Source organism: Myotis yumanensis, unplaced genomic scaffold (assembly GCF_028538775.1).
Source record: "Myotis yumanensis isolate MYYU_CA2020_CCGP unplaced genomic scaffold, mMyoYum1.0.hap1 SCAF_5, whole genome shotgun sequence".
Lineage (NCBI taxonomy): Eukaryota > Metazoa > Chordata > Mammalia > Chiroptera > Vespertilionidae > Myotis > Myotis yumanensis.
The window spans coordinates 77,345,586-77,486,090 of record NW_027223756.1 but is presented as its reverse complement, the minus strand read 5'-3'; the positions used below and the strand labels follow the sequence as shown (position 1 = coordinate 77,486,090).

Here is a 140,505-nt window from a genome sequence, read left to right as displayed (position 1 = left end):
CATTTTTACCCTATACAGTCCTGGAGGTATCCTCAGGTACAAGACACAGATGCTTGGCTGTTGGACTCTCAAAACAGTCATATCCAACAGAAAAGGTCAGGGCAGCGGTCATGTTGGAGTCAGTTCCCAAGTGACCTGGCCCATCCTCTCCTATGGCTCTAAATCAGCGGTTCTCAACCTGTGGGTCGCGACCCCTTTGGTGGTCGAACGACCCTTTCACAGGGGTCGCCTAAGACCATCCTGCATATCACATATTTACATTATGATTCATAACAGTAGCAACATTACAGTTATGAAGTAGCAACGAAAATAATTTTATGGTTGGGTCACAACATGAGGAACTGTATTTAAAGAGTCAGAAGGTTGAGAACCACTGCTCTAAATACTTCAGGAGATGTCACACTTCCCCTATTGTCTTGTTCTCAGCTCCAGGGCAAACCCCTTGTTCACAACCCACACTTGCCCAGGAACTGGGAACAATCTTTTGTTATTGCTTGTAAAATGCATACATCCAGTCCTAGCTGGTTTGGCTCACTGGATAGAGGTCGGCCTGCAGACTGGGGAGTCCTGGGTTCGATTCCAGTCAAGGGCACATGCCCGGATTGCAGGCTCGATCCCCAGTAGGGGGTGTGCAGGAGGCAGCCGATCAATGATTCTCTCTCATCGTTGATGTTTCTATCTCTATCTCCCTCTCCCTTTCTCTCTGAAATCAATAAAAATATATATTTTTTAAAAATGCATACATCCAGATGTCAAAAATGTAAAAGTGAAAAGAAGCCCAGGCATATTCAAACCAAGGAAATACACTACAGTATTCTCTTTAAAAAAAAATTTTTTTTAGTCCTAACCAATTTGGCTCAGTTGATAGAGTGTCAGCCTGTGGACTAAAGGGTCCCAGGTTCGATTCCAGTCAAGGGCATGTACCTTGGTTGCGGGCACATCCCCAGTAGGGGATGTGCAGGAGGCAGCTGATGGATGTTTCTCTCTCCTCGATGTTTCTAACTCTCTACCCCTCTCCCTTCCTCTCTGTAAAAAATCAATAAAAAATATATTTTAAAAATTTTTAATTGATTTCAGAGAGATAGAAACATCATTGATGAGAGAAAATCATTGATTAGCTGCCTCCTGCATGCCCTCCAATGGTGATTGAGCTGCAACCCGGGCATGTGCTCTGACCTGGAATTGAACCGTGACCTCCTGGTTCACAGGTCAATGCTCAACCACTGAGCCATGCCAATCGGGCTACAGTATTATCTTTGATAAATACACTTTACCAAAAAGTAGTTAAGATTGGGTAGTGTTCCTATACCTGCAGGCCCTGTACCCATTTCCCCTTATTTTATTTATTTTATTTTTTTAATTAATCTTCGCCTGAGGATATTTTTTCCATTGATTCTTAGAGAGAATGGAAGGGAGGTAAGGAAGGGAGAGAGAGAGAGAGAGAGAGAGAGAGAGAGAAAAGAGAGAGACCGATGTGAGAAACACATTCATTGGTTGCTTGGGATAGACCTGCAATCCAGGTAATGTGCCCTTGACCGAGCCAACGCTGTTCCACTGAGCCACACCGGCCAGGGCTCCTCTTATTTGTAACATGCCATATTAGTATGATACATTTGTGGAAACAAAGCGACCAATCTAGATACATTATTTTTTAACTGAAGTCCGGACTTTAGCCCTAGCCAGTTTGGCTCAGTGGATAGAGTGGCAGCCTGCAGACTGAAGGGTCCTGGGTTCGATTCCGGTCAAGGGCATGTACCTCAGTTGCTTCTTTCACATCAATGTTTCTCTCTGTCTTTCCCTCTCTCTTATACTTTCTCCAAAAATCAATAGAAAAATATCCTTGGATGAAGATTAGAAAAAAGAAACTACCACTTGAAAATAAAATAAAAATAAGGGGGGGAGAAAGAAACTACCACTTGCTTAGTTGTGATATAACATCAAAAAATGATGGTTGATGCCCTAGCTGGTTTGGCTCAGTGGATAGAGTGTCGGCCTGGGGACTGAAGGGTCCCAGGTTCGATTCCAGTCAAAGGCATGTACCTTGGTTGTGGGCATATCCCCCATGGGGGGTGTGCAGGAGGCAGCTGATCGATGCTTCTCTCTCATCAATGATTCTAACTCTCTATCCTTCTCCCTTCCTCTCTGTGAAAAAATCAATAATATATATATATTTTTTAAAATGATGGTTGAGCCCTAGCCAGTTTGGCTGAGTGGATAGAGCACTGACCTGCGGACTAAAGGGTCCCAGGTTCGATTCTCGTCAAGGGCACATGCCCAGGTTGTGGGCTCGATCCCCAGTGGGGCGAGTGCAGGAGGCAGCCAATCAATGATTCTCTAATCATTGATGTTTCTATCTCTCTCTCTCTCTCTCTCTCTCTCTCTCTCTCTTCCTTCCTCTCTGAAATTAATAAAAATATATTATTAAAAAAAAAAGGTGTTTGAGTGTTGACCTAGGAACCAGGAGGTCACAGTTGGGTTCCCGGTCAGGGCACATGCCCCAGTTGTGGGCTCGATCTCCAGTGGGAGGCATGCAGGAGTCAGCCAATCAACGATTCTCTCTCCCTCTCCCTTCCACTCTCAAATCAATAAAAATATTTTTAAAAATAATAATAAAATAAAGTCCAGACTTTATTTGATTGTCCTTAGTTTTTTCCTAACATCTTTTTCTGTCCCCGTCTCCTCTAAGCTGTGACAGTTTCTCAGACTTTCCTGGGTTTTGATACTTTGAAGGTTTTGAGAAATACTGGTCAGGTATTTTGTCCCTCAATTTGTGATTTTTTTCCTGATATTTTTCTTACGATTAGACTGGCGTTATGGGATTTGGACCCAAGCAGATAAAATGCTCTTCTCATTGGTTCACATCAAGGGTACAGGCCATCAACAGGACTTACGACTGATGATGTTAATCTTGGTCACCTTCCTGGTCACTATTGTCTTTTAAAGCATGGTGGACATTCCTCTCCCCCAAAGAGCCAAAATTAAAGAGACTGATCATCTCTAGTGTTGGCCAGGATGGAAAGTCATCAGAACTCCCATGCACTGCTGGTGGGAGTGAAAATTGGAGTAGCCATTTGGACAACTGTTCAGTGGGACCCACAAGAGCTAACTACATGGACTCCATGTCTTAGCAGTTTCCTTTATGGAGGTACACCCAAGAAAAATAAGTTTCCATTTCACCACTGAAAGACGTGCATGAGAATGTTCGCAATGCTTTATTCAGCATAGCCAGCAACTGGAAACGATTTGAATGTCCTTCCAGAGAAGAATGGAATAAATTGTATCTTCATTCAAAGGGGCGCCACGTGGCATTGACAAGGAGGGAACTACTGACACACACACACTGGATTAGATGAATGTCAGCCCCAGGGGTTCGGTGAAGGCAGTCGAATACAACAAGACAAGACTTGCTTTGTAACTCCACTTATACAAAGTTCAAAAACAGGAAAAACCAATGAGTGGTAAGTCAGACAGGTCGTCTGTGGGGGTGTTGGCTGGGAAGGGGCATATGGGACTTCTGGGAGGCTGCATATGTTCCATATTGTGGTCTGGGTGGTGGTTACTTTGAGAGAGGGAGACAATTTATTAAGCTAGACACTTAAGGTCAGTGCACTTGTGTCCTTTTTGTATGTATGTCACCCCTCAAATAAAAAGAATAACATAAAGCCAGGTCTGGGTTGGTGGGAGCGTAAATGGTGCAGCTACTGTGGAAAACAGTCTGGCAGTTCCTGGAAAAGTTAAACGTAGTTAAACCGTATGGTCCACTGATTCCACTCCTAGGTATTCATCCAAAAGAATTGAAAACAGGGACTCAGATGCTTGTACCACAATATTTATAAAAGCATCACTCACAGTACTCAAAAGGCAGGAACACCCCAAACTTCCATTAACAGATGAATGGATAAAATGTGGCCCATCCACACACTAGAATATTATTCAGTCATAAAGAGGAAGGGCCAGGACCGGTTTGGCTCAGTGGATAGAGCGTCGGCCTGCGGACTGAAAGGTTCCGGGTTCGATTCCAGTCAAGGGCATGTACCTGGGTTGCGGACACATCCCCCGTGGGAGATGTGCAGGAGGCAGCTGGTCGATGTTTCTCTCCCATCGATGTTTCTAACTCTCTATCTCTCTCCCTTCCTCTCTGTAAAAAATCAATAAAATATATATTTAAAAAAAAAAAAAGAGGAAGGGAATTCTGACCTATGCTACAAGGTGGATGAACCTTAAGGATGTTAGGCTCAGTGACATAAGCCAGACATAAAAGGACAAATACTGTGTAATTCCACTCGTAGGAGGTCCCTGGGAGAGTCAAATCCATAGAGACAGACTGTGGGTAGCTGGTGCCAGGGGCTGGGGAAAGGGAGCTAGTGTTTAATGAGGACAGAGTGTCAGTTTGGGAAAATGAGAAAGTTCTGGAGACGGATAGTGGAGATGGTTGCACAACACTGAATGTACTTAATGCCACTGAGCTGTGCACTGAAAAATGGTTAAGATGATAAATGTTATGTGCATTTTGTTGCAATTAAAAAAAACAATATAATATGCAGATAATGTATTATAGAATTGTACACCTGAAATCTATATAATTCAAATACAAAACAAAACAGAGGTAGCACATGGAATCACACTGACCAGACCAGCTTTGCAGACAAGGGTAGGCTAGTGCCATAGAAATCTAGAACCCTGAGAGGCTCCCCTTGCTGTATTCCTGTGGCCTCATTTGTTTCGTCCTGGGGTCAATGAGATCATTCTTGGCAGCACTGGAGGCACAGATGCCTTTGTGTCAGCAGGAAAGAAGGATTATAAATCTGTATGCAGAGTTTAAGCTCATTCAGCAGACTTAACTTTGGAAAGATGTCCACATGGAGAAAGATGTGCATGACATGATGAGATGTTGGGTGAAAAAAAAGACTCAGAACAAGCTGATGTTTGTATTTAAGTGTATGCGTACACATACTTAAAATTTGCTTGCATGTAAGTAGGCTCTTCCTGACTCAAGAAGCGCATTACAGTGGTCAGCAGTGGAAGGGAGGAGGAAATTGCTGCTCCCGACTATGCAAGTCTCTCTGCAATAGGTCTGTGCACATCCACACCCTTTGCCATGTGAGTTTGCAGGGCTTCCTGGTAGAGCTATCAGAGCACACATCCCTGTCCTCCTGACTAGGATTTAAACAACCATTGTTCAATTCACTTCTTGTTCTGTAGCTCAGCAGTTTGGACTGGGCCCAACTGGGCAGTTCTGCTAGTCTTACCACTCACATATGTGGGGTCATTTAGTAGGCCACTTGCAGGCTGACTGACCTAAAGGGCTCATCCCTGCTGTCTGTGGTCTCATCCCACAGTAGGTGAGCCAGACTTTTGTACATCATGATGTTCTAATGGCAGTGAAAGGATAAGGATGAAAGCCTCCAGACTTTGAGGCCCTTCTGGGATGTTTTAAAGGCCCATTCCTTCTCTCCTAAGGAGGGTTGGTTTAAGACAGGGTCTAATCCATCCCACCCCTTGTTTTTATAAATAAAGTTTTATTGGCACTGGCCAGTGTGACTCAGTTGGTTGAGCATCATCCCATGCACCAAAAGGTTACCCGATCAGGGCACATGCCTGGGTTGCGGGCTTGATCCTCGGGGACATGCAGGAGGCAACCAATCAATGTCTCCCTCTCACATCAATGTTTCTCTCTCCATCTATCACTGAAAATCAATTTTAAAAAAATGTTTAAGTTTCATTGGAACACAACCACATGCATTTATTTACACATAATCTATGGCTGCTTTCCCGCCCCAACTGCAATATTGTGACTGTTGTGACAGAAACCACCTGGGCTGCAAAGCCAAAAATATTGACTCTGTGGTCCTTTGCAGAGAGTGTGCCAGCCCCTGATATACGACAGGACACTCTTCTCTTTGAATCACTGCCTAGCTGTGCCAAACAAGCTTGTGGGGGTTGGGGCAAAGCCTTTTCATATCCCCAAATGTAGCACAAACCTCATCAACATTCTCCTGCTGGACTTGGCCCTGGGGGCTGTGGTTTGCTGAGTCCCTGATTACTGGGGCTCAAAGCACAAGAAGGAGTGAATTTATCTGCCCTCTTCCACCCCACACAGAATCCCAAACAGTTGGGGTCTGAGGTTGCACCTTCCCCACCCGCCTCAGTCCAGGTCACTGTGTCCGCCCCACTCTGGCATGATCTGGGTTCCTGTACTATCTGGACATCTCAGAGCTCTCCGTGGTACTTAAATGCGCCCCCAGCTTGGCTCTTTTGGTGAGGGGTTTGTGTCTGGGGTTCTAGCTCCTGCTTTCTGTTGCTAACTACACCTCGGGGCTCCTTTTATCCAGGTTCTTACTTGGCCTCAAGCTAGGGATAAGCCTTGAGTTCTAGGGCCGCCCAAGACCTTGGAACTTTCCTGGAATCTCTAAGTATTTTTATACTTAGACATTCCCAACGGGTGTGCAGTAGGGAGATCTGTGATGGAAGGAAGCCATCCTTATTCTGACACACCTCTTGGGAACTAGTTAAAGTCACTGCTGGACAAACTCAAGTGTCCAAGTTTTGGCTTTAAATTATCCCAGTTGGTTTCAGCTTGCTGGTTAAAAACAAAGGAGAGCCCTGGCTAGGTGGCTCAGTTGGTTGGAGCATCATCCTGTACACCAAAAGGTTGCAGGTTCGGCCCTGACCGGTTTGGCTCAGTGGATAGAGCGTCGGCCTGCAGACTTAAGGGTCCCAGGTTCGATTCCAGTCAAGGGCATGTACCTTGGTTGCGGGCACGTCCCCAGTGGGGAGTGTGCAGGAGGCAGCCAATCGATGATTCTCTCTCATCATTGATGTTTCTCTCTCTCACTTCCTCTCTGAAATCAATAAAAATATATTTTTAAAAAATATAATCTCTTCTGTTATTCTGACTTCATAGAAGTCACCCAAAGTCATCTGGTCAAACACATAAGATCCTCCCCCCGACAATATATATATATATATATATATATATTTAAATATATTTTATTGATTTTTTTACAGAGAGGAAGGAAGATGGATAGAGAGTGAGAAACATGGATGAGAGAGAGAGAAACATCAATTCAGCTGCCTCATGCACGCTCCCTACCGGGGATGTGTCCGCAACCCAGGTACATGCCCTTGACCAGAATCAAACCTGGGACCCTTCAGTCCACAGGCCGACGCTCTATCCACTGAGCCAAACCGGTTAGGGCTCTCTCTCCTTTTAAAAAAATAAATATTTATTGTTGAAAGTATTACATATGTCCCCATTTTCCCACATTCACCCTCTCCAGCCCATCCCTAACCACCACCCCAGGCCTTCAGCACCCTATTGTCTGTATCCATGCATACAAGGTCTTTGGTTGATAATCTCCCACCCACCCTCCCCTGCCTTCCCTCTGAGATTCCACACTCTGTTCTATGCTTCCATGTCTCTGGATCCACTCTGTTCATCAGTTTATTTTGTTACTTAGATTCCACATATGGTGAGATCATGTGATACTTGTCTTTCTCTGACTGACTTATTTCACTTAGCATGATACTCTCCAGATCCCTCCATGCTGTCTCACAGGGTAAGAGATTCTCCTTTTTTACTGCTGCATAGTATTCCATGGTATAAATGTACCACAGCTTTTTTATCCACTTATCTACTGATGGACATTTGGGCTATTTCCAGATCTTAGCTATTATAAATTGTGCTGCTATGAACACAGGGGTGCATGTATTCTTTCTGATTGGTGTTTTGGGATTCTTAGGATATATTCCTAGAAGTGTGATCTCTGGGCCAAATGGCAGTTCCTTATTTAATTTTTTGAGGAAACTCCATACTGTTTTCCATAATGTAGAATCAGCCATTTCTCCATGGAGCTCTGGTTCCTTTTATTGGAGAATGGTCAGAAACCAAGATCCGGGTTCTGGATGTTGTGGACTTTTAAGTGTTCTATGTGATGAGTCAGGGATATGTCACGTGAGTCTATACAAATGGCTTTTGTTAATCACATTAAGGATATTAATGTATTCAGGAGACATTGTTCTCTAAAGTCATAGACTATCAGAATCTTTCTTGTTTTCTGTCCCCTTGGTGAGAAAGTAACATCATACTCTTGCCTGGAGGGTCTGACCCTATAGGTCACTTTGCCCCAGAGAAGCAGCCTGGATTTCCAACCCAGGTGCAGAACTTCAAAATAAAGGATGTCTAGACACAGTCCTCCACTTGGTAGTTTCCAAGGAAATAGGACCCTGCATCTGCTTCTCAGCCCAAGTTTAGTGCCAACCTCTTTATTCACAGCTCTGCCTAGCTTTGAGCCTATCAAACTATGTTCCATGTAAATATTACTTAAACTCTACTTTTCAAAAAAAAATCCTATAATCTTTTTTCGAAGGGCATGATAGTTTGTTTTAATTAATTAATTTTTTTAATGATAGGTTATTTTTAAAAATTGTAACACACTGATCATAATGACCAGCATACACATTATGATGGATTTTCTCTTGGGTATTAACACTGCAGTATTTTTGTAGGCTGAAATGTTTCAGTAGGACCAAGAACATTAGATAAGTAAAGATCTTAGATTAAAATGAACACTAAGCCCTGACTGGTTTGGCTCAGTGGATAGAGCATTGGCCTGCGAACTGAAGAGTCCCAGGTTCAATTCTGGTCAAGGGCATGTACCTTGGTTGGGGGCTCGATCCCCAGTAAGGGACATGCAGGAGGCAGCTGATTGGTGTTTCTCATCGATGTTTCTGGCTCTCTGTCCTCTCCCTTCCTCTCTGTAAAAAATCAATAAAAACATATTTTTAAAAAATGAACACTAATAATTCTGTTGTCCTACTCCACAGAATTCATTTAAAGCTCCTGTGAATCAGCGGCATTATAATGTCATTATGATGAACAAAAGTTCTCTCTCAAGTAGGCAACATGAGCTTATCCTATATAATAAAAGCCTAATATGCAAATCGACCAAACAGCGGAACGACCAGTCACTATGATGTGCACTGACCACCAGGGGGCAGACGCTCAACACACGAACTGCCCCATGGTGGTCAGTGCACTCCCACAAGGGGAGTCCGCTCAGGCAGAAGCCGGCCTCCATGGCAGCACTAAGGAGCAGCGAGCTGAGTGGTAAGGAGCAGCAAGCAGGTGGGCGGTAAGGAGCGAGGGGTCCCAGACTGTGAGAGGAATGTCCAACTGCCTGCTTAGGCCAGCTCTCTGTGGGGAATGGGCCTAAGCTGGCAGTCAGACATCTCCTGAGGGCTCCCAGACTGTGAGAGGGCACAGGCCTGGCTGAGGGACCACCACCCCTCACCAGTGCACGAATTTCATGCACTGGGCCTCTAGTACTCCTATAATTTCTCTCTCTCTCTCTCTCTCTCTTTTTCTTTCTCTTTTTCAGGTAAGACACCCCATTACCCCATACTTCCTGTACATGTGGTCTCTTTTGCTGTAACAAGTTAATAAACCTAACTTTCTAGGACCATAATTGTGTCCCTAGAAGTCTTTATTAGATGTGTTTTACCAGTGAAGGGGACAGTGGTGGGGAAATGGTTGTTTCTGAAACAGAGAAAGAAGCTGGAATTAGCTGCTACTAATCCCAGGTCTTTAGACTCAGTTTTTCTATGTAATGTTGGACAAGCCAGAGTTCTTGCATTAGTATAAATTGTGTCAGTAAATTTGTTCTGATGACATTCCACAGGGTATTGTGAGACTCAGAAGAGAGAAATAAGACATGTTTCAACTGTCCTCTTCATGGGAGGAAAGAAAGGAAGGGTCTTGAGAGAGTGTGAGACTGCATGCGATATGGGTGGGAACAAGTGGGGCTTGGGTCAGCAACCTACAGATTTAGTCCCTATGCAGGAACAAATTTCCTCATTAGCTTTTCCCTTCTATCCTTTTTCCTTTTCCTCCCTGTGTACTGTCTGCAGTGGAGAATCCCCAGATTTAGCAAATGAATATGCAGGATTCCCAGTTAGAGTTAAATTTCAGATAAACAATGAACAATTTTTTTTCATGTAAGTAGGTCCCAAATGGGACATGCTTACACTAAACAATATTCAGCGTTTATCTGAAATTCAAATTTAATTGGGCAGTTCTGTATTTTAGGTGGCATTCCTACCCAGAAATCCAAGTACCTGCCAAGCCCATAGCAGTCTTTTGAAAATTGGCCACACACATTTCCTGGGAGCCCCATTGTCATATTTGTTATCATGTGACTTGACAGGGATTGGCTGCCTGCACATAGCAGCCAGCCATAGGTTGGAGAAGCAGCCTATCAGGGGGCCCAGAACTGGCTGGTTACTTAGTGGCCCAATCAGAGCCTCCCTCTGGTGGAATATACTAGTAAGTGGGTTCAAATTCCCATTTCTGCCTTTTTAGTGATTATATTTTAGACAAGGATCCTGAGCCTCTGATTTTTTTTTTAAATATGTTTTATTGATTTTTTACAGAGAGGAAGGGAGAGGGATAGAGAGTTAGAAATATCGATCAGCCGCCTCCTGCACACCCCCCACTGGGTATATGCCCACAACCAAGGTACATGCCCTTGACCGGAATCGAACCCGGGACCCTTGAGTCCGCAGGCCGACGCTTTATCCGCTGAGCCAAACCAGTCAGGGCAGAGCCTCTGATTTTTACATGAACCATATGTGGGCATTAAATGAGACACCATAAACAATAAATATGATCATTATTATTATCAATGTCAACATAATTAACACCTTTGTCCTTTTTCTCATGAGATTAGGCCAATAGGGAATATCATAATCCCACTTAAAACTGGGGAAAGCCAGGCCCAGGATCATGCTATCAGGTTGAGTTCCTGGTGGAGCGTTAGCTAGGACCAGAACCCTCCAGGCTCCTTAATCACCTCCTTGGTGGTCCGACTTGCACTGCTAGTTTGTTTTGTTTTGTTTTGTTTTTAATAATCCTCACCTGAGAATATTTTTTCTATTGATTTTTTAGAGAGAGAGTGGAAAGGAGGAAGGGAGAAGGGGAGAGAGAGAGAAACATTGATGTGAGAGAGACACATTGATTGGCTGCCTCCTGGATACGCCCTGACCCAGGGCCGGGGATTGAGCCTGCAACTAAGATATGTGCCCTTGAACCAGGAATTGAATCCCTGACCCCTAAGTCTGTGGGCTGACTCTGTAACCATAGGGCTGCATTGCTCTCTTGACAGGAGTTGCCATCCTGTCCACGTCCTCCCTGCAGACCTAATGTCTGTGGTTATCAGGACAATAGGTAATGTGAGATGATGGGTTCATTGCTGGGACCCCTTCCCCTGCTGCCAGGGGCCTGAGGAAGCCTAATTGGTGTGTCTGGGGCCAGAAGTGCCCAATCACTTACCAGAAATAGCCTTAAGGACTCCACCCTTCAAAGGCAGAAGCAAAAGGTGTTTTCTGACTCTGAGCCAGATGGCTCATGCCACTGACCTGGGTGACCAGAGCAAGCCACCTCCCTCTCTAAGACCCAGTTCTTCATCTGCCAGATGGGAACCTTTACAATCACCTTATGGACACATATTCATTAAACAATCATTGTTGACTAAACCAGGGTTGGTGAGAACAAATAGCGCCAGAACATCCACCCACTGATGCTGGAACTGTAAATTCTTACAACACTTTGAAAAACTGTTTGGCATTAACTATTAAAACGAACATACTTGGCCCTAGCCAGTTTGGCTCACTGGATAGAGCGTCGACCTGGGGACTGAAGGGTCCCAGGTTCGATTCTGGTCAAGGGCATGTACCTTGGTTGCAGGCACATCCCAGGTGGGGAGTGTGCAGGAGGCAGCTGATCGATGCTTCTCTCTCACCGATGTTTCTAACTCTCTATCCCTCTCCCTTCCTCTCTGTAAAAAATCAATAAAATATTTATTTAAAAAAACAAATGAACATACTTGTACCCATGACTCAGTGATTCCAGTCCTGGATAACCAAGAGATATGAGAGCACTCATCCACCAAAAGTATGCGCAAGCAGACAAATTGCGCATCATCAGAGTGGAAACCTTTTGTGCTTCGAAGAACACCGTTGAGAAAATGAAAGGACAACCCATAAAATTGGAGAAAATATTTGCATATCAGATATCTGATAAGAGACACGTATCTAGAATATATAAAGAACTCTTACAACTTAATAATAATAAATCCAATTTAGAAAGAGCAAAATATCTGAATAAACATTGCTCCGAAGAAGCTGCACAAATGGTTAATGGGCTCATGAAAAGATGCTCAACATCATTAATCACCAGGGAAATGCAAATCAAAACCACAATGAGATACGACTTCACACCACTAGTATGGCTAGAATAAAAACGACAGGTAACAGGTGTTGGGAGGACGTGCAGAAATTGGAACACTCATGCATTTTTGATGGAAACAAAAGGGGGCAGCTGCTGTGGAAAATAGCCTGAAAGTTCCTCAAAAGGCTAAACATTGAGTCATCATGTGACCCAGCAATTCCACTCCTAGGTATATGCCTAAGGGAAATGAAAATGTGTGTCTATACAAACACTTGTACGTGAATGTTCACAGCAGCATTATTCATAATTGCCAAAAAGTGGAAATAACTGAAATGTCCAACACATGATGGATAAACACAGTGTGGTCCATCCACGTGCTGGGATATTACTCAGCCATAAAGAGGAGGGAAGCACTGACTACTCGCTGCAATGTGGATGGACCTTGAAACCATGATTCTCTGTGAGGGAAGCCAGACACAAAAGGCTACATGGTGTGTGATTCAATTTATATGAAATGTCCAGAACAGGTAAATCCACAGACACAGGAAGTGGGTCAGTGGTTGTCAGGGGCTGGGGCAGAGATGAGAAGTGTTAATGGTATAGGGTTTATTGTTTTTCATTTTTGTTTCTTGGTAATGAAACCGTTATAGAAATAGATAATAGTGATGGTTGCACAACTTTATGAATATACTAAAAAACACTGAGTTGGACATTGAATTGGTGAATTTTATGGTATGTAAAGTGTACCTTGTGAAATTATATCCTATATAATAAAACCTAATATGCAATCAACCAAACAGTGGAACGACCAGCAGAACAACCAGTTGCTATGATGCGCACTGACCACCAGGGGGCAGACGCTCAGTGCAGGAGCTGCCCTGGTGGTCAGTGTGCTCTCACAGGGGGAGTGCTGCTCAGCCAGAAGCCAGGCTCATGGCTGGCTAGTGCAGCGGCCATGGCGGGAGCCTCTCCTGCCTCTGCAGCAGCACTAAGGAGCAGCGAGCTGAGCAGTAAGGAGCAGTGAGCTGAAAGGTAAGGAGCAGTGAGCAGGCAGGCAGTAAGGAGCGAGGGGTCCCAGACTGCAAGAGGGATGTCCACCTGCTGGCTTAGGCTCAATCCCCCAGGGATCGGGCCTAAGCTGGCAGGCAAACATCCCCTGAGGGTTCCCGGACTGTGAGAGGGTGCAGGCTGGGCTGAGGGACACTCCCCGCCCCGTGCATGAATTTTGTGCACCAGGCCTCTAGTTTGTATATAATCTTTCCCCTGGCTCCTGGCCAGAATTCCTAAAATTCTTATAATTTTCTAAGTGATAAGAGCACTTGGGAGCATTTTTGTTCTAATATTTTGTGTCTGCCCCTGGTTTCTGACACTGAGCTCCTGAATCCCTGGGAACTTCCTAGGTGATAGGAGTGTTTTTGTTCTAATGAGGTGACTCTGAATAATAGCTCCTGGGTGGGGCTGGTCACCAGAAAGAACAAGCCACGATTAGAAGCTTGGAACTTTCAGCCCCACCCCCATCCTCCAGGAACAGGAGAGAAAGTGGAGATGGAGTTAATAATTGATCATGCCTATTTGAGGAAGCCTCCATAAAAATTCCAAAATATAGGACTTTGGGAGCTTCCTAGTTAGTGAACACATGGAGGTTTGGAGAGAGTTATGCCTTGGAGATGGCATGGAAACTGCATTCCTTCCCCCATACCTTGCCCTATGCATCTCTTCCATCTGACTGTTGAACTGTGCCCTTTATCATATCCTTTTATAATAAACAATAAGTAAACTGTCTTCCTGAGTTCTGTGAGTTGCTATAGCAAATTAATAGAACCTAAGGAGGAAGTTGTAGCCTCCAATCTATGGGCTGTCAATCAGAAGCACAGGTGACAACCTGGACTTGTGATTGGTGTCAAGTGGGGGTAGTCTAATGGGACTGAACCCTTAACCTGTGGGGTCTGATGCCATCTCCAGGTAGATGGTGTCAGAGTAAGTTGAACTGTGAGACTCCCAGCTGATGTCACAGAGAATTGCTTTGTTTAGGGGAAAAACCCATGTATCTGGTATCAGAAACGTTGTGGGCATGGCAGAGTGTGAAAATAAAGGAAACACACACAGGCTGAAAAATGAATTTTTCCTAGACGTAGCTCAATAGTTGTTATTTTTGTTTGTTTGCTTTTTAGAGAGGGAGAAGAGAGAGAGAGAGAGAGAGAGAGAGAGAGAGAGATCAACGTGAGAGAGATACATCGATTGGTTACCTCCCCTACGTGACCTTACCTGAGATTGAATCAGAAACCCAGGTATGTGCCCTGACCAGAAAGTGAACCCAAAACCTTTTGGTGTATGGAACAACACTCCAACAACCAACCCACCCAGCCAGGGCTGTTGTGTGTTTTTATTTTATGGGAAGGCCACAGTGGCACATTTAGTTCCTTGTTTCATTCTTTCAGATTCTTTTTTTTTTTTTTTTTTTTTTTTTTATTTTCCTCTTAAAGTATTACAAAGGGTATTACATAAGTATCCTTTCCCCCTCCCCCCCGCCCTTGACAAACCACTACCCTCCCTTACCCCCCAGTGTCTTATGTCCATTAGTTATGCTTATATGCATGCATACAAGTCCTTCGGTTGATCTCTTACTCCCCTCCCTCCTGCCCCCCAACTCTCTCTGGCCTTCCCACTGCAGTTTGACAATCAGTTTGAGGCAGCTCTGCCTCTGTATCTATTATTGTTCAAAAGTTTGTAATGGTCTTTATTATCCATGAATGAGTGAGATCATGTGGTATTTTTCCTTCATTGACTGGCTTGTTTCACTTAGCATAATGCTCTCCAGTTCCATCCATGATGTTGCAAATGGTAGGAGTTCCTTCTTTTTAACAGCAGCATAGTATTCCATCGTGTAGATGTACCACAGTTTTCTAATCCATTCATCTACTGATGGGCACTTAGGCTGTTTCCAGATCTTAGCTATGGTGAATTGTGCTGCTATGAACATCTGGGTGCATATATCCTTTCTGATAGGTGTTTCTGGTTTCTTGGGATATATTCCTAGTAGTGGGATCACAGGGTCAAATGGGAGTTCCATTTCCAATTTTTTGAGGAACCTCCATACTGCCTTCCATAGTGGCTGCACCAGTCTGCATTCCCACCAGCAGTGCACAAGTGTTCCTTTTTCTCCACATCCTCTCCAGCACTTGTCGTTTGTTGATTTGTTGATGATGGCCATTCTGACAGGTGTGAGATGGTACCTCATTGTTGTTTTGATTTGCATCTCTCGGATGATTAGTGACTTTGAGCATGTTTTCATATGTCTCTTGGCTTTCTGAATGTCCTCTTTTGAAAGGTGTCTATTTAGATCCTTTGCCCATTTTTTGATTGGATTGTTTATCTTCTTTTTGTTAAGTTGTATGAGTTCCCTATAAATTTTGGAGATTAAGCCCTTATCAGATATGACGTTGGCAAATATGTTTTCCCACGAGGTGGGTTTTCTTTCAGATTCTTTATCCCTCCCTGTGTCAACCTGGCTTGATCTGGCCAATCAAATGATGGCAGGTGCGCCAAAGTTGCACCTGGTACCAGGCTGGTCCAGGAAGATGAGCAAAGATACATGGAATCAATGGTGTCCTGAAGATGAGCACAGACATGTGGAACCAGTGGTGTCCTGAACGGGCTCGTTGTTAAATATTTAGGAATTCTGTAACCTGGCTTTTAACAGTATTAAAAATCAAATTGTAAACATACTATTAAATGAATTGTAATTAAAGCAAAAATAATCAATACTCAAAAACTTACTATTGCCTGGCCAGTGTGGCTCAGTTGGTTGAGTGTTGACCAATGAACCAGGAGGTCATGGTTCGATTCCTGGTCAGGTTTCAGGCTTGATCCCCAGTAGGGGATGTGCAGGAGGTGGCCAATCAATGATTCTCTTTTCATCATTGATGTTGGTTTTTTAAAATATATTTTTATTGATTTCAGAGAGGAAGGGAGAGGGAGAGAGAGATAGAAACATCAAACCTAAGAGAGAATCATTAATTGGCAGCTTCCTGCATGCCCCCTCCTGGGGATCGACCCCACAACCTGGACATGTGCCTTTGACCAGAATCAAACCCGGGACCCTTCAATCCATAGGCCGAAGCTCTATCCACTAAGCCAAACAAGCTAGGGCTCATCATTGATGTTTCTATTTCTCTCTCCCTCTCCCTTCCTCTCTGAAACAAATAAAAAAAAATTTTAAAAACCTCATTTTTCCCATTTGTTTTACCATTCTTTTAATTAATTTATATTTTAAATCCTCACCTGAAGATATGTTTATTGATTTTAGAAAGAGAAGAAAGGAGAAAGAGAAACATCAACATAAGAGAGAGACATTGGTCAGTTGCCTCCATATGCACCCTGAGCAGGGATTGAACCCGCAACCTTTTGGTTTACTGGACAACACTCCAACCAACTGAGCCACCTGGCCAGGGCCGTTTTACCATTCTTTTGATGTTATTTATATATATTGTCAGTGCGGTAGAAATAGTATAGGCTATGTTCTGAACATGTCCCCCACTCCTAAATTCATATCTAGAAGCCTAACCCCCCATGTGATGGTGTTGAGAGGTTCGGCCTTTGGGAGGTGATCAGGTCACGATGGCAGAGCCCTTGTGAGTGGGATTAGTGCCCTTATAGAAGAGACCCCAGAGAGCTCCCTTCCCTTCTGCTATATGAGGACACAGAGAGAAGGTGCCTTCTAGGAACAAGGAAGCGGCCCTCACCAGACACTGAATTTACTGATGCCTTAAACTTGGACCTCAGCCTCCAGAACTGTGAGAAATCAAGGCCTGTGTTTATAAGCCACCCAGTCTGTGCTATTTTTGTTATAGCAGCCTGGACAGACTGAGACAGTCTATAATGATCTGCTACTACACATTTCTTCCCAACTTTGCATTCAGTGTCACAATGGTAGCTCAAAATCAGCCACAGTGGGCATGTTTACACCATAGAAATGGGCAAAGATGGAAAATGAGTGTCCCCCTCCCACTATCCAGTTGTTAAACATTTTCCTGATCTGGCCCCTGTGGAATTCACTTCCCTCTTTACTCACTATATTCCAAATACACCAGCCTCCTCTCTGTTCTTCCACCATGCTGTTTATTCTGACCTTTCACTTGGTCCTACCATTCTCCCCAAACCTTATCCTGGGTAAAATTTGGTCCTTCATCTCTGCTTACCGAACGAATGGGTGGACAGATGGATGGATGGGGTGGGAGGAGGGATGGATGAATGAGTGGGTAAGTGGATTCGTGATTTGTAGATCAAGGAACTGATTCAGGGTGGAGCTGGAACTGATCACAGATGTTCAAGTTTCAGGCCAGGTCCCTAAGCTCAGGCCTGGCAAGCACTGTCCTCTGCTGGCTGTTCTGGGGGTGGCAGGACTAGCTCCCAGTACTGTAAAAATCCACTATTGTCAAAACTGTTCTTTAGTCTTCTTCAACCTAATATTTATTAAACACCTACAGCAAACAAGATGACTGAGATCTCTAGATCAGATAATTTATGTTCAGGATGGAGGAGGCTGATAATAAACAAGATGACAAGGTCAAAATATAGTTTGCTAAAAGGTGATACATTTTTATTTTTTTAAATATATTTTTATTGAATTCAGAGAGGAAGGGAGAGGGAGAGAGAGATAGAAACATCAATGATGAGGGAGAATCATTGATCAGCTGCCTCCTGGACGCCCCATGTTGGGGATCGAGCCCACAACCCAGGCCTGTGCCCTGACTGGTAATCGAACTGTGACCTCCTGGTTCATAGGTTGACGCTCAACCACTGAGCCACACTAGCTGGGCAAAGGTGATACATTTTAGAGAAAATTTCAGCAGAGAGAGAGGAAGGGAGAGTGAGAAACATCGATGTGAGTGAGACATCAATGGGCTGCAGCTGCCCCCTGCACTGGGGATTGAGCCCGCAACTCGGTCATATGCCCTGACCAGGAATCAAACCACTCCAGCAGGGTTGTCTCTATGATTCTTACTCATCTAGGGAATCTCATAAAGTAGAATCATGCAGCAATTGTTCCTTTGTGTCTGGATTATTTCATTGTCCTCAAGGTGCATCCATGGACACTTGGGTTGCTTCCTCCTCTCGGCCATTGTGAATCATGCTGCTGTGAACACACGAGTGTGCAAAGATCTGTTTGAGTCCTTGCTTTCAATTCCTTTGGGTATATACCCAGCAGTGGGATTGTTAGGTCACACGTTAATTCTGTGTTTAATTCTTTCAAGAAACACCGGACTGTTTTCCACGGTGGCTGCACCATTTTCCATTCCCTTCAGTGGTGCATAAGGGTTCTGATTTCTTCATATCCTTGCCAACTCTTATTAATTCCTGGTTTGTTGACATATTCAATTTTAAGTAACATTTCAAATACAGTTTCTGCGTCCCACTGGCCACAATTCAAGTGCTTGGTAACCATGTGTGGCTAGTGGCTGCCACATTGCAGAGCACAGGTAGAAGACGTGTCCTTCATGGCAGGAAGTTCTGTGGGACCATGGCTGCTTTAGACTGCTAAGGTAGGAATTAACATTCCCGTCACTCATCTAGGCACCCACCCACCCTAAGGTTTATCGTAAACCTTACTGTGTGCTAACTCCTCCGAGTCAGGGATGGAGAAGGAAGGAGACCCAGTTCTACCTTGTCAGTGCCCAGGGGAGGGGAAACAGAAAGCTCTGTCTCCAACCCCCTCTTCATCGCAGCACCCCAAGTCCCTTCCCTGCTGCCCTCCCAGGGCCCACCTCTTGTCTCCCTCCACATACACAGAGCAGGCTCCAAACCTGCCATGATGCTGGTCACCTCCCTGCCTTTATTTTCCTTGCCCCTCTCCCCAGGAGGCTTCTCACGCTGTATATGGTAGCTGCAATGGCTTTAAGGGCAAAACATGGCAACAATGTGTCTTTCCGTCAATAGGTTAAATAAGAAAATGGAAAACAGCCCTGGCTGGTGTTCTTCAGTGGTTAGAGCACACCAAAGGGTTGCGGGTTTGATTCTTGGTCAAGAGCACATACCTTGATTGCAGGTCGATCCTGCTTGTGGGAGGCAACCAATTGGTGTATCTCTCTCTCTCACATCAATGACGTTTCTGTCTCTCCTTCCCCCTCCACCCGTCCCTTCCACTCTCTTTAAAAAGCAATAGAAAAAATATCCTCATTGTGGGGTGGATCCTTAGGGGGCGTGCAGGAGGCAGCTGACTGATGTTTCTCACATCCAAGTTTCTCTCTCTCTTCTTCCTTCCCCTCCCTCTAAAATCAATAAAAACATTAAAAAAAAAAAAACTGCCCTAACCGGTTTGGCTCAGTGGATAGAGCATCAGCCTGGGGACTCAAGGGTTCCAGGTTCGATTCCGGTCAAGGGCATGTACCTTGGTTGCGAGCACATCCCCAGTAGGAGGTGTGCAGGAGGCAGCTGATCGATGTTTCTAACTATCTCTCTCCCTTCCTCTCCGTAAAAAATCAATAAAAAAACAAACAAACTTAGGCCAGGCTGGTGTTGCTCAGTAGTTGAGTATTGACTTATGAACCAGGAGGTCACGGTTTGATTCCTAGTCAGGGCAGATGCCCAGGTTGCAAGCTCGATCCCCAGTGTGGGACATGCAGGAGGCAGCTGATCAATGACTCTCTCTCCCATCATTGATGTTTCTATCTCTCGCTCTCCATTCTCTCTGAAATCAATAAAAATGTATTTTCAAAACACTTGGTGTGGTAAGATTAAAATTTTCTCAAAAATAAAACGGAAAACAAGACAGAGCTTCATAATCTATTGCAGAAAACTACCTGTATGAGATTCCTATGGCTGCTGCAATGAATTGCCACAAATGTCGTGGTTTAAAACAGCATTAATAATACACTGGTATGGAGGTCAGGAGTCTGACGTCTCAAGGTGCTAAATGCAGGGCTGGTTCTTCTGGAGGCTCCAGGGAGAACCGTTTCCAGTCCTTTTCAGCTTCTAGAGGCATGGCTTCCCTGGCTCATGGCCTCTTCCTACATCCTCACAGCCAGCAGCGCAGCCTCTTCAGTCTCTGACGCTGACCCTCCTGCTTCCCTGTTATGAGTACCCTGTGATGGCATTGGGCTCCTGGGGAATCTAGGGTCATCCCATCTCAGGGTTCTTAATCCCACCTACAAAGTCCCTCTGCCACATGAGGTGACACGTTCACAGGTCCTGGGACAAGAACGAGGATGTCTTTTGGAGCCGTTATTCTGCCTCCCACAGCATCCAAGACATATTATGTGACAGCAAGGACCAAAACAGTGTGATCTCACTTTTACGAAAATGCATCCACCCATTAATGGAATGGAGTGTATAAATGCAGAGGGAAGGGTCTGAAAGGAGACGTATCAAACTACAAGTGGCGGTTTCCTCTGGAGAGGGGATCTTGGGGCATGTTGTGGAGAAGGCCCTGAGACAAAAAAGTCAGAAGCTGTCCAGTGTCCCAGCAAGTCTTAAACCAATAGACACAATAGACATTAAAAGTTCAGGGGGAGCCCAGCCGGTGTGACTCAGTGGTTGAGCGTCAACCCGTGAACCAAAAGTTCACTAGTTTGATTCTCCAGTAGGGGGCAGGCAGGAGGCAGCCAATCAATGACGTTTCTATCTATCCTTTTCCCTTCTTCTCTCTAAAATCAATAAAAACATTAAAAAAAAGAGAGATAGGGACAACTATTTTTTTTCCATTTTGTTATTCAGTCATTACAGCACCATTTGTTGAAAGACTATTTCTGTCCTCCATTTATTTAACCTTTGTGGTAAATCAATTGACTATCTAAACGTGAAAATACTTTTTTTTTATTCTCTTTTGTCTGTTTCACTGTTTTGATTACCATAGGTTTATAATGAGTCTTTTTAAAAATGTTTTTATTGACTTTAGAGAGAGGAAGGGAGAGAGAGAGATTGGTTGTCCCCAGCACACTCCCTACTGAGGATCGAGCCCACAAACCAAGCGTGTACCCTGAAAGGGACTCAAACAAGTGACCTCTCCTCTTGGTGCAGGAGACGACACTCAACCAACTGAGCCACACCATCCAGGGTTCTCTTAGTCATTCTTAAGACTTAATTATATCACTTAGTATTAACTATTAATACTAATACTTAAGTACTAATTATAATATTTAATTCTAACTATTGGTTTTGCCTGTAATTGAACTTCACAGAAGTAGAATCATACTGTATACACTCTTTTGTGCCTGGCTTATTTTGTTCAATATTGTATGGTGTAATTCATCCATTTCATTCTGTGTGTAAGTAGTTTGTTCTTTAGTTGCTGCATAGTATTCCATGTGGCTATGTTGTGAATATATTACAAGTTATGTATCCATTTCTGTTGATGGACATTTGGGCTATTTTGGGTGGATTTTGCTAATAAAATACAGCTACTTTGAACATTCTTGTCCAAGTTTTTGGTGGGAACAGTAGTGGAATTGCTGGGTCACAGGGTTATACATATTTTAGTTTTAAAAGATACAGCCTTAAAAAAAAAGATACAGCCAGACAGGTGTCCAATATAGCTGTGTAGTTTTACATTCTTACCTGAAAGAGACAGATCTGGTTGTTCTACATCCTTTCAGCGCTTGATGTGTGTATGTGTGTGGGGGGGAGAGTGGCCAGGGAGGGGTGGATGGAGGGAAAAAGGAGACATATGTAATACTTTAAACAATTAAAAAAAAAAGAGCAACCCGCCCCCCCCAAAAAAACCCACACAACACTTGATGTCATTATTCTTTCTAATTTTAGCTATGCTCATAGAGGTACAGAGGTATTTCATTGTGGTTTAAATTTATATTTCCCTAATGACTAATGAGATGGAGCCATATACCCATTGACCATTCAGATATCTTCTTTTGTGATGAGCATGTTCGTTTTGCCATTTCTCGTGATTTGTAAGAATTTTTGTATCGTTCTTCTTCGTTTTCTGTTTTGTTGAGCCATTGTCAGATATATGTATTGCAAATGTCTTATCTCAGTTTGTGGCTTATTTACCCTCTGAATGGTGTATTTGTTGGACTGGCACTGTACGTATCTCGTTACCATTCCTGGCACATGGAAGGCCCTCAGTAAATATTTGTGGAGCCCTAGCCGGTTTGGTTCAGAGGATAGAGCATTGGCCTGGGAACAAAGGGTCCCAGGTTCCATTCCGGGCAAGGGCAGTACCTTGGCGCGTGCAGGAGGCAACCAATTGATGTGTTTCTCTCACATGATGTTTCTCTGTCTTTCCCTCTCTCTCCCACAATGGAAAAATATCCTCAAGTGAAGATTAACAACAACAAAAATGTTTGTTGAATGAATGACTGCCCAGTTCTGGGCTATGGTTATACCTGTCCTGCCCATATCACAGGATTTTGTGAGAAGTGCTGGAGATGCAGGATCTGTTCACCGCAGCGTCGGGTTTGCAAGTTTCAGGTAGCGTCAGCTTTTAGAAAAAGCAGAGCTGGATTCTTCCCCAGGAACTTGCCAGAGAAGCTCCACGTGGGCGCCCCGCCCACGGCTGTCACTTAGTAAGGGGCAGGATGGGGAGGTTTTTCCTAGGGGCGTGGCTATTGCCCGAAACGAGGAAGTAGGTGGAGCTCCGGAGGACACTGACCAATAAGAGGGAAGAGTTCTGATCCGCGGCGGGCGTGGCTAAGGAGGCTCAGAGGGCGTTGTCCGTGTTTCCATTGGGCGGCCTGGTGTCGCGTAGGAATGTGGTATTTCATGGAAGGAGGGACTTCCGGGGGCGGGCCGTCGGACCCGGAGCCTGCTGTCAGCTGACCGGCCACCATCTTGTCCGCCATTTGCAAGTTCCGTGGAGCGTGAGGGGAGGGGAGCGCCGCCTGCCCAGCGGATCCCGCCGCTGCCGCCGCTCCGCCGCGGACCGCCGCAGGCCTGGCCTGGTTGCCCGCCCCGCAGTGGCGGCCGGCGGCGCAGCGCTCCGCGGGCGGCAAGGGCGGCCCCTGGGTCCCCGCACGGCACCCGGCATCAGGCCTCCCGGGGCTCCAGCCCGCCGGCCGCCGCCGTTATGGCCCTCAAGATGGTCAAGGGCAGCATCGACCGCATGTTCGACAAGAACTTGCAGGACCTGGTGCGCGGCATCCGCAACCACAAGGAGGAGGAGGTGAGCCGGCCGCGTGGCTGGCCTGGCCCTGCCCGCGACCCCGATCTGCCGGCTGGCCCCGGAGGCTTCCTCCCAGCTTGAGCCCCGCCTGCCCCCGGCCTGGGCGCCGCACACCCGCTCCCTCCCGGAGTCTCAGTTTACCCCCGAGGGCTGAAGGCGGCCCCAGACGAGACCCCGAAGGTCCCCAAGCCGCGGTTCTCCGACACCCCTCCTAGCCCCTTCTGCCTGGGGGGACCTGCCGCTGTGTGGCCTCCCTTTGAGAGCCTCAGTTTACCCGCTTGGTGATGGGGGCCCTCCCTCCCTCCCCTTCCCGCGGTGATCCCGGAAGAGACTTCGCAGGTCGCCCCGAGCGGCGGCCCTCCAGCCTGGTGTGTCTGGATCACCTGTTCAATATACTGAGTCCCTGACCCGCCGCAGGCCTCTTGGTTGAGGGACCCTCCTGTAATCCCTATGGCATTAGTGCGTGTCCAGATCGCTCCCTGGGGCCGGGCCCGGTCCGGGGGGCTGGGAGGGGGCGGGGAAGGTGGGGCCTCCCGCTTCGGGAGAGGGACGGCGGCAGCGGGCGTCCGGGCCAAAATAAGGAAGCTGCTGAGGGGTCCTGGGATAGCGAAGCCTAAAAGCCAGGGGGAAGGAAAGGTTTTCCAGAAGTAAAATTGTAGCCGTGGGCATCGTTTCCTTCCTCCTCCCCCCCCTCCACCCCCCAACCTGTGTGACCTAAATTCAGGAGGAATGGGGACAGTTAGTGGCCCCCAGACCTCTGGCTTCATGGAAGAGGCCCAGGCAGGTCCTTACTCGTGGGACCTTAAAGTCCCCGCTTCCCTGGCTAGAGAAAGAAGGTGCCCTGAGGAGAGCCGCTGTTGGATATTTATTGTGCAGGTGCCGCTACCAGATGCCAACCGGCCTTCCAAACAATGGCGCCCGGGAAGTCGGGCCTTGCAGAATAGGAGGTGCAAGGAAGTGGGATTCGCTGGGAGGCAATTGCGCCCTCGGCCCGGTCCCTCTGCTGGGAGCCTGAGTTTCTGCCTCTGTGGCACTTTTTCAGAATAGGTGTGATCTCACTGAAATGTGATTAGGTTATTTTCGCTCATTTCCATAACCGCTCACTGTGTTTTGCATCTTGTAGGAAATGGCAATGGTTACAAATGTGTAGCTAACTCCTATCCTGATCTTTCCTTCTGAGTTGAAAGAGTAGTTTAGTTGATTGTCCTTTATTACTGAGCAGTGGCTAAGCAAATCACTGGGCAGTGCCCTGACCCTTGGTTTCTTCATTTGAAATTGGTGGGAATTAATAGCGCCTTCCCCACAGTCTTGGGACCCATGAAACCGGGGTATTGGTGGAAGCATTATTTTAAGTAGCGCAGGGCCAAGCTGGTGCTGGAAGTCTTCCAACGTCACAGGTCTCCCAGTGGGCTCTGCCCTGGGCCTGTGGGCGATTCCTGCAGGACATAGCATCTGGGTGCTGTTGTTTTGTCATCAGAAGATCGTTATGATCTCAAGGTGTCACTTCTGACAGTTTATCTTTGTCCCCTTAGGAGCGCAGCCTCTGACTGCTGAGTTACTCTCCTAGTTCCCCCGCTCTCTAAAACAGGCTCTTCCCTACCACCCCACCACACCCCAACTGTGACTTCTGACAGGGTGCTTTTCTGCAGCAGAAATAGTTTTCCCAAAAAAGGTTACTTTTTATCATAGATTTTAGCTTAAAACTTCTGCGCAGTATCGTAGAAATGAGGTTAGCAGTGACTTTAAAAGCCGTGTGGAAAGGCAGGGTAAGTTAGTGGAGTTTGTATGGAGTTTAGGAGATTTGAGTCTAAGTTCTTGGGCCTGTTTAACTGAGTGACCTAGGGAGAGCCCCTAACCGGTTTCTCATCTGTAAAGTGGGGGTAACATTGCCTCCTCTCCTTGGTGGTGCTTACAAGGAAGCAGTGAATAACATATAATGCAGGCTTCTGTGAGCACCAGAGCACCCCATGAAGTCATGTACCTGGCTGTTTCCAGTCCTCAACCTGTGACCCTTTAGTGCGTTATGAATTCAATTTAATGGGTTATGCTTTAAAAAAGAAGAAACTAGAAAACCCCAGACTTCATGTACACAGAATAATTGTTGTTTCTTGAAACTTTTATTTCAGTTTACGGTATTCAGTGTGTATATGTGTGTATGTATTGGATTACCAGGGAAAACATTTCTTAAAACAAGTCCCAAAAATAGGCTTGATTTACACATTTCTGGATGCTTAAATTTATTATCCTTAAGATACAGCAAGGATAATCTTGGCAGGTAGGGGGAAATCCACTTGTGAATGTTCTTGCTTCTAAAAGTTGGATATGACTAGGAAAAAACCCAATTGACTTAATGTTTTATTTTCATGGGCACTTTTCATATTTGGGGGGAAACTTTTTTTTTAATCTTTATAAAATTATACCTAAAACTTTTTGTAATAAGCTCAGTGTTTATTAAGTAAAAGGGGACAACACTTCTCCCTGTAAATCAGTTTGTGTCTACGTTAAGATTTTTCTCTGCATAGAGATTGTGGGTGTTTCTGAGTATAGGTTAAGATTCTGTTGTGACTCTCCTGTGAGTGGAACAGTCTCACTGACAGCTTTCTGTGAGAGCATGGGAAGACCCTCCCATCCGTTTATTTAGCCAGCCCCCCTTGGGTGGGCATTAAGTGGTTCCAGTTGTTTGCTGTTTGGGGCTGCAGTTCACGCCTCCGTTGGGCACAAGCTCTGCATGTACCTCTCAGTATTTGGGTGGAATAGGTTTTGGGAAGCATTGTATTTGCATCTACTGCTTTGCTGCCTGGGGCTGAGTACCCAGTGACTAGCCATCCTCCCTTCACCGTTGCTTTTGAATTTGATTTAGATCTGTCTCCTGGAAGCTCCCTGTCCTTCCCAAGGCTCCTGGGCCCTCCCTCTGTGCCCCTTGGTAGCCCTAGAGCTGACATCTCTAAGACCTCAGCTCCCGAGCTGAATTGACTAGGGGCCCAGCTTCGAAGTCCATCACCTTGTGTTCCAGAGGCCATGCTGCCATTCCAGTTGGTGACTGTGCAGGGCCACTTAGGCAGGTGACTGGTCTTGCTGACCTTTCCTTAGCTGCTTCCATCCAGCCTTTCCTCCCTGGCCCTTCACTCAGCCAGATCCACACAGCCTACTCCCGGCTCCCTCTTCTTTCCTCTCACAGGAGTTGTCCTCAGCAATATCTAGGCTCATTTAACCCCATCTTGGGGTCAGCCACTACTGGGCGGGGGTGGGGGAGCCTGGATTTCTGCCCATGTTTACTGACCTGGTTTCTTGTTACCAACTTTCAAAGCCCACACTGACACTCGAGCCTCCCTGAGGAATGCCTCTCCTTTTGCCTCCACCTTCACAGCTAGCAGCACAGCCGCATCTATCTCTCTGATTCTGACCCTCCTGCCCCCTTATAAGGACCTCTGTGATCACACGGGCCTGTGGGGAATCCAGGGTCCTCCCCATCTCCTAAGCTAGAACAGGCTGGGATGTTCTCCCTGGAGCTTCTGGAAGGACCAGCTCTGTCACACCTGTCTTGTTGCAGCAGCTGCAGGAGACTTACACTGACCAACTCGCTGGCTTTTGTGTCTTAACCTCCTTCCCCCAGTCAGCTCCACACAGCCACTGCTCCTTCAGCCCAAGCCCCTGAAGTGTTGCAGTCACACACACATTGCCCCACGCCATACCGCCTCGTCCCTCTGAACCACAGTAGCCTCCAGCTGCTCTTCTGCCACCATCTTGCTCACTACCTTGAACAACACCAGCCCTGGGCTGTACCCGCTTGTGCTGGAAAGTCCATCCTGCCAGTTATGGAATAAGTCCTGGAGATGTAATTATAACATAGGGAACAGAGTCAGATGTTAACTAGACATGGGGTGATCACTTTGTAACGTATGTAAATGTTGAAGCACTATGTTGTACACCTGAAACTAATGTATTACTGTATGTCAATTAGGATTAAAAATAAATCCAGAATAATAACAACAAAACCCCACAAGATAATTCTAAATTTTTTTTAAAAAGTCCATCTCACAGATGGAGCCACTCCCAGAACAGGGCCCTGAGCACCACTGCAGACCTTTGGGTGGTCTTCCTGTTTCACAAGGGCCTCCTCAGCCTTCTGCACGCTCCTCAAACTACCCACCCCTCTTACCCATGCACTTTTCCCAGTTTCCCCAAGGGCACGGCCATTTGCGGCTCTTCATATTGTTGCTGCTCCCCCAAACCTATGGGTCCCTGTGTCCTTCCACTGTATGTCCTGGCTCTAGGGCAGTGGTTCATACTGGGAGCTTCTGCCTCAGGGGACACTGGGCAATGTTGGGAATGTAGCTTTAGAGCTTGCCAGCACTTGGAGTCCACTCAGGGCTCAGTAAAAACAGACTCTCTGGGCCTTGACCTGAGAGATCCTGACCACTCGTCCATGGAGAGCCCTGGAGTCTGGATCTTTTAAAAAGTGCCCCAGGGAGCTCTCCTGAGCAGCCAGGGTTGAAATGGTTATTTTATTACAGCCCTGAGGGGTTCATCCATGAAGGATATTTGTATCCTGTGTTTCAAATTAAGTTCTGTCACAATAAAAACAATGCTGATTTGCCCTGTGGCGAAGTGTGAATGGCATGGGACAGCTTGAGGTGTTAGAGAACTGTAACCATGTTTGCACCTCTGGTTTCTTCTAAAAATGTCAATGATAAAAAGCCATTTATCTTAAACTTTAAAATAATTCTAATTTATGTTTTTACATAATTTTCTGGATCTCAATTATGTCTGTATATCCTGACCATTTTTTCTCCCTCTTGTAAAAGGAGGAGTAATATTTTTTTTCTGTCAACAATGCTGTATAGAAATAAAAGATTAGTATAATCATTTCTTCCCACATTCACTTTAGCTTTACATAACTGTTTTAGATAAATGTTTAGCACTCTTAAGTGAGTATAAAGCAGATTATTTTTTGTTAATCCTCACTTGATATTTTTTCTTTAAAAAAAATTTTTTTAAATAAGTTTTTATTGATTTCAGAGAGGAAGGGAAAGGGAGAGAGATAGAACCATCAACGATGAGAGAGAATCATTGATTGGTGCCTCCTGCATGCCTCCTGTTAGGGATTGGGCCCACAACCCAGGCATGTGCCCTTGACCGGGATCGAACCTGGGACCCTTCAGTCTGCAGGCCAGCACTATCCACTGAGCCAAACTGGCTAGGGTTGATATTTTTCCCATTGCTTTTTTCAGAGAGTGGAAGAGGTGGGAGGGAAAGAGAGAGAGAGAAACATCGATGTTAGGCACATTGACTGGTTGCTTCCCTCACGTGCCCCAACTGGGGATGGGGAATGAACCCACAACCAAGGTATGTGCCCTTGACCCAGAATCGAACTCGCAACCCTTCAGTGCACAGACCAATGCTCTAACCAATAGGCCAGGCCTATTTTCCGTATTTTATGACCTTTTCCTATATTTCCCTGTGTGGAGGAACCATGATCCTGTGTACCTGTTTTATACCTAAAAATAAGGTTCAGGCAGAGTCTTCCTGAACATCAGCCACTTTCTGTGGGTCTCTTTGTCTTCCTTGTGAGTTTCTGAGGTGCAGGGATAGATGTAATTGGGCTCTGTTCTACCTAAGGGGATATAATCTTGGATAGAGAATTCTGAGTCAGCAGTGTTTTCTACTGTTCTTGTGGCCTCCATTGTTTCTAATGAGAAATTGGCAGAGATTGCCCGGCCAGCGAGGCTCAGTGGTTGAGCATCGACCTATGAGCCAGATCATGGTTTGATTCCCGCTCAGGCCACATGCCCGGGTTGCGGGCTTGATTCCCAATGTGGGGCACGCAGGAGGCAGCCGGTCAATGATTCTCTCATCATTGATGTTTCTGTCTCTTCCTCTCTGAAATCAATAAATACATTTTTAAAAAATCGGCAGGAATTTATCTTCTGTATGTACCATGTCATTTTCCTCTGGCTGCTTTTAAGATTTTTCTCTATCTTCAGTTTTTGGCAGTTCGACCATGATATGTCTGGGTTTGGTTTTCTTTTCTGTTTCCTGTCTGGGGTGCTGAGCTTCTTGAACCTGTATGTGTATGTCTTTCACCAAATTTCAGAAAGTTTCAGCCACTATTTTTTCAATTATTTTCTCTGTCTCATCCTTTCCATTCCTGTGACCCCAGTTATCCATATATTTCACCTTTTGACATTGTCCCTGAGGGCTTCGTTTATCCCCCCCCCCCCAAAAAAAAACCCTTTTTTCTGTGACTGGCTGACTTCTGTGGTTCCACCTTTAAATTTGCTAACTCTTTCATCTCCATTTTGCTCTCCAGCATCTCTCCACTTGGAAGTTACAAAAATACCTGTCAATATCGTAAAATCCTGGAATGAAAGATTCTAAAGTTCTAAGCTATGCTACATCTGTGATTTACAAATAATAAAGTTCTACAAGTTAGAATTTCTGAATGATTTTGATAGAAATTTACTAAGAACCAGAACATCAAACCCTAAAAAATTTTCAATTTTCACCCCAATTGAGTTTTCGAAAAGCTGTAATTCAGGGGTCCTCAAACTACAGCCCGTGGGCCACATGCAAATACAAATATTTTCTTTGTTCCCGTTTTGTTTTTTTACTTCAAAATAAGATATGTGCAGTGTGCATAGGAATTTGTTCATAGTATTTTTTTTAAACTATAGTATGGCCCTCCAGTGGTCTGAGGGACAGTGAACTGGCCCCCTGTTTAAAAAGTTTGAGGACCCCTGCTGTAATTTGTTGACAGGCTCAGTCCACACAGGTGCTTGCTGCTGCCACTAATGGAGTTCATCTGAAGGACAGAAGTTTGTATGCTAGATGCACCAGGCTCTTCCATGCAACTGACTGAAGTGCTCTTCTCTTATTTTTCCCCTTATATGTTAAATAGAAGTAAATGCACATATGGTAAGAAATTTTAATGGTATGGGAAAATTTAAAATAATAAGCAAATATCAGAAAATCTGATGTTTTCAAAATCACTAAGAAGTCATAGGAATAATTTACAGGCTGAAGTCAACCTTGGAAATCTCTATCCGAAAATAATTCTCAGGCCTCTGGAATCGTGTTGATTATATATACATATATACACACATACACACATACTAGAAGCTCCGTGCATGAAATTTTTGCACAGGTAGGGTTCCTAGGCCTGGCCTGCAATCAGGACCAATTGGGGCCTTCCTTCATTCTGCGCCGCCCCCTGGTGGTCAGCGCACGTCATAGCGAGTGATCGAACTCCCAAGAGGACACTTTGCATATTAGCCTCTTATGTATATGTATGTATGTATGTATGTGTGTATGTATGTGTGTGTGTATATATATATATATATATATATATATATAGTTGATTTCAGAGAGGAAGGGGGGGAGAGAGAGAATCATCAATGATGAGAATCATTGATTGGCTGCCTCTTGCATGTCCCCTACTGGGGATCGAGCCCGCACCCGGGCATGTGCCCTTGACTGGAATCGAACCTGGGACCCTTCAGTCCGCAGGCTCACGCTCTATCCACTGAGCCAAACCAGCTAATGCCTGTGTTGTTTTTCTTATACATTAACCTCTGTTGCAGAGGAAAGCTATTGCAGTCTACTCCTTTAAAAAAAAAAAATTACAAAAGCGACATGCACACTCTACTCAGAGCAAGTCCACACAACACCTCGGGCTTCATGGATCTGGTCCTGGCTCCAGACAGTCCTTGGTATCATCCAAGGGCAGGTGGCAGCTTAACTGAGCCCTTCCTGAAGCCTCATATCCTCCTGGCCAGCTGCACACCCTTTGGGAAGAGAGTAACATGGCCAGCGTGTAGAGAGAGGAGATAGATATCCTCAAAGAGATGTATTAGAGGTGCTTCTGTTGCCTCTTGTAAGGCCAAAAGGGCCTGGGCTTGCCAATTGAAGTCCACACCATGTATTAACTCATATTTCTCTTGCCAGGCAGCTGAGGGGGTTCTTCCTTAACACTAGGTATGTGCTCTTCTGAAGATTTTGGATCTCATTCAGAACCAACCAGATGTCTCTGGTGACCAGCTCAAAGGAAGGAAGTGCCTAAGGAGGTGCCCTGCCAATGTGTGGGGGTGGAGGGCAGTGGTCTTATGCACCTCCTTGGGGCGTCAGGCTTGCGCTCTAGGGATGCTGGTCGATGGCTGATGCGGAGGGTCTTGGCCCTAGGGTACCTTCGCTGCCTTCTAGGTTCTGGGGTAAAGACTGGTGGGAGGAGATTTAGGAGCATCCTGGCCATGCGTGCCCGTGTGATAGGTCCCTGAACAACAGAGCTACCTCGGGTTCAAGGGCCACCCCTTTGGTTATTTTCTGTCACTCTCTCTGCTGAGATTTCCTCTTTTTATTCATTGTGAGTGCATTTTCTTTGTGTTCCATGAGAGCATTGTTACAGTTGCTGAGTTGAAATCTCTGTGTTAATTTCATTATCCTGGTTCTCTCAGGGCCAGCCTTCATTGGTTCCTGTTGCGTTTTCCTGTTTCTTATTTTGAATAATTTTGGATTGAATTGTGGACATTGTAGAGACTGGATTCTGTTGTATTCTCTGAGGATTATTGATTCTGTGGGGAGAAGGGTTTGTTTAGTGGGCAGTTAATTCATCTGGGCTGAAACTACAACTCTGCCGCTCTTACAAGGTCTGTGAAATGCTTATTTTTCTAGCTTTGGCTGGGTGGTGTGAAATGTGCCATGAGTGCATTGTTATGGGGTCGGCCAGAGATTTGTGTGGGTTTTATATTCAGAATGTGGGAACTACCCCCATCTCTCTCTTCTCTGGGATTTCCCTCTTCACTTTTCAGTGGCCCTGTTCACCCCAAACACTGCTCTGGTTCTTGAAGCCAGTTGGACACAGGTCTCTTCCCTGGATCTTAGCTTCTCTGCATGGCACTCAAGGTAAAAGCGATGGCCCCGCTGCTGTGGCTCAGTGGTTGAGCATCGGCCTATGAGCCAGGAGGTCACAGTTCGATCCCTGGTTGGGGCACATGCCCAGGTTGTGGGCTCGATCCCCAATGTGGGGCATGCAGGAGGCAGCCGATCAGTGACTCTCTCTCATTGATGTTTCTATCTCTCTCTCCCTCTCCCTTCCTCTCTGAAATCAATAAAAAGTATATTTTTTTAAAAAGAAGAATATAAAAGCTGTGAAGAACAGGACATTCTCCAGTGCTTTTGCTTGTTCTCCAGTGTGTCTGGATAGCTGTTGTAAACAGTATTTGTAGGGGCCTTGGACTGGTGGGAACTGCTCAGACATTACTGGAAGTGGACCCTGCCCCACCCTCCTGAAAGCTGCCGTAGGCAGGTGGGCCACATTGTATATTAGCAGCCAGTGAATATTTGGGTTGTTTCTACTTTGGGGCTGTCACAGGTTGTATATTAGGGTGCCAGTGTGTGTTTGAGCACCTGTTTCAGTGTTCTTGAGGGTCCACCTGGGAGTGGGCACTGTGCTCACCCTTTTGGGGAGCTACATTGTCTTCTATAACGTCTGCACTATTCACTCCCCATCCACTGTGTGTGGCTGATTTCTCCAACACTTGTGATTGTTGTCTTAATCTTTCCCTTTTAAATCATTAATAATCCTGATCCAGGGGGCAGGAAGGAGTCATTTGTGTGGAGGGACAGGGAGCTGAGGTCCCCTGAGCAGGATTTAGTAATCTGAAGCCCATTGGAAGGATATGGTGACAGTTGTTCCATTGTACCAACTCTTGATCATAAAATATTCATAAAATATTCTGTGGCTGAGGGCACTTGAGTAGTTCTTTGCCCTGTGAGACTGCTGGTGGCTGAGGGTCTCAGAGTGTAGTCCAAGGTGGCATGTGAATGGCCAGTGTCCCTAGGGCTACCCTTGAAGAACTGAGCCTGGAGCACGGCGTGGTAACATGCAGGGCACGTGGAACAGGAGCCCATTGTCTGCTATTGCTCTGCGTGCTTCCAGCCCTGTGTCTGGGAGGCAGGCTCTCTAGGTGGTGCAGCAGGGGAACATGGAATCCTGCTGCCAGCTGGACAGCTATTGCTGCTGACGGGCTCCTCACACTTCATGGAGTGCTGGACAGACGCATTGTGACCCATGGTGACTGTTCCTTGCCTGGCAGCAGGTTTCAGTTCTGTTTGGGGCTGCCATGGCGTTTCTCCTGGGGTGATAGGAGGCTTGTACCCTGCGCTCCCAGTGGGTAGGTACATCAGTTGCTCTGGACCTTGTGTATTGGTATAGCTTCTGGTCTAACTTTTTTGTGTGTTTTTGATTAATCCTCACTTGAGGATATTTTTCCATTGATTTTTAGGGAGAATGGAAGAGAGGGGGAAAGACAGAGAGAAACATCGATGTGAGAGAAACACATCCATTGGTTGCCTCTTGCATGAGCCCTGAACAGGGCTGGGGCCGGGGAGGATCCTGCAACCAAGTTACATGCCCTTGACCGGAATCGAACCTGGGACCCTTTGGTCCGCAGGCCAACGCTCTATCCCTCTATCCACTGACCCAAATCAGCTAGGGCCAGGTCTGACGTTTTTGAATGGTGTTTTAGGACATGTTCTGAGTTAGCAAGGAAACCCCAAAGAATTGAAAACATACGTGCACACTAATACCTGTACACAAATGACCACAATAGCACTATTCACAAAAGGCAAAAAGTGAAAAATCCAAGTGTCCACGGGGGAATGGATAGAAACAGTGTTATCCTCGTGCACATGGTGGGACTGGAATGAAGCACTGATGCTTGCTGCAGCTTGGATGATCCTTGACATCATGCTCAGTGAGAGGCAAGGAAGCCACAGACAGAGATGCTTTAGGAAAAGCTGCCCTGATGTGACATGCTCAGAGGGGATGGGGAGCTTGGTGGGGAGGAGCTGGCTGAATGTGCTTGATGCCCAGTTCCTTGGGAGCAACTGGATGCCTGGGTTCCTAAGGACAGGAGGGTCTTCTCACAGCCAATCTTCCCCTAGCCTGGCTCCTATCTGTACCTCCATGCTGGTCACAGCCCCAACACAATCTGGCCTACCTATGCTTGACACTTCCTGGGCAGCCACAGGGCCTGGCCCATCCTCCCCCTCACCAACCACTCTTGTTCCATTGCCACTCCCCTGGCCATCCCTGCCCTCAGGAGGAGGATGGTGAAGGAATAAAAGGCATCCTATCCAAATGAAATAGTTTTTTAGGCCCTGGCCGTGTAGCTCAGTTGGTTAGAGCATCATCCTGATACACCAAGGTTTCAGGTCCCCATTTAGGGCACATACAAGAAGCAACCAATGAATTAATAAATAAGTAGAAGAATTCGATGTTTCTTTCCTGCTCCCTGTCTCTCTCACTCTCTCCCCATCCCCTTCTCCCTTCCTCTATCTAAAATCAATAAATTTTAAAAAAATTTAAAAAGCCCAACCAGAGTGGCTTAGTAGGTTGAGTATCATCTGTGCACCAAAGGTTGCTGGTTCAATCCTGGCCAACGTACGTGCCTGGGTTGTGGTTTTGGTTCCCGATCAGGACATGAATAGAAGGCAACCGATTGATGTTTCTCTCTCTTCTCTTCCTCTCCTCTCTCCTTCTCTCACTCCCTTATCATGTCTTCCAGTGAAGATAAAAAAAAAAATATTTAGCAAAAAGAAATGGCTTTTTAAAAAATATATATATTTTATTGATTTTTTACAGAGAGGAAGGGAGAGAGATAGAGAGTCAGAAACATCGATGAGAGAGAAACATCGATCAGCTGCCTCCTGCACATCTCCCACTGGGGATGTGCCCGCAACCCAGACACATGCCCCCAACCGGAATCGAACCTGGGACCTTTCAGTCCGCAGGCCGACACTCTATCCACTGAGCCAAACCGGCTTCGGCAGAAATGGCTTTTTAAAATTCAATGGTTTTTAGTATATCACAGTCGTGCCACTATCACAAAACCAGTTTTAGGACCTGTCTCTCTGGATTTCCCTGCTGTGGACTTTTCACATAAATGAAATACTATGTGGCTTTTCACATTAATTAAATGCTCTGTGGCTTTTTGTTTTGGGTCTCCCTTCTTTCTGAAATAATTATTCTTAACTATTTTAGCCAGGCACTCATAATTTCTCAAAAATTTTTTTCCTTTTAGGCAAAGTATATCTCTCAGTGCATTGATGAAATCAAGCAAGAGCTGAAGCAGGACAACATCGCAGTCAAAGCAAACGCCGTCTGCAAGCTGACGTATGTGAGTGCTCAGGCGGCGCTTCTGCACAGTGCCCTTGTCCTGCATCCCTGGTGCTGTGATCAACTCCAGCATCAAGCCATCTATCCCTCCATTTCTCTGCCCACCATCCATTTCTCTGTCTGTCCATCCATTTTTCTGTCTGTCCATCCATCCCGCCATCGGTCCATCACCTGTCCACCTGCCAAACATTGATTGATGCCATCAGCTCCAGGCACTGGCCTCCAGCATACAGGGCTAATTCTTAAGAGTCAAGGGAGAGGTGAGCAATAATTATCAGGTGGCACAGAGCATGGTGGAGCCCCGGACCCATCTGGCCCAGCTCCCCTTCAGGCCGTGCTGAGGAGCCTGGTGGGTGGAGCTCTGAACCATCTTGGGTGGGTTTTCTGCAGTGTTCCTTGTCTGGCTGTGGTCCATGGTTGGTGTGGGAGCCTGGGCCATGCACCCCCCCCCCCCCCCCCTCTTTCTTGGTCAGAGTCATGTAGGTTTCATGAATATCATTGTAGAGAATTTTAACCAATACACAGGATGCTCAGATTTCAGCTACATATGTTCATCATCCTATAGTGTTTGTTACTAATCTGTCCCTGTAGTCTTTAATATGAAGATTTAACTGGTCAGGAAAAATGAAATGCCCCAGGTTGTGTGTTGGGTGACCTGCGTGTTCAGAGTGCGATTGGCATGTGTCCTTTCAAGAGCTGGGATGCTGGATGTTAGGGCTTAGGCTTGTGAGTCACTGTTTCTCTCCCAACAGTTGCAAATGTTGGGATACGACATCAGCTGGGCTGCCTTCAACATCATAGAAGTGATGAGTGCCTCCAAGTTCACGTTCAAGGTGAGCTTGCTTTGGAGCCTGAACCCTGTGGTGATGGGGACTTGGGCAGAGTAGGTCCCTGGTGGAGAAGGAGAATTCCCTGGGCATTCCTGAGGTCTTATGGACAGAGGTTGCACTATGAAAAAACAAAATAAAAAAAGTTACCTGTTTCAGTCAAACTAGCCATTCAAACATCACACTTCCAGTTTTTGTCAAATTAATGTTATTTATATAATATTTTTCTTTCAATTTTAAGTGAAATTATGGGTTTATAGGATTGGCAATATGTATATATATATATATATATATATTTCTTTTTTTTTTTTAATTGATTTCAGAGAGGAAGGGAGAGGGAGAGAGAGATAGAAACATCAATGATGAGAGAGATTCATTGATGGGCTGCCTCCTGCATACCCCCTACTGGGGATCGAGCCTGCAACCCTGTCATGTGCCCTGACTGGGAATCGAACCCTGACCTCCTGGTTCATAGGTCAATGCTCAACCACTGAGCCACGCCAGCCAGGCTGGTTATATATTTTTAAATACAAATTAAAATGAATTCATTACTCGTCAAGAAAACAAGCACTGATTATGTCACCCAGAGGCCATCAGTCATCACATTGTCCTATGCTCTCAGTCACTGAGGGATACTACTCGTGAGCAATTTGGGACACTGTTTTCTTCTCACTTGATATCTCTATATATAAAAGCCTAAGCGACCGGTTGCTATGACAGGCACTGACCACCAGGGGGGCAGTCAACTTGGGCAGATGAAAAGGCAATTGAGTCTGTGAAAGATCACAAGCAGGTGGGGCAGAGCAGCAGTTTGCATTGGGAGGCTGAGCCATCAGCTCAAATTCCATCGATCCAGAGGTGCGGCGCCCCCAACCCCCGTCAACCCCTCCGGCTGCATCTTCCCCGGGCAGCCGGGATCGAGGGACGGAGGGAGGGAAAAAAGAGACAACGAACTCCATCCCTAGCGCTCGCCTCTTCCTATCAGACCGGAGCCACCCCAGGACTTGCAGGATGGCGTGCAGCTACCGCTACTCCCCAGTCTACCCCGGGTGCCCCTCGGGCACCCACCCCACTTCTTCGAGCCTCAGTCTGCACCCCTAGCGAGGCTGTGGGAGCTCTGTCCTAGGGACCCACTTCTCCATAGCTAGGTGTGGCAGACCAGGAGATGTGAGGGGGGGCAGACGCTCAATGGGCCGGGATGAGTGGTAGCGGCCCCTCTCCAGCTGTCTGCCGCTTCACGCACTACTACATCCCTTGGGGGATGTTGGATGCCAGTTTCAGCCCAATCCCTTCAGGCCATGCTGAGGGACCCCACCGTGCACGAATCCATGCACCAGGCCTCTGGTTGTAACATAAACATGTCTCCTGTTTTAGTACATATTCTGAAAAACTGTTTTTCACATCCTGGCTCATTTGTGGGTATTCTGGAATTTTCCTGGGTTGGCTTAGTTTTTGATGAGAATACACACCAACCAGGCAGTGTTTCTAGCCCTGGGGCCCTAAGCAACTGCCTGTGAGTCTCTGCTATGATCAAGCTCAGGTTCCCTCTAAAGGACATGGTCGTCCTGCCTGCTGGCTGCTCTTGAAATGAAATGCCACACTTGCCAAAATTGTGGTGGTGCGCTGCATGTGTCTTAAAGCATCATGTGCATGTGTGAGTGTGACAGGGTAGCTGCATCAGCCTGGCTGAGAGATTTGAATCCTAAGAAAACCAGTGCTTAGGATGACTTACTGCATGAGATCATAAAAGCAATTCCTGGCTGACAAGTGAAAAGGTAGCATTAGTAACAGGACTCCATGGTTTGGCGAACCTTAAAAGACCATCGTATTTCAAAGACCATATACTCCCTCTGGAGTTTTAAAGACTCCCAACTTGGTTTTTGAATGACTTCCCTGTGCCCACCCACCTGTGACCCCCCCAGGCCAAGGGCTGCTTGGTGCCAAGATCAGGCGAAGGGCTGGGAGCCTCCAGGAATACTGCATGGCCCCCTTGTCTCACCTCTGATGCCTTCTTTTGTTCAATTCAACAGCGCATTGGCTACCTTGCTGCTTCCCAGTGCTTTCATGAGGGAACCGATGTCATCATGCTGACTACAAACCAGATTCGCAAGGTAGGCTGCCCTTCCCATAGGCCCATGGTCTTCTCGGCTCTGTGGCTAGGTTCCTTTGGGTCCCTACATGAATGTCTGTTCTCCAACACTGGTTTTTCTGTCACTTACGTGAGATTAGAAAGCACTAAGGTCAGCGAGATCTCCCTGTCACAGTTCTCTTATCGAGCAGAGTCTTCTGCCCTTGGTCACGTCATTCCCAAGATGACACCCACACATGGCAGAGCAGGTCTGCCTTTTTGCCTGGGCAAGAGGGAGAGGTGGAAGCTTGCTGGACTGCCTCTTGTTTTTATTTCTTGGCGTTGGAGGGCTCCTTTCACGGTCACTCTTCTCTCCAGTCCTGTCCCTCTCGCAGGAGTGCCTGATGAGGTTGCAGGCCCTTCCCAGTATGCTGGTTTCCCACTAGTCATACTATGTTTATATTTCAGTTGCGTGTAAGTTTGTTTTGAAATGAGCTTTGAAGGCCACTGAGTAAAAAAATGTCCTCCTTGGCCCCAGTACTTTGAATATCTTTTGTTTCCTGTGGTCAGAGGGGGTGTCACCCTGTCCTGGCCCCAGACCACACATTGGAGGCAGTAGCCCCAGGCTCTCAGTGACTCTGGTCCAAGCCTGAGAATGTCCTCACCCATGAGCTCTGGTCATCCCACATAGTGACCTAAGAATGGGCTCTTGGGTGGATACTGTGAGCAGGCAGGTTGGCTGTGCTGGCACGGATAAGATGTGTGTCTGAGAACTTAGCTGCTACACTCGCAGTTCTTGAGGGCTTGGGGGATAGGGAGGATGCGTGGCTGCGGGCCAGGTTGTGCAACAGTGCTGGGTATCAGATGCCATGGGGTGGTGAGGGCCGAGCTTAACTGGTAGTGGCCTTGGAGAGGAGGAGGGGAAGGACTGAGGAAGCCTTCTGGGTGTAGGGTGTTGGGACAGTAAATGGGAGGGTTGCAGGAGGGTGGAGGGGCTCTGGGTACCCAACACCAGCCCACCTGCTGAGGCCCAGTTTTGGTTTTCCTGCTGGCCTTCTCTGCAAATCCTTACCACCTTGATTTAAACAGAGATTTGTCACTGATTCACATGAAGATGTGTTAGAGACATGTCGCCCATATCCGCTTTGTTGTGGAGATGGCCCAAGCCTGAGAATGTCCTCATAATAAAGCAGATGGTATAGTAACATCTGGGCTGGTGACTTTAACCACCACCACTGCCCCCTCTGCCTGTTGTCATCTCAGCCTCACTCACAGGGTCCTCTCTTTATGCAGCCGCAGCCCTATCTGCCACTGCCATTCCTCTCCATTCATATCCCCAATGTTGGCAGTCCCTGTGCATGCCGTTTTAAATGAACCTGAGACAGACCTGCCCACCAGTGTCCTCTTCACAGTCCTCCATTTTTGAGAAGCCCTGTGGCATTTCCCCATAGTGTCCACCCTCTACTTGGCCCTTTGTAAATCACTCTGAGATGGAAAGTCCGCCAGTTAGGGACCGAGTTCTGTACTGTGAGTTCTTGTGTGTTTTTATCTCGTCAGCTTTGGCTGGAGTGGATTTTAAAAGCCAGTAATTTTTATATTATTAGCATAGTCTAGAAGCTCAACTCTTAAAATGCATCAGTATTGTTTTTTACCACATATGCACATATAAAATGTTTTGAGAGGTTCCTTAGAAAATGTCTCCACAAAAACAAGTTTGTGATATAGAAAGAATACTTTCCTAATGTTGACATGAGGCACTTCTGCGGTTGGTCTTAGATCTAGAGATTGAGGGCAGCAGGTGAGTGACATTGTGGGGGCATGGGGTCAGGTATGTGCTCTTCCTTGTGGCTGATTTTCCTGTTCACCTCGAGGATGAGGCATAAGTCTAAATTTCTGCTTTGGGGGGGGCCCAGAGGAATGGTCCCTGGCTGTTGAAGGGGAGACACCCCAATAGAGGTAGAGGGGCTCCCCGTGGGTGGGTGGGACTGGCTGGCCACACCATCTCCTCCGTCCTGAGTTCACAGGCAGGGAGCTCAGCCCTAGTCACATCCCTGGGACATGGGGCTGTGCCAGGAGTGAGGTGCAACCCTCCTCTTATACCTATCCCAGGTCTTCTCTCAATGACAGTGAGGAACTGGCTGCTCTGTGTTACTCCTTGGGATGGCGGGGGCACAGCGGGGTCCTGGGTGATGCACGATTGGCGCCTGTCCCTAACCCTTCTTCCTTTCTTTCCAGGACCTGAGCAGCCCCAGCCAATACGACACTGGGGTTGCACTGACTGGACTGTCCTGTTTTGTTACCCCAGATCTTGCCAGAGACTTGGCCAACGACATCATGACACTGGTGAGTGTGCAATTTGAAACACATGGATGCCTGGAAAATCGAGGCTGAATCGTCACACTGAGAACACTCAGGCATGTGGAAATAGGTCTGGATCCCTTGGATAAGAGGGGGAAACTGAGTCACTGTCTTCGTCTCCGTCATCTGGTGGCCACTATCATTCTCGAATTCTTACTTCACCTCCTTTGAAATAGTTCTGCTTGGGGAAGGGGTGTGTGTCGCTGGCAGGTGAGGTCTAGCTGAGGGTGTTCTCCCTCGAGATCAGGTGTGTGACCTGACAGTTACTCTCTTATTGAGGTATAGGTGATGATATCGGTTGTCTCAACAAGCAGTGAGGTCAGGGTTATCTTCTTCCTTCTCCACCCCTAATGCCATTTGATTATGTCTGTTTAGAGTTTGACTTCTCACGGTTTATTTGATCTGAAAGGCATAACCCCAACCAGTTCTGATCTTTGGGGTGTCTGGAAGTTCATTCTAAATATGGATGGCCTCCTAGAAATTATGGCCCTCAGAGACACTAACTGTGCACTAGGTCTCCAACTGTGTGTATGTGTGCGTGTGTGCACTTCTTTTGATCATGTTAATGCCACATGGAGGGTAATTCTGGCCTTACACAGTCAGCCTGTTTGCTGTGCTTGCTGGTGGGCAGGTCTCAGCTCATGACCTCAAGGACTGTCAGTGCAGTCAGCTTCTAGATCAGGGGCCAGCACACCACAGCCATCTGTTGTAAATCCTTGTATCTGTACATGGCCCTGCCATTCATTTACTCGGTATCTATAGTGGGTTCAGAGCTCAAAGGCAGAACCAAGTAGTTGGACAGAGACCTTATGGCCCACCAAGCCAAAAATATTGACTGTTTGGTGCTTTTGGAAAGTGTGCTGACTCAGACTAGGACAGCAGTATGATCCCACAGAGGGGTGTTAGTGAGTTGCTTATGATGCACGTTGGTGCCAGGTCATGGGGGTCTGGGACAGCTTTCCCAGGGGCCTTGACAGGTGACGAGTGTGCTCACCTGGGGCCAAGAGGCCTTCATGGCTGCAACACAGTCCCAGGAGGACAGAGCTCCAGGGCTGTGGAATGTGGGGGCACAGAGCAGACTGAGGCCCAGCTGAAGGGAATCTGGAACGTCCCTCAGCATCCTGGTCTAGGGACAGGTCTTGGCAGCCCGGATAACCTGAGGCCAACAGTGATGGGCAGGCTCTCTTTCCAGTGTGAACTTCTTTTCACCTTCTCTGCCCCCATCTCCCCACCGAGTCCATGGAGGAGGGTCTCGGCCTCTGGAGGGCAAGCCTAGGGTCATGGACACAGGGAGACAGGTTTTCGTCCCACTCAGCACACTATTGTGTGATACCTGTGCTTGAAGGTTGGAAGCTAGAGAGAGGGTTTTCCTTTGGGAAATGGGGGTGAGGTACGGGCAGGCATAGGACGTGAGCAGGGCAGTGTAAGAGGTGAACATGCAGGTGTGGGAAGGTGAGACATGAGTAGGAGGTGTGGGAGGTGAGCACACAGGTGTGCACAATCGGTGAGCAGGGCAGGTGTGGGGAGGTAAGTCATGGATAGGAGGTGTGGCAGGTGAGCAGTGCAGGTGTACAGGGCAGGTGCACAGAATGTAGTGCCGAGAGAAGCCTGATGGCCCTCTGCTCCCACAGATGTCACACACCAAGCCGTACATCCGGAAGAAGGCTGTGCTGATCATGTACAAGGTGTTCCTGAAGTACCCTGAATCTCTGCGCCCTGCCTTCCCCCGCCTGAAAGAGAAGCTGGAGGACCCTGACCCTGGTTTGTTGATTTGAGATAAGATGAGGATTGTACTGGGTTGTGGCATTTTTCTAGTATCTAGAACAGTGATGGCGAACCTATGACACGCATGTCACAGGTGACATGTGGACTCATTTTTTTGGTTGATTTTTCTTTGTTAAATGGCATTTAAATATATAAAATATCAAAAATATAAGTCTTTGTTTTACTATGGTTGCAAATATCAAAAAATTTCTATATGTGACACGGCACCAGAGTTAAGTTAGGGTTTTTCAAAATGCTGACACGCCGAGCTCAAAAGGTTCTCCATCACTGTCCTAGATACTCACAGACACCAACACCCTGGGCAGGGGCCTGTCTGTCTGTCTGTCTGCATATTAATAGTCATGCGTTTATTACAATACCTCGACTCCCATCCTACACCAGGGGGCTATTCCAGCCCTCATTCCTCCCATTTCTTTCTCACTCCTTTCTTCCGTGTCTGGGCTGAGCAGGTTCAAACTAGCTTCTCTAAATCCACTGTGGGTTCCGATGTGTCTTGGGGAATCTGCTGTGCATCACAGAGAATTAATAGGTGCAGAAAGTTCTGGCTGGAGAAGTAGCAGCCAAGGCAGCAGACATGGTGGGCTAGGGGCGAGAGTGGTTGCCGTCAGGTGGAGGGGAGTACAGTCACTTCGTGGGTGTGCATCTTGTTCTGGGGGTTACTTTGATCCTACAGGGACCCACCTCACAGCCTTGGATCCTCTCCTCTGGGGAGCAATGGTGGTCAGAGCCCCAAGAGATTGGGGTTTTGAGCATTGCCCACAGGTGATGGCTGCAGTGCCAGGCTTAAGCGGGAACCCTGCACACAGAACGGCCAGCCTGCCTAGGACCCCATCCCTTAGTGATGAGGGCCTCTGTTATGTAAAGTGCCAAGGTCCAAGAAGGCCTCAACGTATTGTTTGCCGGTTCTGAAGAAATAACCTGGAGGACTGGCTGAGAAAGACAGGAGTTTATTAGAACTTGTGTATGCACCAGGGGTAGCCAACTGGTGAAGTCTCCACAACACAAGCTTTTGCAGCACAGGGTTGTATAGAGTACAGAAAACAAAGCAAACAGGACATGCAGGTAGACATGCTTATGCACAAGCTGAGTGAGATAAAAATGTTAGCTATTTACAACCCGGGTCACATTTGAGAGCAGTTTCTTTTTGGCCCTTCCCGATAGCGGGGCTGGCCAGTACAGATGGCCTTCGTTACATTCCCACCCGTTGGGAGGGGGAGCTGGATCTTGGGAAGGGGCCATCTGCTCCTCACATGTGCTCAACCCCTCTGATCTCACAGGGGTCCAGTCGGCGGCAGTCAATGTCATCTGTGAGCTGGCCAGACGCAACCCCAAAAACTACCTTTCCCTGGCCCCGCTATTCTTCAAGCTGATGACCTCCTCGACAAACAATTGGGTCCTCATTAAAATCATCAAACTTGTAAGTATCCCCAACTTTCCTTCTTCTCATGTGTGGAAAGGCCATGAGGGTGTCCTGGGAGATCTCAGTGCTGGGAGGGGGGTGGGTTGGAGTTGGTCAGCATGGTCGTGTGGAGTCCTTAATGTGCCTATCCTGCTCTTGCTGCCTGTGACCTGGACCTCTCATCCCCTAGTTTGGTGCTCTGACCCCCTTGGAGCCGAGGTTGGGCAAGAAGCTGATCGAGCCTCTCACCAACCTGATCCACAGGTGAGCCCGGGGGGCCTGTCCCCGGTACCACACACACACACACACACCTACCTGTCCTTGGTCCACCTGCTGTGGGCAAGCCTGTGCTCCTTGGGAGGCTGTCGGCATGTGGGAGGGGTGAACCCAAGGAAAGTCTTGGGATGGAAAAGCAAACACACACATTGTGACTTTGTTGCAGACGAAAAACTCGGTACCTGCTGGCCCTCCTGGGTCCAGGCTGGGCTGGCTTTCCCTCATTCTGTTTTTAAAACAGTACAAAGGAAAATGAAGAAAGGTACTCACTCAGATTCTTGGTCATAGTGGACTTCGGCAATCATGGCGAAGGCCTTAAATGATCGTGGTGTTGTTAGTTCGTCTGTTGTTAGATCGTGCTCTAAGAGCTGCCATGCCACTTAAGATGCCTGCAGTTGAATCGTGGGGGCCAAATGGCAGGTGGCTCAGTAGATCTGCTGCCAGGGTCCCCCAGTGAGGCAGATGTGGGCACCGGGAGGAACTGGAGCCATGAGGTCACTCTCTCTGGGAAGTGATAGTGGTGAGGGCTCCAAGGGGTTTGGGTTTGAGCTGTGCCCACAGGTGATGCATGGGCTCAATGCCAGGCATAAGCAGGGTCTCTGCACACTGAATGGTCAGCCTGCTGAAGATCCCTGCCTCCCCCCTCCCCCCCTTATTGATGAGGAGCCCTGTGATCTTACAGGGATCCAGTCGGTGGTAGTCAGGGTCCCCATGCTCTTTGTTTGGGGGTTTTTTGTCTCCCCATTTGGCTGCCTGTTTGGGTTTGTGTCTGTGTATTAGATATGCGTCGACTCCCAGTCTCTAGTGTAGGACATTGTCAGATTCTGTTTCTGATTGGCCCCGAGTACCCTGTTTGGGCTATCAGCAATCCATAGCTTGTGGCTCCCTCTACCGGGACTGGATGCCTTTCCCCACGTTCATCAGAGCCACATGCTCCTCCCCATGAGGTCCAGGCCTCAAGACATCCTCTGGGCTTCAGGCTACTAGTGTATAAACCAATCAGATGTTCCAAGATAATTAGGTACAATGGGTGTCTGGACTTGGGGCTTTGGGGGTTTTATATAAATAACCAATCATGGAGTTTACCTCATAGCTGTGGTTTTCAGAGATTAGCAAGGAGCCATCAGTCGTGTGCCTGGGGATGTGGACTGGCTCCGAGTGTCCCTGCTCCTGGAACATGTGGCCTCCATACTCTGGGGTTTGGGTGATTAGGCTGGAGAGCATCACTTGTGAGAATATCAGCTGAGTAGATGCACTTGGTGCCCACCTTAGTTGTAGGTCTGGGCTGTGCTCACATTTCCCTAGGTGCCCTGGGGGGATGTTAGGGCTTCTATGATCTGCCTGCCTGTGTGGGGCCATGTCTGACTGCTCCTCGGGCTCCTCCATCAGAGTAGAACCAGGCAGTGGTGTTCTGACTGGTAGAATTGTCTTTGTGCTGCCAGAGCAAGTGGGGAATTTGACTTTCCCTCATGGATTTTGCACAGGTGGAAGGTTAAGGGAATAGGCTCCTGTGGAGGGAGTGCAGCAGGTTGTCTGTGGTGAGTGGATGAGATGCTTTTGTCCTTCAGAGCATCTGATGACTGAGATGAGAGAGAGCAGCCTCTGGGCCTCACAGACCAGGCAGAGATACCAGATGCCAGGAGCCTGGACAAGAGCCAGAACTGCCACCCTAGCCCACCTTGGAACAGGGAAAGGGGGGGTGGGGATTGGGCCAAAGGGTGAAGCCATATCCGATGTGACTTTCCGACTTTAGATGTCATGGACCCATTGCTGACATGACCATACTTTTTCAGACGCAGTGCACTGGGGTCCTCTTGTGTCTCACAGAATAGCTCATCACTGTTCTCACGCCTCTTTGTTCCTTCTCCAGCACATCCGCCATGTCCCTTCTCTATGAATGTGTGAACACCGTCATCGCAGGTAAGAACCACAGTTAGTTGGTTCTGAAACAGATGGCTGTCCTTAGTGGGAGGCCCTACCCAACTACCACCTCATGGGGTCTCACGTGGGGACAAGAGAGTGCCCATCCTGGTGATGGGGCCTGGAATGGGCTGGTCCCCGATGGCCATCCCCAGCCCCTGCCAGTGTATACAAGGTCATCTGGAGTTGCAGATTCCCGATTCCCACCTGCTCTCAGTGCTATATGTTTACTCCATCTCTGAACCACTCCCAGCCCCACGGGAAGTGTTACAGCCAGAGTCCACTGCCCTCACCGGCCTCCAGTGTCCAATCCTGCTATTTTTGTCCCAGCCATTACAGTCGCACTCTGTAGGCACTTAGGTGTAGGAATCCACAACACAGACTTTGTGCAATGCAATCATGGCTGCTCCTCAGAAGGTCTTCTGAGAAGCCATTTGTCAGGGTCAGGACTTGGCCCAGGGCCACACAGAACGCTGCTAATGGGTGTTCACACCATTGAGAACTTACAGTCTCTCTCCCCCGTGTATCTGTTGGAACTCAAGTTGTTACTCCCGGGCTGGCTGGCTATCTCCTGGTTCGATGTCTGAACCGTGTGTCGCCGCAGCTGGGCATCTTACAGATGGGCAGTGAGAGCTGGAGGCTCGGGGGACTCAGCTTTGCACTGCCTGCCTGTCTCTGCCCGTCCCTGCCCAAAGCTGTTGAGAAGCAGTCTCGTGGTCTTTCATCCTGGACCCATGGGCAACCTTCAATTCAATGATTCACAGGAAGCTGGCCCAGGGTCTGTGCTCCATGCCTGTAGTTGTGTGGCCTGAGCCATGAGTATCCCTAAGGGTTGATGACAGTTCTGGAGAGAAAGGGGTGGCATGAAGGCCAGGCTGGTGCCTGGAGATGGTGACCACAGATCCCAGAGAGTAGTCTCCTGCGTTGGGAAAGTCGATGGGGCGGGCTGGGGCATGGCAGGATCAGAGATGGCCCTGGAGATAGGTGGAGCAATTGGGGTTACTGGGAGGGCAGTGGCCTTGATCGGGTTGTCCAGGGCCTGGCACATTGCAGTGGCCAAGGGTCTCATGTGATTGTGCTGAGCACCAGACATAACTGTGTGGCCTGAGCTCTATGGAACTACCCTGGACAGAGATGCCTGTACTCTTAGGACTTTGATTTTCTCTTGACCACAGAGACCCAGCACCCAGGGTTCTCACTGAGGCTAGTCACACAAGCGCCTCTGCCCAGAATGTGCGAGGTCCAGACTCCAGGATAAGTGCAGGTGCTCCACATAAACCATGGGTTTGTGAAGTTTAGGGACAGGGAGTGCTCCCCCCGCCCCCCACCCCACCATCAGTTCAGTTCCTGGACTGTTTCTGAGGACCAGCCTTGCAAGCCTGCCTTCCCAGGGAGAGTGAGTGGTCAGGCTGCTGTGTTAATCCTTTCCTGTACAAACATCAGCTGGGCCAAGCAGTTCCCAATGTGGTGGTATTTCCCACTCAGTATGACCACTGTGTGTTTGGGTCCCTCCCCTCAAACACACACTGGACATGTTGAGTGGACGTCAGCCTGCCAGGCTCTTAACTGAAGGTTGTCTGTTTCAGTTCTCATCTCCCTGTCCTCCGGCATGCCTAATCACAGTGCCAGCATCCAGGTATGTCCCGGGCCAGACACATGCCACAGGGTCCTGAGGCTCTGCCATCGTCTGGGCCTCTTCTCCCTTCAGTGTCCCTGCCCTGGAAGCCTCCTGCTCCTGTGATCTGACAGATGCTGGCCCACCCTCGTATGTCCCCATCATTCATGCCTGGTGCCCTGCACCCTGGACTATGCCTAGGAGGGAGCAAGCCAGTGGCCATACCTGCTCAACTGCCCTGGTACAGCTCTGAGTTCTTTAGCATCTCCTGGCTCTCCTTGCAGACACCCGAACCTGTGCCTATGTCTTGTCCTCTGTTCTCAGGTCTCCCCCATCCTGAATCTCTATCCTCTTTGTGACCCCTGTAAATGCTGTGTTCACCCTGGAGCACAGAGTCCCATGGGCTCCTTGAGTGGCCTGGGGACCGTTGCCATGGTCACTCCATTGTTTTGGGGGTTCAAGTTTATTTTTATTACATAAGTAACATGTAAGTAGGTCCCCAGATCTCATCCTTGCCCCAGAAAGCATTGCTATGCTGTCTTGTGTCCTCACACATGTGAGCACTGTGGAAAGTGCCAGGGTGTCCATGCATGTTTCTGTGGGTGCTCTCACTGCCCATCTGTAAGATGCATCTACATTGGGTATCTACTGTCTCTCTGTTCTCAGTTGGTGCTTACAAACAGCCCTCCTGAGCTTAGGAGTGCTCCGTAGTGTGGAGGCCATGATGTGCAGAGGCCCCCGGGTTCATAGGGGTGTGGGGCAGGCTGGAGTTCACTGCATTCATCATTGCTTCAAGAGATGTAACCAGTGTCATCTCCTCATTTGCAGCTCTGTGTTCAGAAGTTAAGGATATTAATAGAAGACTCCGACCAAAACTGTAAGTCGCTCCCCTTTGTAGAGCTGTGCACATTCCTGCTGGGGTGCATGAGACTTTTTTGTCGTTAATTAGATATGGCAGCTCACAGCTCCTTGATGTCTCTCCTGGCAGACATGGAGCAACCCTGCTGGTCTTGTGCGCACTCTTCTGTTGTAAATGTAGCAACCCTGCTGGTCTTGTGTGCACTCTTCTGTTGTAAATGTGTTCTGTTGAGAGATCCCAGCCAGTGACACCGGCTAGTGCCTGACTGCGGTGGCCAGGGCTTCTAAGGCCCCGGCGTGTTGACTGCTCTTTTTGAGTTCAAATCTGTTTGTTTAGAGCAGGACAGCCAATAAGTCTTCAGTTTTGCAGTCACATAGTCTCTACTCTTGTAGCTTGAAAGCCGACGTTAGTCAACATTTAAGTAACAGGAGTGGCCTTGTGCCAGTTCAACTTCATTTACAGAACAGGCTTCAGGCTGGACATGGTCTGAAGGGGGTTCTGGAGGGTGCGGTGAAAGGGGGCCAGCAGTGAAACACGTTCTCAGGGTATCCAGGTGGCAGGCCATCTGCAGACTTGGCCTCTCTCTGTGTCAGCCCTGAAGCCTTTTGCAGTGTGTTTGGGTTTAACCGTGTCTCACTGTCTCCTCAGTGAAGTACCTCGGGCTGTTGGCCATGTCCAAGATCCTGAGAACGCACCCCAAGTCTGTGCAGGCCCACAAAGACCTCGTTCTGCAGTGTCTGGATGACAAGGACGAGTCCATCCGGCTGCGGGCCCTCGACCTCCTGTATGGAATGGTGTGTGCCCGTCTGGGGTTGGTTTTGTCACTCTCCGTGTTCCCTTGCCCAACCCCTCTCTCACAAGGCCCCCCCACACAGGTGTCTAAGAAGAACCTAATGGAGATTGTCAAGAAGCTGATGACCCACGTGGACAAGGCGGAGGGCACAACCTACCGGGACGAGCTGCTTACAAAGATCATTGACATCTGTAGCCAGTCCAACTACCAACACATCACGAACTTTGAATGGTGCGTCCCCATGCATCCATAGGCCAGGGGACACAGGGACCAGCCTCCTGGTGGGCGTGTCTCAGTGGCTCCCTCCTGCAGGTACATCAGCATCCTGGTGGAGCTGACCCGGCTGGAAGGCACTCGCCACGGCCACCTCATTGCTGCACAGATGCTAGACGTGGCCATCCGAGTGAAGGCCATCCGAAAGTTCGCCGTGTCACAAATGTCTGTGCTGCTCGACAGCACTCACCTGGTGGCCAGTAGCACCCAGCGCAATGGGATCTGTGAGGTGCTCTACGCCGCTGCCTGGATCTGTGGGGAGTTCTCAGAGTGAGTGGGCTCCAAGGGGCTCCTGGGGCCTGTGCTCACGAGAAGAAAAGATGAGGGAACGTGTTTGGCAGACCCATCCTCTCCCTGGCATTTGCCACACCAAAGCCTAGTCTGCAAACCTGGTTTTCCAAATCACAGAGCGCTCCACCTCTGCACTGGCTGCATCCCTGCTGCTTTCTCATTAGGGAAAAGTCTCTGTAAGCTTTGTGACCATCCTCACGTGCATGGGGTTTTTTTCTCAGGTTTTCTTCCTGTACTTGTCCATTTCAGGTTGTCCATCACCACATTCTTGCTGGTGAATGGTGTCCTTTGCTTTTTTCTCTTAACTCTTTCCTTTTTTAGCTACTCTGTGATTGCCACATTGTTGCCATAGTTTCTTCCCTTAAATCCCCTCCCTCAACCCCTGATGCTGGGTGGGGTTGGGAGCAGCCCCTCCTTTAGCAGAGCGCATGACCCCCCTTCTCTACTCACCCTCTCCCTTGCCATCAGGCACCTGCAGGAGCCGCACCAGACCCTGGAGGCCATGCTGCAGCCCAAGGTCACCACTTTGCCAGGCCACATCCAGGCCGTGTATGTGCAGAATGTGGTGAAGCTGTACGCGTCCATCCTGCAGCAGAAGGAGCGGGACTCAGATGCTGAGGCAGCCCAGGAGCTCACACAGCTCATGGTGGAGCGGCTGCCCCAGTTTGTGCAGAGTGCAGACCTGGAGGTCCAAGAACGGGTACGTGCTAGTAGGCAGCACCTCTGAGGGGGCACAGGTGGAGCCCATCAAGAGTTATGGCGAATGTGTGGACAAATAGGATCTGATTTAAGGGTGTGTGGTCGGCAGACTCAGGGTCAGTGGGTTGCACTTTTAAACCCTAAGTTAGAGCTCCACAGTGCTGCTGGCTGTCTGGGCATGGCCCCTTCTACACATCTTGCTTGTGGGCCTGGTTTTGTTCCACACTTACCTCTGCTGAAGGAGTGGGAGCCAGGACTGCTTGCTCCACAGCCAAAGACTTCTTGTGGAGCCTTACAGGTGTCCTCGGCAGGGCTCCAGACAAAGCAGCTGAGTGTCCCTCCGCGGGCTGGGTTCCTGCATGGTCTGAGTGATGCCTGTGATTGTCAGGTGGCTTTCAGAGCCCTGTGCTCCTTGACTCATCCATAGCTCCTCCATGGCCCCCCACAGGCATCCTGCATCTTGCAGCTGGTCAAGCACATCCAGAAGCTTCAGGCCAAGGATGTGCCAGTGGCAGAAGAAGTGAGCGCCCTCTTTGCCGGGGAGCTGAACCCAGTGGCTCCCAAGGCCCAGAAGAAGGTTCCGGTCCCCGAAGGGTGAGCCGTGTGGCTCATAAGAGGAAATGGAGTTCGGGGCAGGGTTTGTGGCCCCAAGAGGGGCGGTGGGAGCAGCACTGCACCCTGGACCTGAGTCTAAGCAGGAGAAAAGGGCCTCCTGTACCCAAGGCTCCCATAGGCTGGACCCCCATCACATAGGCCAACCAGAGTTCACCAGTTCTTGTGGGGCCCTGCTGTCTCCATCCTTGGTGCCACTCCCAGGAAGTGGGTCTGCTGGCAACTCTTTGCCACAAACCTCAGGGGTGGTGTGAGCCTACATGGGGACTCCACAATATGGGGAGGGCCATGAGGTGTAGCACAGGCTCCAGGGTCAGGCACACAGGCGGGAGCTGCTGTGTGACCTCGCTGTGCCTTGCAGCCTGGACCTGGATGCCTGGATCAATGAGCCGCTCTCAGATAGTGAGTCTGAGGATGAGATGCCCAAGGCTATCTTCCATGACGAGGAGCAGCGGCATGCCAAGCAGCAGCCACCCAAGGCCGATGAGGAGGAGCTGGCCCGGGTGAGTGCCATCGCTCTGGGCAGTTGGCCCACTCAGAGCAGGCTCTGAACCCCGAGCTCGTGGCAGACGTGCATGGTCCTGCTGTATCTAGGCTGTGTCCCACTGTCCTCCACAGAGCGCTGAGTCAACCCTTGACGCCAGAGTTGAGTTTTGGTGCAGTGAGGAGAAACTTCCTTTGACCCTAGAGAGACCCATGGGGGCCTGACCTGGTGCCCAAGGCCTTGTAGGTGCACTCAGCACTCTTCTGTCAGCTCCATAGCCTCCCGGGTAGAAGACTTTATAACAACAGCCCAAGAAAGTACAGAGATGCTGTGTTTCCCTGTTTCCCCACCCCACCATACCTGGCTCCTCTCTTTCTGAAATTAGGGACACTACCCCTCACCTCAGGAACTCCTCCAGCCCCCACTTATGAACTGTCCTGGGCCTCCCAGGCTGAGCCTTTGGGCAGTGTGACCTGGCTCCCATCTCGGCTGTGCCCTGGAGTTGAGGGCGTCTCCCCACTTGAGATCTCGTCCTTGCACGGGAGATGGTAGTTACCCCCTCCTGGGGTTATTGCCACCTGCTGCCTATCCCCACACCTGCTACTTCCCACTGCTGAACTCAATATCCCTGTCGGTCAAAGGCCCATAGTGAAAGTACTGGTGAACCCTGGCCCCCACCCGGGAGCTGCAGCATGGAGGTGGCCCACAGCTGGAAAGGAACAAGGGCTTATGCTCCACATGTTCACTGACGTTGAATCTTATCCCCACAGCGTCGAGAAGCCCGGAAACAGGAGCAAGCCAACAACCCCTTCTATATCAAAAGTTCCCCGTCCCCCCAAAAGGTGAGGCCTGCCTGAAACATCCTCCAGGGACATACACCGGCCCTGTGGGGGCCCTTGTTGGGGAGACCAGGGGCCACCATCAGGGCAGTGATGGGCTGTCTTTATAGATTGACATGGCAGGACTGAGGAGGTTTCCAGACCCTGGGACCTGGCAAACAGTCCCACACATGGTGCTCAAGTTCAGGCTACTCTGACCAACAGGCAGAAAGGCTGCAGAGGTGGCGCCTCTCAGCATGTGGGCACTGCACCTGGGATGTTCTGCCTGGCAAGAACATTCTACATATTGGTCCGGGGGTGTCACTGTCTGCTTTCATTGGTACCCTTACCCAGTGGATTCCCAGTGGAGGGCACATTGGGCTCTGCACAGGAGATGTGGCTCTGTGTAGTGGGCTTAGGTGCTTCCCTTCTTGGGCTTGCTGGGTCTCTGCTTGGTGACTCTGCTTGGCCTCCTAAGGGACCCACAGACCTTTCCTCACCTGTGGTGTGAGAGGGTACCTGTGTTGTCTGCCTAACTTGGAAAAAAGGGATTCAGAGGGAGAAAGTTAATGGAAGTTTTGTGTCTCGATCTATACTTGTTCATGCTGTAGACAGTCTCCCAGGAGGACCCCTTGCTTCCCCATGTCGTCGTCACTAACACTCCTCTCATTGGGCAGTGAACCCTTCCTCGGGTGTCACCATTCATCCTGCCCAATAATGTTTTGCTGTTTGCCTCTGCAGCGTTACCAGGATGCACCGGGCGTGGAGCACATACCCGTAGTGCAGATCGACCTCTCAGTGCCCCTGAAGGTGCCAGGCAAGTGTCTGACTAGTTTAGGGAATGTAGGTGGCATAGGGACAGGGAGCTCTCTGATGGCAAGGGTGGCAGGAGACCCTGAGCCCAGTTCCTGACTGTCATTCAGAAAGCTTCCACCCGAGTCTAGTGGCTCGAGGGGCATTGCCTGCATGTCCCATCACCCTCTAGTGCAGGCAGGGTGCAGGGTGGTTCTCCTGAGTCCCGGGCTGCTCACATAGGGCTCTGGGGCCGGAGTTGGATGAGGTTGAGGCCCATGTTCATGCCTACAGGGCTGTCCACATCAGAGCAGTACGTGAAGCTGGAGGAGGAGAGGCGGCACCGGCAGCGGCTTGAGAAGGACAGGCGGAAGAAAAAGAGGAAGGAGAAGAAGGGCAAGGTGCGACGCCATAGCTCGCTGCACACAGAGAGTGACGAGGACATTGCCCCGGCTCAGCAGGTGGACATCATCACTGAGGAGATGCCCGAGGTCAGCCTTTTAGCCTGACACAGGCTTCTTCCTGCCTCCATGTGACCCAGCTGGTCAGAGAGCTACACTCGTGTGCTGCCTCATTGCCACTATCTCTGCGCCCTAGGAAGGCCGAAGCCAGTGCTGTTCTCTGCCCAAGCCTAAAGGCCAGGGAGTGTTGAGCTATGAGTGGGTGTGTGTGTGTGTGTGTGTGTGTGTGTGTGTGTGTGGTCTCTTCTCCCTCCCCCATCCTGCACTTCCACTCTGTTTCCTGTAGCCTGGAGGTACTGGCCCATTCCAACCTTTTGGACCGATCAGATACTCTCATGTCTGTGGACCTGGGTGTTTGTTTCCAAGAAGGGTGGGGGGGGGGGCGGGGGGGGGGCGGGCTCCTGATAGGCTCAAGTGCAGGGTCCAATGGGCTGGGTGAACACCACCAAATCTCTTTCTTCCCTTAGAATGCTCTGCCCAGTGACGAGGATGACAAAGACCCTAATGATCCCTACAGAGCCCTGGACATTGACTTGGATAAGTGAGTGTGGGGCTGGGCCTGGGTAGCGGCCCTGCAGGGCTAGACTCAGGCCTAGGCTTTCCTGATGTTTCTCTGTCCTTGCCATCCCCCTCCACCCTTTACATTTTTATACAACGAGTGTGGACAGAAGGGGTGGCAAAGGGTTCATCCTCCTCCAGACCTCGTCACAGGCCACACGCATGCCTGGTGGCAGAGATCAAGTGCAGGAGGACAAGCCCGGCTTTTCCTGTGACCTGCCCCTACCCCACCCCCAGGCCCTTAGCCGACAGCGAGAAACTGCCCGTCCAGAAACATAGAAATGCCGAGACCTCCAAGTCCCCTGAGAAAGAGGACATACCTGTTATAGAAAAGAAAAGCAAGAAGCCCAAGAAGAAAGAGAAGAAGCACAAGGAGAAAGAAAGGGAAAGAAGGAAGGAGAAGGAGCGGAAGGTGAGGCCTGCCTGACTGCCTGCGAATCTCATTGTCCTTCCTCCCCGCCCCCCTCCGGTGCAGGCGGGCAGTCGTATGGGAGACGGCAGGCACCCCAGCCATTGGTGGCACTGAGACTTGTCACAGCCTGTTGTGATCAGGGGAAGGTGAACTGTTGTCAGCCTCCCTCAGCGGAACATCCAGATATTTTTTGTTTGCATGCATTTTATCCATGTGGCCCTGTGCCTGGTGGGGGCTGCCTTGCAGGTTCCACCCAGGCTTTCTTGGGGTTTGTCCTGCACTTTGGCCACAGGCCCATCTTTCTGTGGTTTCAGAGCGAGGACTTAGATTTCTGGCTGTCCACCACACCACCGCCTGCCGCTGCCCCAGCCGCATCCATGGTAAGACCCTGACGGGTGCACTGTGCTAACCCCACAAGGTCCTCAGCTGGATGGGTGCATTTCATGGCCTTGGCAGAGCTGCCTCTCTCAGGAGTGCAGGGACATGCTCTCTGCGTGCTCTCTGCGTACTCCCCACATAAGCCCTTCCCCTCCATCACCCATCGGGACCTTCCTGGCTGTCCAGGCCCCTGATGGACTCTCACACAGGCCAGCCAGATTTGGGCAGCTTTCATGCCTCGTGCCTTACCAAGGCAGTGGCTGTAGCAATGTGGCAGTGGTTGGGCGACTGGCCCTCAATACAGAGCCTGCCACTGCCCCAGCCCCATCCACAGTGCCCCCCGAGTCTGGCAGCAGCCTTGAGCAGTCTCTTTATGAAAGTAGACGGTGCTCTGTGGCTCTGGGGTCTTATGCGGTGACCCCAGTCAGTGCCATATGGTCTCAGACCAGGCTTCCTCTCCCATCTGTCAGCCGCTTGCACTTCTTGATGGCCACACACCTGCATGCTGACAAAACATCTGGCACCCAAGAGGAGGCCGCCCGGGCAGAGGAGGCCCAGGGTGTGTCCCAGTATGAGGGTAGGCCAGGGCACAGGGGTAGAGGATACCCTGTTTTGGGTCCTGGCTACCCTCTCCCTCCTCCACCCTCCACCCACCCCTGAGCCTCCACTACCGTGTTCCCTGCAGGGAGAGCCAACAGTGAGCACAGTCATCACTGCTCCTGAGGAAGAGCGTGAGGAACCCAAGAGACAGGAGCAAGATGAGGAGGAGGAGGAGGAAGAGGAGCGAGACTCTGAGAAGGTGAGGATTCCCACCTGGTCGTTCTCACGGGGGTGGGCCATGCATCTACACTGAGGGCTGGTGAGGGAGAGACCAGGTTCAGGGGTGGAGGATGGTTACCTATTGCCCAAATCCCTCCAGTGGGGGCCATTGACCTGATGGTGGTCTCCTGTCACTGTGTTTATGGGGTTCTGGTTTTCATGGTAGCTTTATTAAGTTGTAACTCATACTACAAAGCTCGCCCTTTAAAGTGAACAGTTCACTGTACTGGTTGGTGGTGCATTCTAAAAGTTGTGTAACCATCTGCCTAATTCCTGAACATTTCATCATCTTCTCTTCCCCAAAAAAAACCTGTCCCCCCCCATCAGTAGTCATCACCCCGGGAAGGCTGACCCTCCACCCAGCCCGACAACCACCAATCTACTTCCTGTCTCTGATTTTGCCTGTTTTGGACATAAATGGGATCACACACTGTGACCCTTGTGTCTGGTTCCTCTCACTGAGCATTGTGTTTTCAAACTCCATCCACATGTGTCAGTGCTTCACTCCTTTTCATGGCTGAGTAATATTCCAGTGCAAATGGACTACATTGTGCTTATCCTTTCATCTACTGAAGTACTTTTGGATTGTTTTCACTTCTTGGCTGTTGTGAATCCTGCTGCTGTGAACACGTGGGCAGGTTTCTGTGTGGACAGAGGTTTTCAATTCTTGGGTGTGTTCTGAGGAGTTTCCTATTTGCTGGGCCATCAAATGAATTCTTGCTCTTTTCCCCTGTATGTTTTTGCTCCAAATCGGCAGCAACTGTCCGGCAGTGAGTTCCCAGGTTCTTATCTCAGTTGTACTGAGCTTCGTCCATTCCCCGTGGACCCTGGGGAGTTTTTGGCCCATCCACCCTGACATCTGACCCTTACCTGGGTGCATTTGGTCCCTGTGTCTTCAGCCAGGGTACATGATGGGAGGGCATCGCCATACAAGTGTGGGGTTGACCCTGACCTTTGCTCTGGCTTCAGAAACCTTCCAAGCATAAGAAGAAGAAGCATAAGAAGGAAAAGGAGGAGAGACCCAAAGACAAGAAGAAATCCAAGAAGAAGCCTCCTGCAAATGATGGGGTGGCAGAACCCGTGGAGAACGGCGCACTCAATGAGCCTCTTCCGGTGAGGGGTACTTTACTTGCCTCTGAGGAGCCAGCTGTGGCAGGCTGTCGGGCCTTAGGCGGTGGGCTGGTGGTCCCTAGGGTCTGACTGGACATTGGAGGGCAGGGTTCGTCTCTCTCACCATGCTGGTATCAGAATCCTCTGGGCGTAAACTTGTGCTGTCTGTGGGGGTGCTCCTTGCCCCCCAGATCTCAGAACCCTAGTATTTCAACCCAGAGCACTTGGCAGCTCCCGCCGACTTTGTTTTGTGAGGGCACGCTAAGGCTCTGGTGAACCAAAGCTGAATCGTTTTCCTTTGTTCCCAGCCCATGTCCAGCTACTCCCTCCTGGCTGAGAATTCCTACGTTAAAATGGTGAGCAATGCAGGCATTTCAGAGGTGCTGGTGGGTGGCTTGGTGTCCCTTTGTTTGGGAGGGGGAGGTGGCTGCACCATGGGGGGCATGAGTGGCTCCAACTGTGCGTTCCCCTTGGCAGCCTCTCCATGGAAAGAACCCCACGTCACATGTGTGACAGCAAGGCCTGCTCACCATGGGCGAGGTCAGGGGCAGATGGGATGGCAGACTGTTTTCAAAGGACAGGAATAGCTAAATACTGCAGACAAAACGGAGATGAGGTTTTCAGTGAGGACTGGGAAGCATTCCTTCACACTTCTGAGCTTATAGAATGGGTGTTGCATTCCCTTGGGCCCCTGTGCTGGCCCAGAATGGGTCCCATGGGCTCCCACCACAACCATTCAGCCCAGTCTTGCTTTGCAGACATACGACATTCAGGGCAGCCTACAGAAGGACAGCCAGGTCACCGTGTTCATTGTACTGGAAAACCAGAGCAGCAGCTTCCTGAAGAGCATGGAGCTCAACGTGCTGGACTCACTCAACACCAAACTGGCCCGGCCAGAGGGCTCCTCTGTCCATGATGGCGTCCCCGTGCCTTTCCAGCTGCCTCCAGGTGAGCAGTGGCTGACGCCCAGGGCTCAGTGGAGGCCAGGCATTCTCTCAGGCTTGAGCTCGTTCTTATCACACCTCCTTCCTTCGGTCCTAGGGATGCCCACTCACCTGCTTCCGGGGGGCTGGCTTCGTGCAGCTTCTCAGGCCAGCCCGCCTCTCTCTCCCTTCCCCCCTCACCAGGCATCTCCAATGAAGCTCAGTTTGTGTTCACCATTCAGAGTATCATCATGGCCCAGAAACTCAAGGGAACCCTGTCATTTATTGCTAAGGTATGCGGGGCCTGAGGTAGTGGAACGGCCTGCATTAACCCCCACACCACTGCAAGCACACCCAGAACCCAGGACTGGGTGTCCAGAGAGCAAGTGAGGCCCTGCATGGGAGCCACTCCCAGATCACCTGGATGCATCTGAGCTCGAAGACCCTGCCTCTTTCCCTAGTCATCCTGTTTCCAAGCTCAAGGCCTGGCCCCCACTGCACATTCACCCCGCTCTGGAGCTTTCAGGCATAGTCCCTGCACCCCACTCACCCAGCCCCTCCTCCCTACTCACCCTGCATCACTGCTCCCACAGAACGACGAGGGCTCTACCCACGAGAAGCTGGACTTCAAGTTGCACTTCAGCTGCACCTCATACTTGATCACGACTCCGTGCTACAGGTGCATGAGCCCACCTGCCTTCCCTTCCCACCTTCACCCCGAGTCCCATGGGGCAGCCAGAGTGGGTCCCACCCCACTTTACTGTTGTGTGAGGCTCTCTTTGTGCAGTTACCTCACAAAGTCCTCTGACCTAAGTGTGAAAAGGCAGTAGGGTTGGATGACCAGCTTGTAGGTAGTGTAGAAAGTCCGGCTCCTCTGCCATGTCAGCAGCTCAGGCCACATAACAAACACCATAGGCTAAGCAGCTCAAACAACAAACATTAGTTCTCTCTCACAGCCTTGGAGGTTGGAAGCCCAGATCAAGGTGTTGGCAGGTTGATTTCTCCTGAGACCTCTGTCTTTGGCATGTAGACTCCAACTTGTGTCCTCACATGATTGTCCCTCTGTCCTGATCTTTTACAAGGACCCAGTTATGTTGGATGAGGGCAGTGACCTCATTTTACCTTAATCACTCCTTTAAAGACCCCCATCTCCCAATATAGTCACATTCTGAGATCCTGGAGTTCGGGGCTTCAACATAGGAATTGGGCAGGGGTGGGGGCGGGGGCGGGGGCACACAGTTTAGCCCATATCTTGTAAGACCCTTGGAGACCTCCCAAGTCGTTGGCACACAGGAGGGGTCCCACCTCCACAGCTGGGGGCTTTGTCTGCCTTGATGCTGGGGACCCTGCCTGTTGTCAGCCTCCCCGTCCTGTGTCTTTTCCACAGTGACGCCTTTGCCAAGTTGCTGGAGTCTGGGGACCTGAGCATGAGCTCAATCAAGGTTGATGGCATTAATATGTCCTTCCAGAACCTTTTGACAAAGATCTGCTTTCTTCACCATTTTTCTGGTAAGGGATTTGATGGGACTGGTAGGTGGGAGTCTTTGCTCCCCTCGGGGCCACATTGGCCTCACCCACTTGCTCTGTTGCAGTTGTGGAACGAGTGGACTCCTGCGCCTCCCTGTACAGCCGATCCATCCAGGGTCACCACGTCTGCCTCCTAGTGAAAAAGGTGAGCCTACATGAAGGCAGCCTCTCACTCCTGCCACCATGCCCTCACCATGTCTCCTCCCTCTAGTCCCTGCAGACTCTCCTATGGAACACATGGCTGAGTTCAGTCTGTGACTGCTCTGCTGAGGTCCATGGAGCCCATGTTCATGAGGACAGTTGGCCTTGGGTTTTCTGCTGGGTTTGGGCATCAGCACACCCATGGCCTCATCACATGAGGTGGGGGCTGTTCTGCCCTCCTGTGTTTCCTGGGACAGGTTGTGTATAATTCATGTACTTCTTCCTTACACGTTTTGCAGAATCCACCAGGGAAACCATCCAGGCTTGGAGGTTTCTTTTCCTTTTTTTTTTTTTTTTTTATATATATATTTTATTGATTTTTTACAGAGAGGAAGGGATAGGGATAGAGAGTTAGAAACATCGATCAGCTGCCTCCTGCACACCCCCTACCGGCGATGTGCCCGCAACCAAGATACATGTCCTTGACCGGAATCGAACCCTGGACCCTTCAGTCCGCAGGCCAACGTTCTATCCACTGAGCCAAACCAGTTAGGGCTTGGAGGTTTCTTTTTTGGGAGGTTTTTACCTACACGTTCATTTATTTACTAGTCATAGGATCCTCAATTTCTCTAATTCCCCTCAGGTGAGTGTTGGTAGTTTGTGGTTTTCAAGGAATTAGTTTGTTTCACCTAAGTTACCGAATTACTTGATGTGGGCAGAGTCATTTGTGGTCCTCTAGTTCTTAGAATGCCCGAGTGGTCAGTAGTAATTACTTTCCTTCAATTCTGATGTTAGCAGTTGTGTCTTCTCTCATTTTTCTTGTGTTGTGTTTTTTTTTTTAATTTTCTTTATTGTTGAAATTATTACAGATGTCTCCTTTGGGTTTTTGTTTTTGTTTTTTTTCCCATTGACTCCCTTTACCCCACACTCGCCCCTCCCAAGCCTTCACCACACTATTGTTTGTGTTCTCATTTTCTTGGTTATCCTAGAGTTTATCAATTTTATTTATTTATTTTAGTTTTTAGTCAGCTTTTAATGAAAATATAATAAAATAACAGTTTCTCATCACTGTACATTAAGACTGCACACTTCTGAATGGAGAGATCAGTCATCGGTAAATTGCTTTTCTATGACACTTGAGGACTGCGTACTTGCAGCTTTGACCTGAATTTATCTAACACTCTCAATTTTATTGATCTTTTGAAAGATCAATATAAAAACTTCGGGTGGAATATGGGTACGTCACCACCCTGACTGTCCCTTGACCCTCCCTCTGTGAGCAGTTGTGTATTGCACTTGCAGACATCAAAGATGCCATCACATCACATTATAATTTGTTTTTGATCCTTGACAGATTTCAGAGAACTCAGGAGCAGTGTGTCTGTTGTGCTTGTCCATGTGTTGACCATTTCTATTGTTCTTTCATTCCTAATGTCTATGTCTTCTTCTGGCTCAGTCCCTTCTGTCTGAAGAACTTTGTTTTAGCAATTTTTTTATTTTTTATTTTTTATTTTTTTATTGATTTCAGAGAAGGGAGATGGAGAGATAGAAACATCAATGATGAGAGAGAATCATTGATCAGCTGTCACCCACTGGGGATTGAGCCCGCCACCCAGGCATGTTTCCTGACTGGGAATCAAACCGTGACCTCCTGGTTCATAGGTCAGCGATCAACCACTGAGCCACACCAGCTGGGTTGTTTTAGCAGTTCTTTTAGGACCAGGTCTGTTGGCTATAGATTCTCTCAGTTGTTCTTCAGCTGGTTATTCTTTACTAGAGGCCTGGTGCACGAAATTCGTTCACTGTGGGGGGCGGGGGCAGTGGGGGGGTGGAAGTCCCTCAGCCCGACCTGCTCCTTCTCGCAGTCTGGGAGCCCTCAGGGATAGGCCCCCCCACACCAAAGGGTTACAGGTTCAATTTCCAGTCAAGGGCACATACCTGGGTTGCAGGTTCAATCTCCAGCCACAGTCAGGGCGTATGCAAGAGGCAACCAATTGATGTGTCTCTCTCACAATGATGTTTCTCTCCTCCCTCCCTCCATCCCTCCCACTCGCTCTAAAAAATATATATATCAGTCAATGGAAAAAATAATATCCTTAGGTGAGGATTAACAACAATAAAAAATCAACCAATGGCCCTGGCTGGTGTGGCTCTGGCATGGCTCAGTTGGTTGGGCTTCGTCCCATGCACAAAAAGGTTGCTGGTTCAATTCCTGGTCAGGGCTCATGCCTGGGTTGTGGGCTTGGTCTCCATTAGGGGGCGTGCAGTTGGCAGCTGATTGATGTTCTGCTCTCACATGTTTCTCGGTCACTCTCCCTCTCTCTCTAAAAAAATCAATTTTTTAAATCAACTAATGTGCCCTAGCTGGTTTGTCTCAGTGAATAGAGTATCAGCCTGTGAACTGAAGGGTCCTGGGTTCAATTCCGGTCAAGGGCACATGCCCAGGTTGTGGGCTCGATGATTCCCAGTTGGGGGCATGCAAGAGGCAGCCAATCAGTGAGTCTCATCATTGATGTTTCTGTCTCCCTTCCTCTCTGAGATCAATCAAAATATTTTTTTAAAAATCAACTGATGAATGCATAAATAAGTGGAACAACAAATTGATGTTTCTTCTTTTCTCTCTCTCAAAAAAAAAAGTTTTAAAAAAATGTGATACTCCTAACACACCAAACATGAACGTTGCGCAGCCTTTTTTTTTTTAAATTAGATCTTTATTGTTCAGATTATTACAGTTGTTCCTCTTTTTTCCCCCCATACCTCCCCTCCACCCGGTTCCCACCCCACCCTCTGCCCTTACCCCCCCCACTGTCCTCATCCATAGGTGTACGATTTTTGTCCAGTCTCTTCCCGCATCCCCCACACCCCTTTCCCCACCGAGAATAGTCAGTCCACTCCCTTTCTATGCCCCTGATTCTATTATATTCACCAGTTTATTCTGTTCATCAGATTATTAATTCACTTGATTTTTAGATTCACTTGTTGATAGATAAATATTTGTTGTTCATAATTTGTATCTTTACCTTTTTCTTCTTCTTCCTCTTCTTAAAGGATACCTTTCAGCATTTCATATAATACTGGTTTAGTGGTGATGAACTCCTTTAGCTTTTTCTTATCTGTGAAGCTCTTTATCTGACCTTCAATTCTAAATGATAGCTTTGCTGGGTAAAGTAATCTTGGTTGTAGGTTCTTGGTATTCATCACTTTGAATATTTCTTGCCACTCCCTTTTGGCCTTCATAGTTTTTGTTGAGAGATCAGCTGACAGTCGTATGGGTACTCCCTTGTAGGTAACTGACTTTTTTTCTCTTGCTGCTTTTAAGATTCTCTCTTTGTCTTTTGCTCTTGGCATTTTAATTATGATGTGTCTTGCTGTGGTCCTCCTTGGATTCCTTTTGTTTGGGGTTCTCTGTGCTTCCTGGACTTGTAAGTCTATTTCTTTCACCAGGTAGGGGAAGTTTTCTGTCATTATTTCTTCAAGTAGGTTTTCAATATCTTGCTCTCTCTCTCTTCTGCACCCCCATAATTCGGATGTTGGTATGCTTGAAGTTGTCCCAGAGGCTCCTTACTCTATCTTCATATTTTTGGATTCTTTTTTCTTTTTGTTTTTCCGGTTGGGTGTTTTTTGCTTCTTTGTATTTCAAATCTTTGACTTGATTCTTGTGATCCTCTAGTCTGCTGTTGGAACTCTGCATAATATTCTTTATTTCAGTCAGTGTATGCTTAATTTCTAGTTGGTCCTTTTTCATATCCTTGAGGGTCTCACTAGATATCTTGATGGTCTCACTAAATTTATCGGCGGTTTCTAGAAAATTCTTGAAAAACCTTATAAGTGTGGTTCTGAACTCTATATCCAGTAGTTTGCTTTCCTCCATTTCTGTCATTTGTGACCTGTTTCATTGTCTCCGCATTTTTTTTTGCTTCCTTGTGTTGATAGAGTGGCTTTCTGTACTAGGTGTCCTATAGGGCCCAGTGGCTCAGCCTCCCCAATTACCTGAGGTGGACACTCTTGGTGCACCCTTTTGTGGGCTTTGTGCACAGTCTTGTTGTAGTTAAGCCTTGATTGTTGTAGGTATCACTGGGAGGAATTGACCTCCAGGCCAATTGGCTGTGAGAATCAGCTGTGTCTATGGTGGGAGAACTTCTGTGCTGGAGACACCCTTATGGGGCAAGACTTGCTTCAGTGGGGCTTTGGTGCTCACTGAGTCTGCCCCCTGAGTGTGTCCCTTATGGATCTGAGGAGTTGTAATCTGGATGGTCCCACTCTGACCACTGGGTACACTGGCTCTTGGATCTCTAAGGAGGTGCTAATTTAGCCTCTGCCTGAGGCTACCCAGCAGGAGCTATGGAGAGATCTGCAAATTCCTCTTCTTTGTTTGGGGTTTGAAGGTGCCCAGATGAAGCCCAGCTGTGAAGCAGTGCAAGCTACTGTGGGGCCTTGGGCCTTCTTTTGGAAGTTCTGGGTCTGTCTGACTCAGCTGCAGTTTGTTAGGTAATTTTCAGATTGCAGGGGGCCAGGCCTTTCATATGCAAAAGGCTCTGTGCACAGCTTGGGTGGGGTGGGGTCTCAGGAAATCAACAGGGCAGAGCAAACAGCTATGGCTGCTCCTCAGTCCTCCCCTAAGAGGCCAGGAGTCTCAGTGTCCCGGTAATCACTGCAAGCACCTCTGAGAGAAAGCCGCCCTCGAGTTCCGACCGATGCCAGACAGTCCAGTTTCTCCCCGTATGAGTCTGGGTCCCCAGAAAGTTTGCCCGGAATTGGAGTTCAGGGTAGTCGGGAGCTTGAGACTCCCTCCCGATTGAAAAAGACAGCTGCGTCCTCAGTTGCCAGCCCTTTCCGCATGCGCCTCCGTACCTCTGCACTTTACTTCCACACCTCCTCTGAGTTTCAGTGTGCTTTTCTCTTTCCTTCTAGTTGTAGAATTTCCACTCAGCCAGCCTTCCTGTGGTTCTGGATGATGTCCGTTTTGTCTTTTAGTTGTATTTTTGAAGTGGTTGTGTGAGGCAGCAATTTCAGGTGTTTACCTATGCCGCCATCTTGGTTTCCTTTCTGCGCAGCCTGTCTTAAAGGTGTGCAGAACACAATATCCAGAAAACGTTGCAACCAACACAACATATTGTAATGTGTTGTTCTCTGTCATGATCATGGGGCAACAGGAGCCCAGCATCACAAGAGATATTGTATTGCATACCACTAGCCAGAAAAAGATCTACTAGTAGATTCAAAATTTGGCATTAAAGTCTAAAAATTGCCAGAGACCTGCTATACTTTAAAAATATGCCATTTCCACTTGGAATCCACGGTTTCTGGTGAGAAGTCACACTCCTCTGTACCTTTATTCTTTATATAGGGAGTGCAACTTTTTCTCTGGCTGTTCTCAAGATTTTTCTTTGTCTCTAGTTTCCAGCAGTTTATGATGTTTCCAGGCATTTAATTCTTTGGGTTTATCTGTTTGGAGTGTGTTGAACTTGGTGAATCTTTGCATTTCTTTATAAAATTTGGGGAGTTTTGGCTATTATTAACGATTTCAGCACTGCATTTTTTTTATCATCTCTTTCTGGCAGCCCAGAGACCTGAACCCAGACTTTCTGTTACCATTCTTCAAGTCTCTGAGGTTCTGCCCACCCCCCACTCCCTCAGTCCCTTGTGCTGTCTGTTCAGACTGCAGTGTTTCTAGTAACCTGCTGTCAAGTTCACCGACTCTTTCCTCTGCTGTTGAATCCATTCAGTGAGTTTTTTATTTTGATTATCACATTTTTGGTTTAAAGTTTCCATGAGGTTTTTCTGTATGTCTTCTGTTTGTTTCCTGAGGTGCTCTGTTTTCTCTTAGTTTCGAGAGTGTTGTGATTGCTTCTGGGAGATTCTCACAGCAGCCACTTCCTCACCTCTGTCAGATCCGTCTGACATCTGCTTCATCTCAGTGTGGTGTTTACCGATTGTCTTTCCCAGTGAGCTGAGATGCCCTGGGCTTTATATGCTGAGTAATCTGGGACTATATCCTAGATATTTTGAATATGCCTAGTGTCTGGGCCTTGTTTAAGTCCTGGGGAGAATGTTGATGCATAGGCTCCTACTGCAATTTTCACACCTTTGTCCTCCACAGCACGGAGCTGCCTCACATGCCCCCGTGCATGGGGCCAGGGCCGGGCGGTGCTCTGTGTTCTCAGAGTCTGGTGTGCTGGCTCCTCAGGGTGAGGGCCATGTGTGCTCAGCTTCAGGCAGGTCCTCAGTTCGTGAACAGTTTTGCAGGTCACTTTGCCCAGCTCTGTCAAGCTCTTCCCAGGTTCTGATTCCAGTTGTGGGCCCCTGGCCACCACTGCAGGCCTCAGTCCAGGTTCCACAGCTCCTCATTTGTTCCGATTTTGAAAGCACCCCCACATAGGGACAGCATTTGGAAAAATCCAAAGTGCAGTACATGTATTCGTGAGGCAGGATTTTCATGCAGTTTTCAACTTACTGGACTGCGCTTTCCCTTTTTCAGGGTGAGAAGTCTGTATCAGTAGATGGGAAGTGCAGCGATGCCACACTGCTCAGCAACCTGCTGGAGGAGATGAAGGCTACATTGGCCAACTGCTGACTGTTGTCACTGAGGCCACCACAGAGAGGACGTGAAGGAGAGACGGGTTCCAACTGCTAGTTTCTCCTCTGTCGCATGTACTTATTCAGCCCGGCGTTAAGTCCACTGTCGTCACGGTTAGACATTGATGTCATATGTTCACTGATTTTTCCTGTCATCTTTTTTACTTTGACTCTTCCCACTCTCTTTGGGGAGAAACCCTGCTCCAGTCCTCAAACCATCAGTGACTCCTGTAGCCGGGGTCAACTCTACATGGCCACTGTCCAAGCCAGGACCGGGTGGGCCCGGGTGATGAGTGTACAGCGGACAGGACAGGGCAGGGAGGCACGTCCTGCTTCTGTGAAGTCATCCAATCCCACTAGTCTCCAAGTCCCCACCTGGGAGGCGAGAGATGGGCTGGCTGCTCACCACAGTGACATTCCCCTCACACCTCACAGCCAGTCAGTTCTCTCTCGCCAGGAAACATGGTGGGGAAATGGTCATGCAAGCCATTGTCCATTGCATTGTGTCCCACTGCTGTGTTTGTGTGCCGGGTAGAGAATGGCAGTGGATTGCAAGGGGTGAGGGCTGCAGTCTGGGTAGGGATTTATTCAGGACCCTTAACAGAACAGGAACTGGACATTGTTTTGTTTCCTTTTCAGTAAAATAGGTCTCGGTTGACATTGCTTGGGGTGAGCCACAGGCTTTGTCCTCCCGTCATATCCGCAGCTGCTGGGAGGGCCCAGTCCTGGGTTCCATGGCCCCGATGGTGAAGCACATGCGTCCTGGGGAGGTCGGGTCCCTTAATGCGCCTCATGGGCAGGGCAAGGGGACTCTGGCCCACCCCAGTGAGACTTTCCTCAGAGATGATGGTCCTCAATGATGTTTTAACTATCCTTTTGATGAAAACTGTCACTTTAGCATGTAATCTATTGCAGAATCCTGTGCAGTGATTCTAGAATCTCGAAATTGTATGATGTGTTATATAAGAATTTGCTATCAACATTCCCATGTAAAGGAGACATATCACGCTGCTGTCATGATTTTGTGTCAAGACGATCCAATAAACTTGCAAAATAGGCATTTACCTGTTGGCGGGGGTCATCCCCTGGTGGCAGGGGGGTTGCGGGGGGCTGTGGGACACCCTCATCCTCTCGGGAGGTGACATGATCCCCATGCCATCCAGGTCCCTGGACTGGAAGTAATAGGGTCCAACACCACACAGTGGCCATCACCCTCCCTTTCCCAGAAACCGCACTGGTAAGAGGTGTGCTGGGTGAGTGGCGGGAGCAGATGCTAGAAGGAAAGCCCGGCTGCTGTTAATTCACCACATTGCCACTGGCTTTTCCTGACAACGCATGTACAGGGTGACTCAAATCCGGTCAGGCTGGGTCAGTGGACAGAGAGCCCAAATCAGTCACAACTGGAATCTCCTAGTGTAGGGGGGTGGAGATCAGCCCCACATTAAACCCCACTTGGAGCACCAGTGGGGAGAAAGGCCTCGCCAGTCCTGCCTCTACCACCGTCAGCCAGCAGGCCCTTTCCACTTCTCAGTGGGGAAAAGTGCATCATGTAGCACACCAACCCCTTGCATTGCCCTCGGGCTGGAAAGGCAAAGGCCAATGTAGAAATAGCAGTGACGGGGTGCCCAGGATCCTGGTGATCAGCCAGCCCTGCTCCTGGCACACACCCCTCCCTGTGTTTATTGAAGACGTCCCGTGACTCCATTATTTGACAGTCTATCCAAATATCACCTGAGCCTCTCATGCTGTTTTGTTTAAATCCTACCGGATAAACACACAGGTGAAAATGTGGCTAGCATTCTGTCAGGGAAATTTCAGTAGGAAGCTGTGCAGCATGTGTGGGGTCCTCAAAAGGCCTGTGACTCAACCCCCACTCTTCCCCTCCAGACACAAGAACAAGAGGGAGCTGGAGGAGGAAGTCAGGGAAGCAGCACCCAGGCCGAGAAAGGAGTGCCTGCTCAGGACAGACTGACAGGCAGGAAAGGTACCTCAGGGCAGCATTTCAGAGCCGCCCTCCCGTCTTGGAACAGCTATACAGCCTGGATCACAATCCATGTGGAGTGTTTTCGAAGCAGTGCTGTAGGGTTCCTTGGACTGAGTTTCAGCCCCACATGACCTGATGACCTGAGCCCCATGATACACTGAAGCCAACCCTGTCTCACTAGACTGCCGTCTCCCTTTGAATCATCAGAACCATCTCGCTCCCAGGCTCCTTTCCGGGTGAGCCTGCCCAGGTACGCTCTGGCACATCACAATCAAATTGGTGTGGGGACTGACCTTTGGACCCTGTGCCCATGACCAGATGTGTCTTGCTCAGGCCTCACATGGTTCTCCCTGCCCCTACAGGGACTGCTCCATGAGGAGAAATGTCAGTGACATTTAATCATCCATCATATAGTTCTGATCCCACCCAGCATCTGCTGTATACAATCCATCCCCCTTCCCCTCCTCCCAGGTCTGGCCCTGCCTGGGCTCTGATGGGCTTGTGCAGGAACCCCCAGAGAGCAGCAAGCCTGCTCCAGAGTCAGACTGGGACAGCCCAGCTGAGTCCTGGCCCCACAGTGCAGCTGGGGTGGGTCCAGTGGGCCGGATGGCTATCGGCGCTGTGTCAGCACTCAGAAGCATTGTCCAGTGTCAGGATGATGAGGTGTGGGGGCTCCAGACCCATGAAGCTTGGTGATATCAGGCTGCAGAGAGAAACAGGTGCCTCAGTACTTCCTCTCCCATCCCCACCTCAACCTAACTGGTAGGTGTTTGCTAGGGGCCTGGGCCTCTCCTCCCATGTGGGGCATGTGACAGGGTTGCAGACCCTCAAAGTTTTGTCCCCACCCAACTCCCACCTGGCCAGGGCTTTGGAGAGGGGGAGCTCACCTTGTATTGGTGCCCTGTCTGAAAGACACGACTGGGCCCTGGTTAGCCCCGTGACCCCCAAGTCCCTCCACTGGGGCACATCCATCATAGGCGCGGGGGTTCCTCCTAGGTTCTAACCACAACCCTGCCACCCACTTGGGGCAGGGTAAGACCAGACTGTGGGAAGGGACGCTTTAACCAAGATGATCTGCCCCCCTTGTGCCAACTGAGCTCAGAGACCCTTGAGGAAGGAAGGGCTGGGGCCCGGAGCACAGGGTCCAGGTCCTGCCTCCTGGTGGCTGCCCTCACACATACCCTACTGACTCTGATAAAACTCATGTTGGTTTGGAGAGGGGAGACTTGTGCCAATTATTTCTACAACTCACATGTAAAGGAGGAAGCCCTGCACAGCTGTGTTCCACTGCACCTACAACCGGTGGGGACACAGGGTGTGGAGCCAATGTGGCCCTGAGTTCAGAGGGCCAATTGTGCCCACCCCATCCTACCCACGTGATGAAAGGCAGGGAGGAGGGGGAGGAGGGACACCCATGGCCCGGACAGAGGCTCACTCACCACAGTGATGCTGACAATCAGTGCGGCCTGTGCAGGGACAAGAGCATGGAGAGCACTTTCTTAGCAGGCCCTGCCTGTCCCTGACTCCAGCCCACCTTCTCAGGCCTGCCAAGGCTTAGGGTTTGTCCATCAGTCACTTGGGGTGGCTCCTAACCTGGAATGGAGTGACTACTGGACAGGGTGGCAGCAATACTCACTAGTGCCTGTAGGGGCCAGCTGGGGAAGGTGGCAGGGAGGGAGAGATGGGATTTATCTTTCAAAGGGCCCTGCTGGCACCCAGGGCATGAAAGTGTTCCTCCCTCAGGGAGATGCCCTGCTCCCCGATTTCTGTCTGGTCCCATGCTGGCCGCAGGCTCTGAGTTCTAATGCCTGGATGCACTGACACCCTATCCACCTAACTCCAGCCCCAGCTACGCCCTGGCCCGGGGCTCCCAGCGCATGAGAGGCCTCTAAAATACTCCTGTGGTCCTGGGTCCCCTAGGCCCTGGGAAGCACGCCCCTGCCTCAGCCTCTCTAGCTCACTTTCAACGGTGGCATTCTGGATGCGGTGCACCCACTCTCAGAAGATGCCTGAAGCTCCTTGGGGAAATACCCTGATGGGGATTGGCAGGAGGAGGGAAGTCAGGTTCGAACGGTGCGCGGTCCGGGGTGTCCTAGGGCCGGTGGGCCGTCCCCTTATCCGGGAAATACATCTTCCCCTGGTACAGCTGATCCAGCTACTGGTACACGGTGTTTGCCACTTGGTTCAGCTTTTCCCGGGCTAGGCACTGAAGGAGGGGTCCGGTGAGCGGCCCGGGCCGGGGCGGGGTCTGCCTGGGCCGGGGACGCACCGATCACGGGGATGGCCAAGTGCAGCGCCTTCATTATGTCCTGGCTCCAGTCGGTGAGCAGCAGCCCGACACGGGGATGTCGTCCCCCTACCAGGACTTGAGGTTCATGTGATGGCGGGTGAAGAACGCCAAGAAGTTGCCATGGCAGTGCAGGCAGCCGCGGGCCAGCGCGGTCTTCAGCTGCAGGCACAGCGGCAGGGCCGTGTCCTGGCCACGCTCACCACCAACTGACCAACCGCACCTCCGCGCCACGCCTCGCCACCACGCACCCACCAACGGCGCCTCGGGCCCCGCGACGGAAAACTGCAGACGCGGGCTCAGCCTCCAGGCCTCGCCCACGAGCCGCCACTCCCTGAAAGTCTCCCCTCCCCAGATCGGCCCCACCCTCGGGCCGCGACCCTCCGAGCGCCCAGTCCGCGGCGCCAGCTCCTCCTTCCAGGCCGCTCCCTGCTCGAGGCCCCGCCCCTCATCCCCAGCACAGTGGAAGCTCCGCCCACAGGCTTCAGCCGCAGGCACTAGCCAATGGCATCACGGCTTCGGTTGCCAAGCAACATAGAGCGCGGTGTCGCAGTGCGCCCCCTCTCGGTGGATACCTCGGCCCCCAGCTCCGCTTCCGGGGAGGCCTGCGTCTGTAGCGGAAGTAGATCCGGCCGGGCGGGGCCGGGGCAGGCTGTGCGCGGAGTTCCTCCTCGGCGGGAGTCGAGGTGCGGACTGGCGGGCAGCCGGGGACAGAAGACCGAGGACGGAGGCCAGCGCAGCCCGGCCGGTCGGCGTGAGGCGGCAGGTGGGTCCTCGGCCGGGGATCGCGGGCGGTGGACAGCCGAACATCGCGAAGTGGCGGGCGCGGGCGGCGGGAGTCCTGGTCCCTCAGGAGCGGCAAACGCGGGCGGCGGGAGGGAGTAGCCGTGGTCTCTCCGTCGAAATCGTGGCTGCAACTGTCACTGAGGGATCAACCCCGAGCCGTGCCACTTACTATCGCTAAGCCCCCGCCACTGGTTTGGGGCAATTGCGCAGGATTTCAGGGCTCCTGCCCCACGGGGAGTCGGCTTTTCGGGACCCGAGCTTCTTGCTTCCTGGTCCCGAGTCCCTGAGCGCTGGGCAAAGGCTGGGCGCGGGGTGTTGGCGTGTCCGCACTGCCCATTGCGGGGACTTCGCAGTTGCGTCCCTGCACTGGCTGGTGGGCCGGCATTTGTTGGAAAGGACCACGTATTCTATAAGATGTCACTGAAAGGGGAAGAGGGGCGTGGTTGGAAAATACAGAAAGTCACAAAGCAGAAAATAAATCATGGGTGACCTACCACCCAGAGAGCCCGTGTTACTCTTAGGGTGAGATTCTTCTGGTCACGTGAGGGGTAATGGGTATCCATGCAGTGCACATATTTAAAGCACGCAGGTGAATTTGGAGTATGATGTGCACATTTCACAGCCCAGGGCCTGCCTGCGCTACCTGGTTTTGGACTTGCTGGTGTCACACGTGGCCTCTGGGCAGCTGCCTTCTCCTCCTTCCTTCACCCAATACAGAGGGGGTGCTTATAAGCCCATTTTACAGACGCAGTGCTCAGTGACGCCACGGGGCTGCCATTCCCCAAAGCCCTGAGCCCCTGTTCTCTGCCCTTTGACATCGTAAAAAATGAGTGGCCTTTTTTTTCTTTCTGTTAATCCTCATCTGAGGATATTTTTTCCATTGATTTTTAGAGAGAGTGGAAGGGAGGGAGGGAGAAAGAGAGAGATAGAAACATCGATGTGAGAGAGAGACATCAACTGGTCAGTCGAACCCGAGACTGAGTATGGAGTGAGAACACAGCAAGTGCGAGTCCTGGCTGCCCTGGCCCCAGGGCCCCCTGCTTCCCGCTTCCCTCCCAAAAGGCACCCGTTTCTTCACCCCAGATCCTGCTCTGATAGCTGTGTTTATCCTCCCTGGACACCCACCTTAGACAGCACCTGTCCCGTTACTCCTTTCTTCTGACAAGTGGATTTTCCCTTCTTTTAAAACCCTCTGGAGCCCTGGCCCGTGGGTTCAATGGTTAGAGCGTTGGCTGAGCACCAAAGGGTGGAGGGTCAATTCCCAGTCAAGGGCACATACCTGGTTACAGGTTCGATCCCCAGGTTGATCGGGGCCTGTGGGGGAGACAGGTAATGGATGTATTTTCTCTCTCTCTCTCTCCACTTTCTCCAGAAATCAATGGAAAAAATATTCTAGGGTGATGATGAACAAAAAACCCTCTGTCCAGGGCAGCAGCCACGGGCAGCTAGTGAGCCCTCCAAACATGGCTGGATTAAATTAGGACCTGCTATATGTGCAAAATGAACACCAGATCACAGAGGCTCCTATGTTTTTAAAAGGCAGAAAATCTCCTTAATATTTTCTGTATTCCTTAGGTGTTGAAATGATATTTTGTTGCCCTTGTGTTAAATAGAATATATTATGACTGTTGATTTTACCTGTTTCTTTTCATTTTCTTACTTTTCAATGTAGCTACTGAAAATTTTGAAATTAACCACGGGTGTACATTATATTTCTAGTGCCTTCCATGGTGTTTATTCTTTCTGCAAATATATGTTCAACTCTGACTTTCCTAGGCTTCGTGGTTTTTTGCTTCCTGTTTGTGGCTTTAGTAACTTCTTCATAGGGGTGAGCTACTTAAAGGACTTAGCCAAATGCTTGGTGTTTTTTAATTGGTGAATTAGTGTTAGCTATAATTTTTCTAATAGACTTGTTTACTTATCTATTTATTTATTTATTTTGTTAATACTCACCCAAGGATATTTTTTTTTCCCCATTGATTTTTTAAAGAGAGAGTGGAAGGAAGGGGGAGAGACAAAGAGAGAGAAACATCGATATGAGAGAGACACATTGATTGGTTGCTCCCTCACGCACCCCAGCCTGGGCCGGGGATGGAGCCTGCAAACCGAGGTATGGGCCCTTGGCCGGAATCGAACTGGAGACCCCGAGGACTGACACTCTAACCGCTGAGCCAAACCGGCTAAGGCTTAATAGACTTCTAGAGCAGTTTTGGACTCATGGCATAACTGAGCAGAAGGCACAGAGATTTCCCGTTACCCTGTACCCCACATATGCACAGCCTCTCCCACTGTCAGCCTTCCTGACCAGAGAAGGGTAGTTGTTACGACGATGAGCCTACGCTGACACACCACTAGTACTCCCAGTCCATGGTGACATATGAGTTCATTCACTCTTTGTGTTGTGCATTCCATGGGTTGGGACAAATGTATAGTGACCTGTGTCCACCATGACAGTGTTAGAGTAGTGGCACTGCCTTAAAAATCCTCTATGCCCCCCTTATTCATCCCTCCCTCCCCCAACCCCTGGCACCTAGACCTTTTAAGTCTGTGTAGTTCTCCCTTTTCCAGAATGTCACCTTCTCAGACTGTATTCTTTCTCTTAGTCATGGGCAGTTACAGTTCCTCATGTCTTTCATGGCTGATAACGTACTTTTTATTGGAACCTCCCTAAAGGAGAGAGTGTGTCTTTATCATCTTTGCATCTCCTACACAGCAGAGCTCAACGTTCTCCGTGTCCCAGGCCTCTCAAGTAACTGATCATCTGTAAGTCCTCTCTCTCTCTCTCTCTCTCTCTCACTCTCTCTCAGCAAAAGCTGCGTTTTAGTGCCTCAGGGGATTCGTGGAAGTGCTAGTTCAGTTCCTGAACTTTTTAGACAATTCATATTCTGACAAGTTTCAGCCAGGCTGTTTCTTCTGTGGAAATGCTCCTGCTCCGAGGCTGAGCTTACGTTCATGGGAAAGTCAGCCATTAATTACCTTCTGAGAGTTGTTCTCACATCTCCAGAGCCTCATAAAATGGAGGCTTAACAAAATCCCCAGCAGCGTCTAGGAAGTTGGGTTTTTACTCTGGGAAGTTCCAGACGTGCCCCAGCTGGTGAGCTCTGTTTCTGATTTCCTGGAATTACCACGTTCAGATAGTTTAAGCAGAAAAGGGGAATCTGGCTTCAGAAACTGGATTCTGGGAAAGACAAGGTCACGCCTGCGCTGAGTCCCAAGTCACACATTGGGGGTGGGCGCTCTGCGGGGCCCTCCTGGGCACGGTAGGTGCTGAGCAGCGTCCCTGGTCCCAGCCCACTCAATGCCAGGAGCACCCGCGGTGTGACAAACATAGCTGTCCCCAGGCGTTTCCTGGGGTCCCCGAGGGCAGGACCACCCTGGGTGAGACCCACAGCTGTAGCTGACTTGCTGGGAGCTCTTTACAGACCCCCCGCCCCCGAGAGTGAAACCCTTGAGTGGATGGGCCTGGCCCTCAGAGGACAGCTCAGAGCTGTGACTCCTTCCCTCCAGAGCCCCCTGTCTCTGAGGTCAGTGCACAGGCAAGTCCATATCTGAGGATCCCGATGTGAAAAGGAGGCGTGGTCAACAATAAAGAATTATTACTAAAAAAAAAAAAAAGAGGAAGTGTGAACAGCCAGTGATGGGCATAAGTGTGGATGGGCGTTCAGGGGCACTGTTTCATGTGTCCTGCCCTTCCTGACATGCCTCTGGTCAGTGAAGGTACGTTGAAAGAGGTGTGGCTCCTACGTGGACACATCAATGACCCATAACCTTTCTCACCTTCCTCTGTCCCTCAGGTGACACGGTTTTGTCAAACAATATATCTGTACCAGCATTTGCCCCAATGGGAAACTGAAGCAGAGAGAGCTGGTCCATGTACACACCACACCCCTCTCTGTCTTTTTTTTTCCCCTGTTTAATTCTTCCATTACCCTTCTCTGTCTTGATGGAGAGGCTGGGACGTAGGGACACCCAGTTCAGATCTCAGCCCACCTCCGTGTGCTGTGAGTTCTTAGCTCTCAGCCCTGGGAAGGGTCCCTTCTGCCTCTTTCAGCTGCTGACTTACTGGCAGTCCTTAGTGCCTCTGGGCTTACAGACGGATCACCCATGTCTGCCTCTGTCATCACATGACCATCGTCTCTGTGGGTCTGTGTCCAAATCTCCCTCTTCCTATGAGAACATGTGTCCTTGCATTAGGGTCACTCTACTCTGGTGTGACCTCACCTTAACTAATTACACCTGCAAGACCCCATTTCCAAACAAGGTTCCATTCATAGTTACCAGGATCAGGATTTGAACATGTCTTTTGGGGGACATGATTCAGTTCTTTTTTTTTTTTTTAAATATATTTTATTGATTTTTTACAGAGAGGAAGGGAGAGAGATAGTCAGAAACATTGATGAGAGAGAAACATCGATCAGCTGCCTCCTGCACATCTCCTACTGGGGATGTGTCCGCAACCCAGGTACATGCCCTTAACCGGAATCGAACCTGGGACCTTTCAGTCCGCAAGCCGACGCTCTATCCACTGAGCCAAACCGGTTTCGGCCATGATTCAGTTCTTAATGGGAGTGGGAGTGACTACTGATGGACACAGTGTCTTTTGGGGTGGTGGGAATGTTATGGAATTGGGGATGGTTGCATACTGTATGAGTTTACTAAATCATGCATTGACTTGTATACTTTAAAAGGTTGGAATTGGCCCTAGCTGGTTTGGCTCAGTGGGTAGAGCATCAGCTTGTGGACTGAAGGGTCCCGGGTTCGATTCCACTCAAGGGCATATGCCCGTGTTGTGGGCTCGATCCCCAGCGTGAGGCGTGCAGGAGGCAGCCAATCAATGATTCTCTGTCATCATTGATGTTTCTATCTCTCTCTCCCTCTTTCTTCCTCTGCAATCAATAAAAATATATTAAAAATAAATAAATAAATAAAGGGTCTGAGTCACTGAATAAAAATAAAAGGGTGGAATTTACCAGGATGTGAATTACATCTCAGTTGGGCTGGAATCTACAGAACCACTCCGCAGCACCTGGCTTGGAGCGGCCCCCTCAAACCTTACTTCCTGCCTTTCTACAATACATGTTGGAGAACGTCACCCAAAAACCAAGACCTGCGCACAAAAGGCCAACAAAATGCAAATCCTCTCCCCATGCAGGAGGCCCGAAACCAGTCTCAGCAAGCACCCTTCAGGATGGTGGGGCCTTCCTGCACAGGGGGCTGTGGTGATATTTAAAAATGAACATTGCCCAGCGCTGTGGCTCAGTGGTTGAAGACGACCCATGAACCAAGAGGTTGCTGGTTCAATTCCCGGTCAGGGCACATGCCTGGGTTGCGGGCTCATGGACATGCAGGAGGCAGCCAATCAATGTCTCCTTCTCTCTTTTCTTTTCTTTCCTTTTCTTTTCTTTTTTCTTTCTTCACAGAGGAAGGGAGAAGGGAAGAGAGATAGAAACATCAGTGATGAGAATCATTGACTGGCTGCCTCCTGCACGCCCCCCACTGGGAAAGGAGCCCGCAGTCCAGGCATGTGCCCTGCTTGGGAATCGAACCGTGACCTCCTGCTTCATAGGTCGCCACTCAACCACGGAGCCATGCCAGTAGGGCCAATCGATGTTTCTATCTCTATCCCTCTCCTTTCCTCCCTCTCTAAAATCAGTTTTTAAAAAACACGTTTAAAAAAATAAAAATAAAAATGAACATTAGGAGGTGGAAGACAGTGCTGGGCACTGGCTTCTGTAATGGGACAGACCCTGGGCCACAAGCATCTTCCAGCCAAACACCGGGGCTGCTGGCCCGAACCCAGGGCTGATCTCCCAGACTGGGGTCTGTCCCTCCAACCCACCCCCACCACCAGGTCGGGGTAGTGTCCTTGAGGTGGTGGCAGTGTCAGCAGCTGAGGCAGGATGTGGAGGCACCGGAAGGAAGTGGTGATGGGCCGGGCTTTGCTGCACCTCATGAGGCAAGGCCGTTGCTTGGAGGAACTGTTTTGTTTACAGGAAATAAAGTGGGGGTGGGCGTGTATTGAGTGGGGGATTTTGTCATCTTACCTTGTGTCACTCTAGAACAGGGGTGGGCAAACTTTTTGACTCGAGGGCCACAGTGGGTTCTTAAACTGGACCGGAGGGCCGGAACAAAAGCATGGATGGAGTGTTTGTGTGAACTAATATAAATTCAAAGTAAACATCATTACATAAAAGGGTATGGTCTTTTTTTTTTTTTAGTTTTATTCATTTCAAACGGGCCGGATCCGGCCCGCGGGCTGTAGTTTGCCCACGGCTGCTCTAGAAGCTTCTAGGTGCTTCTGTGGAAGAACCAGGGAGCCAGGAGAGCCCTGAGCATTGAATTCTGAGATGGTTCTCCCAGCCCCTCCCCACGCTGCACCCTTGGAGGGGGTTCTAAAAATATCAAAGAGAAAGGCCCCGAGATGGTAATGGGGCAGCAGTGTGGACTGGTTCACAGCCGGCCACCCTTCAGGCTTGGGATGTGTGTTTCTGATACAAAGTTGTTTATCTTTAATGGGAACTCTGCCCATCTAGGAACTTTTTCAGAAAATCATTGCTGCCACTTAAAAAAAAAAAAAATCCCCCCACCTTCTGAGAAGAGTCAGGAAGGCGAGCAGGAGCCTGGCAAGCCCCTTTCACTGCCCTACCCCATCTTCCAGAACTGTCGGTGCACTGGCATGACAGCATGTGGACAAAAGACAAGTGGCCCTCCTGGGGGGGCAGTGGGGCCCCCACCTCCCTAAGGCTTGGCTGGGCAGGGGCTCTTCTCAATGGCCCTGTCATTGCCCCTAAGGCTCCTGTGTTCCCAGGTCTCATGTCCCCAAGTGACGTTGTCAGTGGTTAAACTCCCAAAGCCATCACCAAAGAGGCCCCAAAATAGAAGGTAGCGACCGGGCCCTGGTGGGTGCAGATTTCCTTGTGTTGGGGTTTCCATCAGGGTAGAAGGTTCGCTGCAGGATAAACAGGAACCTGGAGTAGAGGCAGCTGCGGGGCCCTGTGGCCTGGCTTGGCCAGCCCCGCTCTGCTGGATGAGGGTGTGGCACTCCAGTTTGTCTTCTCATTACCAAGTGCGGCTGCCCTTGCCCCACATGGAGGGGCGTTGGGAGACTGAAATAAGACCAAGGATGAGGAATGAGGAAGTGTCCCCATGGTGCCAGCAGGCAGTGGGCACGGGGAAGGCGGCTGGCTTTTTGGGTGGCCCACAGGGGTTTCTGTACCTTGACTTGCCCCCAGAGTGGCCTGAGAGCAACTTGGTTTGCAGATTCATTACCTGGCAGGTGTTTGAGCCACTTGGGTAGTTAGTCACAGGTGGGACTGCAGGGTCCTAACCTGGTGTGTCCAGTGTACACGCCCATGGCATGGAGGGGCCCTAGGATGTCCAGCCCTGAGGGATGCAGCTCATCTCTCAGACAAGGGCCAGTGAGGTAGCCCGTTAATCAGAGCTTCCTGGAGGTCTCTGAGACTGGGCCCCATCCTGTGCTACGGTAGGAGAGGAGTGGGCAGGTGGAGTGTTGTGGTTGCCCATTTCCCCGATTAGAGGCACCACCTTCCCACCCTCCAGGCCTGTACCCCCAGGGCTGTGCCCACTCACTTAAACCAGGGAAGGGTGCCGGTCTGCACTCTGTGCTGGCATTTTAGAGGTTTCGGGTGCGGGAGAGACCAGCCTCGGGGGTGCCTGGCACTGGATTTGGGATAGAACAAGTGGAAGCTGGAATAATGGATAAGTGGTGAGTTAGGAGACATGGGGTCCAGCAGAAAGAACCACAGCTTCACCCGCATGGTTCAGGGTTCGAGCTCAGGCTCCTCCTCCTACCACCTGCATGGCCTGAAACACTGACTTAGTAGCTAGTTAGAACTGAGTCAGTACCTTCTAATGTGGGAGCCATCCCCCATCCACTTGTGATAACCCCCAGTTGTGACAACCACAGACGGCCCCATACATTGCCCAGGGTCCTCTAGGGGCAGGATGACCCAGGTGAGAATACTGGTTTAGGCATTTTTTATTATATATCTAGTATCTGGTATTAAACTGAAGGCTTTTGGAAGACAGAGCCTGGCCTTCTGCCATGAAGTCTTCGTTGAGTGCATAGAGTACATAAGGTTGGTGCTGACAGATCTGCCCTGTTCCCTCTGACCCCGCAATGGGAGAGACTGGAGTTGGCGGTGGTTCTGGAGAAATCTCTTGAAGACCAAGGCCCAGGAGTCCTCTGCCCTCAGAGACTCTTCCTGGGCCCAGAGATGGGCAGGGCCAAGCCTGAAGGAGGCTCTCTCTGGGCTCCAGGATGTGGCCTGAGCCGTGACTCAGCTCTCTGTAAATTTTCTGAAATCCTCACCCTTAAGCCATCTTGTCATCTGAGTCACGTCACCTTGGCCCCAGGGACAGTGTGTATGTGCCAGCTCACTCTCTGGGCCCGGGAAGGACTAGACTTGACTTTGGCCTGCACCCTGCTGCCCTGAGCTGGGTGCTGTGTTCAGAGTGGGCGTGCACTTGCCTTTGGCTGAGCCTGGCCTTGGCAGTGCTGAGCTCCGTGGATCATACTCCGCTGGGGCTGTCCTGGGTCCTTGAGGTTGAGCAGCATCCCTGTAGAGGAGGTGAGGTCCAATCCCCTTAGTTTGTGGTCATTTGCTACATGGCGTGCTGAGTCGTGAGGGTGGGCCACCGGACAAATGCAGCTGGCCACATGTCACAGAAATGAACTCCCACAAAAGAACATCCAGACCTATAGAAGGATCTTGTAAGAATTTTTCAGAGGTTTTTTTGAGCCAAACTGAGGACATGCCTGGAAGTTAGTTTTCAAGGGATTGAGCAATGCTTTTGAGAATGGCAGTTTGCAGTTCTTTTTATGCATTTGGAATCAAAGGAGGACAATAAGGAAGGTTACATGAAATCGTTGGTGGGAGATTAAGGAGAAAGCTGAGTGGGAAATCCTAGAATTAGGTAAAGTAAAATGAGACATGTACTTCTTTTACATTGGAGGGTGCAGGATAGTTAACAGCCTTTACAGTGAATAGGGATGGTATGCGGGCAACCAGATAACACTGAGGAGTACACTTGCTGGTGGGGGTGGTTACCCCCCTAGGGGTCTGGGAAGAGAGATTGCTCCGACATTTCAAAGGTGTTCACCTAGATGCACAAAAACAGTGGGCAGGCTCACTTAACGTAAAGACTGGCCTTTGCTGAGGAAACCTTAGGCCTGGGATGTGACCACCCGCCACAGCCTGCCTGGGGAGGGGATCGATCAGGTCGTCTTCTGTGGCTACGCTTGGTCACTGAGCTTGCCAGGCCTGCCATAGGGCCCCCAAGCTTCTCAGTTCTACTCTGTTGCCCCTTTTTTGTTCACACCACAATTCAAGCAAAGAAAAGGGGGGCGTTTACTATAACATTATAAATGATGATTTATTACCTCTCTCTGGTGAACTCCCAAGAGACCCCCACCCCACCTGCCCTCCGGGCTCCTGCCCTCGTTCCCTCCACATGCTCACTCCCAGGAGGGGGGCCCCTGGGCCTGCAGATGGAGACCAGGAGGCTGCAGGTTGGCTGGCGCCATCCTATGGCAGAGGGATGGTCCTATTGGGGGTGATGCAGTGACTGCAGCCTGAGTGTGAGCAGGCCCTTTGGCTTCGTGTCCATTCCATCCTCTCACCTCTGAGTGGAGCTTGTTACTCTCCCCACATAACAGAGGAGGAGACTGAGCAAAGACGGGAGAAGGTTGACTGGGTAGGAGATGAAGCCTTCATGGCAGGGGACGTCGGCTACAGCCCCCACATCAAGGCCTTGACCCCCAGAACATGGCATGTTCCCATGTAGCCACAGACAAGTCCCCGACAAGCTGGTCCATCCTTCTCAGATGGTATTCTGGGGTGAATAGTGTCCCCCCAAATTCACGTCCACCTGTTGGAAGTGGGGTCTTTGCAGATATCAAGATGATAAAATGAGGTCCCACTGGATTGAGGTGGGCCCTAATCTAATGAGATTTAGACACAGAGAAGCAACAGGAATGTGTTCCCTCGCAGCCTGGGAGGGTGTCATCCCTAGTGGGCTGGTCCCCTCAGGCTCAGAGGGAGTGATAGTTCCAGGCTCCTCTCCTGGCTCTGGCAGTGTCGGTGACCCCTGCTGTCCCTTGGCCCTTAGACACGTCACCCCATCTCTGCCTCCCTGTCACATGGACTTCTCCCTGTGTGTCTGTGTGTTTCCTCCTGTCAGGGCACTCGTCATATAGGGCCCACCCAGACAATCCAAATAAGGTCCCAATCACAGGTCCTGGGGGTGTGGACATCTCTGTACAGAGCCACCACCGAGCCCGCTGCGGTCACCCTGAGCCACTGTGCAGGTTTTAGCACAGCCTCTCCCACTTTATAGAAGCCGCCGGGTGCTGGGCGGGAGTAGGATGCTGCCTGCCTGGGTTCTCAGGGTCCTGACTCGGCATCTCCTGCTCTGAGGCCGTCGGGACACACCTTGGGGCACTTCTCTTTACTGAGGAGCTGGCACCCTTTTGGTAAAACTCAAAACCACAAGTCCTGGAAAAAACCCAGTGTGGCCCACTCTTGCTTCTGGAACAGGGTTTCCAGGAACAGGTGATCATTCTTTCTCTCTGCATTTCATATCTCAGGGAAGACCTGGGTGCCAGTGAATTTCCAGTCGCCTCTGGGTTGGTGGCCGACACCAGGAGTGTGCAGTGAGGACCACGATGTCCAACCCCTTCCTGAAGCAGGTCTTCAACAAGGACAAGACCTTCCGCCCCAAGCGCAAGTTTGAGCCCGGCACCCAGCGGTTCGAGCTGCACAAGAAGGCACAGGCCTCACTGAACGCGGGGCTGGACCTGAAGCTGGCCGTGCAGCTGCCCAGCGGCGAGGAGCTCAACGACTGGGTGGCCGTGCACGTGGTGGACTTCTTCAATCGTGTCAACCTCATCTACGGCACCATTAGCGACGGCTGCACCGAGCAGTCCTGCCCCATCATGTCGGGAGGCCCCAAGTACGAGTACCGCTGGCAGGACGAGCACAAGTTCCGCAAGCCCACAGCACTGTCGGCCCCACGGTACATGGACCTGCTCATGGACTGGATCGAGGTGCAGATCAACAACGAGGACATCTTTCCCACCAACGTTGGTGAGTTGGGTGGCCTGGGGTGAGGGCAGGGGGTGAGGGGTGTTCTTAATAACAGTTTACTGAGATAGAATTCACAAACCATGAAATCCACCCATTTAAAGTGTAAGTTCAGTGCCATTTAGTATATTCACAGGGTTGTGCAACCATGCCTTCTAATTCCAGAACATTTCAGTATCCCCACAACATCCCCTATCCCCATGAGCAGCCACCCCATCCCTCTCTCCCCGCCCAGTAACCACCAGTCCACTTCCTGTCCCTGTGGATGTGCCTGTTCTGGGCATTTCACATAAATGGAATCACACTGTGCGGCCCTCTGTGTCTGGCTCCTCTCACTGAGCGTCATGTGTTCATTGTCCACCCACGTTGTAGCGAGTGTCAGCGCTTCACTCCTTTTCATGACTGAGTAATATTCCAGTGTGTGGATCGGCCATGGTTTGCTTCATGTTAAGGTTCTTGAGATGGGGAGATTGTTCTGGATTATCCAGATGGGCCCTAATTTCATCAGAAGGGTCCCTGTGAAAGGAAGGCAGAGGGACATTTGACACACAGAGAGAAGGTGATGTGACAACAGGAGAAGGAAGACGTGATCATAAGCCCAGGAATGTCAGCAGCTTCCAGAAAAGGCAGGAAATAGATCCTCCCTGGATCTTCCAGAAGGAAGCAGCCCTGCCCACACCTGACATCAGCCCCATGAAACTGACGTGAGGCTTCTGGCCTCCAGGACTATGAGGGAGCACATAGGAGTGATTTTAAGCACTAAGATGGTGATAATTTGTTACAGCAGTCCTAGGAGACCCACACATAGGCCCCTCTCACTGTCACCATTGGCATCAACACAGCACCATGGAAGACAGTTTGCGGGGAACCAGCTCTTGGTCACTGACGGGGTCTGCACCTGGTCAAGTTTCTCACCCCTCTGGACCTCCCTCACCCTCTGTACAGGCAGAGGGCTCTCAGAGGCCCATCTGAGAAAAGACTGACTCAGAATAGACGCTTTCCCAAAATAGGGATTCACAGGTGCCCCCACCCGCCCTGGAGTCCGTGTCTGCACATGCTCGCTGTTCTGACTCACAGCCTCCTGGGTCCCCCTAAAGTCCTGACAGCTCCTCAAGGGGCCCTCATCCTAGAACTTAGACCCTGAGTCCTCTAGTCAGTTCCTTGCCTGTGGAATGGTAATTCTAGCAATTTTACCAGAGGAAACTGATGACCAATGGAGAGAAATGAACTTGGCAGCCCTACCCTGTTTGGCTCAGTGGATAGAGTGTCGGCCTGCAGACGGAAGGATCTCAGGTTCGATTCCAGTCAAGGGCGCATGCCCAGATTGCAGGCTCGATCCCCAGTAGGAGGCGTGCAGGAGGCAGCTGATCAATGATTCTCTCTCATCATTAATTTTTTTTATCTCTCTCTCCCTCTCCCTTCCCTCTGAAATCAATAAAAATATATTTTTTTAAAAATGAACTTGGCAGATGCCACATGGCTGCCCAGGCAAGGGTCTGAGGCCACACCACCAGACTCCAGGCTCTCTGGGCCCAGCCTCTGCCACATCCCGGGGTCTGGGTGCACCGCTGCTTTCCTTGGGAGCCTCTCTGTCCCAGGCCACATCTTCCTGCCCTGTTTGCAAACCCCAGGCCCTCAGCCTGTTCTGACCCCCAGCCAAGCCAATGGAATAAAATGCTTTGCACGGACAGCAGCGTCTCTGCTTCTTGTCTGTGGTACTTCTGAGAACCAGTCTGCCGGGTGCTCCCTGGGGTTAGACTTATGGCTGAGCCAAGAAAGGACGGGGTCCACATTTCATCCCCATGTCCCACACCTGTGCCATTGACACCTGTACACCCACTTATCCCCGAGCCACCAGCTTGTGCTCGTTAATGTTAGATTGGGGGGCACACTTCTCCTGTGAAGGACCACATGGTAGCTCTTCATTGGCACTGCTTGCAGAGGTAGCAGCCCTCTCCTGCTTGGCATCATGGCTTCCCTCAGACCCCTGGTGAAATCCAGGATTGTCAAAAAGAGGACCAAGGCCCGGCCAGTGTGGCTCAATGATTGAGCATCGAGCTATGAACCAGGAGGTCACAGTTCAATTCTCGGTCAGGGCACATGCCCAGGTTGCGAGCTTAATCCCCAGTAGGGGGTGTGCAGGAAGCAGCCTGTCAGTGATTCTTTCTCATTACTGATGTTTCTTCCTCTCTCCTCCTCTCTCTTCCTCTCTGAAATCAATAAAAATAGACATGTTTTTTAAATGAGGACCAAGAAGTTCATCCAGCACCAGTTAGACCATTATGTCAAAATTAAGTATAACTGGTGGAAACCCAGAGGCATTGACTATGGAGTGCACAGAAGATGCAAGGCCAGATCTTGATGCCCAACATTGGTTATGGGAGCAGCAAGAAAACACAGCATATGCTGCCCAGTGGCTTTTGGAAGTTTCTGGTCCACAGTGTCAAGGAGCTTGAAGTGCTGCTGATGTGTAACAGATCTTACTGTGCTGAGATGGACACAGTGTCTCCTCAAAGAACCACAAGCCATTGTGGAAACAGCAGCCCAGCTGGCCCTCAGTCACCAATCCCAATGCCAGTGAAGAAAATGAATAGACAGAATGTATCCTATATAATAAAAGGATAATATGCAAATCAACCAAACGGTAGAACAACAGGTCACTATGAAGCGTACTGATAACCAAGGGGCAGATGCTCAATGCAGGAACTGCCCCCTGGCGGTCAGTGCGCTCCCACAGGGGGAGCACCACTCAGCCAGAAGCCAGGCTCATGGCTGGTAAGCGCAGTGGTGGTGGTGGGAGCCTCACCCGCCTCTGCAGCAGTGCTAAGGATGTCCGACAGCCAGTTTAGGCCTGCCAGTGGGCCTAAGCCGGCAGTCGGACATCCCCCGAGGGCTCCTGGACTGCTAGAGGGTGCAGGCCAAATTTTGTGCACTGGGCCTCTAGTTTGTGTTAATAAAACCATAAAATTCTATGGAACAAAAAAAAAAAAAGGACCATACAGTATATCTTTCCAGCTTTATGACCCAGAAGGTCTTTGTCTCAACTACTCAGACCTGCCATGTAACCCAAAAGCTGTCATAGATACTGTGTAAACAAACAGATGGGCCTGTGTTCTAATAAGACTTTATTACAAAAGCAGGCAGTGGGCCAAATTTCAACCCCTGCACGAGAATACCATTGCATGCTTAGGCTATACAGTCCTGGAGATTACCTTTCTTTTTTTTCTTTCTTTTTTATTCTTCCCTGAGGATATGTTTAGAGAGAGGAAGGGAGGGGAGAGAGAGACATTGATCAATTGCCTTTCATACTGCTCCAACTGGGGATCAAAAACCTGAAACCCAGGCCTGTGTCCTGTCTGGGAATCAAACCAGCAACCTTTAGGTGCACAGGATGATGCTCAACCGACCGAGCCACTCTGGCCAGGCCTGGAGATTACATTTCTAAGCCCTTCTCCTAGGATGAGCTGCTCTTAATCACTCCCCTTCCCAGCATCACCCTTGCTGACTCCTGACACCCCCTCTCCGAGGGAATACAAGAGCCATCAGTCTCACGTGGAGGAGGTCATCTGGCCCAGAGTCAGAGGAGTGAACAGAGCCAGGCTGGTCCTTCCATGTACAGAGAGCCTGTTCCTTCCCAATTGCCTTTTCACTGGACACATCTCAGACCTTCCGCGGTGGTGAGCAGCTGGTTGGCTCCCCATGTCAGCGTCAGGTCCCAGTTTTGCTGCGGACACTGTATCTTGAGCCTTCTGGCACATGGATAGCCTGCACTCACCTGGACTTTACTGGGCCATTACTCAGCCAGCCATAGGCCCAATAACCACAGTGCTGTCCAGCTTGTTACCTCCCATCTCCGGAGAGTGTGTGTCTGGTGCACCGCAGCTTTCCCACGGCTAGCCACATCTGTGTCCTCACCTGGCCCCTGAGCCCCTCTCTTCGAGGATGGGCTGATCTGGCCCTAGCTTAGTGGGTTAGAGCATCGTCCCGCTATACCAAGGTTGCGGATTCAGTCTCCGGTTGGGGCACATACAAGAAGCAACCAGTGAATGCATAGATAAGTGGAATAGCAAATCTATGTGTTTCTCTCTCTTCCTCAAATCAATTTAAAAAACAAAACGGATGGGCCAGTCTGTCAGTCCTGGTCCCAGGCCACCTCCCTGGTAGCACTGGTTGGACCTCGTGAACATGTGGCTTCTATCTTGCCTGTGGGACAAAGGTGACCTGAAGTCTTGGTGGGGTAAACAGGCAGGAGCAGGAGGAGCCCATGGTGGCCCCACGCACAGCAGCATGAATGTGCCTGAGGCACCAAACTGTCGCCTAGCGTGACTCGGATAGGGAAGCTCAGGTGGGTGCACTTTACCAGTTTTTTAAAGTAAAGAAATTAAATACAATAACAGGAGAAGAAATTGCAACGTGGTGTATGGATTCAATTAAGCTCTGACAAGTACATGAAATTATATTATAAAAACATAGCTAAACCTTGGCCGGTGGCTTGGTTATCATGTCATCCTGTGCACCAAAAGGTTGCGGGTTCGACCCCTGGTCAGGGTGTGTGCTGGAGGCAGCAGCCAGTGTTTCTCTCTCTCTCTCTCTCTCTCTTTCTCTCTCTCTCTCTCTCTCTTCTTTCCTCTCTCTCTCTAAAAACCAATAAAAACATCCTCGGATGAGGATTTTTTAAAAACTACTTAAGATAGAGAGAAAGATATCAAGTGGAAAATATCAGAGGTCAAAAAAATACGTTTTAGGGGTTGTCCCATTCTATTAAGAAAAATAAATGTTACTAGAAATACACACCTACACATGGCCAGATCCCAAAGTGCACATAGCAGATCCACAATTTGCACACGTGGGCGGGGAATAAAATGTTGGTTACGGGTTCTGGGAAAGGAGCTAGGCAAAGGCAAAAGGAATGTGTGGCACCCAGCACATCCCAGTGAGGGCGGGACCAGCGGGGCCAGAGCGGCTGCTGTCAGTACCCGGAGGATGGGCTACACCTCTAGGCCTGTCCTCCGTTCCCCGGGCGTAGCTACGCAGCAGAACCGTGGGTTTCTCATGGCATTCGGTGGGCTCCCTGGAGCTGGAGGTGGGAAGACCAGGGTGGGGATCAGGAAGCCGAGGATCCTGGAGAAAGGGGTTCCTTCCTGCGGACAGACACCTCCCACCCAGGCAACACTGACTTCAGAGGAAACGGGACGTGCGCTGTGTGAGCTTGGGCAGGAGGCCGGCCTCCCGAGCCTCTAGTTCACAGGCTGTTTGCACCGCAGTCCCGGGGCAGTGTGGTGTCAGGGCCAAGCTGGGCCCGAGGCTGCTTCCTGAGTGCCCTGGCCCTCTCTGTTCACAGGCACGCCGTTCCCCAAGAACTTCTTGCAGGTGGTGAAGAAGATACTGTCCAGGCTGTTCCGCGTGTTCGTGCACGTCTACATCCACCACTTCGACCGCATCGCTCAGATGGGCTCCGAGGCGCACGTCAACACCTGCTACAAGCACTTCTACTACTTCGTCAAGGAGTTCGGACTCATAGACACCAAGGAGCTGGAGCCACTGGTGAGTGGGCCAGGGGCTGAGGGGACCAGGGAGGGGACCCTGGGGCCAGTAAACCGGGTTTTGTGAATAGTTTTATTGGCACACTCAGCGTTCACTTACTACTCCTGCTGCTCTCGGCAACAGGGCAGAGGTGAGCAGCCAGACACCATCTGGCCTCCAGGGCTGACAGGTGGCCCCTCGAGCCCTTCACAGAGCTCCCACCCCAGCCCTAGGCGCGCTGCTGTCTGTTCCCTTTCCTGTGAGGTTTGACCTTAAGTGAGACCCACGAGTCTCCTGAGGCTGCACCCCCTGCTTCTCTGTGTGTGTGTGACACCCGTCACCTCTGTGTCAGTCCCTGATGTCCTGCTTGTTCTTAACAGAAAGAAATGACCGCACGGATGTGCCACTGAGAGCCCCCGGGCCCCGCTGTCACCGACGCAGTGCCAGGGGACATCGACGTGAGGGCCACCTTCCCGGAACATGGGCTGTGTTCCGCCCTGGCAGCTCGCTGACCCCCACAGTTGTCAGGTGGTGACCTCTGTGCCCCCAATGCTGCACTGGACACCGGGGTCGAGTCCTCTCTCTGACTCTGAGATGACAGCAGCTGTGGGTCCATGCACCACGGGCCCGGCCTCCCAGAGCCCCACGGGGGGAGCTTGAACTTGAACTCTGTGATTCTGTATGCTGTGAGCAACTGGGAAAATCCACTTTATCTCTAAAGCACTTGGGTCTGCCTGGAGGCTGGAACTCTGCTTGCCCTTCGCAGGCCTGTCCCGTGATGCCCCTAGCATGCTCGGCCAGGAGAGGACAGACTGCGCAGGCTCAGTCAGCAAAACAGGAACCCGCCTCTGCTGGGCTTCAAGCCTCAGTTCCCTCGCATGCCTGCTGAGCCCCATGTCCGTGCCATGAGGTACGACGCGGCCCTGGCTCTCTCCCCTCCTCCGCTCCTCCTCAGTCCCCTGTTCCTCCAGGTCCTCCAGAACATTTGGCTCATCCGTCAGGGTTTCCTGGGGCCCTTTCACATATCATAAAAGATCGAGTTTCTGTTTATTTTTATATTTTTGTTAATACCCGAGGATATTTTTCCCATTGATTTTTTTAGAGAGAGTGAAAGGGAGGGAGGGGGAGAGACAGAGAGAAACATCAGCATGAGAGAGACACATCGATTGGTTGCCTCCCGCACACACCCCTAACGGGGCTGGGGATCAAACCTACAGCTCAGGTATGTGCTCTTGACTGGGAATCAAACCTGCATCTCTTGGGTCCGTGGGTCAGCACTCTAACCATCGAGCAACTCCAGCCCGGGCAAAGATTGAGGTTTTTATACAGTCGCACTGACAACCACCTTGAGGTAGATGTTAAGGGAAAGCAGCTTTTTATCTATAAACAGTGAGCTCCCCTCCCCTCTAGACAAATATCCCTCCATTCTGAATAACCCAGTGACCCTTCCCCAGAACCTGTCCTGGATTTGGGGTCTGAACTTGGCCTTTCTTCGGGTGCCTGCCCACTTTATATGAAGCCCTTGGTGTGGCCCTTCATGGCCAGGCGACCAGCGTCCCAGCATTGTCTCCCCGAAGAACACTGGGGCATAGGCCAGGCATGGAAGTGACCTCAGGAAGTCACATGCTGCCCAGTTCCAGGCTCCCTGCATCTCAGTCCTGCCCTCAGGGCACAACAGTGGCCTTTCCCATGGCAGCCCTTCCCACCCAACCACAGCCACCTCTGAGGTCCTCTAGGTGTCTGGGGCGTCCACAGGAGAGGGGCCCCATCTCCCAACACCATACAAGTGCAATTAACACAACCTCAGCCTAGTCCTGGATGCCACCGGGTCGAGCTCTCGGATCCCTGGGGACACGGGCCTTGAAGGAAAACCATCCAGTCGAATGTAGCTCCTTTTAAATACAAAACCACAACCAAACACCAGAACCACTGTGTCCCCTCCCAGGTCTCCACCAGCCTTTCCCCTCGGCCAGGCCAGGTTGGGGAAGGCAGCGGGGCCTGTGGGGCAGGAAGGGTCCCCTCCCCACTCTGTGCCTGTGGGTCTTCCCACACGAACATCAGAATAAATTGTGTCGTTTTTATACCCGCTGCTGCTGGCTGTCATTTCTGTTTTCCTGGCAGGGGGCTTGGTGTCGGGAATCATCCCTGTCGTCGTCACTGGGTGCTCTCCTCCCGACGTGACAAATAAATGTCACAATGGCTTGTGGTCCACCAGAGTGCCCCCAGTAGATAAACAAACGCACAGAATGTGGGGGGTTAGAATTTCATGGGGTACAGGGTGGGGCTATTAGGTTAAAAATGTCAAAAACAGGTTGAGTAATGCCATAGGAAGGTGGGCTTTGTGTTCTCATTTAAATTACTTCCCCCACTTGCCAATGTAACTCTAATTCTTTGGCTTTTTGCCATGTGAGAGAAGTTTCCAGAAAACATTGGACTGAGTGCAGAAGAATGTTTGAGAGGGAACAGAGGGATGTTCCCGTTCCAGCCATTATTATTATTTTTTAATATGTTTATTGATTTCAGCCCTGACCGGTTTGGCTCAGTAGATAGAGCGTCGGCCTGCGGACTCAAGGGTCCCGGGTTCGATTCCGGTCAGGGGCATGTACCTTGGTTTCGGGCACATTCCCAGTGGGGAGTGTGCAGGAGGCGGCTGATAGATGTTTCTAACTATCTCTCTCCCTTCCTCTCTGTGAAAAATCAATAAAATATATTTTTTTAAAATATGTTTATTGATTTCAGAGAGAGAGAAATATCAATGATGAGAGAGAATCATTGATCGGCTGCCTCCTGCACACCCCCTACTGGGAATGTGCCCGCAACCCAGGCACATGCCCTTGACCAGAATCGAACCGGGGACCCTTCAGTCCGCAGGCTGACGCTCTATCCACTGAGCCAAACCGGCTGGGGCCCATTCCAGCCATTATTAACCAGCCCTGCAACCTTGGACACAGGACAAAGTGACACAAACTTTTCTCTCATAAGTGAAAAATGGGAGCAGACATCTTACTCTCAGGGCCCTTTCAAATGTAAAATGTCATGAATTCAGGCCAATGGGATCTGGTTTTTTGCAAGGGGGCGTGCAGGCCATGCTCCTGGAGTGGGAGCAGATGGGGAAGAGGAGCCCAATGGACGCCAAGGGCCACGCAGAACCAAGAACCTGCGAGCCCAGTGTGGCTTCCGGCCCCCAGGGGGCGTGCTGACACCGTGGGAAGGGAGACGTTTCCCTTCAGAGTGAATTAATTCCATGTTGCTTGGAAATACCGTCCCAAGAAGCCATTGTCTCCTTACCCTTTGATTTACCCTCAGTAATTTCCAGGACCAGTTAAAGAATTAGGGAGCTGTTACTGTTATTTTAATAACATGCCCTAGCTGGTTTGGCTCAGCGGATAGAGCATCGGCCTGCGGACTGAAGGGTCCCAGGTTCAATTCCGGTCAAGGGCATGTACCTGGGTTGCGAGCACATCCCCAGGAGGGAGCGTGCAAGAGGTAGCTGAATCGATGTTGCTAACTCTCTATCCCTCTCCCTCTCCCTTCCTCTCTGTAAAAAATCAATAAAATACATATTAAAAAAAAAAAAAACAGCCCCCATCCCAGTTCAGGGACCTGTGGACATGTCACCCCACGTGGTAAAGGGACTTCGCCGATAGAATTATCTGAGATGGGGATGACCCTGGATTCCCCAGGGGTGGGTGGGGCAATGTCATCACAGGGTCCTTATAAGAGGAGGCAGGAAGGTAAGAGTCAGAGATGGAAGAGACGAAGCTGCTGGCTTTGACGACGGAGGAAGGAGCCACAAGCCAGGGATGTGGGGCGTCTAGAAGCTGGAAAAGGCCTGAAGCAATTCTCCCTGGAGCCCCCAGAAGGATCAGCCCTGCCCATATCTGGGTTTAGCTCCACGTAACCCATGTTGGACTCCTGAACACAGAACTTTAAGGGAATAAACTTATTTAAGTCATTGAATTTGTGGTCATTGGTTACAGCAGTCATAGGAAAGTCATACACTACACCCTCTAGAAAGAATGCTTTGCACAGCCCAGCCGGTGGCTCAGTGCTATAAACTAGGAGGTCACAGTTCAATTCCTGGTCAGGGCACATGCCCAGTAGGGGGCGTGCAGGAGGCAGATGATCAATGATTCTCATCATTGACGTTTCTATCTCTCCCTCTCCCTTTCTGAAATCAATAAAAATACATTTTAAATAAGTAGCCTTCTGATTTGTGCAGAAACATTGTATGGTGCTGGAATGGGGCTTCACTTGTTATTGAACAAAATCAAAATTTCCATAGAGCCTTACCTCACACCATACGTGAAAATTAAACTCTCTAGTTTACCCAGTGTTTAATATAAATTAAAGAAAACCATAGAGAATAAGAAGAAAATGAAGGAGAATATTTACATAAAGGTCTTCCCCAGCCCAAGTCTATAAGTTTATCACCAAGAGTAGAAACCATCAGGGAAAATATTGACCAAAAATGTCAAAAAAAAAAGAAAAAAAAAGGAAAAAGTATGTCAAGGTGTTCTTAAAGTTAAAGACAAACAAGAAACCAGGAGAAGTTTATGTAATATATGTAATAAATTATATGTATAGAAAAGCTTTTATTAATAAGTATATAAAAACATAAGCCCAGCCCTAACCAGTTTGGCTCAGTGGATAGAGCATCAGCCTGAGGACTGAAAGGTCCCAGGTTCGATTCCAGTCAAGGGCATGTACCTTGGTTGCAGGCACATCCCCAGTAGGAGGTGTGCAGGAGGCAGCTGATCAATGTTTCTCTCTCATCGATGTTTCTGACACTATCCCTCTTCCTTCCTCTCTGTAAAAAATTAATAAAATATATTTTTAAAAATTTAAAAACACACATACACACAAAAAAACATAAGCCCATATATAAAGAATTTAGCTAACCAATAAACAAAGACCGCTCCGACTCCCCCATGTCACGCTGACTTGTTCCCCGTCCGTGACCCCGTGCTCCCTCTCCATTTGGACGTCAGGATGAGGACCAGTCATCAAATTCCAGGACTTAACCAGCAGTTTTTATGAACTGGCAGGGATTCCGTCTCTATCTTGACATTCATACTGACTCAGGAACTGCTTTTAGAAGCGTTGCTGAGGGATAAAAGCCTCCTGCCATGGTGGAAAGGGGCGACTATCAAGACCCAGCTGGCGTGGCTCAGTGGTTGAGCGTCCACCTATGAACCAGGAGGTCACGGTTCAATTCCTGGTCAGGGCACATGCCCGGGTTGTGAGCTCCATCCCAATAGGGAGAGTGCAGGAGGCAGCTGATCCATGATTCTCTTTCATCATTGATATTTCTAACTCTCTCTCCTTCTCCCTTCCTCTCTGAAGTCAATAAAAATATATTTAGAAAAAGAAAGAAAATAAAAAGATCCTACCGGCAAGGGCTACTGTGAAGGAAAGGGCTGAGGAATAATCTTTAATTAGAGTTTAAACAGGCCCATGCAGCTAGAGGCTGCCCTACTGAACAGCAGGGTCTAGGGCAGTGGTTCTCAACCTTCCTAATGCCTCGATCCTTTAATACAGTTCCCCATGTTGTGGTGACCCCCAATTTCATTGTTACAAATTGAACATAATTAAAGCATAGTGATTAATCACAAAAACAACATGTAATTATATATGTGTTTTCTGATGGTCTTAGGCGACCCCTGTGAAAGGGTCGTTCAACTCCCAAAGGGGTCGCGACCCACAGGTTGAGAACCGCTTGTCTAGGGCAATGCTCCCTCTGGTGTGGAAACTTTCAATAACAGGAGACTCCAGATCTTCTAGGATGGCCCTACTGAGTTCTTGAGTTTCTGGAAAAACATCTCTTAGATACATTGCAGCGGTTCTCAACCTGTGGGCCGCGACCCCTTTGGCGGTCGAACGACACTTTCACAGGGTCACCTAAGACCATCCTGCGTATCAGATATTTACATTACGATTCATAACAGTAGCAACATTACAGTTATGAAGTAGCAACGAAATTAATTTTATGGTTGGGTCACAACATGAGGAACTGTATTTAAAGGGCCAGACGGTCGAGAACCATTGCATCAGAGGCTGCCCTCCGCCCCGGTGTGCCATTCTTTGTCCCATTCTTTGGATATCCACAGCCACTCCGAAATGATAGACCTCTGGGTATTGGCCAGGAGGGATCATGGCCAGCTAGTCTCGTCCAAGTTGCTGGTTCCTTCTACCACCACCTGTATGACTAGATTCCCAGGCACCAGTACCTGCCCCCCAATTCTCTCTCCTGTAGGACAAGTTTTGGGATGAACTGTCCTGTTGGGACGAGTGACTCTCAGGGGTTTTTCAGAAGTTCACCTCTAATTCTTGTGTTCCAGGAGAATCAAGTTAATGGATCCCAGGGGGTTCTGTGTGCAAAGCATTTCCTTTCTTTAAAAAAAAATTTTTTTTTTAATTGATTTCAGAGAGGAAGGGAGAGGGAGAGAGAGATAATAGAAACATGAATGATGAGAGAGAATCATCGATTGGCTGCCTCCTGCACACCCCCTACTGGGGATTGAGCCCACAACCCAGGCATGTGCCTTGACCAGGAATCTAACCGTGACCTCCTGGTTCGTAGGTCGGCGCTCAACCACTGAGTCACACAGGCCGGGCTCCAGTTTTAATGTACCTTTTACAGAGTTAGAGTAATTGTAATATCTGGCAAAAAAGTTCCTTGTTATTATTATTGTTTTTGTATTTTCTCAACTATACTAAATACTTAGCATAGTAATATTATGCGTAGGATCGTAACAGTATTATTATACTTAGAATTGCATTTAGTTCATATCCAGGTGAACTTTAGAATTACTTTAAGTTTTAAAACAATACCTCTGGGATTTTGGTAAATTTGGAAAATAACCTGGGCCCAGGTTGTCATTCTGGGACACAGATTGGTCCCCAGGAGCCCCAAGTGCCTCGAGCCATTTATTCCAGCCACCGCGTCCCTTGTCATTTCCATCCTGAAGCATTCTGCACATTTTGTTTTTCTCTTTTTCTTGCTCATATGATTTTTTTAAATTGAGCTATAAGTCCCATGCCATAAAATTCACCATTTTAAAGTGAACAACTGAGTAGTTTTTAGTACATTCCCCAAATTGTGCAACCATCACCATCAAATTCTAGAACATACTCATCACCTCAAAAAGAAGCAGTCACTCCACACCCCTCCCCCAGCCTCTGGCAAACAGGAACCCACTTCCTGTCTCTGAAGACATGCCAGTTCTTGACATTTCACATCTGCCCGTGTCTTTTTATTTCTTATTGATTGACTTCAGAGAGAGAAAGGGAGAGAAAGAGAGGCATCAATTTGTTGTTCTACTTGGTAAATTCATTGGTTGATTCTTACATGTACCCTGACTGGGGGATTGAACCCACAGCCTTGCCATATGGGGACGACACTCTAACCGACTAAGCTCCCTGGCCAGGGCTGCATGTTCCTTTTAAAGTTACTTCTTCGTTAGTTTTGGTTACAACTATGCAACCATGATGCCTTCTTCCCCATTGTACTTTCTGGATGGTTATGTCTGGAGCAGGTAGGAAATCTCTTGATTTCGCCATGGATTTTGTAACTGGCTTCTTTTCTGAATGTTAATTGATCCTCCTGCATTTGCTAGGCTGAGGCTCACACCTGCAGATGACATGAATTGAATATGTTCACCTTTTATCATCAGAACTAGTAAATAGTAGATATGTTTCATAGATTATGACAATTGGCAAAATTAAGTTGAATAGCATATATATGTAACCACTAGTAAAATGTCCAACAGTTTTAGATGAACTGAGGGACAAAGACAGGAAAACAGTACCTACAAAAGATAGGAAGCCCAGAAAACAGCAATGATGAATATTTTACAGCATAACACAAGACTGGTTCACGGAAAACCAAATGCAGCAGTCATGGACCAGGGTTGGCTAAAGGCAGCCTACCACCTGCTTTAAAAAAATTTGAAAGCCTGGTTGGCATGGCTCCCTTTAGTGGTTGAACATCAACCTACGGAACCAGGAGGTCACAGTTCGATTCCTGGTCCGGGCACATGCCTGGGTTGCAGGCTCAATCCCCAGTGTGTGGTGTGCAGGAGACAGCCTATCAATGATTCTTTCTCATCATTGATGTTTCTATCTCTATCTCCCTCGCCCTTCCTCTCTGAAATAAAAACATTTTTTTAAAATATATATTTTTAAAATTTCTTTCAGAGAGGAAGGGAGAGGGAGAAAGAGATAGAAACATCAATGATGAGAGAGAATCATTGATCGGCTGTCTCCTGCACGCCCCCTACTGGGGACCGAGCCTGCAACCCCGAGCTTGTGCCCTTGCCAGGACCTGGAATCCAACCATGACCACCTGGTTCATAGGTGGAAGCTCAACCATGAGCCACATCAGCTGGGCTACCCCAGCTTCTGTCAAGAATGTTTTACTGGCACATGGCCCAGCTCACTCATTTGCATATCTTGGGAGCTTGCTCTATAAGGCAGAGCTGAGCAGCTGGGAGAGACTCCAGCCCCACCCCTCAGAGCTGGAAATAACCACTATCCGTCCTTTACAGAAAAGAAAAATTGGCCAACCCTGATACAGAAAGAGTGGTTGATTCTTCTCTTAAAATATGAGGACCTCAGGAGGAGAAAAACCAAAATCTTAGCACTTTATTCTTTTCTGACGGACATGGATGGTGGTGATGGTTGCACAACTCTGCTTAAACCCCTGAGCTGTGTACTTCCAACGGGAGAATCTATCCTGACAAAGCTGTTATGAAAAAGGCATTCTATCCTGACAAAGCTGTTATGAAAAAGGCATAAAGAATTCAAAGTCAATCAGGCAAAGTTATGTCAATGCCAAGCAAACTGTGAGGAAGCAGCAGTTGCAATGGGACAGAGTACGCTATGTTGGTCAAGTTTCCTGATTAACATATCTGTGGGGAAAACAGTCAGGAAACCATATTGCTGAAACACATTAACGAGCTACAAATCCAAGGAAAACATGGTGAAATTATTTCATAAACATTTTTTTTATTTCATAAGCACTTAAAGTTACTTTTCTGGCAGGCTAACAGTATACATTAATATCTAAGCTTACTGATATGTTCATTATAACACTACATATAGATGTATTCATATATTTCTATATCATATAATTTGTGTATGTATTAAATTAATATATAATTTAGATTAAAATAGTATTTCATATGTAGGTAATTCGTTAAGGTTTATTTACTGACTATTTTTAAAATTTCTTACTCGACAACTAGTGAACCTCTTTTTCTGCCAGAATATCATAAAAACATTTGTGAAAATTGATTTTCTTTTTTGATTGTACATTCAACTCTATGAAAAATGTCAAATTCAAAAAAACACCATAAAAAACAAACATTGTACAGGCGATTGCCTCTAGGCAGAATGCAGGAAAACAAGAGATGAATAGTCAGGGTTACGTAACTCTCAGCCATAGGAACGTTCAAAACCTTCTCCTGAATACCGCTGGAGAGAGAGAACAGCCAGGCAGAGTTAAGGGAAGAGTCCTGGCTGTAGGGTCAGGACACCTAACATAAACTCTAAACATCAACGTCCTGTGTGTAATATGGAGATTGCACATGTGTGTCTTGAAGAGTAGCTGTTTTAGCCAAAACCGGTTTGGCTCAGTGGATAGAGCGTCAGCCTGCGGACTGAGAGGTCCCAGGTTCGATTCCGGTCAAAGGCATGTACCTGGGTTGCAGGCACATCCCCAGTGGGAGATGTGCAGGAGGCAGCTGATGTTTCTAACTCTCTATCTCTATCCCTTCCTCTCTGTAAAAAATCAATAAAATATATTAAAAAAAAAAAAGAGTAGCTGTTTTAGAGAAGCATTGAACAGACCGTCAAACTTCAGAGGGAAGGCAGGGGAGGGTGGAGGTGAGGGGTAAGAGATCAACCAAAGGACTTGTATGCATACATATAAGCATAACCAATGGACACAGATACTGGGCGGGGGGGGGGGGGGGGGGGGGCGCGGAGGTGAGGGCATGTGCTGTGGGGTGGGGGTGGCCGTGGAGAGGTCAATGGGGGAAAAGGAGACATATGTAATACTTTAAACAATAAAGAATTTAAAAATAAATAATAATAAAAAGAGTAGCTGTATTAGTTAGTTATTAATCAGAAAGTAAATGTATTCATGGGCTACTACATAATAAATGACCACAGACAAAGCCACTTAAGACAACACACTGGCTGCTGCCACTGAGATGGGTTGAGCTGTTTTCTACCTCCTGGCCACCCTCAGGGGCAATGCTTCCCCCAGCACCAAACACATCAAGAAGATCCTGGAGATGCCCTAACCGGTTTGGCTCAATGGATAGAGCATTGGCCTGCGGACTGAAGGGTCCCAGGTTCGATTCTGGCCAAGGGCACATACCTGGGTTGCAGGCTCCATCCCCAGTGTGGGGTGTGCAGGAGGCAGCCGGTCAATGGTTCTCTCTCATCATTGATGTTTCTATCTCTCTCTCCCTCTCCCTTCCTCTCTGAAATCAATAAAAATATATTTTTTTAAAATAATAAAAAAGAAATAAAATAAAATAAAAAAGAGAAGATCCTGGATAGCATGGGCATCGATGCCGACAACTACCAGCTCAACAGGGTCATCAGTGAGCTGAACGGATAAAACAGCAAAGATGCCATCACCCAGGGTATTGGCAAGCTGGCCAGAGATCCTGCTGGCAGGCCTGTGGCCGGCACTGCCACCCCAGGGTCTGCAGCTCCTGCTGCTGCTTCTGCCCCAGCTGCAGCAGAGAACAAAAACGAGAAGAAGGAGGAGTCAGATGATGGCATGGGATTTGGTTTGTTTGGTTAGCTGCTCCCCTGCAAATAAAACCCTCTTTACATTAAAAAAAAGACAACACATGTTTGCTATCTCACCGTTTCCGGGGTCAGAATTCCCCTGCTCAGGCTGCAGTGAAGGTGTCAGCAAGGCTGGGATCTCACCCAGAGGCTCAGCTGGGGATGGGCCCACTTCCAAGTCCTGGGCCTGTTGGCAGAATTCAGCTCCCGGCAGGTGCGGGCCTGAGGGCCTCCGCTTCTTGATGGCTGTGACCTGGGCCACCCCAACATGACCACTGGCTTCATCAGAGCCAGCAAGAGAGAGTGGCCAGGAGGGCATCACCAGCTGATGTGCCTATGGCCCCACTCATTGGTCAGAGCGAGTCAGGGGAGGGGACCACACAAGGGCATGACCACCAGGAGGTGGGTCACTGTGACCACCTGACAACCGTCCAGCTTTGTCTAAGTGGAAGGGACACTCCCTGAGTCACAGGTCCTGCTTCATTATGTGACAGGAACAGCAATCAGGTGGCTATTTAAAGACATGAAAGCAGTTGGAGTTACTCACTTCTAGAGACAGTGCTGCTGGAACATTCTGGATAATTCTCCCTGCTCTGCTTCAGAGTCTCTCTAGACCAGTTCCCCACCTGGCACTGCTGGCACTGGGGCCGGATTATTCTCTGGCCTCAGCCCTATGGGATACTGAGCAGCATCCCTAGGCCAACCCACTGATGCCAGGAACTCCTCCCATGTGACAAACACAGATGTCACCAGACGTGTCACCAGGTGCCAAGGCTCTGGGTACTTTCCTGGCACAGGGTGTGGTGCCTTCCCAGTTCATTCTCCTGAAACTTCTTGTGAGTGAGAAGCAGGCGTTTCCTTAAATGCCTTGCTTCCCAGTGTTGGTCCTTCTCTTGAGAGTGCAGTCTGAGTGCACGTAGACTTGGCATGCAGCTCTCGGTCTACATGTTGCAGACGCTCAGGGATCCCCACCGGTTCCCTTCTTCTGTTTGTTAGGTCGGAGAGAGCCCAGGATCGGATACATGCAGACGTGTGACGAGATAATGGACTCCCCCTGGCATTTCTAACAGATCAGCGTGCCAGACACAGATACTGGCTTCTCCACGACCCCCACACAGATACTGACTCCTTCCTGAATACCTTGCTGACCCCCTGCAGCTGAAACTTCCTCAACTGAATACCTCAGCTCATGTCCCCGCCCCTCACCCAACCGCAGTATAAAAAAAGCGCCCCCCTCCCTGTTGGCGTGAATCCAAGCGCCCTGTCATTGGGGTTGCGTGGGTCTCCCAGGGACGCAGAATAAACTTTCCTTCCTTCCTTACTTTTCTGATCAACTCTCTTTATTTCCTCCGCCGCCTCCTAACACTGTTCACACAGATTCTTGTTAGGTCGGAGGGAGCCCGGGATCGGATACATGCGGACATGGGATGAGACAATGGACTTCCTCTGGAATTTCTCACAGATCTGGAATCTCTCACGGGTCAGCGTGCCAGACACAGATACCTGCTTCTCCCTGAAGTTCACAGAGATCCCCGCACAAGATACTGACCCATTCCTGAATGTGCCGCCCACCCCCTGCGGCCGAGACTCCCTCAGTTGAATGTGTGATGATCCCTGCTGCGGGCACTTCCTCAGTTCAGGCCCCCGCCCTCACCAAACACCTGAATAAAGAGATGTCCCTCCCTCCCTGAAGTCGCGAAATTCACTGGCCCCACCTTTTGGGCCGGTGGGTCTCGCCCGAGAACGCAAATAAACTTCTCCTTTTTCTTTCTGATTCTCTCGATTCTCTTTGCTTTCCTCGCCGCCGCTTTCCTGGGTCACCTAACAATTCTCTCCTTCATAACCTCTCCAGGCCAGGATGTGCTAGGCGCTGAATTGTGTGATTTGCTTTGTGTCCAGTCTTGGTCAGTAGGACAGTGGTCTGCCTTCGTGCCCCAATGGCGCCATCAAGCTTCACTGCACCACACACAATCGCAAGCCTCCACCATGCTGGGCTCATCTGTTAAACATCTTTTTTGGGGTATCACTGACAAGCTGCACCACTCACCCATTTATAGTGCGCACTGCAGTGGTATCTGGTGCACTCAGCGTTGTACAATCACCACCTCCATTTAGTGCCAGAATATTCTCACCACCCTGAAAGAAGCCCTGATCCCATCTGTAGTCATCCATCCACCCATCTCCTCTTCAGCCCCTGACAACCACAAACCCACTTTCTGTTTCTGTGGATGTGCCTGTTCTGGAAATTTCACATAAATGGACTCACACACTGTGTGGCTGCCGGGGTTCTTGTCCCAGCATCAAGAAGGGTTCAGGAATCTGGAAAAGGGGCTGCGCGTAGATGACATAGGAATCCGGGGACTAATAAAGAGCCCAGAGACGAGATATAATTTTGAAAGGCATTGGGGGTCAGAGGACCTTCAGCTAAAGGAACTGAAGACTCCCTCCTTGTCTAGGACCCTTGCTTTTATTAACACAATTTGTCCTAAGGCAAGGTGGAGATAATACACTTCAAAGGGTAAGGTTTCAAAGGGTACAGAAGCATTGTCAGTTTGGGGGAATTAGCCTACGGCTGTTCAGGTGTTTGGCCAGTAGGAGGCAATAACATGTAGATTAAGATGCCCTTTAACTGTCTGGCAGCCACAATCAGTTTCCTATTCAGGTTTGGGGAAATGCCTTTAGCCATTCCCAACAGGTGACTACAGGTGTGACTCAACCCTGTTGAGTCCCCAAGTCTCATCAACCTTTTGATGAAACTCTTGAAATTATGGCACGCTGGAATTGGTTCCCAGCATGTGGCCTTTTGTGTCTGGCCTCTCTCACTGAGCATCATGTGTGCAAGGTCCATCCGTGTTGTAGTGAGCGTCAGTGCTGCACTCCTTTTTGTGGCTGAGTGATATCCCAGTGTGTGGGGGAGCTCTTGTGCTTGTCTGTTCATCCATTTGATAGGTCACGGCAACCTCTGGCTGTCCCCAGTCACATGCAGAGTTTTGTGTCTTTGTGCCAGGAGCTGTGCTTTGCAGCCCTGTTTACACAGCACTTCTGCTGACCTTCTGATGCTACCACCAGTCACCACCCAGGGCAGAGGAGGGGGGTGAGGGAGAGGAGAGTGTTCCTAGATATTTCTGGAGTTATCTGCCCTGCTTTCCAAACCAAAGACAGTGGGTGAAAAACAAAATCAGCTGCCGCGCTCTGCCCCTCCCACTGGGCGGGAATTCTGCTCCCAGAAAGGTCGCTGCACTGCACAACGGCTAGAGACAGACGAGGTGGAAGCACGGCCCTGCACCCAGGCCAGTGAGGTCACCATTGCCCTGTTCTGGCCTCAAAGGTCTATCTGAGTTTCTATCGCATGCCTGGTTGACCTGAGCTTCACACTGGTGTCACTGAACTCCCAGCAACACATTGTTGGAAGCGGAAGTTGGAGTCAGGCATGCTCACCCATGAGCCCGCAGCCCAGGTCCCCAGTGCTGATTGACAAGTTGTTGGAACCTTCTGTCTCTCTGGGCTCTGGTCGTTTTTTTTCCTTTTTTAAAATATATTTTATTGATTTTTTTTTTTTTTTTTTTACAAAGAGGAAGGGAGAGGGATAGAGAATTAGAAACATCGATGAGAGAGAAACATCGATCAGCTGCCTCCTGCACACTCCCTACTGGGGATGTGCCCGCAACCAAAGTACATGCCCTCGACCAGAATCAAACCCGGGACCCTTCAGTCCGCAGGCCGACGCTCTATCCACTGAGTCAAACCAGTTAGGGCTGGTCTTTCTTTTTTTAATCCTCACCCAAGGATATTTTTCCATTGACTTTTTTTTTTTTAAGGGAGTGGAAAAGAGAGGGAAAGACAGAGAAATATCGATGTGAGAGAAACACATCGATTGGTTGCCTCCTGCACGCGCTGAACCAGGGTCCAGGTTGGGGAGGAGGAGCCTGCAACTGAGATACGTGCCCTTGACTGGAATAGAACCTGGGACCCTTTGATCTGCAGTCCGATGGTGTATCCACTGAGCCAAACCGGCTAGGGCTAGGCTCTGGTCTTGACCTCAGTGATAGATGGGCCCGAGACTGGCTGGGGCACCACAACACGGTCCCTGTCAGCCATGATGCAGGAAGGTGGCCCCAAGCCCAGTGTCCCTGCAGACACCCTGCATCTTTTGGAACCTCTGTTCTTCCCCCACCGTCTGACCCACGTGTGGGAGCATATCTTTCTGCCTGTTCCTCTGGTTCAGCTCTGGGGGCCATCATGCGTTCTGAGCACCCAGCCAGGCCAAGAAAGAACAAGCATTCCACTAGGAGTCCTTTAGGAAAGGCCCAGAGAGGGTGGACCATTTCACCTTCTGTCAAATGAGCATCCTCATCCATCAGTCCAGTCCCCAAAAGCTGCCGAGGAGCCATGCCTATATATGTCATAGCAGCAACAGAAGACCTATGCACCATCATCCCTTAGGATCATCAGCCTGGAGAGACAGCACGGTGATTTCCTAGGGCTGCTTTTAAATCACCAAAACTTGGTGGCTTAAAACCACAGACTTTTATTCATATCTGGAGGCCAGATGTCCTCAAAAGGCTACAATCCAGGTGTGGCCGGGCTGGTTCTTTCTGGAAGTTCCAGAGGAGAATCTTTTTCTTGCTTTTTCCAGCTTCTAGAGGTGCCACATCCTTGGCAGGTGGTCCCTCCCCGCACCTTCACAGCCCACCCCAGTAATATCTCCACAAACCCCAAAGAATCCTGGATATATGGGAAAGCTTCCCGCTGGCCCTGGGCCCAGGGGGAGCGTGGAGACCACCGACAGCCCACAGCCCTCCTCGACCAAAGCCAGCCCTTCCCAGCACACCTGGTGGGAAGCAGGAAGACTGCTTTTAGACAAGCTGGAGGCCGTGCCACCTGGGAGGCATGTCCAGCTGCATGCAGGGCTGTGATGGTCATATTTTATGGGTCAGCGGGAATAGGGACACACAGCAATGTTTAGAAATTACTTAACATTAGGTGTGTGCTCTCTTTCATTTTACTTTATATTGAATTAGTTTTAAACTTACAGAAAAGTTGCAAAATTATACTAAGAGTTCCCAAATGCCCCCAACCCAGTTTCCCTAAAGCTAATGTCTTACATCATGGACATAAGGAATAAGGGAACAGGATCCAAGCAGGACACCCCAAGATAGTGGCGTCCAAAGGTGCTGGGGTGGGGGTTGATGAGGGGGCAGGAAGTAGGGCCACCAGGGGGAAGCTGGGTCCACATCTCGAAACCTGCTATGGACCAGGTACTCTACCAGGCTAATTGCCCCCCTCCTCCCCAAATCTCTGGGCCCTGCCTCCCCTCCAGATGCCAGCCCTATTCCTTGAGGCTAGCCTTGGCAAGGGTCCTGGCCTCAGGCAATCTCCATGCCCCCAAGGGCCTCCCTAGGGAAGCAGTTCAGTATTGAGACAGGGAGGGGGCAGGAGAGCGGAGAGGAGGGTCTGTCCACAGTGGGGGGACGTTGTGGTTATGGTCACTGCCCCCCAGAATCCACAGGGTCCAGGTCCTCATTACCACCACCTGTGGGGATAGTGCCAGGCATTGAGACCTGAGGCCCCGTGGAACCAACCCCTCTGCCCCTTCAGGTGGGTAAGGGTCCCTGTAAGGGGGAGAGGGGTAGGCGTAGGAGCCCAGGCCTGGGGAACAAATCCGGCCCTCCACCTGCCGTGTGGCCTCTTGTGGTACGTGCTCGCATTGCAATCTCAGGGCACTACAACCTCAGGACGGGGTGACCCCCAGGGAGAGTGGGCAGGTGCTGCATAGGGTCCAGTTGCATACTGTGGCGCCACATAAATGCAGGGGCACCCTTCAGGGAAGCCACAGGCTCTGAATGGGTTGTCTCCATGCCCCTGCTATGCGCATCTGGCGAAAACTGCGGCTCAGGAAGAGCTGGAACCGGTCTGCGAACTGGTCTCCATACTGCAGGCCGTGCCTTCCACCCTGAACTAGGAGGCAGACAGACCACAAAAAGATGCGTGCGGTCCCTTTAAAAGGGGTGCGGCTCTACTCTCGCTGCCTAGACAATAACAACCCCATTGGCTGAAGCGCAAGCCAAGGCCACGCCACTTTGCTAGGTCCCTGAAATCCTATTGGCCCAGCGCCAAGATTCCGCCTCCTACTCCCTGAAAGCCCCGGCACTGCGCCACTTTCTTTGACGCAAACGCGTTGCCCCGGCAACCGCTCCAGCGGCGAGGCAGAGTTGGCTCTGGGCCGGAGTCTGGGCACAGGCTTGGCCGCCTGGGGTCCCTAGGGCTGGCCCGGACGCCGGAGTCCACGGCGCCCCACGCTGGCGCTCCTCGCCGCCTGTTATCTCAGAGTGGCCGGACAAGAGGCCCCGCACCGTGGATGAAGAGGAGGCGCCTCGGGAATGGCATGCCTGGCTGGGGTTCCAGGGACGGGCTGGGCGCCGCGGGCGTCGGGCTGCAGGAGGCGGGGAGGGTTCAGAGGCGCCGGGTCACACGCCTGGCAGCAGATCGGCTCGAGCTTTTAGCAGCACAAGCAAATTCAACCCTGGGAGAGGACATTCCTGGAGCCTGGTTCCTGCACCGGCCTGTGGTCAAGAGGAACCCGCCACCTCAGGCCACAAGAGGTCTCCGTGGCGGAAATTGAGGCTCAGCAGTCCAGGCTTCCAGGGTTCTCCTGTCCCCTGGACAAGTCGCCCCTCTCTCCTAGCCCATCAAGGGACCTGGCCGAGAAGCCAGGTTTGCCTCCCCCAGGCCTGGCTGGAGTCACCTCGTTTTTGCTCATCTGCAAAACGAGAACTCTGGGATGCACCCGGGTTAGTACCCATATGAGCCTCCTAGGGCGGCTGTAACAAAGTACCACGGATTTAGGGACTTTCTTAGATGTTTATTCTGTGACAATTCTGGAGACCAGAAATCCAAAATGGACCTCCTGGGGCTAAACCCAGGTCGGGGCTAGTCCTTCCCAAGGTTCCAGGGAGAGCCTTTTCTGGACTTTTCCAGCTTCTAGTGGCACTGCAGCATCTCTACCCATGATCCCTTCCTCTGATTCCACAGCCAGCAATGCCACTTCTTCCCTCTCTCTGACTCTAACCCTCCCGCCTCCCTCCCTTTTACGAAGACCTCGTGATGACACTGGGCTCCCGGGGGATCCAGGATCAACCACATCCCAGAGTTCTTGACTAATCCCACCTGCAAAGTCCCTCTATCTCAGGAAGTGGCACATCCGCAGGTACAGGGACTGAAAAGGCGATGTCTCTGAGGGCTGTTATCCTGCTGACCCCAGGGTGTGACTGAGCTTTCTGAAGCTTGGAGCTAGCTCTGCCCTCCGCCTGGCCCTAGGAGGAGCGTCATTAGCACAGGTAAAGCTCAATGCTACTCCAGGCCAGGCAGGGAGCTCCCGCAAGGAGGTGGCCCCTAAACTACACCTGGAGTCAGCCAGCAGGGAAAGGCCCTTGGATTCCAGACAAGATGATTTGGGAGCAGGCCAGCTTAGTGGTGTGGCCTGGTCAGGCACAGGGCTTCCCCCACATCTACCTCCCTTTTCCTCTCTGGCCCCCAACATCCATCCAGCCATACCCTGCCCCCTCTCTCTATCCTCCTCTGACTGTGCCCCTCCCAGGATCCATACTATGCCATGAAAGCCCCCTACTCTCTTCAGAACTAGGGCACTTCGCCCTGGCTGGGCAGCTCAGTTGGTTAGAGCCCTGTCCTGGTGCGCCAAGGTTGCAGGTTGGATCTCCCATCAGGGCACATACAAGAAGCAACCAATGAACGCATAAATAAGTGGAACAACAAATCAATGTTTTCCTCTCTCTCTCTCTCTCTCTCTCTCTCTCTCTCTGTCTCCCTCTCCCTCCCTCCTCCCCTCCTTCCCTTCCTCCTTGCCCCTTCCTCTTTAAACTCAATTTAAAAAAACAAAAAACTAGGACACTTGTACATGATGCCCCAGGTCACCATTTGGGAGCTAGGAACAGGAAACCTGGCTCCCCCAAGAGTCACCTGGGAGTCGCCTTGGATGTGGTAGAGAAGCGATGATAAGCCAAGTGCCCCATCCTCAGTCACTGGGCAGAGTGGTGGCCTCAGTCCCTGAGCAGACTGACCCCTGGGAGGCAGCACTTGGGCAGTACTATCCCCTATCACAGTGGGGTGGGCCCCAAGGCTGCAGAGACACCCACAGTTGGTAGCTCCTGGCCACACCCATCCCTGCTTTCCTTTCTCTCTGCCCTACCCCCTACGCCCTCAAGGAGGACTGGGGCCCTGGCTCCGTCCCCAGGACTGCTGAGCCACTGGCATGGAGTGAGCCATGAGTCAGCCAGCAGGAAGGGACACTTACAGCCACTTGCATCAGATGTTCCTGCCTCCTGGCCCACTGCCAGAGGCCCCAGCCTATGACCCTCATTTATATGCAGACCTCCTGCGGCTTGTTGTTTCTGTCACTGGGGGGTCCAGACAGGTGGGAACATGCAGAGGGAGTGCAGGCCAGGCTGGATGCCAGCCCAGGACTGACTCCTCCTACCCCATACCCACAGCCCCCACACCCTCTAGTGCTGACCCTGATTCTAGCTTAGAATTTGGGTTGGGATCTGGGCTTCTCGCACAGCAGCTCAGTGCTTGAGGGCCAGCCCTTTAACACCTGAGCCTCAGGCGCCAGGCTCTGAGCAGAGAAGAGAGTGACCCTCCCCTCAAAGGCACAGGCTTGTGAGGAAACTGCAGTGGTATCAGCCCCACAGCACCCAGATCCACGGGTGGGCACCCCCTACTTTCACATGTGCATATACCAAGTAGGTGCATGGCCCCCACACCTTCATTCCACTCCCACTGATGCACAGGGTTTGTCCGACACAGACCCAGGCTGCGCCTCTTTGAACATGCACAGACACACACACACACCCCAGCCTGCTAGCACTTGCACACACACCAAACTGGTGCCTTTTTTTTTTTTTTAATGTTGGGAGACAGCGCTCGCTGGTTTGGCTCAGTGGATAGAGCGTCAGCCCGAGGACTAAAGAGTCCCGGGTTTAATTCTGGTCGAGGGCAAGTACCTCGGTTGCAGGCTGGATTCCCTGGCCCCACTCGGGCACATGGGAGAGGAACCAATCGTTGTCTCTCTCTCATATCGATGTTTCTGTCTGTCTCTCCCACTCTCTCTAAAAATCAATGGAAAAATATCCTCAGGTGAGGATTAACTAAATGGGGGACAAAGATGTTTACTGTCACCCCTTGGTAGGGTTGCCAGAAAACATACAGGACACCGGTTAAATTTGAATCTCAGATAAACAATGAATAATTGCCTGGGCCCTGGCCAAGTGGCTAGAGCATCAGCCATAGACTGAAGGTTTGCAGTTCGATTCCTGGTTAAGGGCACATACCTTAGTTGCAGGTTCAATCCCTGGCCCTGGTCAGGGCTCATGCAAGAGGCAACCAATCCATGGCTCTCATTCTCCCCCTCCTCCCTCCCTTCCACTGTCTCTAAAAATCAATGGTAAAAAAATATCCTCAGATGAGGATTAATAATTATTATTATTATTATTTATGCATGGGGCTTACACTGAAAAGTTATTCTTTGTTTATCTGAAATTCAAATTTAACTGGCTGTATTTTTATGGGCTGGTTGTGGAGGTTCTGAGGTGCCCTGGGGTTCCCTGGACACTTTCCAGGAGGTGAACTCCGCGCGACTAAGCCCCCAGGAAGAGCATTTACTACTAGTTTCTCTTCTTTTTAGTCATCACTTCCCAAGACCTTCTCTCTGCTCTGGGAACCTCAGGCTGGCCTCTGGCCCATCAGGGCAACCCTGAGCCCCCCTCTCAGGCTGGCTATTTTCTCTGGCATCCTCTGGTGGAGAGTATCCTTGTCCTGGGCCCTGCCTGTCCTGCCCACCAGCCCTGGCTGGACCTGCCCCAGCCTGGATAAAGAAAACCTTCTGCCTGAAAACTGAGAAGGCTTGAGAAGTGGGGCCAGGCTTCCTGCCTCACCTGCCTAGCAGGTTCCTTCCACACAGGGGCAGGTGCCATCTCCCTCCCTGAGGCAGGGAATATCCCTGGGGGCCCCAGGAAAAGCAGAGTGGGAAGGCCCAGCTGTGCCCCTGGGAACTTTCCAGCCCTTCTCCTTCCCCAGCCGCTGGGCGCCCAGCACCTCTGGGAGCTGGGCCTGTAAAGGGGACCATCTCCAGGAAGATGGCAGGTATTGGCTGTCTGGGGCTGGTGACTGGCCTGTAGCAGGACAGAGCTGAGGCCTGAGAGCTGGCAGGCAGGGCACAGAGGTCCTTCTCCTTCCCTGATTCCCACTAGCAGCCCCCTTGTCCTTAGCGCAGGCTGGGCTGGGGCTGGGGCTGGGGCTGGCTGCCTCACCTAGGCCAGCACAGCGAAGGCGCCCATAGATGCCTGCCAGTCCCAGTGCTCAGCCTTCTGTGTCTACAAGCCAAGGGACACCAAGGATGGTTGGCACCACCAGGAGCTGGAAGAAGCTGGAAGGATCCTCCCATAGAACCTTCTGGCGAGGGTGTGGCCCTGCCAACACTTTGATTTCAGGTTTCTGGTCTCCAGAATGTGAGAGTATACATTTGTGTGTGTGTGTGTGTGTGTGTGTGTGTGTTTTAAAGAATAGTTTATTGATTTTTAGAGAGGAAGGGAGACGAGAGAAACATCAATGTGACAGCACATCAATCAGCTGCCTCCTACAGGCTGCCTACCAGGGATCGAGTTTGAAACCATCATGTGCCCTGACTGGGGATCAAACCAGCAACCTTTCAGTACATGGGACAACCCCAACCAACTGAGCCACACCAGTCAGAGCAAATTTATGTTTTTGTTTTTAAATATATTTTATTGATTTTTTACAGAGAGGAAGGGAGAGGGAGAGGGATAGAGTTAGAAATATCTATGAGAGAAACATCGATCAGCCTTCTCCTGCACACTCCCTACTGGGGATGTGCCCGCAACCAAGGTACATGCCCTTGACCAGAATCGAACCCGGGACCCTTGAGTCCTCAGGCCGACGCTCTATCCACTGAGCCAAACTGGTTAGGGCAAATTTATGTTTTTTTTTAAGTCACCCTGTGTATGGTACTTTGTTACAGCAGCCTCAGGAAGCTATTACACGTATACAGTCCCCATATGCAAGTACACACACACACACACACACACACGTGCACATGAACACATTTACAAATGCTCAAACACATTCCTTCTTTGCAGCAATATTCAGTGAGTACTTCCTGCCTGTGTGCCAGGCCCTGTGCTGGGCAGTGGACAGAACTGTGCTCTCGTGGAGCTGACCTTCTGGGAAGGGGCAGTGGCCCATCTGTACCCACCTTACCATCCAGAGGTGTATGAAGACCTGCAGGTGATTACATCAATACAGGAGGAAGGGTGGCAGGGGACAGCCAAGTGAGGGGAGAGGAGGGGAGGATGAGGAGGGACCTGTGGCTTCTCCTGGGCAGGCAGGTCTGGCAGCCCCACCCCAGGCACCTGGAGCCAATGTATGTGTCTACACACACACACACACACACACACACACACACACGTGCACAAACACGCACACATGGAGGGGCTGGCTGGGGAGGTTCTTCTAAACCACCAGGGGGCTGGCAGACGTGAGGCCTCACAGCTCCTGTAGCCTGAGCTGTGGTTTTTGGGGGGCAGCATATAAACAGAAGCGGCTGGCAGGGAAGGGACAGTCCAGCTTTAGGTCAGCTGGGCCTGCTTGGCAGAGTTTGGGGTGGGTGGCCATAAGCTTCTGAGAGAACCGGAGCCTGGAGGGCACAGGGTCTGAGGACCTTGCTCAACCGTGCTGGGGGCACAGGCAGCTGGCCGGGGCTGACTCTATCTCAACCTGGGTCGGGTGCTCCAGCCCAAATGGAATTGCTTTACCTCCTGCGCTGGCTCCCCACCGCATCAGTCCAGAAGAAACCGCTCCTTTGCAGGACTGGGGAAGGATCCCGCATAGACCTTCGCACCCATCCCCCCCTGTGGTCCCTGCCAACAACGGGATGACCTCTTGGGGAGCTCCAAGCATGCCGTGTGCCTATGGGGCAGCTGAGACCAGGCTGGGGAGCTGCGAGGCAGGTTCCAGAGCAGGAGAGTCGCCAGAAGGAGTCAGTGCATCCTAGGCCCCGGCCGGCACACTGGGGGGGCTGCCAGGGGCACGGCCGGGCTCGGCTCCGTCTCGAGGCCCCGCACGGGTCCCGGAACCTCCGGAAGCCTCTCTAGCTAACGCGCCCGGAGCCCCGCTCGCCGCACTACGCAGGCCGCAGAGACACGCCCCACGGCCAGAGCGCGCAGCCGCACTCCTGCCCGGAGCGCCCTTCCAACCCCGCCCCCGCCGCGCGCGCGTGGGCGGGGACGGAGGGGCGGGCCCTACGTTGGGGGCGGGGCCTGGCTTGGACCATAAAGGCGGAGGCGGCGCTGCGCGCGAGACTCCACTCGGCGGCGGCGGCGGCCCTGGTGGAGGGCTCTGCGGTGGTGGTGGTCGTGGCGGCGGCGGGACGACTCCCCGCGCGGTCCGCGCCGCGGGATCCGGGCTGCGCGTCTCAGTCGGCGGAGGCGAAGGAACAGCGCCCCCGCCCCGAGCCCGACCCCAGTGAGTGCGGCCCAGCGACCCCGGCCTGGCCTGGCCCCGACTCGGGCGCGGGGATCGGGCCCCGCGGAACCTCGCCGCCTGGGCCTGTACTCCCGGTGCGCCGACCGCGGCCACTCTCACGCCCTTCTTTGTCTGCCCCCGCCTGCAGGGTCCTCTCCCCGGCCGCCCCCCGCCCCCGGGCCGCCCCCCGGGCCCTGCGTCCCCTCCCCCGCTGGCGGGGCCCGGACAGAAGATGGTGCAGAAGAAAACAGCCGAACTTCAGGGCTTCCATCGTTCGTTCAAGGTGAGGGCCGGGTTGGTTTGGTGGGCGCCGCGGGCTGGACTACCTGAGTGGCCGGTGGGAGGGGTGCGGAGCTCGCCCTCAGGATCCCCCAAGCCTGGTGCCGGTCCCCCGCGTTGGTCTCGGCCTTGGGGCTGCCCCAGCCGTGCGTGCGCCCACAGTCCAGGCTGATGGGCTCCGAGGTCTCAGGTCTTCCCTCCAGGAACCCTAGGTGGGTCGAGGGGCCCTTGTCCGTGGGGCCCTTGGTTGTGTGTCCCCTGCAAACCTCAGCCAGGTGTCTAGTGCTGGGTGGGGCGTCAGCCGGCTACAGGCCTGTCCCCAGCACCGTGAGGTCTGTGAGGTCCTTCCTCCAGAAAGGCCAGGCAGGGTTGCAGGTTCCTCCCCCGACAAACACCCCTCCCAAGTGGCCTGCAGAGTAGGGGTGTGTGTGGATCGGATGACCCCCAGACATGCACCTCCCAGGCCCAAGTCCTGTTTCCTGTCGGAATGGGAAGTCTCTGAGGGGGCCCCAAGGCTTCCGAGTTCTAGTCTCAGATGAGCAAGTCTAGGGGGGTTTGGCAGGTGCCAGGCCGGCCCCGTGCGGCCTGGCCCAGGGGAGGCAGTGATGTCAGCAGCCACCCCACCCGCCTGCTGAGTTATGTAATGGCTTTCCTGGGCCTCCTTGGGCAGGAACCTGTTGCCCTGCAGAGGAGGCAGGACCTGGGTGTGTGTGTGTGTGTGTGTGTATGTACAGGCAAGTCGGACACCAGTGTGGGAGGAGCCAGCCTGGTGTGTTTGGGTTAGAATTCCCAGGCCTGTCCAGCCAGCATTCACCTGCCAGCGCCCCACCCGGTCCTGGCACCCTAGCTTCCACTCCCAGATAGTGACAGCCTTGGCATGTCCCCCAAGTGGCCAGGGCTGGGTGGAAGGGTGGTAGACCCAAGATGTCACTGGCGGTGGTCTGTTAACTCCTGGGACTGTGTCTGAGCTCAGAAAGGGTCAGTGGGCAGGGCCAGCTCTGCGGTCAAAGCATACTCAAACTTTCTGGATGGTTCCAGCTGCCTCCTGCCAAGGCCTGCTGACTAAAGGCCCGCAGCCAGCCCTGGGCCTGGCCCGCCTACACTGCCTAGGCCTGAAGGCTGGTCTTTGCAGGCCACCCAGGAGCTGTGCATGCCCTGTGCTGAGGGGGGACTGTGGGAGCCCCAAGGGAGGGAGTGGGGACATGGGACAGGGAATCTTGGCTCTAAAGTGGCCCTCCAGGGTCCAGTTCTTCTGAATTGGGGTCTGGGAGAGGTGTATGGGATTGCTGAGGAGACCCAAGTTTGGCCCCTTTGGGTCCTAGAGCCTTTACTTGATTGTTGGGAGCAGCTTCCTGATGTCCACTCTCTATCCTAATCACCCCCTTTTGTGGCCACCTGGAGCCACTCCTTCCGGGTGAAAGGACGGAGACTTATCAGAGCATTGATTGCAGTCCTCATGGGAGCCAAACTCCTCAATGGGCAAGGACAGGGACTGGTGGGTGAGCATCAGCAGGCTGGCTTCAGTGCTCCCTTCCTCCTTCCTCCCCTGCACCTCCTAGCAACTATCTGCAGGATGGATAGGGAGGCTAGGAGGGCCCGCCTGTTTTTCAGCTGCTCCTTCTGACCTCTGCCTGCACCCTCTGCAGCTGGCCTGGCTTCCGGGCCTCCTGTCTGTAGGAATCTGGCCTGGCAGAGTGGGCCCCTCCAGGTCTTCCTGGGGTTCTCCTGGAGTTCCTTTTCTGTTGGATAATTCTCCTGTCACAACCCCAACCCCAGCTGTCACAAGGCCCAGAGAAGGGCAATGACTTGGCCCAGGTCACCCAGCATTGGCCATAGCACCACAATTATGTATACAGGCTCCCTCTATGCCCATCAGGGCCCTGGCTGCCTGGTCCATCAGGATGTTGGGAGCTAATTAGAACTAACTTCTAAAGGAACCTGGCCAGGTCTCAGTGTCCCTCAGCCTTTATTGGAGGGACTGTCAGCCTTCATACAAAATCTTTTGCTCTGCAGAAATGGCATTTATCCTAACAGCCTTCTGTTTGCCCCATAGGTGATTTCTCCAATCCCTGGCATGCCTGTCATCTTTGGGCAGGATATAGTACCCTCTCCCCAGTTTTGGGGGCCATCCAGTGACATTGAGCAGGCCCCACTTTAACAGGGCTGGTTTCTTCACTGGGTACTAGGCCTGTGGGGCTCACTCCTGGGGGTCTCTGTGGATGAACAGGACAGTGCAGGCTGTGGCCCAGGCAGAGAACAGCCCAGTGTTCATGTTGGAGCCCATGGATAGCTTTCCTGTAAGCCTCTGGGGGATTGGTGAGACAGGAGAAAGAGCAACATAAAGCAGGGAGGGTGATGGCACCCCTTGACACAGGAAGGGCTGAGCCCACAAGGCCGTGGGAAAGCAGGCAGGGCAACTAGCGGGGAGCCCCGCCCTAGAGCTCGTGACTCACCCCCCACTGACTGCTCTTTTCCTTTGATCTCCAGACTGCTGTCCCCATTCTGCAGGTGAACAAACCAAGGTGCCACAGTAACTTGCACCCCCTCCTCCCTGCACAGCTACACCCTAACCTTGGTGGCCCCAAGGGCCCTGGCTGGAGGTAGAAGGGCTCTTTCTTCATGGTCAGGCGAAGCCAGGCTTTCTCCCCCTTGGCATATGTACACAGGGCTGGGTCACTCTGTGAAGGGGCCGTTCTGGCAGCATTACAGCCTGAGAGCTCTCTCTTCTCTACTACAGGGGCAGAATCCTTTCGAGCTGGCCTTCTCCCTAGAACAGGCCCACCCCGGGGAGACTGACTTCAGCCTGGAGTGCCCAGCCCGCCCTGGTGAGGGGCCTGGAAGGGAGGGGACTGTGGGTGAGGGCCAGGTGGGGCCTGAGAGCCACAGAGGCCAAGTGGGCCTCATGCCCGGGTCTCCTGATGCAGATATGCCCACGAGCCAGCCCATTGACATCCCAGACGCCAAGAAGAGGGGCAAGAAGAAGAAGCGGTGTCGGGCAACTGACAGCTTCTCAGGCAGGTTCGAAGGTGAGTGGGCAGGGCAGGGCTGGGGATAGGGGAAGTGACTAGGTCGCTCAGGACAGCTCTCACTGCCATCTCTGCTCTCCAGATGTCTACCAGCTACAGGAGGATGTGCTTGGGGAGGGCGCCCATGCCCGTGTGCAGACCTGCATCAATCTCATCACCAACCAGGAGTATGCGGTCAAGGTAAGCACAACACCCTCATCTGTCCCCTTACCTCTCCCCAGCAGTGCCTGAGATCTGGCATTCAAGCTCCTGGACTCATCACTGGGGAGAGCCAGTGTCTAAAAATGACCCCTAGAATCCAGGTCAGCCTGGGCTGAGCTTCCAGGGCCAGGTTGAGGTGGGACGTGACCATGAAGTTTGGCCCCTAATGCAGGTGGCCGCGGACCTGGTGCCAGAGTGACCACTGAGAGTGGGATGGGGGTTGAGAGGGCTTTGGTCAAAGCTAATGTTCACCTGCTGGGTTACTTCAGGCTGGTCCCCAGGCATAACTAGTGCTTTACCCATATTGGTTACTAGGATTAAAAAGCAACGCCATGCTTAGGGCCCAGGGGTCTTAGCATTTAGGAAGACCAGGGCAGAGCCTCCTTCATGCCCATGTGGCCTCTGACCCAGGGTCCAGCCTGGGAACTGTGGCCCTGTGACCTCTGTTGTCTGGCTAGACCGTTGAACCCTGCATTCCAAGAAACCTTCCAGGCTCCTCTCGTGACCCTGCATCTGAGCTAGGTGGGCTCACAGGAGGCTGGCTGCCCAGGCAGGGAGGTCAGGCACTCCCTGGCAGGCCAGCTGACCAGATGCTTCAGGCCCTGGTGGAAGTCCAGGGACAAAGGCAGCTGTGTCCCTGCCCCCTGGAAGCTCCCAGGTGGAGTGGGGGTGATGGTGCGGGAGAATTGGACACTAAGAATGGAGCACCTTCTGAATACCTGGTGTGTCTCTGAGCAGCCTTCTCCTAAGGACCTGCTGGGCAGCCTGGCTTACTGTCACTGTGTGACAAGTAGGGAAATTGAGGCTCTGAGTCACACTGTGTCTGACCTCCCAGAAGGCCTTCTCCCTCCCCTGAGGGACTGCAGTATTCTCTATGAAGTGGGGTCCTAGCCAGATTCCCAAGGGACAGGATGAGTTTCAGTTATTGTAGAAGGATGTGGCTGGTGGCTTTGTCTCTAGAGGCCCTGGAATCTGTTTTTTCTCTCCCTCTTCGGGACAGGTGTGTTTGTCACTAGACAGGTGGGCATGCATAGGCCTAGGACTTAGAGGTCAGTGGACTTGTGTGCCTGCCTGCTGCAGGGGCCTGGCTTGTGGAACATACTACATTCCCTTCCTCCAGGCCACCGTGGTGCACAGGAAGCCCCCGGCGTAGGTGGTGACCCCGCCTGTCCACTCACCCAGCAAAGGGGGCCGAGGCACCTGCTAACTCCACCTCTCTCTGAGCAACGTTGCTGGGGGGCATTTGGGGATGGGCCCAGAACTCTCTAATTCTTAGAGCTCCTGGGTGGCAGAAAGGATTGGGGACGTTGGTGTGTGTTGGCTTCCTGCGGCTCTGGGGTCTGGGAGGCTGTGTCTGCTGGTGGGTGGGGGGGCCAGTCTGGCTGGCCTGAAACACCCAGGCTCATGGGGTCACAGACATCTACCCAGACTGGGTTGGAACTGGGGAGGCAGGACTTGGTGCAGAAGCAAGTGGATATGGCATGGCTGGCAGCCAAGTGCCTAAGGTCCCGCTAGTCCCCTGGATAGTGTGGGAGTCAGTATGGTGGCCACCAGTCTCTTGGTCATGAAGGGGAGGTTGCTTAGTCCAAGGGAACCTCACATTGTGAAGGGGTATTTTGCTGGACCCGAGGCTCCAAATATATCTCTGAGGCTTTTTTCCATCAGGAGTGGATAGGGCTGGCTCCTTCTCCCTGCCTTTCCTGTCCCACTCACTCCTCTCTTGGTGCCGCTTAGGAAATACATTGCCCACCTCTTGTGCTGATGCTGCAGTTCTGACTGGCAGATTCTGGGTCCCCATAGGAGAACTCAGCCACCTTTCTAGATCCTAACGGTCTAAAGCTTTAACAGTTTCAGGTGTAGTGCAGGGAAAGTTTCTGGTGGAGGCCCCTTGGGCTGGGGAAAGTCTGGCTGACCCAGCTGCTGTGTCTCCCCACCCCCACACGTTTCAGATCATCGAGAAGCAGCCGGGCCACATTCGGAGTAGGGTTTTCCGGGAGGTGGAGATGCTGTATCAGTGCCAGGGACACAGGTAATGTGACCCACCCTCAGCCCCGAGCCATCTTTTAGTGGATGAATGGGCCTGAATGTCTCTTTACCCCAGTGAGATTTAAGGCAGGGGTGGGGAACATTTTATCTTCGAAGGGCCATTTGGCTAATTATAACATCATTCATGGGCCATACAAATTGATCAACTTAAAAATTAACCTGCTGCCTGGCTGGTGTGGCTCAGTGGCTGGGCATTGAACCGTGAATCAAGAGGTCATCGGTTCGATTCCCTGTCAAGGGCACATGCCCAGTTTTCGGGCTCCATCCCCAGTAGGTAGGGGCATGCAGGAAGCAGCCAGTCAGTGTTTCTGTCTATCCCTCTCCTTTTCTCACTTTCTAAAATCAATAAACCATATTTTTAAAAGCCTGCTATATTTGGTCAAACATTTAATTAATTCATCCCTAAAGCCTTGGCAGGGCCAGACCAAATGATTTCATAGGCTTTAAACAGCCCGAGGGCTGGATGTTCCCCATCCTGATTTAGGGAGTACCCACTGTGTCCCAGGCCTTTGTGAATGGACCCAGTGTTAGGCTGGCAGTCTGAGGTGGGCAAGATGGAAGCAGCCTGTGGGCCCAGTCCCAGCCTTCCTGTGGGCAGGTGGAGGTGTGTGTGTGTGGCGGGGGGGCGGGGGGGTGTAGACCCTGAATTGGGCATGTACAAGGGCCTTAGGAAGTCTCACTCCTATCCTGCTCCCCTCCCCCATCCTAGGAATGTTCTAGAGCTGATTGAATTCTTCGAGGAGGAAGACCGATTCTACCTGGTGTTTGAGAAGATGCGGGGCGGTATGTGGGGCCTGGGAGACACATCCAGCTAGGTCCTAATGGGCTACGGGCTCAGAGCCACCTAAAAGACCTATCAGAGGGTCCCGTACATCAGAGGAGGCTTGTGGGCTCTGAGCTTCCTGTCCACACAGCAGCTCGGGCCAAGGATTTTGGGTCCGAGGAGGCCAGAGTGGAGGCTTCCCTACCAGGTGGGAGTGGGTGCTGGGCAGTGGCCTGGGGACACAGGGGTTATTCTTACGTGTTTTTTTTCTTCCACTATGACCTGGCCCCAGGCTCCATCCTAAGCCACATTCACAAGCGACGACACTTCAATGAGTTGGAGGCCAGCGTGGTGGTGCAGGACGTGGCCAGCGCCCTGGATTTCCTGCACAACAAAGGTGGCTGATGGGGGTGGCTGCTCAGGGTACCACCTACTTTTTGCCATCCTGCCAAAGATGCTTAGGTCCCATGGATGTCCAGCCGTGCCCCCAGTACAGCTGCCCAGGACTCCCTAAAGATACACCCATCCCACCACTGACTCCCTGATGGTTCTGCCCACAGGCATCGCCCACAGGGACCTAAAGTTGGAAAACATCCTCTGTGAGCACCCCAACCAGGTGAGGGACCCTGGGGGTTGGCCTTCCCTGCGGGATGGGCCCTGTGCAGGCTGGACAGGACCTCCAGCCACCTCACCTCATTTCACTGCTGCTTCCTAATCCCCTCCCAGGTCTCCCCCGTTAAGATCTGCGACTTTGACCTGGGCAGTGGCATCAAACTCAATGGGGACTGCTCCCCCATCTCCACCCCGGAGCTGCTAACCCCAGTGAGGACCCACGGCGTCAGGGGCGAGCTGGGAGGGGCGGGGCGAGGGGACAGGATTACATTCTGCCCAAAGAAGTGGTTTGGGACCTCCAGGAGAGAGGTGGGGCAGCTTGTAGTCTCCGTGCTGGGGCCTTGAAACTCGGGATTTTGCTTAGCAACAGCCGCTGATTGGCCCTTCGGCTGTGATGGGGCGGGACCACGGTCAGGCAGGGAGGGGCGAGCTTCCAGCACCTGTTGATTGGGCAGGGCGGGGGTTGGGGCGGGGCTGTGGTCAGGTGGGGGCGGGCTGGCATCCGCCGTCAGCCTGTGATTGGCCGAACAGATCTGTCAGTCACTGCGGCTCAGGCTCAGGTGACTGGGCGGTCCCTTGCCTCACATTACACTGGAAAGTCCCTGCCAGTGGCACCCCCCTCCCCCATGGCATCTAGTCATCACCGCTCCCCCTCTTCCCCGCAGTGCGGCTCTGCAGAGTATATGGCCCCTGAGGTGGTGGAGGCCTTCAGCGAGGAGGCCAGCATCTATGACAAGCGCTGCGACCTCTGGAGCCTGGGTGTCATCCTCTACATCCTGCTCAGTGGCTACCCACCCTTTGTGGGCCACTGCGGCAGCGACTGCGGCTGGGACCGCGGTGAGGCTTGCCCGGCCTGCCAGGTGCGCACCCCCTGCCCTGTGCAATCCTTAGGGCCGGTCCTGAATATTGACTGCATCCACAGAGGAATGCTGGCCTGCCTGACCTTCCTGGGTTTCTCGGGGTGTAGGTCTCCTGCCTTTCAGCATAGAGCAGTTTGGTCAGCGAGCTGTGGTGGGGTGAGGCCTGTTTTCTATGCAATATTTGAGGCTCAGGATTCATGTGTATCCTGGAGTCCTTAGGAGGTCGGCTCTCCTGACCTTTCTCTTTTTAAAAAAATAGATTTTTATTGATTTCAGAGAGGAAGGAAGAGGGAGAGAGATAAAAACATCAATGATGAGAAACATTGATCGGCTGCCTCCTGCACGCCCCCTACCGGGGATTGAGCCTGCAACCCGTGTGCCCTTGACCGGAATCGAACCTGGGACCCTTCAGTCTGCAGGCCAATGTTCTATCCACCGAGCCAAACTGGCTAGGCCCCCCCAGACCTTTCTTCCTCTCCTTCCTTGGCCCCTTAGGGTTCCCCATCCTGCCAGCTGATCCCAGGGCCCAAGTTCCATCCCTGTCTGGGTAGTAGTCTGGGGTCCTTGCACCTGGTTCTTGGGCCACAGGTCAGGCCTGGGGCCCTGAGAGAGCCTGTCACTTAGTGTCCTAGCTCCCTTGGGGTCCAGGCTTGCCCATCAGAGATCAGGACCTGGGCCTCGGCCCTTTTGGCTGCAGCCAACCCCTCCTGCATGTGTTCCCTAGAACATGCTGTTCGAGAGCATACAAGAGGGCAAGTATGAGTTTCCGGAGAAGGACTGGGCCCACATCTCCTTCGCTGCCAAAGACCTCATCTCGAAGCTGCTGGTTCGAGACGCCAAGCAGAGGCTAAGCGCTGCCCAGGTCCTGCAGCACCCCTGGGTGCAGGGGGTGAGTGCCAGCCCCACTGGGGGCAGCCGGGCATGGGGTCCTTGCCTCTGTCCAGTCTCCAATGGGCCGGGACTGTGACTCTGAATAAGTGTTGGAGAAACCTTGGGGCCCAGGGTCAGGACTCCTTGTTGTGATGTGGGTCTGGAGGTCAGTCAGTTATCTTCTGGGCGCCCAGGCACAGTTATGAAATCTTCCCCATCTGCTGGCAGGAGCTTGGCAAATCCCTGGCCTGTGCCCTAGAGGCAATGGGATCTCTTTCTACCTGGCACAGAGCAGCAAGCTCAACTCAGCCACAGGGCAGACGGGTGGATAGCCAGCCTCGGACAGGGCTCCATCCCCTCCGATCCCAGAAGAGCCTGGTGTTTGTCCTTGCCAGTGGTCATCCAAGCTGGGGCCACCAGGGTAGAGGGCCCTGTGGGGAGAAAGGACTGCTTGCTCAAGGTAGCCAGTAGAGGGGGCTCTGAACTCCTGCTGGGAATATGAGGAGACCCATGGATCGAGAAGGGAAAGGGGCTGGGCTGAGAATGGTTAGGCGGGGTGGTTCGTGAGCAGGCAGGCCTGGGGAGCCACTGGCACCCCCACCACAGGCACCTGGGCTGCAGCATCCTGTTTGCCCCAGCTTCCAGGCAGGTGTTCCCCTTACCCCTTATTGGTGTCAGAGTCATGGGGGATCTGGAAAGGTTGGCCCTGGGCAGGATGGATGAGCCTGGCTGTGTTCTCTAGACCCGCTTCTCTGGTCTCCTTGCAGTGCGCCCCAGAGAACACCCTGCCCACACCCATGGTTCTGCAGAGGTGAGGCCTGCATGGGGTCTCGGGTTGGAGAGGGGAGGTTAAAAGTTAAGGTGTTTAAAAAATGCAAAATAAGTTCTCTTTAAGTTGTAGGGGAAGCCATTCAAGAACTGGGTGACCTTGTAGGGCTGGTGGATTAGGTCCCAGGCCAGGGGGCGGGGGAGCTTGGGGCCATAGCCCCTCCTCCAGGGCACTGCACAGACCCTGGGGTCCTAAGGGAAGCAGAGGGTATACCTGGCAGCCACCTCTCCTTCCTTGGTGACTGTCCCGTCTTGTCCCCAGGAACAGCTGTGCCAAAGACCTCACATCCTTCGCAGCTGAGGCCATCGCCATGAACCGGCAGCTGGCCCAGCGCGAGGAGGATGCGTTGGAGGAGGTGCAGGGCCAGCCCGTGGTCATCCGAGCTACCTCACGCTACCTGCATCTGTCCCCACCATCCCAGTCCAAGCTGGCCCAGCGGCGGCAGCGAGCCAGCCTCTCTGCAGCCCCCGTGGTCCTGGTGGGGGACCATGCATGACCCCTCCCTTCTGCTGTACATAGGTCACCCCCTCCCCCATCAGATCTCAAGATTTTTTTTAAGCTATTGCCAGCCAGTGACCAGCAGGCTGTGCAACACCCCCCACTCCTACCCCCCCTTGGGTTCTGAGGTGCTGTGCTCAGCTCAGCTCAGCTGGGGGGTATCTTTTTATATAAAGTTTTTGCTGTTGGGTTTTCCTTTTTTTTTCTGTCCCCCACCCCCATTTTTTTCCTTTGAATGGTGTTAAAAGTAAACAGGCACCCTGGAGAAGAGCAGAGGGCACATGTGCTGCGCGTGCCCCCACCCTGCCACCCTGGCCGTACAGGCTCAGCTGTACTGTGAAAGGCCTTGTGCCCATGGTCCCTGCCCAATGTGACTCAGGAGAGGAGGACATTTGCTGTCTTCCAGAGCTGGGGGACCCGGGAACACACCTGCGCCCCTCCCCCTCCCCTGCCCTTAGTGTTCTCAAGGCCAGACTAACCCTGCACCTCCTTTCACCCGAAAGGCACCCTGGTGGCCAGGGGAGTCCTGGGTGTGGGCAGGTGGAGTGAACAGCCACCCACATGGACCCCACCCCACCCCTAACTGAGAACCTTAAGTTGCAGCTGACGGGGAGAGGCTGCACCCATTACCACTACTCCCCACCCTCTCCACTGGGGACTCTGTCTACCTGGGGCGGGGGGAAGGGGCACTGGAGGAATGGGAGGGGCTGGACTGGCACTCGTCAGCCAACATGGGGGACCCGCAGATCCCCCACCCCGGGCACCCCAGTGCCCCTTCTCAGGGCTCAGTCTGACCATGGCCACGTCCTGCCCCCTGTCGACTCTTGAGTTGACACGGAAGCTCTGCCAGCCCTGTCTCCTCCCCTCCGTAGAGCCAGGGCTGACCCAGGTTCCCGATGAATCCCCACCCCAAAGGCAGCATTCCTGCTCTGCCCACCTTTAGGGGAATGGCCTCCCTCAGGCACCCAGGAACCTCCCTGTCCTCCCCACCTCCCCACCCCCAGAGTCCACGTCAGATGTCTAGTGACTTGCTGGGCTCAAGGAGACTCTGACTCCCCTCTTTGTCCTTAGGTGGGAAACACTATGCAATACAAGCTTCCTCTTCCTTCAGGCACGTGTTTCTGCCAGTGGGCGGCCACCCAGCCCTCTTCAGGGCAGCTCGGCCTGGGCTCTGGCTGGGTCTTTCAGGCAGGCCAGCTGGAGAGCCCTCTGGCATCTAGTTTTCATCCTGTTTCATTAGTATTTTAAGAACATCAGTTGACTTCCCCTTCCTGTTCTTGAAGAATACTTGAATGTCAGGGGGCCTTGGGGTTGGGGGGCTCAGACACTGCCTCCCCCAAGTCTTGTACAATGGTTGCAGTCTGGGGGCTGATGCCTGCCTGGCCACCTGAATCTGTGGACCGGCCTTTCCAAAGACCCCAGGGTGGGCGGCCACCCCCACCTCCATCATTTCTTGCCCATTAGTGATTCCAGGTATCACGACTGGGAGTTCTGCCTTTCTGTAAAAGAACTGGGCCTCACTGGCTACAGGCGGTGTGGTCAGTTCAGTCTGGAAAGCTGACTGTGAGCAGCATTTTCTTAAAGGTGGGGCAGCTACTTACTCTTCCCCCATCACATCTCCAGTGCAACCGGGAGGCTGGCCAGAACCGTCACTGTGAATGAGGGCCTGGGCCCCAGGGAGTCCCAGGCTGCGAGGCTGCTCTGGTGCTGAGGGAAGGGGGAATGGCAGTGTTTCCATGTTAATATAGAAAAAAAAGACAATTTTCTTTAAAAGTGGGGGAAAGACATCCAAGCACTTTAACTCCACTGTACCAGGTAAACTGATACAGCTCAAAAGTTTTCCTTGACACCAACTGTCAATGCCGGAATTTTGTATTCTGTTTTGTAAGGATTTAATAAAACTCTTAAAAACTCCTTCTGGTTTTCTGTTGCTGCATAACAAGCTGCCCCAGACCTAGTGGCCTCAGCCATTCAGTGACAGTGGTGCTGTGACCTAGGAGTTGGGACAGGGCATGTGGGGTTGGCTTGTCTGGGGATCTGTGAGGGTGGGAACAGGCTGTCCTTGAGTGACCCATCCGTGTTGGCCCGGGGGCCCTCTGTGACAGGCTCTCTCTGGGCATCATGTTCCAGGCTCATCCGCATTCGTGCCCGCGCTTTAATGCTGTTCATGGCTGAGTAAAGCTCCCGTGTCCGGATGGACACATTGTGTTTATTCATCTGTCCGTGCTACCAGGTTTGGCCACAGTGAACCGTGCTGCTATGGACAGGTGCACAGGTTTTCATTTGTGGAAACGGATGGAAAACATTTCACATGTGGATGTGTTCATTTCTCCGGGGCGGACACACGGAAGGGATGTGAGCAGGGCAGAGACCTGATCCCATGTGGAGTGTGGATAGGGTCAGAAGGACCCAATATACCATTGTCACCCCCGAAGCCAGTCAGATGAGGGATGACAAGCCTGGTGGGGGCGGTGCCCAGTAGACCACACAATGGCAAACAGCAGGCATGGTGAGGTGGTGACCGGCCAGCTTCTGGGGACAGCCTGGACACGGGGTGAGAAGGGGTTCTCTCTGGGCTGTCTGGAGAGAAGGCAGCCCGGCAAGGTACGGGCACTAGGGATCCCTGCGACATGAGGTGCAGTAGGTCACCCCTCCTGTGGAGAAACCTGAGATCAGCAGGTGGCACACCTTGTACTTGGCCCTTCAGTAGGAAACCTGGACACTCTTGAGCCTGTGCCCTGCCCCCTGCATTTATTGGCTCAGCTACCTCCTAGCCTAGCCGTGGGCAAATTATGGCCCGCGGACCGGATCCGGCCCGTTTGAAATGAATAAAACTAAAAAAAAAAAACAAAACACCGTACCCTTTTATGTAATGATGTTTATATTAGTTCACACAAACACTCCATCCATGCTTTTGTTCTGGCCCTCCGGTCCAGTTTAAGAACCCATTGTGGCCCTCGAGTCAAAAAGATTGCCCAACCCTGTCCTAGACCCTTCCTCTCAGACCCCACAGCTACCCTCTCCTGAGCCAGGCCACCACCAGCCCCTCCAGGGCGACAGCCCAGCCTGGTCTCCTGGCCCCCACCAGCCCCCATAGGTCCCATCTCAGTTCCCCCAGGCCCCTCGCTTGTCCCTTTCCCAGCCTGGCATAGGTGTGTGGGCAGGGAGGGGTGGCTGCTACATGCCACGCCACCACACACTCAGGCGGCACAGAGCCCTGCCCAGCCCCACAAGGCCATGCCAATGACCTCTCCCTGCCCCCTGTCGCCTGCCAAGTCCTGAGCCTCTCTCTGCTGTGGGTTGTATTTTGGTGGTTTCTTCTGGGTAGATCCTGCCCTTCCACCTCTCTTCCGGGAGCAGCAGGAAAATCCTGGAACTGGAGCCCCTGGGAGCCTTTCCCAGGCTGGTGGCTGGCTGCCCTGGTGCCTGGGCCCAGGCTCCACCTGGGTAAATGGAGACGCCAGCTTGGGCTCCCCAGCTGCCCCCAGGAACTGTCCTCACATGTCCCTGCACAGAACCGTCAATCACATCTGTGTCGGGAAGCTGCTCCACACTCCCCTTGACAAGACAGTGGCAATGCTGATGTTCGATGCTAATAATAGGAGGAACAGGGGGGGCTATGGGAACTATTTGCACTAATGGCACAGTTTTCCTGGAAACCTAGTGCTTTTTTTAGCCCTTGTTCAAGATACCTGTCATAACTCAGCTGAGAAGGACTTGAGAGATAAGGCCGTGATCCAGAGCTCAGCCCCAGACCTGGTCTGGAGGAGGCGGGGGCCTCGTCTGCTGCTTTTTGCAGGACATTGCCCTGGAACTTGAGTTGGGGACCTGCTTTGGGAAGAAAACACAACCAGCGGAGTTGCATTTCTCTGTTCTCTGGATTTTGTCTGACCTCAGGCAGTCTGGAGATTGGAAGGAGCCCTACCCACTGGAGCCTTTCTCTATTAGACAAGACAATATACAACTGGGAGTCCAGAGAGCAGCCCCGACCAGGTGCAGAGCTGGGGTTTTAAAGGCTGAAACAACATTCTGATAGACGACCGTGCAGGGCAAGAACAACATGCCCTCCATGTTTGAGAAAATTACCAAGAAATTGGTCAAAGAGCTCGGAGACCGACAGCTCAGACCTGTCAAATGCTTGGTGAGTGCCACCAAGATACACCGGTTTTCTCTAATACAGAGGAAGAAGGCTCGCTCTCAGTTTTGGCAACTACCTGATGAACCACTTGATGTGTCCCTCATGCACATCCTGGAACCAGGTTCTTCGGTCCCAGACGCTGCTGTGGAAGTGCCTGCCGCCTTCAGTTACACCGTGGTCAGGAAGCAGCAGGCGGCTGGGAGCGTGAATGCTGGGGCAGAAGTGGGCATCTCAGGGGGGACTGCTGTGTGCCTAGGGTCCTCCCTCCAGTACCGGATTGTTAGCACCCCACATGAAACCTGGACAGAGCTTCAGAAGAGGAAACTGCCGGACACAGAGCCGGCCTTCCTGAAGCAGTGCCGGGAAGCAGGGGTGAATCTGTATGTTGTGACCGACACCGTGGAGCTGCTCAACAGCCCTGTGCTGCAGGATTTTAGCAGCAAGAAGATCTCAGGGAAATTCACCAACCCTCTGGATATTTGGGTCAAGGGTAAAGCAGAGGCAGAGGGGACCAAAATGAGAGAGAAGCAGCTGACTGTGCCGAAGGGCTCGGTGCTGGCCTATAGGAGGAAGCAGCTGGTTTTCTACAGCAGAGACTGGGACATTCTTTACACCGCAGATGATGGTGATCGGAAAACCTTTCCAGGAGGCCGCACAGACATGCCCCAGAGGTCGTGGTGCCCAGGTGAATCCCCCCCCCCAATGGCAGATGGTGAAGAGCCAAGGGTTTTAGCACGTCCCATGATACCTGCCACCCCTCAAATGGATTTCAAGCTGCTACAAGAGGAGGTTTCCCCGAAGGTAGAAGCGGCCAAGCTCTCGAAGGACATGCAGAATGTTGTGTTCTCCAACCTCCGGGCCATGCTTAGGGACCGCAAGGCTCTTCAGGACCTCATGGACAAGTTTGAACAGGAGCCCTTCGGTCATTTGGATGGCCCTGGTGGCACCATCCTGACTGAACTGCGAAAGGACTCCTGCTATCCAGAGGTTGGCTCAAAGTGCCTCATCCTTTACCTGCTTGAAGCCTTAATGGTGCTGAGTGACATCCAACATGAACTGCTGGCTCAGTCCATGGAGAGGAGGATCCTCCTTCCTCAGCGGGACCTGGTGAGGAGCATCCTGGAGCCCAACTTCAACCGCTTCCAGAACATTCCCTTTACCCTCCAGCCTGAGCTCCTGGCCCCACTCCAGGAGGAGGGCTTGGTCATTACCTATGAGCTGCTGGATGAGTGTGGCCTGGAGATGGAGCTGAACAGCCCCACGTCTACCTGGGACCCGAAAGCCAAGGAGCCCCTGTCAGCCCTCTATGGGGCCCTCTTCCTGCTGAACCAGCTGGCTGAGGCCTGAGCCCTCCTGGGGGGCAGCCAGGGACTCAGTCCAGTGCGGCTAGTCAGGCCTTGTCCTGTCCTTTGCTGTATCTATTCCACAAATAAGTGATAAGTCTTTGTCTTTGATTTATTTCGCTTAGCACAAGACCTTCAAGGTTTGTCCATGTTGTCATGAACCACAGGCGACTCTGGCTGCTGCGTGGGGGGATGGGTTGGAAGGTGGGTGCCCACGTGGATGTAGGGAGAACATTGAAGGAGTTTCTCTAATTGCCCAGGCACCCAGTGGTATCTTTTAAAAGATCAGTGGTATATCTTAAGAGGTAGGAGCTTGAAAAGTAGATATATTTAATTCTGGTTGAAATAGCTCCCAGGAATACTTGGGGGATAGATATGTAAACCCACAGGGTCCCATCCTTGTGCTTCATCTATTGCGGTGGTCGGTAAACCGCGGCTCGGGAGCCACATGTGGCTCTTTGGCCTCTTGCGTGTGGCTCTTCCACAAAATACCACGTGCGGGCGCGCACGTACAGTGCAAAGTTAACTTAAAACTTTAAGTAAAGTTTATTAAGTTAATTTTAGGGAACGTTGTGGAGTGAAAGAAGATGTAGTGACGAGGATTGAGAAAGGTCTGTTGAGATGGTTTGGACATATAGAGAGGATGAACGAAAGGAGATAGATGAAACAAGTATACAAGACGAGTGTGGATGGGAGAGTTGGAAGGGGTCGACCTCAGCGAATGTACCTCAATCAGATTGAGGACGTTTTTAGCGAAGGCCAGCTTAGGAGTACCCTAATTAAGTTAATAACAATGTACCTACCTATATAGCTTAAGTTTAAAAAATTTGGCTCTCAAAAGAAATTTCAATCGCTGTACTGTTGATATTTGGCTCTGTTGACTAATGAGTTTGCCGACCACTGATCTATTGAATGAGTGTGATTGGCGCTATTTTCTAATGAATTTATAATTTACACCAGAAGGTGGCAGCATTGACACACAGAAGGAAGCTTGTTGTTGATGGCAGGCACTTTCCCTGATTTGCTCTGGGACTTCTGAGTTAAAGGCAGACCCCTCTCTCTGCTCTGCTCTCCCCCCTCCCTCCCCCCCTTTCCCCTTCTCCTTTGCTGCCTCTCTGCTGCATTTAACGTGGAATCGGCTGGGAGAAATGGGGCTGGGGCAGAGGGGTCAACACTGGCTTCTTTTTATAGCCTCTGGAACCTTCCTTTTAAACACTGCGTTTGTTGTATGGAGTAAATCCCATAAAGAGCTCTGGGTGGTAAGAGTGAGTTATGGGGAACTTAGAGCTGTTTCCAGTGTTTCCAGAAACGCCAGCCCTTCTGCTGGGATTACTATGGACTTGTGGGAAATCTGTTGTCTCATGCTGAGCCCAGGCAGAAGCCGCGAAGAGCTTAAATGTCGCTCAGTAAGCAGGGTATATAGTTTCTAAATGAATTGAGCCAAGCACAGGAACTGTTCAAAATATTGCAACCTTGGTCAACCCATTGGAAAGCAGGGCTGGTGCAAATGATAGGGGGACTTATAATCTGATAGATAGAGCACCTGCATTAATCTGAAAAATAATCATATTATTTTAAATCTTAGAACACACATGCTAGTACTTATGTGAACAGCGGGTTAAGTTTTTCCTAAGTTTCCTTTCCAAGGCCTGTGGGAAGCAATTGAGGAGGTGACTCAGCTGTGAACCCAGCAAGCAGAACCAATAAGCATGGTCAGACCATCCACCAGGAGTCAAAACATCACCTCATCAACATCATCTCATTACCGGATGATTCAGGACAATAGCTGACATCTGGGGACCTCCAGGGCTGTGCATAGCTGCATTCTATTCCCAGCCTCACCCCAGCCCCCTCCCCTGCATAACCCTGTCTCCTGGTGGAATGCTTGTAAGCGCCCTCTCTTCTTGGTTGGCTGGCCTTCTCAATAAATGTCTTCTATGATTCAAAAAAGAAGAAAAAAAGATATGTGTCATGTTCTTTTTATTATTATTGATTTTAGAGGAAGGAAGAGAGATGAGAGAGAAACAGCTATTGGTTGCCTCCCCTACATGCTGTGACTGGGAATTGGACCCCCCCCCCCTTTATTGTTGTTAATCCTTACCCAAGGATTTTTCCCCCCATTGATGTTTTAGAGAGAGTGGAACAGAGGGGGAGAGACACAGAGAGAGAGAACCATTGATGACAGAGAGACACATCCATTGGTTGCCTCCCACACATGCCCAGACTGGGGCTGGGGATCAAGCCTAGAACCAAGGTACATGCCCTTGACTGGGACTCAAACCCTGGACCCTTCAGTCTGCGGGCTGATGTCTAACCGTTGAGAAAAACGGCTAGGGCGAACCCCCCACCTTTTGGTCTATAAGACAATGCTCTAACCAACTGAGCCACACTGGTCAGGGCTAAATCTAAAACTTTAAAAAATATTTTATTTACTAGAGGCCCGGTGCACAAAAATATGTGGACTCAGGAGGGTCCGTCAGCCCAGCCAGTGCCCTCTCGCAGTCTGGGACCCCCTCGGGGAATGACCACCTGCTGGCTTAGGCCCGCTCCCCAGGGATTGTGCCTAAGCTGGCAGTCAGACATCCCTCTGGCAGTCCGGGAGCCCTTGGTGGATGTCCACTGGCCAGTGGGGAGCAGGCCCAGCTGCAGTCGGACATCCTTAGCGCTGCTGAGGAGGCGGGAGGGGCTCCCACCACCACCGCTGTACTAGTAGCCATCAGCCTGGCTTGTGGCTGAGCAGAGCTCCCCTTGGGAGCACACTGACCACCAGGGGGCAGCTCCTGCATTGAGCGTCTGCCCCCTGGTGGTCAGTGTGTGTCATAGTGATCAGTGATTCCCAGTCGCTCTGCTGTTAGGGTCAATTTGCATATTACCTTTTTACTATATAGGATAGAGGCCTGGTGCATGGGTGGGGGCCGGCTGGTTTGCCCTTAAGGGTGCACCAGATTAGGGTGGGGGTCCCACTGGGGTGCTTGGCCAGCCTGGTGAGGGGCTGAGGGCTGTTTTCAGGCTGGCCACACCCCTGTCAGGGTGGAGGGTCCTACGGGGGTCCCTGGCCAGTCTGGGTGAGAGACTGATGGCTGTTTACAGGCTGGCCAAGCCCCCCAGCAGGGACCCTCACCCCATGAGAGTGTGGCCATCCTAGGTGGGAGCTGATGGCTATTTGCAGGCTGGCCACAGCCCCCAGCCACCCAAGCTCCCAGTGGAGGTTGGCTAGAAGCAGGTATCTGGGATTTATTTAGCTTCTATAATTGAAACTTTGTTGCCTTTTGCGGAGGCCAAGCTGGCCAGAGCAGGTGGGAAACTTGGCTTCCTCCATCGCCGGAGCAAGCAAGCCTCCTGCTTGGTCCAGCTCAGTGGCTGCCGGCCACCATCGTGGTTGGGTTAATTTGCATATAGTTGCTCTGATTGGCTGGTGGGCATGGCTTGGGCATAGTGAAGTTATGGTCAATTAACATCTGTGTCTTTTATTAGTGTAGATTTATTTTTTAATAAAGTGAGAAAAGACAGACACAAAAAGCCACAGTGATTTCATTTGTGTAAAATGTCCAGAACAGGCAAGTCCACAGAGACAGGAAGTGGTTTCATGGTTTTCGGGGGCCGGGGAGGGATGGAGAGTGACTGCTGATGGGGATGGGCTTCTTTTTGGGGTGGTGGAGCATTCTGGAATTAGATAAGAAGTGACGGTGATGGTTGCACAATATGGTAAATGTACTAAATGGCATTGAATTTAAAAGGGTGGCTTTCTTCTTAATAAAAATTGAAAGGATGATGGGACCAAACTTGTGTAGAGTCTGGTACACAGCAAGTACTCAATAAATGCACCAAGGAATGACTTACCAGCCTGCGGGGTGGGGAGGAGGCCAGCACTGGCATCTCCTCCCAGACCTAGGGATTTGTGCAAGTCTTCATTCCTGTCATTGTCGCTAATCCCCTGGACAAACCCTCCCTGTGAGTCACCCCACCTCAGTGTCCTCCTTAATTCTCCAGAGGAAACCTGGTGGTCTGTCCTGGTCTTAGACTCACTCGGAAGGAGGAGAAATGGGTTGATGTGCTTTTTAAAAAAATCCTCACCAAGGATCTGTTTTTTATTGATTTTTAGAGAGGGGAGTGGGGAGAAGCGAGGAGGGGAGGGAGGAGAGGGAGAAAGAAACACCCCCATCACATCTCTAGTGCAACCGGGAGGGCTGGCCAGAACCGCCACTGTGAATGAGGGCCTGGGCCCCAGGGAGTCCCAGGCTGCGAGGCTGCTCTGGTGCTGAGGGAAGGGGGAATGGCAGGGTTTCCATGTTAATATAGAAAAAAAAGACAATTTTCTTTAAAAGTGGGGGAAAGACATCCAAGCAGTTTAACTCCACTGTACCAGGTAAACTGATACAGCTCAAAAGGTTTCCTTGACACTAACTGTCAATGCCGGAATTTTGTATTCTGGTTTTTTGTTGTTGTTTTTTTTTTTATTAAATCTTTATTGTTCAGATTACATTTGTTCCTCTTTTTTTTCCCCCCCATAACTCCCCTCCTCCCAGTTCCCGCCCCATCCTCCGCCCTCACTCTCCACCCACTGTCCTCATCCATAGGTGCACCATTTTTGTCCAGTCTCTTCCCGCATCTCCCATTCCCCTTTCCCCCCCAAGAATAGTCAGTCCATTCCCCTTCTATGTCCCTGATTCATTGTAATCACCAGTTCATTCTGTACATCAGATTATTTATTCACTTGATTCTTAGATTCACTTGTTGATAGATGCATGTTTGTTGTTCACAATTTGTATCTTTACCTTTTTCTTCTTCCTCTTCTTAAAGGATACCTTTCAGCATTTCCTATAATACTAGTTTAGTGGTGATGAACTCCTTTAGCTTTTCCTTATCTGTGAAGCTCTTTATCTGACCTTCAATTCTGAATGATAGCTTTGCTGGATAAAGTAATCTTGGTTGTAGGTTCTTGGTATTCAGCACTTTGAATATTTCTTGCCATTCCCGTCTGGCCTGCAATGCTTCTGTTGAGAAATCAGCTGACAGTCATATGGGTACTCCCTTGTAGGTAATTGAGCCTCTTTCTCTTGCTGCTTTTAAGATTCTCTCTTTGTCTTTTGCTCTTGGCATTTTAATTATGATGTGTCTTGGTGTGGTCCTCTTTGGATTCCTTTTGTTTGGGGTTCTCTGCGCTTCTTGGACCTGTAAGTCCATTTCTTTCACCAGGTGGGGGAAGTTTTCTGCCATTATTTCTTCAAATAGGTTTTCAATATCTTGCTCTCTCTCATCTTCTGGCACCCCTATAATTCTGATATTAGTGTGCTTGAAGCTGTCCCAGAGGCTCCTTACACTATCTTCATATTTTCGGATTCTTTTTTCATTTTGCTTTTCCGGTTGGGTGTTTTTTGCTTCTTCGCATTTCAAATCTTTGACTTGATTCTTGCATTCCTCTGGTCTGCTATTGGGTATAATATTCTTTATTTCAGTCCGTGTATGCTTAATTTCTAGTTGGTTCTTTATCATAGCATCGAGGGCCTCATTAGTTTTCGTGAGGCTCTCATCAAGTTTATTGCAAGCCCTCAAAATTGCGTTTTTTAGCTCTATATCCTCCATTTCTGTCATGTTTTTTTGTCTCCGCATTTTTTATGCTTTCTTGGTGCACCCCCTTGTGGTCTTTGTGCGCAGTCTTGTTCTAGTTAAGCCTTGATTGTTGTAGTTAATACTAGAGGGATTTGATCACCAGGCCGACTGGCTGTGAGAATCAGCTGTGTCTGCCCGGGAAAACTTCTGTCCTCTGGGGAGGTGCTAATCTAGCCTTTGCCTGAGGCAATCCGGCAAATGGCTCTGCACAGGGCTTGGGCGGGGCGGGTCCCAGGGGATCAACAGGGCGGGCAGAGGGAGCAGTTATGGCTGCTCTCAGTCCGTTCCCAGAGGCTCTGCTTCTCAGAACCCCGGCAGCCGCTGCAAACCTCGGAGAGAAAGCTGCCCTCACGTTCCAACTGATGCTAGACAATCCCGCTTCTCCCGTTTGAGTCTGAGTCCCTAGAGACTCGCCCGGATCTGGAGCTCAGAGTCTGAGACTCCCTCCTGATTGAAAACGACAACCGCGCCCTCAGCCACCAGCCCGCTTTGCGTGCACCTCGGTACCTTTAAATTTTCCACACTGCGCCTCCTCTGAGCCTCGGTTTGCTGTTGTCTTTCCTTCTAGTTGAAGAGTCTTTCCTCAGTCAGCCTTCCTGTGGTTCTGGGTGATGTCCGTTCCGTCTTTTAGTTGTATTTTTGAAGTGGTTGTTTGCAGCAGCAGTCTCCGGTGTTTACCTATGCCGCCATCTTGGTGGTATCTCCAGTGTTTTTTTTAAAAATATATATTTTATTGATATTTTACAGAGAGGAAGGGAGAGAGAGAGAGAGAGTTAGAAACATCGATGAGAGAGAAACTTCGATCAGCTGCCTCCTGCACATCTCCCACTGGGGATGGATGTGCCCGCAACCCAGGTACATGCCCTTGACCAGAATCGAACCCGGGACCCTTGAGTCTGCAGGCCGATGCTCCATCCACCGAGCCAAACCGGTTTCGGCTGTATTCTGTTTTGTAAGGATTTAATAAAACTCTTAAAAACTCCTTCTGGTTTTCTGTTGCTGCATAACAAGCTGCCCCAGACCTAGTGGCCTCAGCCATTCAGTGACAGTGGTGCTGTGACCTAGGAGTTGGGACAGGGCATGTGGGGTTGGCTTGTCTGGGGATCTGTGAGGGTGGGGACAGGCTGTCCTTGAGTGACCCATCCGTGTTGGCCCGGGGGCCCTCTGTGACAGGCTCTCCCTGGGCATCATGTTCCAGGCTCATCCGCATTCGTGCCCGCGCTTTAATGCTGTTCATGGCTGAGTAAAGCTCCTGTGTCCGGATGGACACATTGTGTTTATTCATCTGTCCGTGCTACCAGGTTTGGCCACAGTGAACCGTGCTGCTATGGACAGGTGCACAGGTTTTCATTTGTGGAAACGGATGGAAGACATTTCACATGTGGATGTGTTCATTTCTCCGGGGCGGACACACGGAAGGGATGTGAGCAGGGCAGAGACCTGATCCCATGTGGAGTGTGGATAGGGTCAGAAGGACCCAATATACCATTGTCACCCCCGAAGCCAGTCAGATGAGGGATGACAAGCCTGGTGGGGGCGGTGCCCAGTAGACCACACAATGGCAAACAGCAGGCATGGTGAGGTGGTGACCGGCCAGCTTCTGGGGACAGCCTGGACACGGGGTGAGAAGGGGTTCTCTCTGGGCTGTCTGGAGAGAAGGCAGCCCGGCAAGGTACGGGCACTAGGGATCCCTGCGACATGAGGTGCAGTAGGTCACCCCTCCTGTGGAGAAACCTGAGATCAGCAGGTGGCACACCTTGTACTTGGCCCTTCAGTAGGAAACCTTGACACACTTGAGCCTGTGCCCTGCCCCCTGCATTTATTGGCTCAGCTACCTCCTAGACAGGGGTCCTCAAACTACGGCCCGCAGGCCACATGCGGCCCGCCGAAAACATTTATCCTGCCCGCCAGGTGTTTTTGGCGTCGCTGCCTTTCCTGCTTAGCAGCCGACTCATCCCGGGCCCCCAGTGCGCATGTGTGGAATGTCTGAGGGACAGTGAACTGGCCCCCTGTTTAAAAAGTTTGAGGATCTCTGTCCTAGATCCTTCCTCTCAGACCCCACAGCTACCCTCTCCTGAGCCAGGCCACCACCAGCCCCTCCAGGGCGACAGCCCAGCCTGGTCTCCTGGCCCCCACCAGCCCCCAAAGGTCCCATCTCAGTTCCCCCAGGCCCCTCGCTTGTCCCTTTCCCAGCCTGGCATAGGTGTGTGGGCAGGGAGGGGTGGCTGCTATATGCCACGCCACCACACTCTCAGGCGGCACAGAGCCCTGCCCAGCCCCACAAGGCCATGCCAATGACCTCTCCCTGCCCCCTGTCGCCTGCCAAGTCCTGAGCCTCTCTCTGCTGTGGGTTGTATTTTGGTGGTTTCTTCTGGGTAGATCCTGCCCTTCCACCTCTCTTCCGGGAGCAGCAGGAAAATCCTGGAACTGGAGCCCCTGGGAGCCTTTCCCAGGCTGGTGGCTGGCTGCCCTGGTGCCTGGGCCCAGGCTCCACCTGGGTAAATGGAGACGCCAGCTTGGGCTCCCCAGCAGCCCCCAGGAACTGTCCTCACATGTCCCTGCACAGAACCGTCAATCACATCTGTGTCGGGAAGCTGCTCCACACTCCCCTTGACAAGACAGTGGCAATGCTGATGTTCGATGCTAATAATAGGAGGAACCGGGGGGCCTATGGGAACTATTTGCACTAATGGCACAGTTTTCCTGGAAACCTAGTGCTTTTTTTAGCCCTTGTTCAAGATACCTGTCATAACTCAGCTGAGAAGGACTTGAGAGATAAGGCCGTGATCCAGAGCTCAGCCCCAGACCTGGTCTGGAGGAGGCGGGGGCCTCGTCTGCTGCTTTTTGCAGGACATTGCCCTGGAACTTGAGTTGGGGACCTGCTTTGGGAAGAAAACACGACCAGCGGAGTTGCATTTCTCTGTTCTCTGGATTTTGTCTGACCTCAGGCAGTCTGGAGATTGGAAGGAGCCCTACCCATTGGAGCCTTTCTCTATTAGACAAGACAATATACAACTGGGAGTCCAGAGAGCAGCCCCGACCAGGTGCAGAGCTGGGGTTTTAAAGGCTGAAACCACATCCTGATAGACAACTGTGCAGGGCAAGAACAACATGCCCTCCATGTTTGAGAAAATTACCAAGAAATTGGTCAAAGAGCTCAGAGACCGACAGCTCAGACCTGTCAAATGCTTGGTGAGTGCCACCAAGATACACCGGTTTTCTCTAATACAGAGGAAGAAGGCTCGCTCTCAGTTTTGGCAACTACCTGATGAACCACTTGATGTGTCCCTCATGCACATCCTGGAACCAGGTTCTTCGGTCCCAGACGCTGCTGTGGAAGTGCCTGCCGCCTTCAGTTACACCGTGGTCAGGAAGCTGCAGGCGGCTGGGAGCGTGAATGCTGGGGCAGAAGTGGGCATCTCAGGGGGGACTGCTGTGTGCCTAGGGTCCTCCCTCCAGTACCGGATTGTTAGCACCCCACATGAAACCTGGACAGAGCTTCAGAAGAGGAAACTGCCGGACACAGAGCCGGCCTTCCTGAAGCAGTGCCGGGAAGCAGGGGTGAATCTGTATGTTGTGACCGACACCGTGGAGCTGCTCAACAGCCCTGTGCTGCAGGATTTTAGCAGCAAGAAGATCTCAGGGAAATTCTCCAACTTTATGGATATTTGGGTCAAGGGTAAAGCAGAGGCAGAGGGGACCAAAATGAGAGAGAAGCAGCTGACTGTGCCGAAGGGCTCGGTGCTGGCCTATAGGAGGAAGCAGCTGGTTTTCTGCAGCAGAGGCTGGGACATTCTTTACACCGCAGATGACGGTGATGGAGATTCCTTTCCAGTACCCCGAAAACACATGCCCCAGTGCGGGTGGTGCCCAGGTGAATTCTCCACCCCAATGGCAGATGGTGAAGAGCCAAGGGTTTTAGCACGTCCCGTGATACCTGCCACCCCTCAAATGGATTTCAAGCTGCTACAAGAGGAGGTTTCCCCGAAGGTAGAAGCGGCCAAGCTCTCGAAGGACATGCAGAACGTTGTGTTCTCCAACCTCCGGGCCATGCTTAGGGACCGCAAGGCTCTTCAGGACCTCATGGACAAGTTTGAACAGGAGCCCTTCGGTCATTTGGACGGCCCTGGTGGCACCATCCTGACTGAACTGCGAAAGGACTCCTGCTATCCAAGGTTTGGCTCAAAGTGCCTCATCCTTTACCTGCTTGAAGCCTTAATGGTGCTGAGTGACATCCAACATGAACTGCTGGCTCAGTCCATGGAGAGGAGGATCCTCCTTCCTCAGCGGGACCTGGTGAGGAGCATCCTGGAGCCCAACTTCAACCGCTTCCAGAACATTCCCTTTACCCTCCAGCCTGAGCTCCTGGCCCCACTCCAGGAGGAGGGCTTGGTCATTACCTATGAGCTGCTGGATGAGTGTGGCCTGGAGATGGAGCTGAACAGCCCCACGTCTACCTGGGACCCGAAAGCCAAGGAGCCCCTGTCAGCCCTCTATGGGGCCCTCTTCCTGCTGAACCAGCTGGCTGAGGCCTGAGCCCTCCTGGGGGGCAGCCAGGGACTCAGTCCAGTGCGGCTAGTCAGGCCTTGTCCTGTCCTTTGCTGTATCTATTCCACAAATAAGTGATAAGTCTTTGTCTTTGATTTATTTCGCTTAGCACAAGACCTTCAAGGTTTGTCCATGTTGTCATGAACCACAGGCGACTCTGGCTGCTGCGTGGGGGGATGGGTTGGAAGGTGGGGTGCCCACGTTGATGTAGGGAGAACATTGAAGGAGTTTCTCTAATTGCCCAGGCACCCAGTGGTATCTTTTAAAAGATCAGTGGTATATCTTAAGAGGTAGGAGCTTGAAAAGTAGATATATTTAATTCTGGTTGAAATAGCTCCCAGGAATACTTGGGGGATAGATATGTAAACCCACAGGATCCCATCCTGGTGCTTCATCTATTGCGGTGGTCGGTAAACCGCGGCTCGCGAGCCACATGCGGCTCTTTGGCCTCTTGCGTGTGGCTCTTCCACAAAATAACACTTGGGGTGCGCACGTACAGTGCGAAGTTGACTTAAAACTTTAAGTTTATTAAGTTAATTTTAGGGAACGTTGTGGAGTGAAAGAAGATGTAGTGTCGAGGATTGAGAAAGGTATGTTGAGGTGGTTTGGACATATAGAGAGGATGAACGAAAGGAGATAGACGAAACAAGTATACAAGACGAGTGTGGATGGGAGAGTTGGAAGGGGTCGACCAGACAGTGGCAGCATTGACATACAGAAGGAAGCTTGTTGGTGATGGCAGGCACTTTCCCTGATTTGCTCTGGGACTTCTGAGTTAAAGGCAGACCCCTCTCTCTGCTCTGCTCTCCCACCTCCCTCCCCCCCTTTCCCCTTCTCCTTTGCTGCCTCTCTGCTGCATTTAACGTGGAATCGGCTGGGAGAAATGGGGCTGGGGCAGAGGGGTCAACACTGGCTTCTTTTTATAGCCTCTGGAACCTTCCTTTTAAACACTGCATTTGTTGTATAGAGTAAATCCCATAAAGAGCTCTGGGTGCTAAGTTATGGGGAACTTAGAACTGTTTCCAGTGTTTCCAGAAACGCCAGCCCTTCTGCTGGGATTACTATGGACTTGTGGGAAATCTGTTGTCTCATGCTGAGCCCAGGCAGAAGCCGCGAAGAGCTTGAATGTCGCTCAGTAAGCAGGGTATATAGTTTCTAAAAGAATTCAGCCAAGCACAGGAACTGTTCAAAATATTGCAACCTTGGTCATCCCATTGGAAAGCAGGGCTGGTACAAATGATAGGGGGACTTATAATCTGATAGATAGAGCACCTGCATTAATCTGAAAAATAATCATATTATTTTAAATCTTAGAACACATATACTAGTACTTATGTGAACAGCGGGTTAAGTTTTTCCTAAGTTTCCTTTCCAAGGCCTGTGGGAAGCAATTGAGGAGGTGACTCAGCTGTGAACCCAGCAAGCAGAACCAATAAGCATGGTCAGACCATCCACCAGGAGTCAAAACATCACCTCATCAACATCATCTCATTACCGGATGATTCAGGACAATAGCTGACATCTGGGGACCTCCAGGGCTGTGCATAGCTGCATTCTATTCCCAGCCTCACCCCAGCCCCTTCCCCTGCATAACCCTGTCTCCTGGTGGAATGCTTGTAAGCGCCCTCTCTTCTTGGTTGGCTGGCCTTCTCAATAAATGTCTTCTATGATTCAAAAAAGAAGAAAAAAAGATATGTGTCATGTTCTTTTTATTATTATTGATTTTAGAGGAAGGAAGAGAGATGAGAGAGAAACAGCTATTGGTTGCCTCCCCTACATGCTGTGACTGGGAATTGGACCCCCCCCCCCTTTATTGTTGTTAATCCTTACCCAAAGATTTCCCCCGCCCCCATTGATTTTTTAGAGAGAGTGGAACAGAGGGGGAGAGACACAGAGAGAGAAACATTGATGGCAGAGAGACACATCCATTGGTTGCTGTAATGGGGTGACCAGCAGAGACGACCACCAGGGACTCAGATCAAAATTTAAGAGCCTTTATTAAGCTGGCCAGCGACTACAGTTACAGCAACCTGCGGAAACAGAGGCTGAACTGCAGTGCCGACTTCCATGGCCAGGGACTACAGTTACAACACCCTGCCAAAGCAGAGGCTGAACTGCAGTGCCGACTACAGAAGTTACAGCGTTTTTATTTGCAAAAACCACAAAGTTAGTTACAAAGTCTTGTTTATACAATTTGTTCCCGACACAGTACAGCATCATGACAGTGACTACCTTCCTATCTATGTGTTCTAGGAGCAGAGAGTACAGCGTGATGGGAAGGGGCCATGAAACCATATCTCAAGGCCTGGCCCGGTGTCAGCACTGACAACTCTGTCTGGGGCAGTTTACGGCCTCTCTGGAATGGGAGTAGTCCTATTTTCCTTCTTATTTAAGACAGAAGCCAGAATAGCAGGGTTAAAATTTCAAATAGCAGTTTTTATATAAGATGGATACTTCATTCCCCACTGGTTTTATGTACATGAGTCAAATCATTGACTCTTTTGGGTCATTGTTGGGGAGGGAGTTATATTGACCCCTGAGGACTATAAGCTTGATAGAATTAATTCTTTGCCAAATAAAGTCAGTGGGCCTGTTTATAAGACAAGGGCCTGGAATGAGGGCCCGGAGTAATCTTCAGAGGGTCCAAAGAGTTCTGGACTCTCTATTTTGCCTGGGCTGTCTTAAGCCGGGTGTGATGAAGCCACATCAGGATCCTGTCGACCTTGACTGCCGTGGGGGTGAGCCTTTCCAGGTAGGAGTCAGTCCTTGGGTGGCAAATTTCTTTACCCAAACAGAGTCACCAGGTTGGAAGGGATGAACTGGGTACAGGCAGAGCATCTTAGATGTGCTTCTGGTCTGCTTTCTGGGTAGACTGTAAAGCCTGAAAGAACTTGAGTAGATTGGTTATGTATTTCAGCTTTTCTAGATTAGGTTTCCATGTAAGCTGGTGAGGTGGGTAGGCCAGGGTCTGGAAGAGTCACGAGAATCTGTAGAGGCCCCACTGGTTTTAGGGCAGCCTCCCGGGCTGCTTTGTCTGCAGCCTAGTTCCCTCTTGCTTCTGGGGAGTCCCCTTGTCTCACATACATAGAGGTGGAAAGATTTAGTTACATCTGGCAGTGCCAGTTGGCCCATCGTCCTTGCTCTGCTCATGTCTGTCTAACTGCTTACTGTATTACCTCAAGGATCCTGGCTCTGAATTCTTTCAGGGAAAATGGACGTTGGATTTCTTCTGTAGCTACTTCGTGCTGAGGAGGGACGGAGTTTTCTCTCAGAGCCAAGAGATCCTTGCTGTCTGTCAGAGGGACGATGAGGCCTGGGCACAGAAGGAAGTGGGCTTGTGACCTGGCAGAGGTAAACTGTAACAAATGGTCTGGTGGGAGGGAAAGAAAACATTTCAGTTTTAAAAACCTCTATTGAAATAGAGTTTTTCTCCTTAAAATTATCCCTTCTTGTTTATTAAAATACTAATTTATTTACTGTATTCAATTTGGCCTGATTGTTTGCATAAACATAACAAGAATGGTAACTGGAAAAAACAGATTTAT

The 140,505-nt window shown here is 50.8% G+C and overlaps 4 protein-coding genes and 3 pseudogenes across 7 annotated transcripts; 6 read left to right on the top strand and 1 right to left on the bottom strand.

Annotated features, from left to right (window-relative positions):
* The first annotated feature begins 23,015 nt into the window (after positions 1–23,015).
* AP3D1 (adaptor related protein complex 3 subunit delta 1) lies at positions 23,016–67,348 on the top strand. 2 transcript variants are annotated; one of them, XM_070415722.1, is made up of 32 exons: positions 23,016–23,339; positions 35,420–35,515; positions 36,267–36,347; positions 38,372–38,452; positions 40,645–40,752; positions 42,399–42,528; positions 43,830–43,969; positions 44,142–44,215; positions 46,098–46,147; positions 47,734–47,783; positions 48,591–48,639; positions 49,270–49,415; positions 49,497–49,645; positions 49,727–49,957; positions 50,447–50,678; positions 51,126–51,271; positions 51,651–51,792; positions 52,544–52,615; positions 53,333–53,408; positions 53,678–53,874; positions 54,312–54,385; positions 54,640–54,814; positions 55,129–55,194; positions 55,878–55,991; positions 56,981–57,124; positions 57,430–57,477; positions 57,880–58,069; positions 58,249–58,337; positions 58,638–58,723; positions 59,432–59,553; positions 59,637–59,716; positions 66,191–67,348. In XM_070415722.1, the coding sequence occupies exons 1-32, from the start codon at positions 23,244–23,246 to the stop codon at positions 66,284–66,286; spliced, it is 3,630 nt and encodes a 1,209-aa protein (XP_070271823.1). In that variant the 5' UTR covers positions 23,016–23,243; the 3' UTR covers positions 66,287–67,348. The 2 variants fall into 2 exon arrangements, with proteins under 2 accessions (XP_070271823.1, XP_070271825.1); XM_070415724.1 differs by lacking the exon at positions 23,016–23,339 and having other exon boundaries at positions 35,425–35,511.
* Positions 67,349–68,846: 1,498 nt separating this feature from the next.
* IZUMO4 (IZUMO family member 4) lies at positions 68,847–71,369 on the bottom strand. The gene is given in 5 exon segments (XM_070416963.1): positions 68,847–68,975; positions 70,372–70,471; positions 70,542–70,604; positions 70,607–70,768; positions 71,135–71,369. Coding segments are annotated over 5 exon segments (639 nt in total). The 3' UTR covers positions 68,847–68,896.
* On the top strand, positions 71,212–90,061 carry MOB3A (MOB kinase activator 3A). Of its 2 annotated transcripts, XM_070415721.1 has the most exons (4): positions 71,212–71,325; positions 81,955–82,453; positions 87,792–87,994; positions 88,354–90,061. In XM_070415721.1, exons 2-4 carry the CDS (start codon positions 82,033–82,035, stop codon positions 88,381–88,383), a joined length of 654 nt encoding a protein of 217 aa, XP_070271822.1. In that variant the 5' UTR covers positions 71,212–71,325; positions 81,955–82,032; the 3' UTR covers positions 88,384–90,061. The 2 variants fall into 2 exon arrangements, with proteins under 2 accessions (XP_070271822.1, XP_070271821.1); XM_070415720.1 differs by lacking the exons at positions 87,792–87,994; positions 88,354–90,061 and adding an exon at positions 83,920–84,383.
* A 1,659-nt stretch (positions 90,062–91,720) lies between these two features.
* Positions 91,721–98,795, top strand: LOC139010063 (large ribosomal subunit protein P2 pseudogene; annotated as a pseudogene).
* Positions 98,796–111,191: 12,396 nt separating this feature from the next.
* On the top strand, positions 111,192–123,235 carry MKNK2 (MAPK interacting serine/threonine kinase 2). 2 transcript variants are annotated; one of them, XM_070415718.1, is made up of 14 exons: positions 111,192–111,337; positions 111,486–111,620; positions 114,354–114,441; positions 114,541–114,642; positions 114,725–114,822; positions 116,793–116,872; positions 117,599–117,672; positions 117,945–118,049; positions 118,213–118,268; positions 118,379–118,474; positions 118,930–119,124; positions 119,849–120,013; positions 120,762–120,805; positions 121,085–123,235. In XM_070415718.1, exons 2-14 carry the CDS (start codon positions 111,570–111,572, stop codon positions 121,317–121,319), a joined length of 1,389 nt encoding a protein of 462 aa, XP_070271819.1. In that variant the 5' UTR covers positions 111,192–111,337; positions 111,486–111,569; the 3' UTR covers positions 121,320–123,235. The 2 variants fall into 2 exon arrangements, with proteins under 2 accessions (XP_070271819.1, XP_070271820.1); XM_070415719.1 differs by lacking the exon at positions 120,762–120,805 and having other exon boundaries at positions 121,085–121,214.
* A 2,299-nt stretch (positions 123,236–125,534) lies between these two features.
* Positions 125,535–128,714, top strand: LOC139009759 (gasdermin-C pseudogene; annotated as a pseudogene).
* Positions 128,715–135,523: 6,809 nt separating this feature from the next.
* On the top strand, positions 135,524–137,590 carry LOC139011422 (gasdermin-C pseudogene; annotated as a pseudogene).
* The last annotated feature ends 2,915 nt before the right edge of the window (positions 137,591–140,505 follow it).

Coding starts and splice junctions, on each gene's coding strand:
- AP3D1 (XM_070415722.1), top strand. CDS start 23,244: ATGGCCCTCAAGATGGTCAAGGGCAGCATCGACCGCATGTTCGACAAG. Junction 49,646..49,726: donor CACATCACGAACTTTGAATG/GTGCGTCCCCAT, acceptor TCCCTCCTGCAG/GTACATCAGCATCCTGGTGG. Junction 58,070..58,248: donor GCCTTTCCAGCTGCCTCCAG/GTGAGCAGTGGC, acceptor CCCCCTCACCAG/GCATCTCCAATGAAGCTCAG.
- MOB3A (XM_070415720.1), top strand. CDS start 82,033: ATGTCCAACCCCTTCCTGAAGCAGGTCTTCAACAAGGACAAGACCTTC. Junction 82,454..83,919: donor CATCTTTCCCACCAACGTTG/GTGAGTTGGGTG, acceptor TGAACTTGGCAG/ATGCCACATGGCTGCCCAGG.
- MKNK2 (XM_070415718.1), top strand. CDS start 111,570: ATGGTGCAGAAGAAAACAGCCGAACTTCAGGGCTTCCATCGTTCGTTC. Junction 114,643..114,724: donor CTTCTCAGGCAGGTTCGAAG/GTGAGTGGGCAG, acceptor TCTGCTCTCCAG/ATGTCTACCAGCTACAGGAG. Junction 114,823..116,792: donor ACCAGGAGTATGCGGTCAAG/GTAAGCACAACA, acceptor CACACGTTTCAG/ATCATCGAGAAGCAGCCGGG.